We start from the raw sequence: 110,641 nt of genomic DNA, 5'->3' as shown, positions 1-110,641 counted from the left end.
GAAGAAGAAACAGTCGCACAGGAACAATATATGACTCATCTCTTTGGATTAATGACATTTTGGGTGTATTGTGAAATGCTGAGCGCACAATATCTTTTTTAATGTGAATGTTTCCCTCTCGGACAACTGCTGAACGCTTTATCTTTGAGGTGGATGTCACTGCATGAATTCATGAATAACGTGCGTGTGAATAGAGAGTGTGTCTTTAAAGGTCTCTGCAAAGACTCGTCTTAAATAAAGTGTGTGTGTGTGTGTGTAGTCGCAGTGAGTCTCTTGGGGTTTTTTAAATGAGTTCACTTTCATCTCAGTCACATCAGCTGCTTGAAATACCTTGATGAAAAAAACCTGGAGATATTTTGCGCAGACATGCAGTCCAGTTCATCTAATGAACAAAAATGAGGGCTCTATTATTAAAGCGACTGTAGATTTCATTCATATCTTAAATGAAGGGAAATTAACCGGACACCACGAGCAAGACTAAGACCAAAATCAATGACAATGATCTGAGGTCCCTTAAGACTCGGTTAACATGCTCTATTTGCCTCAGCTTATTGAGTGAAGACTGCATGGGCTCAGCTTCATCATCTCCTCTTCAGCGGGGCGGAACGGACTCCTAACGATGTTCGATACCATAATGAGGTCTGAAGCATCCCATTCATTACCACGTTTAACACTCAAAATTGAAAGCGGTTGCACCCGGGCCGTCGATAGAGAACTTCGAAGCTTTCGATTTTGACACCTCTAAGAAAAATCTCTTGACCGGCGAGGGGTGTTAGATTTGTAAACAACCTTGTTAGAGGTTTTATTGGACCTTGAACTGGAACTGGGAAGTGCTGGGGGGGGCAGGCTGATAGTGTTTACTATTAGATCAATACCACTTGCTCCAGTAGTTGTGTGGCTGAACATCGGATCAGCAGCCATTAAGATCTAAAACAATCAATGTCGAACATTGATAACATCATCTCACTCTCAAGCGATCTGAAAACACCCAGTGGAGGTTTGTTTTTTAGCCGTGTTAGCGGCGTGGCTACGAGGATGGAAGTGTCCGTCTTTGTCATGGTCCCAGGAGGAGAAACCCACGTTCCCATGGCCTCATTTGTACTCTGTGTTTAGTGTAGTTTGATCCCAAAATGATACAAGAACAAACTAAAATACAGTAGAAAACAGTCTGAAAAAGGAATATGAAATAAATCAGGAAGCATGTGTTCAAAGACGAAGTAAAAAAAAGGACAACCAATCTGACCAGACATCCGCTGCTCCGGGAACATTTCTGTCAGTATCTTAAAAGAACCGACGTTCAGAGCGCAGGCTGACGTGTGTCGAGACGCACGTTATTAATTGATCAAAATGTTGTATCAAACTATGTGAGACATACAAGAGAAGGATGAAAAATGAAAAGGAACCAGTGGGTAAACTAAATTACATTTGAATGAGGAACAGATGCCCTTGGGCTGATTTACTTTAAAATTATTTAAAGTTAATATAATATTTTGATTTAGTCCTGATTTGCTCAAGGTCAGTTTGGGATCCTTCTCCATCATGCTGACTTATTATGGAGCTCCAAGCAGTATTTGTCCCTAACGGGGCACAAAATGGGTGAGCGGAGGACAAAAACCATTGAACCTGGCTATCGGGACACCTGGAGGAAAACCTTATCAAAGCTACGCAGTCAGGTGTCCGCAGAAAAAATGATGAAAAACATTACATCCTTTCACCCAAGTTGCTCCGAGTCATAAAAAATAGGGAGGAAAGCAAAAGAGCGACGGCTGACGACTCTTGTATTCTGTTGAGAGTGGGAGGATTAAAGTCAGCGAGACGATGAGAAGAGAATGAGAGAGACTATCTGAACGAGCCCCTCGCAGTGGAGCAGATTACTAACGTCTATGGTGTTCACACAGATTTCATGAAGCTAATATCAAAGCAACAGCTGGAGGAAAAGGCCAGGCAGAGACACATGAGGACAGACGCAGAAAAAGGGGAATGAGAAATGCAATCTACGTAATAGAGGAGGAGCACGCCAACCACTGTGTGCGCACATATGCGTGTGTGTGTTTCCATGTATATATTCATGCACAGCTCGGCAGCCTCCCGCCCTCTGCCACTTTGACTTTAAAGGAAGTGTTCCCCGTGAAACTCAGTCGGCCAACTCTTCTGGGCTAATATTTTATACAGCAGCAAACTAAAAACCTTCAGATGAATTCAGAAGCTCCTCTGATTGAGGACATCTTAAAAAATGCAAACCCCATCAAAGAGCTGCACTCTGAATCCATATGAAGATGCAGCCGGAGCTCACTGAAGCTTTTTTTTATGACTGCCAACAGCTACTTTCTTCTCTGGCCTTGATGTAAACCCTCTGGCTTTTCGATTATTAAAAGCTCTTCCCATTCTTCGAAAAAGTGTTTTGCTTTGACCATTTCCTCAAACATATTTTTCTCTGACAGCTGTGTATGTTTTATTCTTATTATTGTGCTGTACTGTAACTACAGCTGCAACGATGAATCGACAAATGGATCAGCTGTCAAAATTAAATTAATCCCCAACTATTTTGATCATTTATTAATCGGTTTGAGCAATTTTACTCTTTGACAGTAAACCTAATGATTTTGGGCTCTGGACAAACACTGATAGATATTTATTTGTCATTTTATGATTTTTCCTAGAGTAAAAAACAAATAAATTAATCGAGAAAATAATCAACAGATTAACCGTCAATTATAAAAATCTTTATTTGCAGCCCTTTACCTAATAACTAACATTATGCCACATGTTATCTATGAGTAATTTATCACAATACTGAAGCAGAGCTCATTTCCTGTGGAAGATTATCTGCCCTGAACCAATTAGTTCATTATAAACACGCACGTTGAGTTGCAATGCTTAGTCAGTTAATAAATGAGTCAATAAAACAACTATTTTAAGAAGCAATTAATTGTTTTAGTGCATTTTTCAAACAAAAATGTCAAAGTGTGCTGGTTCCAGCTGCTCAAATGTGAGGATTTGCTGATTTTCTTTTTATCATTTAAGACTTATAAATTAATTTACAGTAAAACTGGGTTTTAAACTGATAGTTGGACAAAAGAAGCAGTTTCAAGACGCCACTTTGGGTTTGCATTCAGGTTCACTTTTTGGTGCTCTGTCATAAAGATACAATATGTGTTATAGAGACAATACTTCAGTGACGTGGAGTTTTGACAATAGCATCATGCAACACAGAAATTCACAGTGTGTTGTAACTGCGGCTGAGGTCAATCTGTACAGTATCTGTGAACAGTCATAAGCTGGACCTGCTTCAGTTGCAACAAATGGAGCAGTGAGTTTGAGTGTTTGAGTGGAAATCTGACATCCAAATGAGCTTCATAAAGTCTCATTAGCAGTTATCAATACTATGAAGCTTTTAATCAATAATCTCATCAATTAAAACAGATACAAGCTGTAAACAAGCTGGCCTCGTCAAAAATAAGACACCGCCTGTGACAACTAAACTATTAATCATTTGGTCGATAAAATGACAAAAAATTGTGATGTCCACCACAATTACCCAAAGACGCAATGTGACGTCTTCACATTGCTTTTTTTGTTAAATCAACAGTTCGAAACCCAAAGACTCTTCATCTACTTACCTAAATGACAAAAAAAGAAGCAAATTATGATGTTTAAGAAGCATTTTTGCTTGAAAAAACTTTTATTGATATGAAAATAGTTATAACTTATTTTTACGGACCACATCGAGATCCAAACTTACTAAAATAACATTTGCAGGTGAGTCTTGTAGCCGTTTGCTGTGCTGCAGCTGACAAAATATTAAGCTATCCATCCTGCAAACTGAGGTGGATGTTTGTCGTATCGCTCATTCAGAGAGCACGAAACAAAAGTATTTTGTTTTTAAGTTAGGTAAAAAAATTTGGAAACATTAGCAGGAAAGCTCACGTGGGTTATCGTTCAAAGTCTGTGGCTCTTGTGTTACATGATGTACTCCATGTAAATACAATTAGAACTGAAACAATTTCAATTTACCTCTTTTTGGGTGATGATTCTGTCTCAAAGACGAGCACAGGACGTGTGATTGCAGAGCAGATATGTACGCTGTAGGAAAAAAGAAAAAGAAAAACATAATGTTAAATTTCATTCGGACTTGGATGTTTTTGAACAAACTGAACATTCATGATTATACAGTCAGACTCTCTGCAGCACCACTGTCAGAAAAATTGCATCAAGGTCCAACTGGGAGACATCTAGCTGGGTTTAAATCTACACTCCTGAAAACCTCCACTATTCTTTCACTGAACTTATTCTAAAAAACACAATGTGTGCTGTAGAAATAAGGGGAAATGAGTTGATGAGCAATGAAACCAGACTAATTGGCTGCCGAGCTGGTGGGCTGTACCAGCCTGGCTTGGATCTCACTTCAGTCGGGAACACTCCCGCTGTGAAGTCAAAGCCATTATTCTCTGAACAGTTACAGTTGAATTTGGTGGCACAGGTGCTGCTCAGCACGCTGTGGTGCTTTGAGCTGGATAATCAGTACCCTGAAAAATTCAGCAGGGAACACAACAAAGCTGCCAGAAAAACACATAAAAAAAAAAAAAATACAGAATTTCAAGAAGGAGCTGAGAGGAATCATCACAGGTACTGTATCTTAATTAACAGGGAGGATGTTGGCAGTGGGGGAAGCAAACAGCTCCTATAAACAGCTGCGTGACAGACACATGTAGAAACAACAAGCGTGAATGTGACCGACAGATTAAGTGGAACAATAATGATGGATGAGAACATGATTGATTATGTGGAACGTCCTTATTCTAAAGTGATTCTGATGCAACTTACTGTAATATTTCTGTTCTGTATGCAGAGCAGCTAATGTCATGTGGCGTGTCTCTGCAACTTCACCAAGTGTTCAGTAAAGTGTTCAGAGTTACTGGATCTTTGTCTGCACTGTTTTCATACTTATAAACTCTTGAAGAGAGAATAAACACATCAGAGGTGACCACTTCTGCTCGCAACACACACACAGTCAAGGTCATGCACATGGATATTTCATGAACAATGGTGACATGTTTTTTTCATGCTGTACAGGACACAGACATTAATTATTTATTTAGCCTGATGTAAGTGCAGTATATCCGTATCCTGTATCATACTGTATGTTAACGTTTCAATGCATTCACTGATAGCTCGCACACACACACACACACACACACACACACACACACACACACACACACACAAAAACCCAGTACTGTACGTCTGACCTCACATTCACACTAAATCTCACTTTCACTGACACAAGGTCAGACACTCAGAACACACGTGCACTTACATCCACAGACAGAGCTCGGAGCATGGTTAAAAGGTGTGTGGGCTCGGAACAAACCGAGCTGCCAGGCTCCGTCTCTGTTAGTGTCAGCGCGCCGCGTTAAAAGCCTTTAATATGAAAGATGGCGAATACAGCGGCACATGAAAAAATAACACAACAGGTCTGAGAGGACAGGATGACAGAGGAGATGTTGGAGGAAAAGCTGGGAGGGAGAAAAGGGGATGGGGAGAAAGTCCTCCAGTGCTAACTATCTGTCTAGCAGAGCTGCAACTAATGATTATTTTCATTATCAATTAATCTCCTGATTATTATCTTTTGATTAAAGGGGGGACGCCTTAAAGTTGTGGGGCTTGTGAGGGACTAAACAATGAATCAAAACGAAGCAGCAGAGGCGGAGATGTACTCGCTTTAAGAACCAGCCCAGTCACCAGGATATAATGCTCGCAGTCAAACACAGATGCATCCAAGATTGTAAGTGTCATAGACTGTTGTTTGTTACAAGCAAAACTAGATCATTTTCAGCAGACAGTTGGGACATCTCCAGCCGTGTTTGCAGCAACCAAAACAGGTTTCTTTAAGCCAATCCATGATGTTTTCCGAACCCTAACCAAGTGGTCTTTGCGCCTCAACCTAACCAGATCATTAGCACAGATTGTGACGAGAGAAATAGAAAACTAAACCTTCACAAACATAAAATTGTGACATAAAAAAACTTATGTGTTTCTTAGAAACGTACTAAGCTACCATTTATTCAGATGATTGGGTTGTAAGGACCCAGTATGGGTCAAGCTCATACATATCTGTGTCATCAGGTTTCTGAAGAGTCAGTGTAGCTCAGTGCAGTGGCTCTGGTCAAGCTATCTTTAAGTACTAATAGGATCCAGTAAGTACTTTATTGGTACCTTATTCATACAAAGAAACATAAATCGGCAAAGTGGGAGCCCAAGGTGACTTCTTCAGTCTTTTTTTAGTCTTGTTAGTCCAAAACTGATAGATATTCTATTAACAATTATATAAAAACACTAATTTGCAGCAAATCTGCACATATAGGAGCTGGAACCAGAGAGTACGTGTTTGCGTTTGATAAAAGAGTGTGGCTGAAATTGTTTTTGATTAATTTTCTGTCGACTGACGGAGAGGAGAGGGCGACTTGTGTCCTCGGCCGGTGTTTACAGTCACGCTTCACGTACCACTGCTGACTTTGTCTAGATGGTACACACAACAGGTCACATGCAATCAGGATTTCTTTTCTTTCTTTTTTTCCTCCCTTCCTCTCTCTCTCTCTTTCTCCAGACTTGTCTGTCTCTTGACCTTATTTCTTCCTCTTGTGCTGCTTCTTGCTGTTGATACTGATATTTTATTCAGCCAGAATCCTAGTTCAGAACTTGTATTGATGCTTAATTAAACTGACATGGATCTCAGAAAGTAGTCCGAGGGATTACTCTGCGTACAGCATCATTACATCTCTGTGTATGTATCGGCCTCAACTGGAAATAAAACGTAACAGAAAAAGATCCAGCAAGAGGAGGATTTCATACTTACAAGGAACACACTGCCTCGACCTATCGGGCCAGTAAAACATTTAATACTGTGGTAACGATACTAACACTTGGCAAGGCAGCTTAAACTGTAATGCATTGGTCCATTCAGTTCTTATCACCCCATTTCTCCTCAAACGCACATTAAAACTGGCTCTGAATCAAACCTAAGAGTGTTAAAGCTGTACAGTGTAGGCAGACATTTTGGCATTAAACATACAGTTTTCCATTAATACTGTAACCCCCGTGTTAGCTCTGGTACATGTAATCTGCTGCATTAATGTGGGAAAACTTGCTCGTATCCTGCCGACAGGGATCTGAGTGTCGCTAAGCTGCAGGACACATGCTCTGTCAAAGCACAATCACCTGTCAGCCACACGGTGTAGCTCTGGATGTTGAATGTGCCCCTCTGGGAAATCACACATTAAAGCAAAGTCTACAGAAATGACTGAAGGCAAAAAGATCAGCAGGCAGCGAAGCGTCAAAAAGAGGGCACGTGTTGAGACCATGTACCCTGGTGCAGATGAATGAACATTACCCACTGCCTGCCAGCCTTACCATGACCTAAACTATGGCCTCTTTGGGAGTCAAATGCAGAATGGAGATAAAGGAATCTTTTCAGTATTAGAGAGAACGTTAGAAAGCACGTAAGCCCGACAAGACCTAGCTGACACATGATCAGAGCTGGGTAGTCCTTTACAGAGAGATGGCACCTAAGTCAGATCAGATTCTCAGTGTTTTTCATGTTTTTTTCTTGTGAGATATTTCCTGATTTAAAGGTGCAGTGTTAAGGATTTAGTGCCATCTAGAAGTGAGATTGTAGATTGCAACCAACTGAACATCCCTCCTTTCACCCTCCCCTATGGTGGTGGCTATAATGCAGAAAATGCAAATGGCCCTCTCTAGAGCAATCAGAGTCAGAGAGAGTAGTAACTGAGCCTGACCCGAACCCAACAGGCGTTCTGTTTTTATGTCCAAACCCAACTCAAGACTGACGAAAGTTGATGTACGCTGAATCACAGAGTTTTTGTTGCGCATGCTGGTTTAAGCTTCTTATGGATTTGTTGCTTTTCTTTGTCATTTACGATAGTAAAGAAGAGTCTTTGGGTTTTGGACTGTTGCTTAAACATTTGACATTTTATAGACTAAACAATTAACTGATTAACCCTGAAAATAATCAGAAGATTTAGCAATAATAAAAAATAATCATTATTTGCAGCCCTATTATGAATACTGTATTCCATTTCTGCCAACAGATCCCCCTCAATTCCCCCCAAATCCTACGCACTAGACCCTAAAAAAAATTTCAAAGTGAAATATCGGTGCAAAAACTCCAGTTTCGTCTCAGCTCTACTTCTGAATCCTTTCAAGTCTCGAGTTAGCCTTTCCTCTCATTTCCATTGGTGTTGTTTGGTTTATGAGGACAGCTTTTCAATTTTGTCCCCTCAAAGTCTCCTCCAGAGATTTGCTTTTTCAAACAAATGCCTAATCTCTGAGGATATGTGCAAATGGCACAAAGTGAGACTGAGCAGATTGTGATAGTGGTGCAGTGTGTGGCTGTTCATGTGGAATTTTAATAGGCAGCACGCTATTCTGTATGCACACACATATTTCGAGGAACAAAATCTCTCAGTGCCCTGAAATGATTTCACTTTCCCACACTAGCCAGAGGAAAATGTTATCTGCAGCAAACCCAAACCAATTTGCAATAGAATAAATGATGTGCCTGCCCAATTGACAGATGATAAAACCTCTGATCCCTTATTGTATGCTTCATTTCTTTCTTTTGACACCACGATAACCGATTGTACAGCAGGAACACTCCGTTTGTCTCAAAGATAATCGTTTTCATGTAAATAAGCAGAGCAGACAGGCAGACAGCACACTTAACGAGCACTGAGATACAACCCCCCCGCAGCCAATCAATAAACAACTTGTGGAAGTGACTCATCACCAGCGCGCTCACCCCTCTCACCCCAAAGCAAAGTGCTGAGGCAACGCTCTCGCAGCGAACCGCTCCACAGCAGACGAGAAGAGATGTGATGGCCCCACTCAGACACAAGTGGCCTGCTGGCAAGCGAGTCCATCTCGTCTCATTGATCTGTTCGGCCCGGATCTAAGAAATATGACTGAAGGCTGATTCCCTAATGGGACCGCAAATGCAAGCAGTAGGGCTGTCTGTCCACATGATGTATCACCAGGCAGATGGACAGGCCACTCATCTTCTCATTGTCAGCTAATCGCCTCTCCGCCGTGCCTTGTGTCTAGGTCGGTCTTTGGCTAATAGCTGGCAGGCCGTGTCTTCCACTCTCATCCCCTAACCCCCCCACCCTGCTTCAGATCAATGTCATACATACATACATAAATACATACATTTCCCCCTCACCCCTGTCTACTCTCAACTGCTCCATCCACCTTCCCATAGGGGACAGGGTGAGTGCTGTGCGGTTATAGCTATGTGTTGCACTTGTGGTGATGCACATACATTTATAATCAATGTGTATGGCCCCTTCACAGCATCTTTGGTCTACAGCGCCACGATTCGTATTCAGGCACTCACTGCCAACAACAATACTGTAGATTATCTGCATCTGGACAGGCTTGTAAAATGTATTGACTTTAATAGTCGAGGCAATATTCGACTCAGTTGAAGTAATTATATAAAAGGTAACCACAGAGAAAAGGGCGGCTCAGTCAGTCTCCTGATGATATCTCCACACAATATTGAAAAGTTTGCTGATACGATCGGCCCAATCAATCATTTCGAAGGGTAATATTTTTTTCCCCCAGTCTACAAACTCAAGTCAGTTAATCTTGGGATTAAATCAGAGAAACTATATTAAAGTCAAGTTATTAAAGTGAACCTACATAATAAAGTGGGCTTCAACTCATTGGACTACGAGAATCAGCTCCAGTTTCTTTGCCTTGCAGTTCACTGTAATTTATAATCATCATTAGGCCTCGGTTTTTTAAATCGCAGTACTTTTTAAGAGCAACTGAAATGTCTCTGCAGCGAAACAGACTGTCAAGTAATTAAGATTTTAAATACAATTTCAACCATAATTTTGGGCAAAATTATCTAAGTTTATATTCTTCTGAATACATTATCAAAAACAAAAACGTAGCGTTTCAGAATACTTTTCTAAAAGGCCTCAAGAGATCAAATTATCCAGTAACTCACATAAAAATAAACAAAGGTTACAGGGATGTCTGAACAAATAAATACAAATCTGTGTACCATATCAAGTTCATCGTCACTTCAAGAACAACTTCCTCCGATCTGAGACTAAAACCCTCCTGTCAGTTCAGGTTATGGATGCTGGAACTGTTTGCAAACTGTCCAATCCATCAGAATTGTTTCCCTCAGAGCTTATCAGTTCCCTTCTATCGATGCTGTCATGTTTTTCTGACAGGTGTGCGTTGTATAACAGTGTCATCAACTCATGTTTCTGCACTGCTGGAAACTCGCAACAAGATGGAGTCACAGCAGGGAGAAGAATCGTTCAAAGCTGTGGCTTCATATCACGAAGGAAGATGACAACAGTTGTAATATGTGCTGAAACACCTTTCTACACAACACGGCCTTAAATACCTGCCATGACAATCTACAAACGAGCGCCACTGCTTTCCAACCAGGCAGCAGGAAAGTATCTTGTTATAATCACATTAGCGCCACGCAGGCAGGCTTAGAAATAAGAACACCTAAATGAAAGACATGCTTGATGTCGCTTTGTTGTAGCTAGAAACAGGATGTGCTTGTAGTTGGGATACAATCTGAGACGAGAGAGCAACATCCAATGAGAGCCCACAGGAAGCTGGAGGTGGGGAAGGGAGAGAGGCAGCAGACACACACACACAATTACATTATTAATGTAACAGGAGTCATGAATCAAGCTTTTATGGGGAATAAAAAGTAGAAGGAGAGACATAAAACAACGCACAAAATATACAACCACCGTCGCAACTGATGGCGAGAGAGCGTTAGAGCAGCAGCTCTGAGGTCAGCAGGCGGAGGTGAGACGGTGTTGATATATCTGATGTCGCAGTAGAACAATGAGGTAAATGCAGTAAAGCAATAAGAGCTTTTGAATTTTTTATTGATTCTGCAATTGGCTGATCAGAATTCTTCCTGACTGACTTGGACAGTGTTGCACAAACAACTCGCACAACTCAGCAACTTTTGCAAAAATTGTGTTTTTGTTTTGCACATTTTCTGGAGGAATTTATGCTACATTTCTTTGGAAATTTGATTAATGCCTGTGTCTGTGAACTTGTCTAACTAACCCTTTATATCGACACAGAGGAGAGGGAGCTGGCCAACTCAGAAAATGACCAAACATAAATACTGAAATGTGTTTAACAGCCACGCACATTTCAAAGTTTGATGCCTGTGCTGCAGCGTGCTCTCTCCGGGCCGTGGAGGCAGGCAATTTTCCAACATGGATGTATGTAGGAGGTAATGGGAGAGATGCACTCGCAGCAGCAGCCACTGAGGCTGACCTTGGTGCTCCTCACGAATCAGCCGAGCACTCAGCTCAAACCCAAGCAGGGGAGGAATCAGTGTGAATAATTTCTTAATGCTTTCACAGAGGAACAAAAGAGGGAGGGTGATAGAAAAGGATCAGGGAGAGAGAAAAAAGCTGGAATAGGAGGAGGACAGAGACGTAGTGAAAAGTTAAAATGGATGATGGTGAGACGGAGAACAAATAAAAACTGGAGACAAAGAGAAAGTGGAGAGGGAGAGGAGCGTGATGATACATAAAGTCGCAGTAAAAAGGAGGAATGGATGAAAGAGGGGCTGCACATGAAAGGTGGGGGGGGGGAGGGGATGGAGGGAGTGCTGTGGCCAGTGTCCTGGGATCCTGCTGCAGTCTACATTATTCATCGCAGCACTAGATTCATCCAGGGTGACTTACATCGCTCATCATTTACATGCTATCACCTATGAATTATTAAAATAATGAGTTGTGGCTCTGATGATCCATAAAGTACTGGGGCAAACTCCCTGAAGGAAACATTGACTTAGAGGTCGGTGACAAGAAGCCAGAAGCCAGAATAAACATAGGGTGGAGGTACCAGGTCACATTTATAGACCAGGTGAAAATGCGTAGCATATCATTCTTTTATTACATTTTCTCCCAGAGAAAAATAAATAACAGTTACTGGGAAAGAAGTGCAGCGTGTGACACAACTAGAAGGAAAAAATCCAAACCCTGTGTGCATATTAATAAATTAGAAATGCAACTATTTGTTAATAAATAGATAAAACGATTAAAGAAAATTAATTCCCAACTATTTTGATCATGGTTTCATCGTTTGAATCATAATTCACACAAAAATGTCAAACATTTTCTGTTTTTCAGGATAGATCGATTCCTGGCCTGGCCAATTATCGTTGCCGATATTTAGCATTTTTTTGATTATCTGAACCGGTTCTTTTTTGGTCTTGTTGACAATAAAATAATTAAAAAATGCATGATTATGGGGCCAAATTAGGATGATTCTGATTTTTTCAGGAAGGTACTCGGACTGATACCAGACATTTCTGATACTAACTTGATTATTGGAGGCGATTCTAATTGTGTGCTGGATCAATATCTTGATAGGTCATCGGCACAAAACATAACCCCCTCCAATAGAAGTAAGCTTCTCAATACATACATCAGGAATATGAAAATGCAGTACTTCTCTTCTTGTTGTCACCCCTTTGTTGTCTCACACAATGTCCCGCCTACAACACAATCTGATTGGTGACACGTCATAAGTAATAGCCTATCAACACTCAATAATCTGAGTCTGAAAGTAACTAGTAACTAAAGTCATCAGATGTATTGGAGAGGAAGTATAAAGTAGCAGAAAGTGGAAATACTGAAGTACCTCAAAAATGTACTCTCAGCAAAACAAAGTGATGTCATAATCTGACTAAAGCTTGATGTTAGATCTTAGCTTAGCTCCACCAGCCAATCACCTTGTAAGTTCAGAAAAAAACACACGCAGGACACTGATGGCTGAATGCACAATAATAAAAAGTATTTGCATTTGTGGTTCTGGCCCATGTATTTCTTGGTATCCGGCTCATCCATGGCTCATTACACCAAAACTGTAGAGCTGAGCAATATGGCTAAAAATATCCGAATGCGATCTTTGATCTGTCTGGGATCTGGAAAGATCAAGGCACGATGAGGAGGGAAAGAATGATGAGATCGTGAGCACACGGTTATAAGAGCTTTTTAATAAGGTGCAGCAATCAGGCTGTCATCGTAACGGTGTGCTCCAGATCACAATCCACAATCTAAATATTCATTTTTTTCTAAATTTTTGAAGACAAGGCACAATTGAATTTATGCATATGCACCATTAAAACACAATGCTGCATTTAAGATTAAAGTGATTTTTTGGCAATAGTTCCTCATCCACCATGCCTCTAGCTATAACTCATCTAACAAAGCCAGCCATCTAGTTGGCTACATCACTGTTTCGGTTTGTTCAAGCGGTGCAGATCTGCTGAGGTTATGTGAAGATTGTAAACAAACCATGATCTCTACAATCTCCTTTGTTTTCATGATTGAATATATATATATATATATATATATATATATATATATATATATATATATATATATATATCCTTAATAGTGTAAATATTAATATTGGGAGTTTGAATTTCTTCTGCAAAACTACATAGTGCCACATTAATAGTAAATATGAAAGTTTATATGTTATTGTTTACCACAGAAGTGTATTTTTCTGATACAACAAATCTGCAGATGCGACATGCTCTTAATGAACTCTGGAAGCTGCAACGTGGAAGTCGTTAATATGTCCCTGAAACCAGCATAATGGTAAGAACTTACACTGTTACACCAATCATCTGTCCATAACAGTAAATACATTATTAGATTAACAACAATACCTAGTGGCCTAAATATAGTTTCTCTATGATCATAATAACAAACCCAGAACTCTCAAATATCCAGCACTGGGTTTGGTGAAAAAATCTGTGCATTGTTTTATTTGATACAGGAGGTTTTATATTGCACACGCTCATGATTTTAGAGGTGTTTGAGTTTTCTGTGTCCGATTGAATCAAAATAACAGAGGCAAACTGGCACTGAGTCAGTTTCCACCTGGATCCTCCCGCCAGCCAGAAATCTCTCCACCGCTGGATTACAAACAGTCCACATAAGGTATTGTTGGCATTTCTGGCACTGCAGTCGTGGCATGATAACTTATACTGCAGACCATATATAGTACATTTCATTACAATATGGTCGGGAGGTCGTATAAACTCGATCCAGGTGTGAAATATGAGATGCTGCTAAAACCTGGAGGTTTGGCAGAGTACAGCAATTTTAATCTCATTTGATGAGCTGTAATATTCTGCCCACGTGTCCAATCTCTCCAAGACTCTTATTCAATTCTCCCTCTGAAGTACAGACTACTTGCTGAGCACAATTATTGCAGCTGCTTTGAAATATACGTCAAGTTGTGTGAAACATTAATTCAGATTCAGATTCAAACCACAACCAACTCTGGCTGCATTTCAGTAACTGAACAGAAGATTTGTGGGGAAGTTTTAGTGATTGCGTTGTGATGATTGGTATTGGATGAAGATTGCAAAACTCACAAATGTTAGTTTGTTTGAGTTTTTCAGCATTGAGGCCTGTACATCACATGGGGTTTCTTTACAGGATCATTAGGCAAAACAACATAGTGATATTTGATACATTCTTTGTTAAGTACCTTTTTCTAATTCACCCTCAAACAGAAGGCCAAACTATTGCACACACAAATTCACTTGAGAACTGGACAACTAATTGTTTTAAAAAAATTATGCTTCTGAGATGCTTCTTTGAGATGCTTCTTTAGCTGTGTCTTAAAAGATTAAGACTTTAACTACGTCGTACTGTTACTGTTCAGCCTTAAGAACAATGAAGCACAAGTACTTTTTTACTGTACTTAAGTAGATTTTTCATCTGTACTTTACTTGAGTATTTATTTTTCTGACAACTTTTTACTTCCTACATTTATCTTATTCTCATAAGTATGAGTTAACAAGTAGAATAAGATACATGATAGTTATTCTACTTGTTATCTCATAATTGGTTTATAAATTATATTCATTTCTTATTGAATCTGTTTATCTTTTATTTCTGTTAATTTGAGGTTTAACTTTAAAGTACTTTGTTTCTGACAAACCTGTTGTCACAGCAGTGGATCAGCTTTATGGACTATAGTTGTTTTTAATTGTATCAGTCACACCTGGGCTTTTCCTCCGAAAACATTTTCAAATGTCTGTCTTGAAATAAGGTCTATAATGAAGCAAACTGCTTCTTTTATTGATTGGACAGACTTGTTTAGTGAAAGTCATGTTTATTACACAGTGAAAGACTCACCCCCAGTCCTTAAAAAAGAGAAGAAACTCACTTTCACTTCATGAATCCTCTCATTATTCCTTCCCTTGCTGAACAACTTCTTCAAGGTTCCTTCAAGAAAGGACTGTCCTTGTAGACACAAGCCTTCACTTGACCCGAGAGTCTTGACTGAAACATGGTTGTGATGTTTTCCCACAAGTCCGCAGTAAAAAAAGAAAAATTATAACTCCTAGTACTGTATGTTAGCTTTCACAGGGGAAGAGAGATCACTTGTTTCCATGATCTCGCTAATGAAAGAACAAGAAATATTTATTTTAAAAGCACAGAAATCCCTCTGGAACCTCCTTTAAAAAGTTTTTTGACTGCAACAACTGTCCTAAGTTCAAAGTAGAATCATCCCGTCCAATTATTTTTCAGACATAACATGCCCTCAGGCAGCAGCTGTCAATGAGACTTGGTAATAACACAGGGGAAAGAGGCATTAAATTTGATGATATATGGATATAAAGCATGAGCAGTTTAATTTAAAAAGTATCATATAGCGGAAACTATTACTATTTCATACAATTAATGACTACAGAGGCTTTATTTATCAGTGAAGCTTTGCACTTCTGTCACCGAATTCAACTTTCCCTTCCAATTGTAATTAATCTAAATTATAGCACGTTATTAAGAATAATTCAAGTGATTTACATGCGATACCACAGTCTCGTCTATTCTTTAGAGAATATATGCACATTTGATCACACACTGAAATTCGGAGCTGGCAGTGATAAGATAGAAGTGAAACTCTGCGGGCAGAGCTGCACTAAAGCCTCAATCCAGTGCATGGTGATCAAAGGCAGTCATGCAGTTATATATATGATAGAAATGCTAATCATTAATTACTGTTAATCATCATATTGGACTGACATTAACACAACTCTTTAATCTTTGCACTCCCCTTTGAACCGAGCAGAAATCCACATTTATGCAGGTGCAGATGCGTGTTGACGCGGTGGAATAACTTTAACTTGAGGAAAGTTTTGTGACCAAATCTGATAAGAGAAATAAGTCAATATGATCAATAATATTTCAGCTCAATTGCTTGTGGGTTGAATCCAACCATGTATGGCTGGTCAGATGTAGCTAGCTCAACCCGGACGCTTTGATTAGATTAGAAATACACTAAAGTCAGGAGGATACAAGCGTGTCAGACAGAGAGAGACATATGTAAAATCTGCGTGTTATATATGTCTGAAAATGTCTTTGTGGCTGACGAGAGGCTTTCGGTGTGAGTGTTTCATCCTTGAGCAGGCTCAAAATGGTTGGAGAGTAATGTAATTGTGGTACATTTGATGGAATTACCGTATCCTTCAGAAGGTACTCGTGATGAGAGTGAATGGTGATGGTGAGCGGAGCAGTTTTGAATGAGGCACACACTCCAGAGCAGTAGTGTGAAACACTGTTGTCATGAATCCAAATCCCCCCAGTGTCACCCTTTTAATCAAAGAATTGTTTAACAAAATGCCAGAAAAGAAATTACATTTAACTTTTTAATTTTCTTTCAATTTGATCCTCTTCAGTGTTGTTTCAATGCCTTCCCCTATCTTCTTCTCAGCATCTTCTCCTCCCTTCTCTTCTTCTTCTTCCTCCCCCCTCTGCACTCACATGAAGTGATATAATGAAACACAACAGAAGCTCACACCACCCACACACACACACGCAGACGAGTTCTGTTGGAAAACAATAGTGCCGACTGTCCTTGAAGAAAGGAAAAATAAAACAAAAAATAACACAAAGCCAGCACAAAATAGTCAGTAAGCCCTAGGTAATTAATTAAGAATGTTCAGATTTAGTCATGGCTTAATACCCAGCAGTGCAGTGCTAAATTGCAGCGAAGTGAAAGCTAATTAGGCCTGTCTCTTAAGTCGTGATGTGTTTTATTTATGACTGCATTTCTGGAACGTTTTCTCAATTTATGAAGCACTGCCATGGTGACCGGCAAATTTTACACCGCTGATTTTAAACTCTGGATGTCACAGAGCATTCATAAATCTTATTATTGGGTTGGAATGAGTCTGTTAATAATGTAAAACAAGAACAGTATATGAATATTCATAGGTCCTATGATAGATCTGGGGTAGGTCGTTACGAGTTGGCTTTTAGCTCCGCCCTGGGCAGACAGCTCATTCTCAAAAGCTATTCATCATCTGAAGGTGTCACCGCGGACAGTCTCATCTATAAAGGCACTAAAGTGGCGCTCAGTCAAACAGCTTGGGCTTTTTAAGACTCTTCCAGAGCTCTACACTGGACTGTTATCACAATTTCACACATTTTAATGATTATTTATTCTGTTTTATTAAAGGGATACTCCAGTAATTTAGTACTGCTGCCTAGCAAGAAGGCATCAATCAACCACAGACTCACAGTCAGGGAGAAATTAACATCATACAACAATCAGAAACAGAGATTTCTCTATTTTTTTGTATTGTCTGTGCTCTTCGATGGTTTGAAGCGGACGGCGTACAACCCATCCAGACCATACATATATACATACATACCATAGACAAACATATAATCAACATACTGTTCTGTTTCATACAGCATCTATTTCCACTTGAGTTTAACACTCTATACAGCACATACTGTATAATTTTACTGTGTGTGGCAGAGCTGCCACTAAACAGCAGACTGACCTTTGGAGAGTCCAGCACTCCTCTCTAAGAGCCCCACAGTGCATTTCAGTGACAGCACAGCAGCTTCAAGGGGACTCTGTCTCCTGTCGTCAGCCCTGCCCTTGGCTTCCTCAGTTAGTTCAAAGACCCCGTGGGGTATCCAGAGCTCATAATTAATTGATCCAATCCTTGTTTGGTTCTATTTATAGTTATCCGCTTCCGTACAGTAATGCTTCCTCCTTCCCTCCTACGTGAAACACACAACTCGTGATGAGGCACATTATTATCGGGTCGAACTGTGTCAATGCCACAGCAGGACAAGTGAGAAATGAATCTATGGCTTGTCGTTTTTTCTATCTTATTCCTGTTGCTGTCACATCCACCGAAAAAAGCAGAGCAGTCGCTGTGGGAGCCTCACAGCGTGGGGCATGCATATTTCAAATGCTCAATCCGAGTAGATGGCATCGCCACGTGTTCTCTCGGTCGCTAAGGGCTTGATGGGGGGGGGGCGCTGCCTCTCTGGCGGTGCTGTCATCCATATTGAATGATGTTTTTGGTTGTGTGGCGGACGGCCATGTGACTTTGTTTTCCTCCTAGAAGAAAGCAGACGTGCTGCCCGCCCAGTGTCAACACAAACTTTTCATCAAGTTACAGCATGAGTCACGAGGAGAGAGAATAAAATGCGGAATCAGAATCAGGCTTCATTGATATTTATGATTTTTTCTTATTCATCTCATATTGAAGGGAAAAGAGGGGGGTATGATGAGATATGATCATTAGATTAGAACAGCAGCACACACACACAGATGTAATGTAATAACAGCTGTATGACCAGTGGCCACTTATGGAATGTAACTAAATACATTTATTCAAGTACTGTACTTCAGTACATTTTTGAGGTACTTGTACTTTACTTGAGTATTTCCATTTTATGCTACTTCATACTTCCACTCCACTGCATTTATGTGAGAACCACATAATTAAATTCATTTATTTTATTGACGATCAAATAAAGAAAACACTGATTCTGATACTCCGAAAATCAGCTGAAAATCTAATCACATTATTGAGCGATAGTAGACAGTATATACATACCTGTAAATATATGTATAATTTACTTTTACCTTTGATTAAGTACATTTAAAATCAGATATTTAAACTTACTTTTTAATTTTTTACTTTAACTCACGTGTGACTTTTGGGTACTTTTTACAACACTGGCATTGGTGGCAGAAGTAATAAGATCATATACTTAAGCAAAAGTATTGATACAACCCTGTAAAATAACTCTACAAGTAAAATTCATTCAAAACCCTATCGAGGTACAAGTACTGAAGTGTCAAAGTAAAAGTACTTGCTCTGCAGAAAACATGGCTCCTGTTAGTCAGCAGTGAAAGAAAAGTACTTACTCTCTTTTCTTACATAAAAGCACTAATATCGCAGTGTAAAAATCACAAGTAAAAGTCCATCTGAAGTATGTTAATATTATTAGGAACATGTAATGAAAGTATTAAAAGAAAAGTATCCATGCAGAGAATGGCTACATTAAATTATTTGATTATCATTACTCGTCCCTTAATGTTAAAGCCATATTTTCACTATTTTACAAACTGTTGGTAGTTTAGTCCATAAGATGGGTCACATTTACAGTATAAGATCATATTTGTACTTGTCTATATAAATATAGTGATATATTTTCGTATTCTACATTTATTCATTCGATTTTAAATACTGATGCGTGAATGTGTTGATTAATTTACATACTGTACAACAGTTTCATCCAGTGGTTCCCAAACTAGGGAAGGGTCAGCAAATAAATCTGAGGGGTCTTGCGATGATTCATGTGGTGTGAAAGAAGAAATAACAAAGTGCTGCTCCACACATTTGTACTCTCTCTTTTCCTGTGAAAAGGGTCATCAGATTATTAATGGCTGAATTAACACATAAACCTCCCTGCTCATGTTTAATGCTGATTTAATTATGGACTGGAACTACAGTACATGATTTTAACACTAAAGGCAGGGAACAAAGAAGTGTGAATGGTGAGGCTGTGCAGTATACGGTGTTATCGACAGTCTGTGCAGTAAATAAATTGGATCTGGAAATCGTGTGGGAGTGAGAAACAGTGTTAGGAGTAGCAATAGAAGAGGTGTTATTATTCTTTGTTACTCACTACACTGCTGCACTTATAATCAATATATTCAAAAACATTTCTCTGCACATATACTCTAAACTCCAACACTTATCCTACACTACTACTGTAACTATGTATGGACACATATTACGAATAAGTCTGCTTCTTCTCCTGGGTACTGAGTCAATGATACCTGCGCTAAAACATATTTTCATTTTCACACATACAGTAGAAGCACATTTTTGCATGATTGTTTGGCTTTTATGGGTCATGCTTTTACTGTCAGGCAAATTTAGGACAGTTTCAGTCAGAGCAAAGGACAAAAAAAGAAGAGAAATCATCATATTTTCATGAGACTGTAAATCTGGATGGAGTGAATGAGCAGAGGAGACAAAAAGACAAGAGAAAAAGACCAATAATCTCTCCCTCGAGGCGTTCCTATTTATAGGGCCAGAATGTCGCTTCAGATTAAGGTCAACGGAAGCAATTTGCTGCCCTCTGCTGGAGAGAGACAGACCTTAGTTGTAGTAATGTTATTTTTAAAAAACTAGAGTAATATGTGTACCTGCTCCAAATCCTTTATATTTAAGAAAAATATGAGCGCTTAACGTTTCATCTTTGGAATTCAACTGTTGTCTCAGTGTGTACGTTACGCTCTATATGCCTCAAATCTTCACCACATGGCACAGGATATAATTCAATTAATTGGACCACAAATTCACAAATTACATCCCACATGCGCCCCAGGCACGAGCCTCTTAAAGCTCATATGACATAAAAAGAATATGAAAATGCGTCCAAATCGTTGAGGCTCTAAGGATAGAGTGTGACGTATCCTGCACAAACTGTAAAGCCCCTCGAGGGGGATTCGTGATATATTTATCATATTGGGATGTAAAAATTAAAATTGGCCTCGACTTTTGCACAAGCATCTTGAGCTAAAGAGTAATCAGACTTAAAATCTATTAAATTTAATTAAATAAAGTTACATTTAACCCTCGTTGGGTTAGCAAAATTAACATTTCATATTATCAGAAAAAGAGGTTTAAATGATTTTAAAATATGGCGAATAGGGTAAAAAATTTAAACAACAGATGTCAACATACTTCCACCGGTGATCACTAACATTAAGACGTTTATTTTTCATATTAAACGTTTTTGGAAACGTTATGTAGTATGTGCGTATTTGCATACATTTCCAGATCAGAAATCTGAACATTGGATAAAGCCACACAGTTTCATTTCATTGACATATTAGAAACAAAATGTTTTAACAGTGGGAATTTTTTAATATCTATTTTAATCACTCCATAAAACAGCCATAAAAATCCCTATTCACCATGTTTTAGGAATAATGGTCTGTAAATCAGGCATGTATAAACAAACCCCTCGGTAGAAACCTTTAGTATATAGATAGGAATAACACTGGAAAGTTTGGTGTATGTAAGTGCTATGCAAGTGGAGATTTCTGACTCTGAGTATGAGGAATCATTTTGAAAGCACGGCCTTTAAAGATATGTATTTTAAAGTTGATTGCATACTTTACAAGAACAGTAATCTGAAATAAAATAAACAAAATGTGTATTCTGAATGTTTACTTTCCACTTCTCTGAAAGAAGAAAACAAGATTTTCACCTGTGGAGTCTAAATTTAGCATCCACTGCATTATAGACACTGTGATCTGGTTTAGCAAATGCGGCTCTGACTCTGAAGGACTATAACCTAATTTCAATCTTAATTTATATGTAAATGCTTCAATGTTAGGTACCCTTCTTTTTTTCTTTTTTCTTGAAAAGTTGACCTTTTGAAGTAATTGCTGCTTGTCTAACAGCAGCGATATCTAGTGCTTACATCATTATGGAGTCTGAAAGAGGTACTTAGAGCGTTCTGAGCCAAACCCTGAGGAGATATTTTGACATTAAGTGGCAATACTGAAATGTAATGGCTGAGTACATGCATGTAGGCGAAATACTGTTAAATTAGTGTCTGTCGTTTCTGCATAAATGAGGCTGACATTTTGTGTCTAACATGAGCTGAAAATAAAAAACAGTTATAAACTCAGCTTGCATTTTAGTATGTGATGGTGTAGGACTGTCAGCAACTACAGCATGGGATTGCTACCATGCCAGAAAAGGAAAAATGAATCAGTATCATGTTATAACATGAGAGGTTTGTTATTTTTAGGATGTTTTTTCACATTATAACAAGATATTTTCACATTATTACATCTAACAAACTTTTAAATTGTGCTTTTATAAAACAATATACTATATATCTTCTTGTAACGTGAAATTTTACATTTTACATTATAACATGATAATATAATGTGAAAATCCACAGAGAATGCCATATCCACTGCCCTCCACTCAGTCTTCACACACCTTGAAATTAAGAAAAGCTAAGCCAAGATGTTGATAATTGACCAGCTCAGCAATCAATACAATCTCACCCATGAAGCAGACTAAAAAAAATAACATTCTGGGCTCGACTTCCACACTCTTCAATTGGATATTGGACTTCTTCACAAACAGACCCCAGACAGTACAGATTGGCAGTCACACTTCATCTTTCCCCACGGGCTGTGTGCTCAGCCCCCTCCTGTTCACACTGTACACACATGACTGCACTCCCAGACATCCAGAGAAGGCTATTGTGAAGTATGTCGAGGACACCGCCATCACTGGATGTATTGTTAACATCGATGAGAGTTCGTAACGGGAGGAAATCAACAATCTTGAACAATCTACTGCTCAACATCAGCAAAACCAAGGAGCTGATTGTTGATTTGAGAAAGAAGGAGGCAAAGACACACACCCCTGTCTACATCAGTGGAGCTGAGGTGGAGCAGGTGAACAGTTTCAGGCTCCTGGTAATCGACATCATTTACCATCCTGGTAAATAATGTGCAGAAAAGGCTCTACTTCTTAAGGAATGTTAAGAAGGCTATGTTCTGGCGACAAGTTGAGGAGCAATAGAAAGCATCCTGACTGGAAACATGACTAACTGGCATGGTTCGTGCACGGCCCAGGACAGGAAGGCTCTAAATGGGGTGATAAGAGAAAGATACTGTAAAGAAGTATCCACTATCGTAGCAACCAGACAACAGAGCAGCTTCATTCCTCAGGCTATGACACTTGCATTCATTCTACAATTCTTTTAACATTATAACAAGATAATGATCAATTTTCTTTTCCTGGCGTGACAACAAAAGGCTTCCATAAGCAACAGACATAATGATATTCTAACTATTTCATCGTGACTTATATCAATTTCCTGCCTGCATATTGATTAACCTGTCTGGTCTCATACACGCAATTATGATTTCAGCCTTTTTGACACCATGTTCACATTGATTCAAGCCACCGGCAATATTAAAAATGGCAAAGGACATCAATTAAAGAGCCATTCCAAAAGCTCCTGACTTGTATATGAAACAAAATGTTAAAAATAAAAGGACTCCTACTCTCCATCAATGTTGGGGCTTTGCCAAATCTTTGTTTTCCACAGCAATTAATCCAACATGATACCCTGATATATTCACTCTAATACCTCACCGTTACTTTCACTTAATCAATGTTTAACAAGCCTCCGGTGTTGTGTAACAGAGCGAGCGCCGTACAGTACCAGTATCAGCTTGCATTGTTGAAATAAAGACCATGGATTAAATTTTCGATTTGAAGCACCAGGACTGTCTGTCAAGTCCACCGGGTTGGAATTGACAGATAGTACAGCGCCGCAAGGTTTACGCTGTGGAGGACAATCATGTATTTTTTATTAGCCTAATGTGTACTGCAGCAAAACAGCTATGGCTCTTAGAGGGCAATCAGCATGCTTTGTGGACTCATTGTTCGAATGTAAAAACCCTGGCGCTAGCAAACAAGTGAAGGAATGAATGCCAATTTCAATGGTCAACACTTAGAGGGGATCTGTCACACACCATTACAGTGCATCTTACTTTTATAAGTAAACTGTACAGTGCAAGTACTTTAACCTTGCTTAAATGTACTACAATACATTTTTAACAGGTTATGAAACAGTCTCAGTTTAATACTAATGCCTCTTTATGAAATACAAAAGAAAACAAGACCATCAGCGAGAAGATTGGCTATTTCTGTATAATTTTTGCAGTTATTCTGAAGCCTGTCACCGGGTCAGAATCTAACTTATCCGGGTTAGATACTCTGTTTTATGGCAGAGTGCTGAGGATGAACTGAGGGGTCTCAACAGCCTGAGGAAAGAAGCTGCTCTGTAGTCTGGACGTACGCCAATAAAACAAAGTTTAATTTTATTCACCATTGAAAAAATGCTTTTCACACATCCCAGAGCACAAAGTGAAATCTTCAGGTTGCTTCTTTTGTCCGACCACCAGTCCAAAACCCAAAGACTCTTCATTCACTGTCATTAATGAGAAAGAAAAGCAGCAAATCTTTACATTTAAGAAGCTGGAGCAAGCAAATGTTTGACAGTCTTGCTTGAGAATGACTAATACGATGAATCCATTATATAATTGGCGATTCATTTCATTTCTATCGACTATTTGATTAATCGTTGCAGCTCTAAAATCTACATTTAAATTAAATGTTCAACCTTCCTGACTTATCAATAATTAAAAAGCCACAGAAGGGCAGGAGGATCCTACAGGTTTCAAAGTCTTGACAGGCTCACTGTAGCTGTTAAATGACAAACTAAAAAACATTTATGTGCAGGCAATTCTCCACATTACCACGGACTTTACAAATCCAACGAATCTTGTCCTAAATATCATAAGAAAACAACAAGGAATTGTCTTTAAAACTATTTACTGTAACAGCATGGCCTTAAAAACTCACACGTTTTGGCATCCAGCCTTAGTCAGGGAGTTAAACAGGGAGTCGAAGGCTTGATGTCGAAATGCATTTGTTTTAAGGTCTATCACGACCATGCCGTGACAGGAAAGGCATTTTAATAGTTTAAAGGAACACTCCTTTGAGTTCTCGTTATATTTATGTCTACATGCATCTCTATACATGCATGGACAATATATACTGACAACTCCGCTACAATACAAAAGCAAGAATGACAAATTTTGAGATGATACTTGAAAAATACTGTATTTTGGGGTCAAGCACTCTTACAGAAGTTCACATTGACATTTCCTTCAAAGTACACTGATCGACAAACAGAAGCCATGAGCACACTGTTTCACATTTACATCAACATTCAATTCAACCTTCTTTCACAAACTGTTTGGTTAAAAAAAAGAGAAAACATGACAAATGCATTATCACATTGTGCTATGAATTATCACAGCATGTCGTTGAAGAAGAAAGCCCTTTATGGTGACAATAGATCATGATGAAACATCGTGATGAAGAAATGAAAGCTGCAGCAGATCAGCTAGTATTTACAATTCCCACAATTCTTTGGTTGTTTGGTCCATTGTTGTCATTGGTTCAATGAGTAAATTATGCCAATCAATACATAAATCTGCTAAAAGAAACACATTAATAGAATTGTTTTGGGTTCAGCTATAATCCACATGTAACAACATGAATCACAATAAATAATTTTATGAGATTTGTCTCTCATCTACCATATCTAAAAAACTGGTATCTTCACTACTTTTACTACCGCTGTCACTGTCAGTAATATTCATATTTATGCTACTATGGCTACTGTAATTAATAGTAAAATGTTCGGGCAAGCATCCGTAAACATTATTGTTTCATTAAAGAGGGACACATTGCCTTTTGACCTTTTATTGCAGCATAACGCTAACATAATTCTGCTTTTCTGCAAATATCTGAAGGAGAATTAAATAATATACACACAGTTTTGGCTCATCATTACTGAATCAAAGGTGAATAAAAATCCCCACATTGAGGATTCAGACTGAATCGCTGCTCAAGTAGCGATTCACACCCTGTGCAATTTAATATTATTACTTCTTACTTCACATTAACAAACTAAATCAGGATGAGAACTGCCATGGAGAAATGGTTCATGGACACTTCAGCCTCCTACATGCATCAGACTAGCAATATGTAAAACTTTAAAACCCTTAATATTTTTAAATTAACAGTGACATATTACCTTTTAGACATTTTTACTCTAATACGAAGCAGCTCTATGACGTAACTCAGAATCCATTTAGCAGAAAAACTGCAATTCCTTGGATGCTATAGAAGGTTTTCTTGAAAGTTCTGCATTTGAAAGATCATTTTGTGGATGCCACTCCAGGAAACATCCCATGTGTTGTTTCGTATACAAATATCTCTTTCAAAAGAACCCGGTCTTAAAGTTGATTTGGAGTCAATATTTCTTTAAACTAACCATGGACCAAGTGACTGCAATGTGAGAAGGGTTTCCCAGAGTCAAAAAACCCACAAACTACAGAGCTTCTTTAGCATTGTTTTGCTCATTGTGTTGGTTTTCTAATTCACAATCTCCAATCTTATCAACTTTGTTTTCAGAAAAAAAGCGCACTAGCAGGTGAAAAAAGGTGGAGCCTTTAGCAAGATAAGAGCCACATGTTTTTCTCAGGACAGCACTAAAAGGAGAGTGAATATTGGACTTTGGATTTATCAGGTGGCAAAAAACACAACTTCAAATTAATGTTAAAGTTGCTCAGTACCTTTTGGAAATATAACCAAGAAACATATCCCCATAAAAACTTATGTTAGTGTTGCATTTCAGGACTGTTTGTTGCCAACAAATCAACTGATGCAGCTTTGAATAGTTTGTCTCTTCATATTTCTGATTTCTCTCCAATGATTTCATTGTAGAGAGGTGTCTTTAATATTCTGCCCTTTTCATATATTTAAAAGGGGGTGGACAAAACATTAGAAACATCTCTGAGTATTTCAGGATGTACTGCAAGGCTACTGTATTGTATACTAGACAGGCGTACCTATATCTGGTAACTCGGTGTCTAAATTTGCCCCCCAGATATCAAACTGAGTAACATGCTCAGTTAATGTAATGGGTCCTGAGTACTTTCATAGAAAAGTAACAAGCTTGTGTCTCCATATGTAGTGTAAGTATGACATAATAATGAGAGAAATACTTATCTCTTCACTCCTATTGCAAAACCTGTGGTTACGTTGGATCAGTGCTCTTGCACATTCTTTCTGCACATAGACCAGACGGTTCTCCTGACAGGAGGCTTTCTGTGACACAAACCAGGACAGGAGGAGTCCAAATATGGAAATGGTCAGATAAAAATAAGGATTGTTTAACTCCCCAATCTTGGCCCTGAGTGGAGCAGCGAGGGCTAAATATAAAACCGTGTGGTTTTTCATGTCTCGCCTCTGCTGCAGTTCACAGGTTCCTCAACATTTCATTAAACTCCTGTTCCTCTCCTCTGAGTCCAGAAACCTCAAGAAAGAGGAAGCTTCTCGTGGGACTGAAGCTGAATAAATACAGCAGTGTATCATTACACACAAAATAACTTTAGACTACTGCCTCAGTGTGCCAACGGGTGAGAAATGGCACATGATACTTGTGCAACTACATTGTCCTCTCCTCCTGAAACCTGTCACATCAGAAAATTGTCATTTCTACAGAAATGGACATAATACACCCTTTTTACAAATGCTTTTTAAGTCGCTCTATAAAACCTGTGACTCAAAGGAGAGCCACAAACCACCACTACAGTACACTTTCCCTTTGTCCTCTATGTAGAGTGTATTTTGTCTCTTTCCTAGGGTTTGGTACCACGGCAGAATCCCCAGCAGGCTTCATTTAGAGTGCTGCTCAGCAGAGTCGAGAGCCAGAGAGCCACAGATCCTCATGGATCTGCAGCCAAATCAGAGGCCTGATACTCTTTGTGCTCTCAGCAGTCCGTGGGGACTGAGGGAAGGAGGTGTCCTCTTCCGCCTTGTCAGTACTTATTAATCCCAAAGATCCTCACACCATGCAGCTGGGGCAGCTTGGGGATGAGTACAGTGAGCAAGGAAACTGTGTTGACCACAAAATGGACACGATCGTATTTGGTGTAGAAGCTGGTTAATATATACCTGCATCAGAGAGAGATAAGAGGAGAAGAGATAATGTTAATAAGCCTGAGGAACATAACAAGCTCTGTATGGAAGAAAAACTCGGATTCAAATTCAGAATGGTAAAACATCAACTTAAAGGATAAGTTCACCCAAAAATGATTGTTTTTTTTTTTAATATTCTCACCCCCTGCTGATGGAAAAACGGGTGAAGTTTCATCGTCCAGAAAACATTTCTGGAACAAAAACACAGCAAAACAGCGTTGCAGCATTCTCCTAAACAACTGAAGTAGGTGGGGAGTTGTTTTAGAATGTAAACAATTGAAAAGAAAAACAAATGATTACTTGTCCAGAATAATCCAAGTCTAAGGAAGCCCCGGGATCCTGAATTGATTTGAAAAGACGTTATTTACACCCTTTTCAAAGTCAATTTCTTCACCGTAGCTGCTAAGGCTAATGCCCCGTCTGAACTGGGTGCACAAGCTGGGTGTAGTTACACATCCGAGGGTGTAAATACACATAACAGCTTTTCAAATAAATTTGGGATTTCTGGGCTTCCAGACACTTGGATTACAATAAGCGTACTGTATGGAGCCATTTTATATTTTTACCTCCGCCGAGTAGGTTATGTTTTCGCCCATGTCCATTTGTTGGCTGGTTGGTTTGTCAGCAGGATTACACAAAAACTACAGAACGGATTTCCATGAAACTTGGATGGAAGGATGGGACTGGAATTTTATGTCATTGTCTTCAACATTATGAGATTTTCAACATTTCTCTTAAATAATGCATGGATCTTGATGGGAAGAAAACAAATCAGGCGAATGTAGGTGGCTGGTGTCTGAGTGAGTGCAACTGATGTGGATCCAAATAAAAATCCAGAACTAGTGGATTTAAATATGTTTCATTTAATGTTGGATAAGGCTTGGCGAAGGTATGCACTCTACTTTTTTTTTTAGAAAAAAAAGTCCCCAGCTACTTCAGTAGTTTAGGAGAATGCTGCAACAATGTTTTGCTGTGAAGCTCCAGAAATGTTTTGTGGACTACGAAACCTCAACCAACTTTCCATCCGCATGGGCTTGAGTAGATAATGAGTGTATTTTCATTCTTGGGTGAACTTATCCTTTAAGTATGTAATAACCTTTCACTTATTTTTCTCTTGATAAGCACTGCAAGATGTTTCCTAACTCTTGAACACAGTGCCAACACTTGAATCTGTGAGACGGTTTCGACATGCTGAACAACACGATTGCAACATCAGGGATTATCACTGAACTAAAGCATGCACATGTGATGCTACGATACATCTACATATTTATTAAGCTCAAGAACATTTCAATTAACAGACAAACAAGTCCTCAGCACTTCCTTTATTAACCCTGACTGTGCCCTGATACCCTGATCTGATATAAACCAAATTATTAGATATAACTGCACTCACTAAGGAATTTTTTGAGCTAAGAATAAGGAATTGCACATCCTGTTCTCTACTGAACAAGTGAGGACATGTAATAAAAGGCTCTCCAGAGACTTTCGCAGATGTGTAGGTTTCCCATCCGGAGCTGAGAGACTGACCACTTGTCTCGTCCTGCTGGCACCAGCCTTGAAAACAAAATGACTAAGAGGCCTGTGAAACGAGTGTGTAAAAGCGTACCCCTGCAAAAACTGCTATCACTACAATGTTCAGGGCTGAGCTGGCAAGACGACCCCAGGGAGCCAGAACACTTCCTCCTAGCTGAACTCATGAAGGGCATGAAAGCAGCTGCAAATACAAGGTCTCTTAACAATGTGTGTGCTCGGCTAATAAGGCAGCAGCAGGGGCGCATCAATCAACTCCAAAAGAGAGGTACAAAAGGAGTGTTATTTTTAATGAGGTACATTTTTCGCAGCAAGGAAATTTAACAAACCAGTTCAATCTAAGATAAAGGTGAAGAAAAGTCACTTGAGGTAGCAGACTGATTAATAGTGCATTCATGTGGTGTCAGAATAATCAGAAAATTAGTTCTCTTAATGGAAAAATTCACGCGAACGCCTCCTCAAGCTCAAGTCGGAACAACAACTTGGTTCTTGGTTTGTCCACTTTGACATCATATATGCAGAAACATGGCAGACGAACGTGAATGCTAAGTCTGGGACAAAATCACTTTGTGACACGAATCTTCAAACTTCTAACTGCTATCAAGATGTTGTTATGGCGTTGTGAGCAACTCCTCGCAGTGTCCATGTTGTTTCCACATTACTGCTTAAAAGCTCATGAACACACTGAGGTCAGAAGAATTATTTCCCAACACGGGGAATGGGACCCAAGGAGCAAGTTAAAGTAGAGTAAGGCGCCTGGCTGGCACAGGAGGAAAAAGCACTCATGCATCTCCACAGAGACCCACAAACACAACTGGTGCTGGTAGGTGAGAAGCCAGTGAGGGATCATGTCCATGTCAGAACAGTTTATCAGAATGTACAATGTACAGATTTTAAAACCCTTTGAGGCAAATTGCGAATTGTGATTCTGGACTATGTAAATAAAGTTTTCTTGACACGACATTGGGAAGTTATTCTGTTGGGTCTGTCAACACCTCACCAATGTCAAGCGTTGGCACCCAAGAGTCTCATCTTGTTTCTGTACTTAAGTTTAGATTCATCCTTAATGATCAGCTGTTCCTTCCACTTGTTACACCACTGAAGGCCAAGCAATAGGATTTAAGGGACACTTACAGGACAATGGGTGTGATGGTGAGGAACTTGCGTGAAGCAGTGAACTGCACGCCATAGTCCATCTGCTCCCAGTGTGTGAGGAGGCGAGCCTTGCCCTGATCAGGGGTCTCGAATGGCGTCCCTTTGACGGTGTGAAGCAAGAGGTACATGCACTGCAGACAAAAGACAAAAAGAAGAGGACTGACATATAAATATAAAATAAGAAATTAGTTATTAACAGGTTAAGGGCTTTGTCTCTGGCATGTACTTAATTTGCTGTATAGACCCCAAAACCTAGCAGGAAGCCCCCAAGCAACAAGTGGATGTGTTCTGGGGATTCCCAGTGTTAGGAGAGCTTTAAAAGTTCCCATGAAGCAGCTAATTAAATTGTATTTGCTTTGGCATATTTATATGTCTTCTGTAAACATGTTTTTGGTGTGGCTCCTGACACCCTGAGGCTGAGTGAGCAAATAGGACCACTGGCTGCATGGCTTAACTGAGCTTACTAGCTAACAGCAGCTATAGTACATTTAGCAGCAGTTAATGGGTTACTTTAGCAACAAAGCTATCGATATCTGTCCATCAGAAAAGTCTATAAATCGCCCCAGTACTGTAACTGGCTTTCGTCATTCTCAAAGCCTTCGTACGGCCCCAGTCCAGAGGCTGCTGGTAGCAGTAGTTAGCAGTTAGCAACACATAAAGCCATCTGCCCAGAGTTGAGGCGGAGCAGACGGAGGGCAGCAACAAGATAAAACCAGAGAATATTTTCCATAAAGTATGATCCAGTTTTACCCAAATCAGTAAAAAGAAGGTGTTTGTTTGTGTTTTTGTACAGGGATATGTGAGGCGAGCCACCAGAGACACTGGCCCCGTCCTTCTCCTCCTACTGCAGCAGTATCGTAAGTATTTAGAAAGCACTAATTGGACACAAAAATAGCATATGCCCCCAGAATATATGCGGAAGGAGTCACCAACATTTTTAAAATAGTTTTTCAGGAGAATACAAACTGTTACGACCCCAGAGGACATATAAACACTTCTATTAATGAATGTGCTTTAATTTTCTCTGTGATCTCTCTGTGTTACCCAAGTGTGTGATTGGTTGCAGGTGTGTTTGGTTGAGTGATGACTGTGTGAGTGTAGGTTGTCCAGGGAGCTGATTGGTCCAGCCTCCAAACCAGAAGTTAAAAGGCCGGCTCCTCCCAGTTCCCGTGGGCTCTCCTCCCTCTGCATCCGGCCAGACTGCCAGCATTACTGTTTGTGTGTTCGATTTGTGTTTTGAAATAAACCTTTTAATCTTTTGTTGCTGGTAGTTCTTGGGAGATGGGAAGAGGGAAGTTTCATATTCATTGTTGTGCCAGGGTTTCCCCTAGGCCCTGGTTGTAACACAAACTCTACAATACCATTAAGAATACCTACAGAACAACTTTTTTTCCCCATTGTTAGGCCTGATACTGGCGTACAGGTGAGAGCAAGACAAACAGTATGTGATAAAAAAAATCTCCTGTAACAAGCTCACACTGCTGTTAATATTATGCTTTTCTCAGAAACTGTGAGCCAGCCAGACAGTTAGGTAATCAAAGCTTATGATACAAGAGTCAGGAATAAGTCAGCTCTGAAAACTAAACGCTGGTTGAATCATTACTGGCACCAATCTTTTAACAATGAACATGACTAAGGACAGTTAAGCCTTCCTGCAGAGATTTGTCACCCTCTGACTCCTTTGTTAAGTCACCTTCATTCACCACATCCAAAAGCCATTTACAAGGCTGCACTGTATGTGTCCTTCACTGATTTGACAAATGTTAAAGGAAGCTGGTTGTGCTGGATGCCCCCACTCACCAGATTGTGAATGAGGTTGGTGAGGGTCCATACCACGGGTACGCTGGCGAAGGGAATGCTGAGCAAGATGACGTGCAGGAGACCGATGCCCAGGATGTAAGACAGCCACATTCCTCTGCTGTTCATCACTCGGGTGTTGGGGTTCACCTCGCTGTGTGCCGTGCCCACATTCATGATGGGACTCTGCTGACTGTACGATGTACAGACACTAAGTGATCTTAGTCTGAACCCAGCTGGTGTGACTGTCTGTCTGCTGTAAAGTAAACAGAAAGGAGTGCGCTGGATTATTTACAGACTGAAACAGGTTATCAAGCAAGTTAATAATCTAGGGAGTTATTAAAGGATAAGTACACCCAGAAATGAAAATTCAGTCACCTCCATGCCGATGGAAGCCAGGTGAAGTTTCAAAGTCCACACAACATTTCTGAAGCTTCTCAGCATAACAGCCTTGCAGCATTCTCCAAAGAAACTGAAGTGACATAAATATCAAAACAAACAGAAAAAGAGCTCCATACAGCTCGCCCGGTGTGACCCAGGTCTCCGGAAGCCTTGAGATCCCAAATTGATTTGAAAATACATTATTTACACCATTTTTAAGGCGTCACTGTAGCCACTAAAGCGCACCCCATCTTAAGTTAGAGCACAAGCTTTTTTGAGGGTGTAAAAAATGTCTTTTCAAATCAATTTGGGATCTTGGGGCTTCCAGAGACTTGGATTTCACCGGGCGAACTATAAGGAGTTATTTCATTATTTTTTAAGGTTTTATAAGAAATCTACTTCAGTCGTTAGGGAGAATGCTGCAATGCTGTTTTTTTGCAAAACCTCCAGAAAGGTTTTGTGAAACTTCATCCATCAGCATGAGGGTGAGTAGATATTGACTGAATTTTCATTTTTGTGTGAACTGTTCTTTTAAGACTTATGACAATTAAATGAACTTTGCTAAACTGTCTATACCATCAACTTTTCACTGAATGACTTGCTTGCTCCTAACTGAAGTTTAAAAATTATAATGTTGCTAACTTTCTAACTAATTTTCAGTGGAACCAATTTATTTGTTGTTTATTTAGCTATTGTTACTATAGCTACTCCTAGTGAGGTCCACATGAATGTATTACCAGAAAATGACAAAAAGAGCATGATCGTGATGGCTGTGTGATCATATCATGTTTTGTTTGATTGTTGTTGTTTTTTTACAAAAATCTTATGTCTAAGTAAAGACATTCTGGCAAATTGTGATTAAAAATTAAGAAAATGGTTGTTGAAGTTTTAGATTTACACATATGGGGTGTTTTGTGCCGTAACTGATAGCAGTGGTGCCAGATATGTAGCCATCACCTTAATTAAGGATTTTGCAAAAACATGATGTGTCACTGTGAAAATCCTTATCAATATTCCTCATTATCATTACATTAGTGATATTGATTTTACCCATCAGCTTCAGAGACTGCACAATAAAAGCACACCTGCAAGCCAATCAGAAACCAGCGTCTTTGCGGCCATGATATAAATAGAAGTAACATGTAACTGAGGCTAAATGAAGATACAAGTTGGCTAATTGTAGAAAAGTGATGTGAAGCCATTATCTGCCCGGATAACAGTAATTGACTGACAAAGAGTAAACAGTGTCATTCCAGCATGCTGTTCTCTGAGTTCAAAACGTAACCGGCTACATAATTATCCGTAACGTGGCTACAAGTGGACTAGCTAGCAGCGCTGCAGGTAAAAGTACACTAGCTAATATGTGTCAGTTTTAAAGCAGTAAATAAATCATTACACTCACTGCAGAGAAAAATGGCTTCAACTCCGACCTGTATTGGCACTGGTCCGTTATCACAGTTAGTGTCTTGTCGATGCCTCCAGTTATGTAAGTGATAGCATCACTGCGAGACCGGCGAGGCTCCGGAGCGTCGATCAGTCATCCGGCACCATCTTTGAGCTGCAAAACGTGCGGCTGCGTGCTCGCGGGGGGCTGCTCGTGGGGCTCACGATCACTCGAGACACTTTTCCTTCGTCTTCCAGACAACAGCTGGTGACAACACAGCACAGTTCATGACGGAGCGTCACCGATGGTCGTTTTCACGGCCGCCGTGTCTTTGCTCTTCGCATTCCGCTCCGATTGGTCGATATGGGTCACGCGGGCAACACTGACCAATCGCGGCGCAGTGCGTTGAAAGAACGTGGACTACGCCCCCCCTCCGACGTCACAGCGAAGGAGGGATCCGAGGAAATGGGCACGATTGACTGGATAACGGGAAAATTTTAACATTTTTTAAATTAATTTCTAAATAAATTGCACTTAATTTGTGACATTTATTATCATTTAAAAAATAATTAAATTTTTTATGTGTTTATTTTTGTTTATTTTTGTTTATTTTCTAAATATTTTTGTATTTTTGCAACATATGCATCTGGAAATTTGACACCCTTGAAATAAAAGTTTTAAAAAAAAGAAAAAGTGGCTCTTAGAGATTTTTTTAACACCATAAAGCATTAACTTTTTCAATATTTTTGCTTTAGTTTTAGTTCATGAAGAGCGTCACCAATAAATTTGTGACACATACTATCATTTAAAAAAAAAATGTTTTTTTTAAATGTTTGTTTTTTTTCATTTTTTGTTTATTTATCTAAACATTTTGTATGGGAGGTTTTTATCTTCTCTACATTTTTTGCAACATAAGCAACTGGAAATTTGACACCCTTGAAATAAAGTTTTTAAAAAAGAAAAAGTGGATCCATTTTTTAAACACTATAGAGCATGAACAATATTTTATTTTTAGTATAAGTCCCTGACGGAGCAGCACCAATGGTCGTTTTCACAGCAGCTGCATATTTACTCTTCGAATTCTGCTCCGGTTGATCGAGATGTGTCACGCGGTCAACACTGACCAATCAGGGTGTAGTGCGTCGTAGGAAGGATCCGAGGAAACGGGCATGATTGACTGGATAATGGAAAAATTAAACATTTTTAAAAATACTTTCTAAATAAATTATACTAAATTTGTGACATTTTTTTTTATCATTTTAAAAAATAATGGAAAATATTTTAATTTTTTTGTTTATTTTCTAAACATTTTTTATGGTAGGTTTTTATCTTCTCTACATGTTTTGCAACATAAGCAACTGGAAATCTGACACCCTTAAAATAAAGTTTTTAACCTTACGACTTGTGCAACGACTCTGTAAGGTCACACCCACACTGAGTTTAAAAGCCTGCCAACTCCCCTCCAGTTAGTTAGAACTGAGGACGCCTCTTGGATGAGAAGTGAAAGGTCTTCAAGAAACTGAAACAAGTCCAGTTGCCTACGATACAGCGCTGAGATTATGTTCACATGATCATACTGACAATGCTAATATGTTGATGTGATAGTAGGTATAATGTTCATCAGGTTCACCATCTTAGTTAGGCTAATTAGCATGCAAGCATTTGCTAATTTACACTAGAAACAAACTAGTTAAACTAGAGTGCATACCTCCGCCAAGGCCCAACAGTCCCCTTTAATTCAGTCAGGCCTGATCCAAAGTCACTCTATTCACTCTAAATCTTTAACTACCCATAACTGCTTAACTATAATCTAAGATCACCAGATCAAATTGTACTCACTCACAGATACCAGCCACCTAACTATACCTGATTTACTTTAAAGAAAGTAAAAAAAAGAAAGAAAAAGAAAGCCTGGATCCAGCCCTTTATCTGGATCTGCACCAAAAGTTAATGGGCTCTATTCTAGATCCAGACCCATTCTCCATCCAGGTTTCAGGGAAATTCAGTTGTTTTTGTGCCAAACCAACCAACAAACAGACACGGGTGAAAACATAACCTCCTTGATGAAGGTAAAAAATACAGCTGAGGTTGATAGCTGAGTGAATCTCCCTGGAGTGGGATTAATAAAGTTTGATCTTATCTTATTTTATTAGTCTTGCTGGTATTGGGTAATAAACCAAAGTATTTGATAAATAGATATTCTGAACTGATTGTAGTGCCACAGAAAAAAGTCAAGGGGTCACCAAAAGAAATCATGGATATCCATCCAATAGTTGCCAAAAGATTTCAGACCACAAATATCAACCTTATGGTAGCGCCAGAGATAAAGTCAGGGGACCATCATGCTCTGGAGACCATGAATATTTATGCAAATTTCATGGAAATCAATCCAGTAATTGTTGAAATATTTAAGTCTGGGCCAAAGTTGTGGCACCGACAGACAGAATGACAGGCCGACATAACCATCTCTAGAGCTATCCACATGCCTAAAAATAAAAAAGCTATTAAACTGATATAAAACAGAGGAGAAAGCCACTTGAGATTAGGTTTGGCATGTGTCATGGCTCTTCAGATATAATTTAAATTCTGGTCATTAGGAGTTCACTGCCTCTGACATCTCTCTGGGTAGCACTTGATACTTAAGTACAAAAGGAGGCCCTTGACTTCTTATGTACCCATGGCGAGAGGAGTCCTTTCTAGAGGGAACAAAAAATGACTGACGGAGCCGATACTCTGGTCCCAAAATCAAAGATCAACAGTGTCATGTTCTAGGTCCCAAGATAAGCCCGAATACTAATTTAGGCCCACAGTAGCCTGAAGCCAAAGGGGTCAACTGTGTTCTCCTGGCATGCAATGTTACGTGACACCCACTGTTTGTAAGGGTAGCCCTGTGATGAGTGGCAAGAAACAGGTTTGGCCGACTGACAGTGAACTCTCTCGTATGCTCGTAGCCTTGGGTGCTATAGCCGTGTTAGATATGTAAACCTAGAGCTCTGTTCAAACTGTGGATGACAGTACTGTGAGATCATCGCTGGCACTGGAACAATGGCCAAATACATGACACTGATAAAAAAAAAAAGACCTCAGGAGGGGGCGAACGATGACGACTACAGATGCAATGTCAAGATCAACAAGTCGTCATCGGGATAGATTTGACATTGAGATATATAATCTAGATTTTAAACAGACAGTACACCTTTTCGATAGTCGTACACATCAAATGAAAGTTGTGCAAATTAAGGTATTCATATTTATACCTAGGATCTAAGTAATGAAATTAAAAGTGGGATGCTTTGCCGTCTGTATCACTTTTGAAAACAAGTAATTTTTTCAGGGGGCTTATTGGAAGTTGTCTTGATCTGTAAATATTGTAAGTTTAAGCAGCATAAACATGTAAATGAACAAAAAAATCCCTCTTTTTCTCTTTTTTTAAATAATTGTTATATCAGTCCCTTTTACAATATGTACACTCAGCCAAGCAGGAGTGGGCATCTGATCTTTGCGGTAGGAAAACTTACTGACGATAACAAAAACAACCCTTCAGTCCCACAGTCATATCCATTTCTTCACAACCACATATTTATTATATATATATTTAGATACGTTCCTCTGCAGATTACATTTCTCTACACTTGCGATGCCCACTGGTCGTCTGGCTGAGCCTCCCCAGACGTAATGTGATGCCATTTAATAGGACTCATGCATTTTGTTCTGGCATCAGTGGCTGTCTTCAGCTGTGAACTTAGATTAAATTCTTTGTGTCACTTTAGAAAGAATTTATAAAACTATATCTAATAATCAACTACAATTTTACAACCATAATACTGTAAACATTCAGAAAATTCATCACAGAATGGACCAGGACCAAAATTTGAACCCAGGACCGTTTTACCTTTGTGTACCAAACACTGAACTGTTCTAAAAATATTTCATATCTGTGGATTATTAAAACATATTTATTTCTTGTTACAGCATTACTTTTATATTATCTTGTGCTTGCACCATTATCGGTCTTCCCTTCATTTACAGCTAATGGCTTACTAGTTGCTGAAGCTTGTATAGTTTTATATCACTTCAGCATTTAAAGCAACAAAATGTAACTTCATGGAGAGAGACAGCTGATTGCTGAGTCTCATCCCCCGGTTGTCTTTGGATTGATAGCTCGGGTCGGACGCCAACCCAAAGCTGAGATTGTTAAGAGAGAAATCATTCACTTTACTCTTGGCCCTTCTAAAATTCTAAGCTGTTTGCTCTTTGTTGTAGCAGAGAATGCAATATTGCAATGTTCTCGTCTGAGGAATATGGTCTTAAATCACTCACCAAGGAAAAAATCTGCTTGCTTGTTCCACAACTTTGCCTTAATTAATCAAATCACAACTGTAATGTATAGTGCATAACACTCATTGTTTTATAGAGGGAGAAGCTTCACATTCTGCTCCTGTTGTTAAAGCAATATAAGATGTGAGATACAAAGATTTAGTTGTTTTTGCCTTTTTTGTATCATTTCAAATTGAACAAATTGACTGTTAGTCACAAAAAATAAGAATATCCGAAGATATCAGTTTATGATGCTTATTCGTCACAATCTTTGACATTTTTAACGACTGATCATTTAAGAAAATAATTGTTAGTTGCAGCTCTAGTCCTATGTCATGTGTCTATGTCACATTAAAGGTCCATGATGCTTACAAGGCATTTCATTTACTGATTCTACTTGACAATAAAGACCTTCTGATGGTGAGTGACCAGCAGATGTCACCATCAACACACTCTGAACTGCTTCTCCAATCCTGGAGTCTTTGTTGTGATGCACCCTCAGTCATGTAACTTTGACACAAGCACAGTGGTGCAGTCAAGATGAAATGTATATAATAATTAATACCAGCTCATTCTCTCTGTGTTTCTACTTGTTACCACTAATCTACCTTGTTTCCAGCAAAGACATCTTCTCAAAAAGTGCATGTATCCACACAACTGAGAAATGTACAGTTAATGTTTATGATGTGATAGTGTCTTTTCGTATACGCATTTACATGATAATTCCCGTATTACTCACTATCTAAAATTAAATGGTATGCTTGTAGTCTGCATAACTGATGCTTAATTCTTAATCCTTGTTTACATACAGCACATAAACAGGTATCAGCAGGTACACCTGGCTGAAGTTAATGCAGTCTAAACCAACACTTCTTCAGTAACTTAAACCTTCATGACATGAAAATATGCAGTTCCAGTTCAAAGTGGTTACAAGATGTTTTGATTCAACTTCATAATCATTTTGGAGGCTGTAGTTTGCGGTGTGTTGCTTCATACTGAGAGGTATTTCTAATATTTTGTCAACCCCATTCATGTCAACGAGGGTTAAATCCTCTACATTTAAAGGATTAAATAAAGCTATATCTGACTAAAGTCTACTTAACACTCAAAATATGCACTATCATCTGTGTTCATCTTTTTGTGCTTCTTGTCATTTCATGTGTAAAATTGTCTGACAATTTATCTTAACCAGTATTTTGTATTTCTTTTCACACTTCCCGCCGACATGAAAATGCTTATTGACCTCCGTGAGTTCGAAAAACTGAGGTTGCATCGAGCCAAAGTGGGAATTTGTTCAAATTCATCAAAGCTGATAAAAAAGGAAAACAAAAAAAATATTCCTGTAGCTCTTCTGCAGAGCTAACAGGTAAGGAATATGCTGTTGAGCTAAGCAGGGGAGTAGAGATCATTACACATACTTGAAAATATATAAATATACATGGCTATTAACATGAATGTGCTCTTCAGGTCGATGGTACTGCAGCTTGTACGGCCTGTAGATGAGCTGGATGTGACAGGAATGACACTGCTGGGGCACTTTTCTCCAATAGGAGAGGTGGACTTGTGACCCAGGCAGGCTTGGATGATAGCCTCGCTGGAAAAGGCTGACGCAGGGAGTCCATTATTGCCCCTGGAGGAAGCTGAGGATTAGAACACCAAAGAATTTCAATAAAAGAAGTGTCTGTTTGGGGGTCGGGGAGGGGCAGAAGGATGGTGGTGGTGGTGGTGTGGGGGGGTTCCCCTCATTGTCCCAACAGTGATTGAGAGCAAGAGGAGGGGAGTGGGACGGCATTGTGTTTGCAGCTCCTCTGAAGAAGGTGGTTATTAGGGGGGATGGCTAAGGAGGGGTGAGGGATGGGGAGGCTGTTGACTCTTCATCTTGTGTGAACAAAGTCTCTGGCACATAGCCCTCTTCTGTCCCTCTGTCCTGGACTCCCTTGTTTACGAGTGCCATGAATTCTGTCCCTCTCGGCAGGGACCCCCCCCAACTCCAACCTGCACCGCCGCACATTGTGGGGCTTAAGTGCCCTTTAATTAGGCCGCCTCAGTGTCCGGCTGAAGACCGCTGAGGGTTTAGGCTCTTCCCTGTGAGACCGTGCTGAGCGGCTCTCACACACACACCCATAGAGCTTCTCTCACACAGCCGATGGATGAAGTGTTTGCTGCTCTAATGAAAAAGGTTTATTTGGGGGGAAGAGGTCTTGTCGTCTTTGTCCCCTGTTTTAAGGAGTCCTCACAAAGGCGTTGATATTATCTCTAACACTCTCCCATTTCCAGGACACATTAGTGAGGACTCTGAGGTGAGGTCTCCAAGCACCAAGAGGACTTCCAAAATTCCCCAGACGAATCATGACACTAAACATGATGCACTTCCTGTACAGACAGAACTCACTGCGCACCAGAACTTTATTACCACTATCTGGTGTCAATTAATAAGGCAATTACTTCGCAGAAGGAGGGGAAAGGAAATCTGGTTCGTGGTCATGAAATTTCCATTTCGAACATTATGTAGCGGAGCTTGAATTCATGCAAAAATATGTAAAGGAGCGTTTATTCACATAAATTCAACCATCATCCACAAACACATGCACAGCTTTGTCATTGTGATGGACCACATTTCATTATCATAACAGCAAAAAAAAAAAAAGCACAGGATCCGGAGTCTAAAGGGGGAGGTGGGCAAGAGGCATTGGGAATTTGCTGAACTGCTCTGGCAAAATGAGTAATTTCTGGATGCCCCCTTTGTGCGAAGAGCTTACAGGGTGAGGGCCCTGAAAGGAAGAGGCAAAGGACGGATATAAACATGGGAGCAAGTGGAATAAAGTGAAGGATGGAAGGAGTGAGAGACGGAGAAGAATGATGAAAAGAAGTTTGTGAAGGGAGCAGGGCGGGATTGGGCGTGTTCAGAAACTTTTTCGCTACAGCCCAGTGTGTGTAGATACCCTCCTAATCCTGGTTTTATTGGCTGCCTGTGTCCAGCCATGCCGGTCGGATTGAGTAGGGAGGGTAAAGAGGTGGGGGGGCCGAACACATGTCCTTCTTTGTGGTAATAGGCTGATTAGGCCTGAGAAAGAGCCGGACCTGGTTACGGCCTTTCTCAGGTCACCGTAGAAACCGGCCCGGTAGGGGACCTCTGTGTGCGCCTCCCCCTCCTGTGCACCTACTGATGCAGACACGCAAGCAGAGGCCTTCCTCTGCAGAGAAAACACCACCACGATGAGTGTTGTTGAGTCACAGTTCATCTCAAGATCAGGCTCCAATGTTCTTGACCTTAATCGCTGCTGCCTTTCCAGACAGTTCGCATTGCACTTGTGGCCTCAACCTGGGAAACGTGGTTTCAATGTTGTTCAGATGCAGACCGCAGACTGATTCCTTCGCCTGGGCTCATAAATTAGACCACTGTCACATTCCCCCCATCCATCCCTGGCCCTACACACCGTCTAAAGCTCCTACAGAGCAACTGTCATCCAAATCCTGGAGCTGAGCTCGGCACATTTCTAACGATCACAACAATGTTCGTGATCGAAAGCAGACCTGCCTCATTGTCAGCACCGCGATGACATACCGCATCTTGACTGGAGGCATTGAAAAGTCATCTCTATTGGTAGAATGTAGAAGACTCCCCACCACGACTGGCTGGAGAGCAGGCTCACAAAGATATCTATCAATTAATGTCACATTTAGAGACTCGGAGAACCCCCCCCACCCGTCCACTCCTCTCAAACAGGGCGGTAGGTCGAGTGCTGCTCAGTCACTGCCTGTTTCCCTACCTTCTTTGTCATGGAGGAATAAAACAGAAGGGGTGGATGAAGGGGGGGCACTCCACATCTGACCTCCAGACTGTGGTCACTGTGCTCCCTCTCTGCGGTGGGCACTCGGCCTCCTCTCTGCAGAGTGCACGCTCCCAGCCCCTGCTGAGCGACCTTCCAGCCCCCTCAGTCCACCGAGCTCACTCATGCCCTGCAGGTCCTCAGCAAAGAGACCACAGGGCCCCCGGGCAACTCACATCAGAGGGAAGTCAGACATGTTGCTGACGTATAAATACTGTTTAAAACCACTTCATAGCAACAACAGTAAAAGTCTTATATTTCAGTCACCTGTCACTTTAGAAGCATCATAAACCCTAATCTATGACTAAAATACTAAACTCTGTGCTCTAAAATTAATTCCATTCATTTTTTTGGTTGCTACAATATTAAATCAGGATGAAATCAATAAAACATCTCTTACTATGTCACTGAACCTATTATGACCTTTCTTACTTGGAAACAGATCTCCCAAAGGCTGGTTTCCATATGGCTCCGCACACTCAATCTGTTGTGAAATCTATCATGTAATCCATCTGGTCTAATGACTTGTAAATGTATTTTTAATAAGCATTTACTCACATTTTTAAATTATGCGTTCAAAACAGCCTTCGAATCTAGTTCATTAGTTCACCTGGGACCAGTGTCCAAAAAAATCCTTTTAGTGGTTATTTGGCTTAATTTTGAGGACTATCATTCATGTCAGAAAATAGTGAAATTTAACCAAACAAAGATGTTACCACTGACAACGAGGGCTGCTTTTATTATTGACAAATCTGTAGATTATTTTCACAATAAATCAATTTGTTCCTTGGTTTATAAAATATCAGAAAATGTTAAAAATGTTGAAAAATGCCCAACATGATGCTCTCAAATGTTTTGTTTTGTACACAACCCAAACATATTTGGTTTACTGCCATAGAGGAGGAAATAAACCAGAAAATATTCACATTTAAGAAGCTGGAATCAGAGAATTTTTGACTTTTTTTTCATGAAATAATACTCAAACTGATTAATCGATTATGAAAACAGTTGATGATTAATTTAATAGTTTACAACGGATCTATTAATCGTCTGGCAACATCAGTCTCTAAAGGGAATGGAGCAAAAAAAATCTAGCTGCAAACTGGTCGGTAGGTCAAAATAATCCAGATGTTTAAGGAACTTTCAATAAAAAGTAATGTTCTGTGAAGTCAAACATGACATTTACACTGATGAACCCTTTCATTACTGCTTTCAAAACATCTTCTACCATCTCTAGCAGTCACTCTTTCCATGATGCCTGACTGATAATCCTTTGAGACAAAACTCTTCACCAGATAGTCATCACTACAACCGCGTTTGTTTGATCTCTGCCAGGTATCTTGTTTGCATTCGTCCTGATCAGTTTCCTTGTGTGTGAATCAAATGCGTGCTTACTTGAGGCTAAGTCCATCACAAGTGTCCCACCCTCCTCCTTCACTCTCTATCTATCTGTCTCTCTCTCCTCTCCCTCCTCCTCCTCCTCCTCCTCCTCCCCCCGTCCCACGGCTGCTCGCCCCGCAGCCCATCAGAATGACAATAGTATTGATGTAAAATGTGTCGCCTTTGGGCCGCTGAAGCATATAACCCCTGCATGCCTGGCCCAGCCACGACCACACTTTATGGCTTTATTGTGTCCCCTTTTATGTCCTCCCCTGTTGGGGTGGGCGGTCAACAATTTAGAAAATTCACTGTATATGTCTCCGTGAGCGGGGCAGAGATTATACGTGTGTTGACGTGTGTGTGCACGCACTGTATGCACGTATATCCGGATCAATTAGTCAGGGCACAACCCCTAAAAAATCAATGTGTCAACACGTACGTCAGCGTGTCGCAGAGTCTTCTGGCCTACATCCCGTCTCCCACCTGCAGCCACTTTGGAGGAATAATTTTCTTCAATGATCACGGATGAAACAAGTTGAGTAACAACTCCTCTCTACCTTTTTTCATGTGTCCCTCCCTCTCTCATTTCCCTCCCTCCCTCTTTTCACTCTTTCCTTTCTTTTCCACATTACCAGGGGGTGGCGTGTGATTGACAGATGGGAACGAATAATAATTTTTTTTTCGTAACCTAAGGCCATCTTCTGTGATTGGCTTGCCAGCTGACATCTCCAAACCTCATTCCCCCCGCCCGCCCGCCTCTCTCCCCCCCCCCCCTTTAATATTGGGCCTGTGGATGAGGCATCCTGAGGGAGAAAAAAGTAGAGAGAGAGAGAAAAAGATATCTACCTTAGGGAAGAACCTCAGAGAGAGGGAGGGAAGGAGAGGACGGGTAGGAGCGTGTGTGCATGTGTGTAAGAGACACTTATTCTCTTAACTACTAGGAGACAGACACACTTTCCTGGCCCGACTCAAAGAAGGGGGGAAAACAGGAGGAAGATTTTTTTTTTTCTCAATATCATTTTAATCTTCCCCCTCATTCAACAATCAAGCTGCCCTAAAGCTTCTCTTCCTGGAAACTTCTTCTTCATTGCCTGCTGGAAGTTCTATGTATTGATCCATTTACCCTCTCACACACTTACAAGGCTTACCTCATGGATTTGTATCTGATTGGATATTTGATGTGTGTGTGGTTGTCCAGCTCACGGGTGCTTGGAGGCTATCCCATCTGGTGGTGAGTACAAATCCACAGTTTCAGCATCAGACCCTATAGCCGCATAAAGAGAGGGAGTCTTTTTGGTCAAATGATCATTTCTGAGAGGGCAGAATATGCACTTTCAGTAGACTGCGTGGAAAAATGTTCTCCGGCCCAGTCCAAAGAATCTTAACCTCAAATACTAGTGTAACGGAAAAGGCTCGCCGTTCTTTTCCCCTCCACACTCAGGTCCATTTATCATATTGGAGTATGTTTTGATGCAAAGAGGGTGAATTTTTAGTTTGGGAACGAGTAAAAATGTGGAGATCTTTTTTGAAATCAAGAAAATATATATTAGCGAGCGGTTGCCATGTTGATATGAATTGTCAACAGCACTGTAAGGACTTGTGAGGCATTTCCACACAGCAGTGTAAGTCAGTGAGATCATTCATTATTACATAAATTTTGGATATCGCTCAAGGAAAATGATAACACTGATGTTGCTCTTTAAATCTTACAAAGCATCAAAAAAGGCTCCTGTTTCTCGACCATAATCGATTTCTTCTCTTGAAATACAAGCACATAATTTTAGGACTGACTAACAATCATGACTTATAAGATCAGCGTCATTTCGTTTTGTTTGCTATTGTGTGTGTCACTGTTGTACATTCAGGCCGCCGGCCCCCAAACATGCCGTGAACTGAATCTGAATTGTTTTTTGTGGACGTGTGACATCCATTAAACACAAAATCTTTGCCACTGAGTTGCTCACAATTTTTAAAATATAACGAATTTTGCGCTCTGCCATGGGGTATCAGCTGTAATTAAATGAATCTTTTTTTTTTAAGCATATCATTTTGCTTTTCAATTGCACCACAATTCACCCCCTCCACTACGGATTTGTCAGGAGACAATATGTTTAGGTGCCGCAGGGTTTTTACTCTTTGTTAAATTATCCCAGATCGCTTTTGGCACCAGCTACTGAAATTTAAAGGTTTATCTCATTACAAATTCAGCTACATGCAGCTGACCTCATGGCTCCATGGTCTTCTTTTGTAATATAAAGCTTCTATTTTGGAGATATTTGCGTAGGCGTATGACAAAGCTCTCTTGGCTCACGACACAATACTTGTCAGAGCTACTGCACTTTTAGTAGCCCAACTAGCATGTGGTCCCATCGTGGTGCTGTCCAAACCGCGAGCATCTTCTGGTTTCATTTACAGAGCAGGCAGCTGCCAAGCACACAGGCCACAGGGCTGAAGTGTTAATGGCAAAGAGGACTTTACACCCACTCCTGGCTTCAGCGAGAACCATCAGACAACAGTGACAAAGAGCCTGGGATTCTCTCTCTGTGAATTACCTGCAGCTGTTCTGTTCAAGGAGCTTACATGACACTGGTATAATGTTCGAACCCTAACAATGCGCACTACCTTTGATTTGGGTAACAAATTTTGAAGTGTAGGCTAGGTGAGGGGTTACTGGGGAGGGTGGGAAGATGAAAAGCCGAAGCCGTAGCTCCAGGTGACTGGGCAGGTGCTGAGGAATGGGTGTCAAACAGTGCTGTCAGTGGCATCACCCCGCGGTGTCGAACACGTCCAAAAGGAGACAAAATGAGGTGGTGCGTCAAACAAGAGGGTGCCGAGTTTCAGCGAGGGCCCAGGCAGGCTCCTCTCAGCTTCTGTCTCAGGGGCGAGGACTTGGCCATAAATTCTCCAGCCAAGGTGGGACGGGTTGGAGGGAAGAGCAGTTTTGACTGCTTTATGCCTGGCAGCCTTGCTTTTACAAGATGGGGTGTTGAAAACAAAACAGAGCATAAATAACTCCAGTGATATGCACATATGCATGGAGGAAGATGAGGTGTAGTAGAGAGCAAAGGCATAGCAAACTAATGAGGTGGGTTTGGAAAGGCGAGACTGAGCAGTAAATTGCCCTTCTTGAAATGCAAGAATGTTGGGGAAACAGAGGATGAAATGGCCAAAAAACTTTAAGGTTTGAGAGAATTCACGACAGCATAAAACTATGTGGTGACCACACGTAATCCACAGGTCCTGCAGTGTCTCTGTCCAATTATCTGACAACGCCATCCTCTCTGTGTGGCTTGAAAATGAAAAAATGTCTGTTCTTGGATGTATCACTGTGTTGTGGTTTAACCTTTCAACTTATATTTAATAATCGAGGAATATCAAAATATAGGGAACTTGAAGGACTATTTGAGAATATTCTGTTCTCATTGTTCTAATATTGTATTAAAACTGTGTGGCTTAACTCGTCAGCTATTTTCCGGGCAACTTAAGCTACTCTGTCAGCCAGAAAGTGTCTGTCTTCCTTTCATAAACAGCGCTGGTTGTAAGTGAATGATGACAGTCACTTTCAGCGAAGAATTACCTCAGCTGAATTTATGCCAATACCAGCCAAGGAGCATCTGCGGTGATTATCGGTTTCAACCACAAGATGTTTAAATCCAATAACAGTTATTCTCTTGATCCTCTTTTATCATCACTGCTGTTAAATCTACAAGAGACAATGTACGCCTGATGGGGTTCTTTGCAGGTGATCGTAGCATCATCTCATACGGATTCCGCTTTTGCCGAAACATTAATTAATGGCTGAGATTGCTTAACATTTGCATTGTTGTGGTTAGGAAATGAAGAAATGGTAGGGAAAGAAGAAATTGAGACAGAAAGACAGATAAAGAGATTGTGAAAGTGTTAAATCCTGCAGCGCAAGTTCTTCTAAATAAATAGTCTGTTTTTGAAAATGTGTAAAATAGATTTACAGCATGCTTTTTGCTGATGCTAAAATCATCTTGTGCTTTTAAGCAAGCAACGCAGTCCTGATCAACCAATGTTTTACTTGAATTAGTAAACCTGGCAGGGTTTTTGTTAACCTCCACTCAGGAGAAACATTATTGGCAGTCTGGCTATCTGACTGTGGAAAAAAAAGCAGTACAAAAGCAGCCATGACTTGGTAATATTCAGTCACTGCCAACATAGATAATAAGAGTTAAACTACTCCGTATAAGCAGAGCAAAAAACAGGAAACAGCTTCCCATTTGTTATTACACATATAAATAGCTCTGTGCATTTTTTAAAGCTTTCATTAATCCAATTTTAACATATTTTAATTAAAATATGGAGCACTTATAAGCCTAAAGACGACTTCCTGACTAAAATTGTGTTTGCTGTTTGAAGCACTACTTGTGGAAGTTTCTGGACCCTCAATAATGTCAGTGCCATACCTCTCGACAGATCTCTCGTAAAGCTATCTAGGTTTACCAAACTGCCCGGTCTATACACAGACCTTTCCAGTTCAACCTGAGCGGCTTAAATGGGGCTCTAGAGTCCATCTCTGGGTCTCAGGAATGTCATTATCTGACTGCGACACCCCCCACCTCCAATCTTCAATCCAATCTCCAACCCCAAAAACCCCTACCACTGGCAGAGGGATCACTTAAATGATTCTTACTGCGGGAAAATCCTCCGTCTGCCGCCTTGTGTGAAAAGATCAAGGATGTTTGGGTATTATTCTCAACAGCGCGGTGGAAGGTGGAGAAAAGAGCAGGAAAGTCCAGAAGAATGTCATTCATAAGAAACTTCAGGGTTCCATTATGAATGGATGAGGGCTGCCGTAGGGCCAGGGTCAAAGGCAATTTTGGGCTAAAGCTCAAGAGAAATGTCCCCACAGAGGGTGACATCCACAGGGAAACAGGGACTAACCCTGCATTCACAGGCTTCTCGGATGGTCCCATTTTGTTGGGAAATTTTTCTTACGACTTTGGTGTGTTCATGAGTGTGTAAAGGAAGAGTTCAGCCAAAAATTAAAATTCAGTTATTATCTACTCAACCCTATGCCGATGGAAAGTCAAGTGAAGTTTCATAGTTTTGTATTTCTGGAGTTTTTCCTAAACAAGAAGTAGCTGGGGACAACCAAAAAAAAAAAAAACAGGCTCCATATAGCTCGTCAGATGTAATCCAAGTCTCCTTGAGAAGACGCTATTATACTCTTTTGCTAAGCCACATCTGCACTGTAGCTGCTAAGCTAACCTTGTCTAAAGTGTGTGCACAAGCTTGACCGCGCGTCAAGGGTGTAAATCAATTTGGGATCTTTGGGTTTCAGGAGTTTTGCATTATGATAAAGGAACTGTATGGAGCCATTTAATGGTTCTTTTGTGTTGTTTTTTTTTTTTTACATTTTAAGTACAAAGCTACTTCAATTGTTTTGGAAAATGCTGTAACGCTGTTTTGCTGTGAAGCTTTAGAAACATTTTTTGGACTACAAAACTTCACCTGACTTTCCATTGGCATGGGGGTAAGTAGATAATAACTGAGTTTTCATTTTTGTATGAACTCTTTCTTTAAGTCACAATGTGGAAACAACATAGGGGCTACAAAGTAGATTTGTTGTTTTATGAAGTGATTTTGTCCCAGACTTGTTGCTGCATCAATACATTCCCTAAAACCACTCAAATATTACTTTACCTGACTTGGTATCTGGGTTATTGCTAGTAAACAACTTAACTAACTAATCTAGTTCTAGACCTAATTGCTAGATTGAATTTTCCCAGTTGGGAACTCACTTGGATCATTTGGATCATTCTGATATCCTGCATTCTGAATAAATGCACTATAAATTCCTCAAAAAATATACAGATATGCAATAAGTTCTAGTACTTAGCCCTAAGCAGGTGTGTTGCTAAGGTATGAAATCCATAATGAGACATTATTGCTCAAGGAGCTGAGCAGAACACTCAGATGCATTTTAGGGCATTTTTATATACAATACTTGTATCACTTTTACACCAAATATGCAGGTTTTGTTAAACACAGTGAAACCCACTAAAAGTAAGCGATTGACTCCTTTCTCGTTGCAACTAGAAGAGTTTGCCTTTCTGTTTTTCCTTCTTCTGGTGTGTCATGTTCAACTTCACAAACGCGCCAGAAAAGGGGAACCGCATGAAAGGCCGTGGCAAAATCCTGGTGGTTACTTTTCCATATCTTTTACTTCAGTCTCTCTTTCAAACTTAACTGAACGACGTTTGAATGCTGCTTGAACAGACGGATGGTAAACTATTGATAGCAATAGTACATCATAGCACTATGCTGGAAAAGGCGCAAAAAATTAGCCTGTCCACCATCACTGCTGACTGAACCTGGAGCAGATAAATACCCATGACTACTGAGTCATTGACCTGAGAATGAAATCGGATCCAACCCTTTCCCCCTGAAGACACCCAAAAGTGGGAAAGACGTTAAAATAGGTGTTCATGGGTTTTTTTTCCAGTGTGGAAGGGTTTTAATGTATAACTTAAGGAGTGTTGACTATCACACCAACCGAAAATGCACCAGTCTTCAACTGAACTTGTACTGACACTGTGAAATTAACCTTGATGTGCTGATCCAAGACGTTACTTCACAAAACATTCACAGACTGATTTCAGTGAACAAGCATGTGGGATGACACTATCCAGTCAAGCCCAAGCTACGTAGGTGAGCGGTTCAAAGGAGAGTGGTATTTCAAAGCAGCGAAGGCGAGTCCTAATCTTCAGCCACCATCAAAGCACAAGCAGTGTGCGCTTGTAGGAAATGACAAAGTCCCCCAGTGCACAGCTATTAGCTGCACTAAAACACAGGCCAGGACAGTTCCTCAAAGGGAAAACGGCAGCGGCCAGGGGCAAAGAGATCATTAGGGCACACGTGTGGAGGCACAAACACACAAAATTTAAAGTCTTCATTACCTGGCTGATCTCACCTGTGTGGCTTGTTACAGATGTTAATTATAAGCAACAAGCAGTTTCTCTGACACACAGGGTCAGTGACAGAGATGAGCTGATCACACCTGTACAGCCTATATTCAGTCAAAGCCCTCAGGTCAGTGACCAGGTCAACCAAACTACTGATAAGTGTGGAAAGGAAGAGATGAATATCAATCAACAGCTCTGAATTACAACAGGGGAAGGAATCTCTGAGCACCTCATGATTCAGATCTGATTCAGCGGGTTATGTGAAATAATAAAACAATTATCATACATAGCATATTTGTAATGACCCATGATTAAAATAATCTTTGATAATGCTTCTGAATTGTGTGGATTTGCTGCTTGTTTATGATAATAAATGAAGAGTCTTTGGCTTTTGGACTGTTGGTTTAACAAAAGGAAACAATTTAAAGACGTCACTTTGGGCTCTCAAAAATTGTGATGAGCATTTGTTACAATTCTCTGACATTTTATAGACTGAACTTAATCAATTCAATCGTGAAAATAATCAGCAGATTCATCGATAATGAAAATATTCCTAATTGCAACTGAATGGAATCTGCCGAGACGTTTAATTTCAGCTTTATGAGTGTTCAACTTGCACCAAAAAAGTACTGATGTATGTCACCCAGCTCTACTGAGGGATACAAAGGTAAAAGGTAGAGGTAAAAACATGCCTGATAGTTGGTTATGAAAAGACGGGGACCTGCTCATCAATAACAAAAATAGAGACAATTAGGGCTCTTAGGTGGTTCTGCCTGTGAGGGAATTACTGTGGACTGGCAAGCTTTATCAGCCAGTTTCATCTCTCACTATGTAGTTAAACATTCCAGTTTTTTCAGACTGTTATTCAAATCAACCAAGCATGAAAAAGTCAACAGCAATTACATTTTTAATTACTTTTAGAGGCGCTATGTGGTGTTTGAAATTTCCACAAAGAAATTCCAGACATACGAAAGAAGATTCCAGACGATCCTGACGAGTTATGATTTGCATATGATGCATAACCGCTGACAATTCAAGTCGCGGTGCCAACAAGCTGGCCCTAATGAGCAGAGGCAGGGAACAATGCTGTGTTTGAGTTGTGGTTCATTCACTCAGTCCCTCAAGACTCTCATTCAAACACGCTCCGTCCTTTCAAGACAACAGCTCAGACTCTGTTGTGTCCACCTACAGACAGACACAAGACACCAAGCCATGCATTTGTCAGTGGCTTGTGCTCTCTGGTGCACTTCTGTGCAGAGCTACTGCCGCTCTCATTCACTTCCTGACAGGCAGGTTCACAAGTTTACACCCTGTTCAGCTTCCCTCTTCACGTCTCCATACATGTGACTGCAGGGGCTCCTTGTCCCAACTCCACGCTCCCTGCAATAGTCTGCAGAGAGGGGAAAGGAGGGGAGGTAGAAAGAAAGAACAGGTTGGAACATTTTTCAGGGGTCCCGTCATTTTTTATCTGATCAGCCAGGAGCTGTTGGACTACAAATCAAAAGTGTGCCAAAGAAAAAGGGAAGACAACAAAACACAGACAGAAGCTGTGCATTCCAGCCTCCACCAGGAAAAGTCCCATCCTCGGGCAAAGCCGGCAACTTTCCTTGGCCCACTTACTCTCTTTCGCGTGTCTTTATCTCTCTGCGGACTCTGTTGTGGGATTTATAAATGAAACTCTGATGGCAGTGTTTTCAATGCACGTCTCTGACTGCTCTGCTAGGGCCTCTTTTAGCAACACGATGTCCTCCGGGCAAATCTGACAAGTTGAGCTGCGGCGTCAACATATAGAGGTAAATTAGAGGTAGATTCGAGTTTAATGCAAACAATATTCCTGCGGTCTGTTATTGCAGAGGCCTTTTACAGAAGGCCTAGTGCTCACAGAAGACACTTGGGACTCAGCGCTTCAGGCACAAACCCAGCATAAGCTAACATTAATTTCTCTTTAATGAAATAAGTTAACTTGTTCAGACACGGCTAAGAACGACTGGCACCCATCGTCAATAATGGCAAATACATTGGAATAAGATCACATTCAATCAAATCTGTTTATAAAAGCTTAATCCTTTCAAATTACATATTGGCTGTATTAAGCGGCTGCTTTAAACCATTAACAGAAAATATAATAAAGATGTAACCTAATTGAAGAGAGGAGACAAGAGATTCGATGAGAGATTCATCAAAGGGATCAAGTCCTGACATTTTGCTAACTCAGAAACTGCAACCCTGAAAGTGTCTCTGCACAAATGAGGTGTGCTTGAATTAAACATCAGACCTGAAAGCAATAGTCTGGAGAGTGCCCCAGCTTGTGATGGAACTGAATGGAAAATTATATCATCATGTGTCAGCAGTTTTCAGCATGTCCTGCAACAAGGGTGCAACCAAATTAAGGCTGTTACAGTGTTTGCACAGAACGGGCATTACGATTAAGGCATCCCACCTCTTTGCCATCATCTCGGTGATAACCCTGCTGGAAGTAGGAACTTACAAGTAGCAACACAACCGCGTAGTTCAGTCTGCCTTCACACATGCACGCAGGTTTTTCATGAGTCTTTGAACAGTGCCTAAGGAATAATGCATGGAGGGATGGATTGTGACAGGCTCTCTAATCCCTCTCTTTTCCTCTCTGCTTCACTCTCAGACTTTGGTTGCCACTTAAACATTCCAATTTGTTCACAACCACAAAAAACGTATACTTATAAAATATCCCAATTTGTGCCTTTCAGTCCACCAGATATAGATTTGTATTAGGATCCACATCACATTGGCCTCACTCATAGATACCAGCTACCTAAATACACCTGCTTTTTTCATCAAGATCCGTAAATTAACAAAAAACGCCCTATCTCACAGTGTTTTCCTGGATCCATACCTTTATTCGAAGCTGCAACAAAAGTTAATGGGGTCTATTCAGGACAGATCCATCCAAGTTTTGCGGAAATCAGCTCTGCAGTTTCTGTGTAATCCTGTCGATAAACAAAAGACATGTGTTAAACTGTAAACTTAACCTTGGCGGAAACAGCCAGGGGTGGAAACACAACAGATACATGCTGTATAATTTGAGCACAAAATTAGCAACAGCCACAAGTCAAATTAGGGTAAAACATGCAGGTAGCTGGTAGATTTGCTTCACATTCAAGTACTGTACACTGCTGACATTAGTCCAGTTTTGAGGTATTTGTACTAAAAGCAAGTACTTCTTAGTCATGTTACTTCAGACTCTTACTTCAGAAGGACTTATTGTACTACATAAAGTCAGTGACAGGATGTAACTAAGTCCATTTACTCACAGTATTGGACTTTAAGTTCAATTATGAGGTACTTATACTTTCACTCCAGACATTTTGGAGGCAAATAGTGTACTTTTTTACAACATTAAAATGCTTCATACATGTTAATTTATAAATAACTACCAGTGTATGATGTAGCGTAGCAGTGACAGGGGCATTCTGCTTGTAAAATAAGTAGCTACATATTGCTAATACATACATTTCGGCTACTTCAATCTTTTTTCATCCAGGACTTGTATGGAGCATTTCTACGTTGTGGTCATGAGCTGAATAATGTGTCTAGCTCCGGCCAAACCTTAGAAACTAAATACAATTTAGCACAACTTACGTTTCGAAGCCATCTCTTCAGAAAATGAAGCTTTAGCATACGTTAGCTAGCTAATGTCCGCTAGCTAGCTAGCTCGCGCCAGAACAGAGGAGATGACGTCATCGAACGTTAATGACCTGGGTGCGCGAGCGAATTCAGAAGTGCAACGATATAAGACGCCATTTTTTTTTTATCAGGAGAAGTTCATTAAAGCAGCAAAAAGCAAGACTAAAACAACTCTTCTCCGACTACACGATAAAAGCAGAATTGTTTAAGGTATAGTAGACACTCCTTACCTTCACCACCACTTATCTTTTACACTTGAAATCACTAAACAGGTGCTAAACGTTGGGTTACATTTGAAGCACAGAGCTAATGTTAAGCTAGCTCTGCCGCTGCTGCTGAATCTACAAGTGACATTTTGAAGTTCAGCCGGTTGTTTGGGAACACTTACCACTGATTTGGAGACATTTCCATATTCCTCAAAGATACTTCTGACATTATTCAACTAGAACAACAAGTACACAGTTTGCTGCTGGAAAGAGAAGATGATTAAGCAAACCTGTTTTCCACTTTCTGATGAAAGATGGCTGCTGGAAGTGATCTAGTATGTCTGTATAACAATTAAGACGAATATGAACATTTACACTACATTAATGTAGTTTAGTTTATTCAAGGAGGGACAGTGCAAAGTCTGAGGCCAAGCTACATCTAATCTTTTAAGATTAGGAAAATAAAACGCGTGAAATTCACAAGTCACAAGAAGAGCTGCATCGTTTAATCAATTAGTTGTCAACCATGAAATGAATTGCCAACCAAAGTTTGAGTAATTTTTCAAGGAAAAAAATGTTTCCAGCTTCTAAATTGTGAATATTTGCTGGTTTCTGTCCTCCTCTATGACTGTAAACTGAATATATGTGGGTTGTGGACAAAACAAGATATTTGAGGATGTCATCTTGGCTCTGGAAAACACTGGTTGACATTTTTTCATAATTTTCTGACATTTTATAAACCAAACAACTAATTGATTAATCAATAAAATAATTTACAAATTAATCGACTATTAAATTACCTATGCAATGTAACCTGGAGGGATTTTTGGTGCAGGGTCATCTGTGTTTGAGCGCGCTCATCTGTGGAGGTCTCAAGTCTGTGTCATGTGAATCTTGTGCACTTGAAGCTTCTCCAAGGTCAGGACCAGGACCCAAAACACTGTAAAGGGCTTACATTGGGTTTGCCCAGAATTAATTGACTTAATTCACTCTAAGCAGCAAGATATATTGAAGTTGTGTTTAATCACATGTACCCATCACTGTAGAAGAGTCCGAGCAGGTACCGGATCTTAGAAACTTGTATATTGGCCCTGGTCGTGAACTTCAAACTGTTTCCGTAGGCCATCAGGCTGAAGGCATTGAGGTCAGATGTCATGTTTTTCTCAACAGGTTCAGAGGGTCACCTGGTACTTTTTGTGCCTCTGGAAATAGGAGGCTGTCACACAAAGAAGGCTCATCTGTGCACAGACATGTGCTACACACTGACCCCTGTAATGCAGACCTCCCACAATAGCAGCTGCAGCATATTCCTGATAGTATAGGAGTCCTTGACTCACCTCCTAACTCAAGCTGAGCTTTCTCAGAGACAAAATTAAAACTTGGGAGATGGAGAAGGGTAACCCCTGCCTCTCTATGTTTCTATCCAAGCAGCAGAGATTGTACAATAGCAGTGATTTTATTGGATTGGGAGTGGTTGAGTCAGAAGTTTTTTTGTTGACAGTGTTATAGTCTTGATTGCGTGAATTTCCACTCTGTAGCGAGGTGTGTGGTGGAATCCCTTTGTTTCCTCTGCTTCATTTCTGTGGTTTCTAACACCCGTCATACTTTCACATCAGCCCAGTTTAGATACTGAGAAAACCCCCAACCAAGCCGTAAACCCCCCAGGCCAGTAGAGGCCCCATACGGACCTGCCTGGGCATGCACCTGCCAAGCCCTGCCGCTCGCTGCTGCTCTGCTGCTCGTCTCGTCCCCTGCAGCAGATTCCCCCGGCATTCTGCCTCTGCGTCTGCTGCTCCCTCACTCGGTTGAGACACGTCGCTCGTGGCTTCCGAGAAGTGAGGCAAAGCAGGCAGGATCAGCATGGCACACATGTGGTCTGCATGCATGAGTCTGCGTGTGTGTCTGTTTGCACGATACGCCTCATAACCCCTTAGGGTTAAGACTCTCATTAGCACCTAGCCAAAAAGATATCCCTTTCATCTCATCTGTCCATACAGATCAAGTGAGGCACATCCTTTGCAAACAAAGACAAATAGGCTGGCAGATCCACAGCCTGTAGTCTAAACATGCTATGTCCACCACAAAGTCCCATGCGGTTAGCTAATTGATTCCATCAGAAATCCCAAATTCAGTGGCTAAGCCTGTATGTCAGAGTGGTGGGCAGGCAGTTTAGCTGTCCTGAATAGAACCCAAGATGTATCAGAGGTTGGCATGGTGGCATAAACACAGAGATATCTCCGTTGGGCAGAGGAGATTTTCCTTGGAGTTAATGTGACAGTGTTGAGCTCAAATCCAAGTTCTGTGCAGGGCATCACCCACCCTGGTCCATCCCAAGACTGAGAGATTAATGGGCAGTAACCAAGCTAGCAGACAGTGTAATTAAGGTCCTTAGTCACTCAGTCACCAGACAGAGTGATGTCAGCAACACTTGAACTCAGTGATGTCGGTGGGATCGGGACTGGCAGATGAGCTAATGTGGCTGCCTCTGCTTGGGTACACCCAAGACAAGAACATGAATGGAGATTGATGAGCTCTATCAAATTACTGACTCTGCATCGGAACATCAAATTGGCCAAAACAGCATTTAAGTTGGATATGAAAGAGAGTCGACTTATTTTTCCTCATGCATGGTGGTGTTTGAAAGTTTTGAATAGTTTATGTAACTGTTCTGTCCTCGAGGAGCTGTGGGTTTTTAATGCTGAAACATAAGAATTGTTTGTTGTGTGTCAGTGTCAGTCAGGACGCTGCTGCCAGCAACACAAGTGGCTGATTATGTGATCATCATATTTTCCATCAGCTGTAAACGCAAAACGACTCTCATGTCTCAATGTGGGACTACCTTACCTGGGAGCCTGCTGTAACAATGCTCACCTGAGATCAAAAACAGTGTATGGGAGGTGGAGGAGGGTGCTGGGAGGTGGGGGCAGGGTTTAGCCACATGTAGAAAGCAAAAGCGCACATGAGCTGTGAACCTATCTAAGGGGGGATTTTTTCCCTGTGACTTCAATGGCTTGACTTTTGTGTTGGGGTGGGGCGCTGCACTGCACTCATCTGTCAGAGTCAGTGGCTGCTGTGATTGGGTTGCGCCCTGCGGGGGTCCTGAGGTCATCTTGAGTGGCGCTCTGATCTGATCAGAGTCAATTGTTCCCCCATGATCCTCTCATGGCCTCCAGCGCCACGTTGCCCGCCCAGACTCAGCCGAGTGCTGGAGAGTCTGATCCACATTGGTAAAACTCTTCTCACATCTTCACCCTGTAAACACTATAATCACGCATTTCTGCTGCTATTGACGATAATCATGATATTTTTAAACTAGAATGGCACTCAGTAGAATGCATACCTCTGCCAAGGTCCAACAGTCCCCTTTAATTCATTCAAGCGTAACCAGTATCAAATGAACCATATTCAAACCCGGGTTTCTATTTGGATCCACATCAAATCCAAGATCCATCCATTGTTCACTGAGAAATTTTATTTAATTTAATAGTTTTTGTGTATTCCTGGTGACAAACCAACCAACCAACAAACGGACATGGCCAGAAACATAACCTCCTTGGCAGAGGTAAAAATGAAACATTGATATCATATTAATAATACAGATTAGGGGTGGGAATCATAGAGGTACTCACGATATGATACGATTCACGATATGTTGCTCATGATGACGATAATATCACAATACTGAGATTATAATAATAATCGATTAACTGCAAGACAATCATCTAACGTTAAGATATGTCTCACATAGAAGTCAGTGGCAGGATTAAGAATATTTATTCACTGTATCAGTTTCACAGAAGTTGGCATCAGGTGAGATGAAACCAGGTATAAAAGGTGAATAGAGTCCTAGCTTCGTGCCTTTTGTCGCACTGACTGCAACTTATCCATGTCCATGTGTGCCATGTTTAAAGTACAGATACAACTGTGGCTCAATAAATTCTTTGCAATGTGTAAATTGCAGAAGTTTTTCCACTACAAGGAATCATAAAGTAGTGACTCAGGGAATCTATTTAGTCCATAAAAATATCAATATTTGATACCAGTATATTGATAATCATAGAGGACATAAAGACATAAAGTATTATTTCCCCTAATACACATATGATAATGTCGTGTAAATAATCTAGCGTCTTGTGGATCTTTTGTTCCACAGTAGTGTGGTTACAGACATAATAAACAAAGTAAAAAAATGAGTACTTCAAAAACCAATAAAGGCAATACCAATAAAAGAAAATGTAACAAATGCAAAAGGAAATATTAAAAAAAAACCTTTAATATAGTTGCTAAATCATATTTTGACCACTTGGTCTTTATAAGGGCTCCAGACAACTAAAGTTAGATATTAATTTGCATTGGGGTTTTCTTTTCCCAAACTTTCTAAATATCATGAAAATATCATTATTGTGAATTATTTTGGCCGCAATTATAATGGTGACAGTGCTATGTTAAGCACCCATCTCAAAGGAAATGCAGACCTGTACAGAGACATGTATGTTCCTTCAGGTGATATCCTTCATGCCTAGGAATAAATAAACAAGAAATTTGAGTCTGACGTCTATAAATGCCTGACCTTCTGGGTGAAACCGTACAGTTTTGTTTGAGCTTGTCATACAAAAAGCGTGTTAAAACAGGGGCATGGAAAACATGTTTTCTCTCCCTCGCTCTTTTATTTCAAGAGAAATAGAAACCAATTAAAATTAATTACCTGAATGAAACTATAATGGTTTCTGGCATCACAAGCTGATCTGAGCTGTCTCGTTGTGGTGATTAATCCCTGCTTTGGCACATCTGCACGAGCCTTCTGGTGAGACACACAGCTTCAGATATGCTGTTTTCATCCATCACCGGCAAGCTCAGCTGTATATGCTGTCATTCTTAAAAAACTACAGAGAAAAACCGCAAATGAATGATTGAACTGCAGAGGCAGGTGTCTACATATATTTGAAATTCGCGAGGGGGCTTTTCCCCAAACAAAGCAGACAGGTTCTCGTGTGTTATCTGTAAGATCAGCAGATCTGTGTTTGCTAACAAGTGGGAACACTTTGAAAAGTCACGACTAATAGCTTGTATCCCTGCCCTGAAGTGGGCCTATTAGCTTTCCCCGCCTGGTGCAAAAAAGAGACAAAATAAACAGGAGCTCTCTGTATAAACTATATTAAGTAGATAAGTCAATAAAACACTCCAGCATGAATCACATATACTGTCACAGAGCTACGCCTACAGTTAAACCTGAGATTAATTAATACAGAGGCGGTCTCCCCCCGCTCGTAGAGCAGAGGCCTCCCTGGCAGGGCACCATCGTTGCTATTGTGAGGGTTGAGTTCAAGGAGGGCACAGACTTGTACTGTGAGGAGAGCCGCTTTGCTTCTTAAACAATTGTTAAAGCACTGGGGCTGGTTATCATTCCAAGTGTTTCTGTAGTTCAAGAGCAGATTTGATACCAATATGATGCTTTTTTGATACCTTACTGAGAGAAATATGTTTGTTTTTCTGATAAAAAGTGTTTTTGCTCATTTAACACTCGCATTTGAATTACTATCTAAACGCAAGCAGCAGTACAAGACTTTGACATAAAATATTCAGAAATTGGCATTTATGTGCTCTGTAATGTGGAAACAACATGGACACTACAAAGAACACGCGTTGTATTACAAAGTGATTTTTTCCCAGACTTTTTGCTGCTCTGGTACATTCCTTAAAACCTCTAAAATATCAGGGTTAATGCAAGTAAATAACTTTCCTCACTAAGCACTTTACATGTCAACTAAACCCTGATTTAGGGCGCTCTAAATTTTTGATGACCGCCAATGATCTATTTACGACAGAAAAAGGTGTTGCTCGACACTTTCTTTTCACGATGCGCTCCTGGAGAATCTGACGTTGCAGTGGCCATCATATTCTTTGTTGCAATGTAATTGCGTAGAATATAAGTGAACAAGCTTGCTGGAGGATAGCATCTGGTCACCATGAGGAACATTTCGCTGTAGCGTAGTATGAAAACATCACATGGCTCTGATTTCTGTCGAGCGACTCTTAATAAATCAGAGTGAGGAAAAATTTGTTATTCATTACGTGAATTAATCAAAAGCTTCAAACACGTACTGTCGTCCACCGTGTTTCTGCGTGTGTCGGTAAGTCGTGTGCCAACAATTTTCACGACTTTCCGAGTCATTCCAATTAGAGGTAGTGTTCACTGAGGGGGTTTTCCTGGTTGGGAACTCATTTTTTTGATCACTCCAATATCACATGAATGCTCTATAAATCAGGAACCATAGGGCTATTCCGATTTTATGGTGCATTCATGAGGCGCTGGAATAATTGGAAAAATGACTTTCTGCGTAGGAAATTCACGTGAATGCAAAACAACTCAGAAAAGAAATAAAGATTTTGGCATAAGACTTGCTGACTTTTCGTTATATATTCAGAAACATGGCACACGAAAGTAAATGTTTCGTTGATAGAAAGTTTTTATTAATTCATGTATTGCATATCAATTTTAGTTTGTAACAGTTACTGTAGTTGATGTCCACTTAAAGTGACCTAGATTAGTAGGAAGGTAAATTATTGGTATTTACTCTGATAAAAAGTCAGGTGAAGCAATTTTTCTAGTGGTTTTAGAGAATGTACTGGTGCAGCAACAAGTCTGTAAGTCTTTGTAATATAAGCCTTCCAATTTTAAACAGCTATCGACATGTTGTCTAAATGCTCTGAGCAATAAAATACAGGACACCTCCTTTTGTAGGAGCACGAGAATGCACAATTAGCTTTCAGTACTCGACAGCTTTCTGTGGTATGGACATTTTGGCAAGTACCAAAAAGTATTTAAAGTAATGAAAGAAATTATACCTGTCGTATTTATAGTGATGGCCTAATGTGTTGCTTTTTGGTTGTGGTGATGAACCTCTTTTGATCACGTTGCACTCATTTTCATTCCCCTAGCTACCTTAAATCAACACGGATGCAGAGATTCAGATTCAGATTTATCTTTGTTGTCATTATACCCAGGTACAACAAAACGTTATCTGTCTTCTCCTTAATTAAGGAAGAAGAGCGAGACAAATTGCTTAATGTTTTATGGCCATCAGATTGTGCTTTAATGATGCTTTCCTCTCTGTCTGTCACAGGTCCCTGGCCCTTGGGCAGCAGTACTCGTCTCTGGGCTCACAACCCATCCTGTGTGGCTCTATCCCCGGCCTGGTGCCCAAGCAGCTGCGCTTCTGTCGCAACTACATCGAGATCATGCCCAGCGTTGCCGAAGGTGTCAAGCTGGGGATCCAGGAGTGCCAGCACCAATTCCGGGGCCGACGATGGAACTGCACCACCATCAAGGACAACCTGGCCATCTTCGGGCCTGTTCTCGACAAAGGTAAACTATTAAGAAAAGAGTCCGACATAAATCTTTATTGGTGCATTTTCAAATGATGGACATGAGCCCCACAGTATAAAATAAATGATTTAAATGATCTCTGCCAACAACACCCAACTGTAAAAAGTAAGTTATATAGCTGAGGCTACTGCAAGCTGTTACAAAACACAGCGTTTAACAGTTTCCACCCTAAGGCTTAGCACTGCCTGTTCTCTGGGCTTCTGCTGACAAACGACTAACTAGTGCAATTACAATAATATACACCTTTCCTGGCTGCTGTGAGAAATGAGCGCAGGTACAAGCACTGACACATTATTCAGTTTCCATCCATCTTTACCTTCAATATCGCATTTGTCTTCAGAGTCAGTGGCTTCTCCTCGGCGTTCCCAACCGTGTTTACACTCTCGTACATGAAAGAGGGTCAGCGCAGTAAATCTATCAACAAAACCTGACAAGTACAGCAGATATACTGGAGGCATCCATCACACGCTTCACACGCAGAATACTAATTGTAGCGCTCCTGAAAACAATCTCATGAAACCTGACAATGGGAAACAACAGGCGCAGGTGTCTCGCTGAAGGCCTTGCAGTGCCTGATTACAAAGGTAGAGGTTTGTGTGTTGCTGCTGATTGGAAATGAATTAGCCCGTATGTCAGAGGGGAAGGAATCTGGGCAGAAATGGGCAGTGTGAGCAGTCCAAGCTCCTCAGTCAAATAAAAGGGAGAGGGGAGGCCAAATGAGATTACAGGCAATAGAAAAGGGCCGGGGGGCTCCGCTCAACCCCTACTGTGCATGAAGACCAGTGCGCGCCTCACACAGTCCAGCTCCCACGGACGCCCCATTCACACGCCCTTTTGACTCTGTCATGAAAACAGGCTGAAAGGGGATCTCTCCCAACCTAGTCCGGGTGTGCACTTTGGGATAGGGAAGCAAAGGAGGGAAGGAAGGAAGGAAGGAAGGAAGGAAAGAAAGTAGGAAGCGTCTCACTTTGGTTTTGATGAATGGAAAGTTAGCCACCAACCACCAGCTCCAGCCACCTTAAAGCGCCATGGTGGTGCTGTTGGTGGATGCCTGGAGGAAGTGGGGGGTTGAGGTCCTGTGGTGGGTGGTGGTGTATGGGATTTCAGCTCAGGGTGTTGGCAGAGGGGTGGCTGGAGAGAGAGGGAGAGGGAGAGGTGGAGGGGGGAGTTAGGGAGTTTAGGGAATGCCAGCTCCGGGCAGAGCGGGGCTGTGGGGGCGCGAGTCGCTGGGCCCTTTGTGTGGATAATACAGTGTGACACAAGGGAAACAAAGGCGGATTGATGGGCCCAGCAGGTAGCAGGAGCAGCGCTAGCCTTGGCTAACAGCCAGAGCTCCAGGGGCCCAGGGCTCACAGGCCCCTGTTGTGGAGGGCCCGGCCAGGCTTGCCAGGGTGAGCAGGGATGCCGAACCTGAGGACTGTGTGTCATCGATCCAATCATGCGAGGATTCACTGAGGATTTAGACCAAAACTGTGTCCATGTTACCAGGACTGAACAGTGACAGGATGTCGTGACACACAAGAGTCTAGTTGGTATTTTATTCTTTAGATTAAATAAGAAAAAATTATACGTTTTGGTTATGCATTTTCAAATAATAGTGAACACAGAACCAATCACAATGTTTGTTTACAGTAACTTCCAGGCAGAAAACCCCTGCGTCATGTGGCTTAAATTCATTTAAATGTATTTTTACAAAGTGTGTACTAGACCTGCAATGATTAATCGAGATATCGATTAGTTGTTGACTATTGAATTAATTGGTAACTATTTTGATTATTGATTTGTGTAATTTTTAAGAAAAGAGTCAAAATTCTCTGATTCCAGCTTCTTCAATGTAAAAATTCTCGTGTTTCTTTAGTCCTCAATGGCAGTAAACTAGATATCTTTGGCCTGTGGACAAAACAAGACGTCATCTTAGGCTTGGGAAACACTGAGCGACCAAACAAGTAATCGATTAATCTAGGAAATGATACACATTTCAAGTCAAGTCAATTTTATATATATATAGCCCAAAATCACAGTCACATTGCCTCAGTGGGCTTTACAATCATTACAGTGAACGACCCTCGATTCGACTGAGGAAAAACTCAAAACTCAAGAAAAAAAACGGAAGAAACCTCAGGAAGAGCCACAGGATAGGAATCCCTCTCCCAGGACAGACAGACATGCAATAGATGTTGCGTGCACAGAACAGAACAACAAAATTACAGAGTACACAGATTTCATTGACAGAATATCATGTATCAAAATGATTTTTTAAAATACAAGTGATGAGATCCAGGAAGACAACTGAGCAGAACAGGGCATCAGGCGCCAAGTGGTGCCTGAGCCAGACAACATGGTGACCTGGAAGAAGACAGGCTACACAAGATAATGAGCAGAAAAATATCAATGCATACATTGGAAATAATCTTAAATTGCAGCCCTAGTGTAACAACTCATTCATCTAAAATGCAAGTATGATAACAAAACTTAAACTCACGTTCGGTTAAAGACCTAATTTACCTGTTGGGCCACAGACTAAAGAAAATGAAAGCTTGAGACGCTAGCAAAGCAATACAGTAAATAAAATTAGCGCAGCAGAAACATCTTTAAATGTTTCAGTTATGGCTGAAAATGACAACAGAAATGAACAGGTTTGCAGATTTCAATATCATGTTGTTGGTAGTGCTACAACACAGTGCTTCCGGGTATTCAAGTATCTGAAGACAGCATTAGATGATCCATCTGACCTTCCACCCTGCACATTATTAGCGTTAGTGTTGTCACGATACTGAAATTTCTAACTTTGATGCAAAACCTTGAAAAATATCTCTAGTTTGTTACCACAGGGAAAATTTTACATAGAGGGCATAAAATTTTAGATTTTCCTTAAAAGATAAATACAACGAGGCTTGTGTACTGTGTTGTGTACAACAGCACCCAAGTTAATTTGCTTCAGACTATAGTTATGTGAGCTTTAAAGCAGTATGTGTGTCAACTGTGTTCAACTATTGAGAAACGATATGTATCCACATTTTTGACAACACTAGCATGCATACACTCAGAAATGTCATAAAGATAGCTGTATAAAAGCACAGATATCGACCCTTGTGGCATCAGATCAACACCTAAAATAAAAAGACGCTTTCAGGATGGGAACATTCGACGAAGCCCCAGCCAAACGTCAGCAAACTTTGTCTGTGTCTTGGGTCCTGAAAGCCTCACTGGCAGCTGAATTGCTGAGGAATTTCCAGCTTGAGTAGCCACTGTGGTCTTCAAAATAAGGGCCTTATTTTCTGGTCGTGATTATACAAATTTCGAAACGCTAATCAGGCAATTGTGCACATCCCAAACTGAAAAAAAATCAAGGCACTGCGGGAGGAGCCCCATACCTGTGTGTGTGTTTTTCTGTCTGTTACAGAGCTGGTGGAGTGTAATGGGTGAGCCACGGTAAGTGTGCTGTGATTGTGAAACAATGGTGTCTGGTTACATAATAAGCTGTTGCCTTCAAAGGAGGCGTAACTCCATCCCTTGGTGTAAAAAAGAAACAGGCCGACACACTGCCAGGTTTCACCAGAAGGCCTTCAGGCTCTGAACAGCGACGGGTGGGAGAGGAGGGGGTGACAACATTCCTGAAACACTATCCAGATGCAAAGCAGCACACCTCAGGGATGACAGGAGGTCACTGAGATCCCGCTGAGCGTTAGGGCCTCCTGACACAGCCACAATGGGCTGATGTCACTGCAGGGACTCTGCTTTTAGGCTCCTTCATGTGTCCTGTATGTGCTTCCTCATGATGATGGTGATGATGGTTAACACTGTGAACCATGTTTACAGATTGTAATAAGAGAAGTTAGAAGCTTTTTTCTTTAGGCAGTGGCAAATACCGGTACATAAATGCGCCTCTCAAAGATGAAACGTTGCGTTAAAAGGTTTTTGCCTCGAGGTATCCCTTTCAATACCTCTGTCTGGATGTTGGCAGTAGTAACTTGTCCATGTTCAACACAAGATTGACACACTCTCCATCTCCCTGTCTTCCTGTCTGTCTTCATCCGTCTCTCTCAGCAACCAGAGAGTCAGCGTTCGTCCATGCCATAGCTTCAGCAGGTGTGGCGTTTGCAGTGACGCGATCTTGCGCCGAGGGCACGTCCACCATGTGCGGCTGTGATTCCCACCACAAGGGGCCTCCAGGGGAGGGCTGGAAGTGGGGCGGGTGCAGCGAGGACGCAGAGTTCGGGGTGTTGGTGTCCAGGGAGTTCGCCGACGCCAGAGAGAATCGCCCGGATGCTCGCTCGGCGATGAACCGACACAACAACGAGGCAGGACGCACGGTAAACACCTAGACATGTATCAGGAAAATGTGCAGGGATGTGCTGTTTTTAAAAACTACCTGGTCAAATATATGTAGACACCTGATCATTATACCCACCTGAACTTCTCAGTCAACATTAATCTGCACAACACTCTTCTGGGAAGGTTGTACACAAGATTTCAGTTTTCCAACATTTGCAGTTGGTGTTCTAGTTCTTCCAAAAGGTGTTGGATGGCGTTGATATCAGAACTCTGTGCAGGTCTGTCAAGTCCTTCAACATCAAACTGGGGAAACCATTTCTTTATTACTAAAAAAAGAAATGGTCAACGGTCAAATCTTTACTGTAGCTGCTAAGCTAAAAGCATTAGCGCACCATACGTCTGAGGTGGGTGCACAAGCTAGTAAATAACATCTTTTCAAATAAATTTGGGATCATGGAGCTTCCAAAGAGTTGGATTCCAGAAATGTTTTCTTGGACCACGAAACCTCCCGTGACTTTTCATCACCATCGTGGTGAGTAGATAATGACTGAATTTCTATTTTTTTGGTGAACTATTCCTTTAAGATTTATGATCACTGGAGCTAAGCTGTGTAGCACAGGAAATGGACAGTGGTGTCCACTTACTTTTGGCCTGATAGTGTACAAATTGATTGCAAAAGCAGTGGTTTAATAGCTACAAGATGTGCTGCATATCTTTAGGACTGACTCTGGAAGACAAAGAGATCTCACTGTTGAGCACATTTTGTTCTGTAGGATGAAAACACCGTAATACATCACATTAATTAGTTATCCTCAGCACATTTTGTGCGATAAATCATAGAAAAAGAAGAAAACTGAAACCCAGATGTGGTAAACAATGGACAATGATCTGAGTGTGTTGCAGAGGAAAAGGATTTATCCGGGAACACTAATTGTTCATTTGACGGTTGGGGATTTAGTATTCGACTTGTCCGCACATTTCTGAGTTTCCACTTGAAAACGAGCACTTGACTTTGAATGACTGGTTAATTACTGATCTTAGCAGCACCGTCCCTCCCGCCTTGCCCCCACACCTCGTCTTTCATGCCTTGCGTCCCAATGAAAAATTCCCTGCCAGTCAAATAACCCGAGTGAGTTGAGGGGGAAAAGAAGGAAATCAGCTCCGACTTAAAACATCACTGGCTGCTGTCACCGCTCGGAGAAAACAGGCTCCCCGGCTGCTCGCTGAGGGGCAAATGGAGGGACCACACGGCAACAAGACAGCCCTTTGATCTGAGCACACAGGAGCAGCCAGGGAGACCACAGGAGCTAACAGAACAGCAGTACAGCTCCTCTCCTCTCCTCTCGTCTCCACCTGGCCCTCTCACGCTCCATTATTTAGCCCAGAGGGCCTCTGGGACTTGATGTTGGCATGACAAGCTCCGCAGTGTGATGTCACTACTCCATCCACCCCCCACTCTCCCCTTCCTCACCCAGAGGTGCCCCAGCCACCTGCCTTCCGCCCCAGCTGGGGGAATTCTGCAGCTAAATATAGCCGTTGAGTTGAAGCACAACAAAATCAAAACACAAAGGTAAAATATGCCCCGAGGCAGCACAGTCATGATGTGAGCCAATGACTTCAGAGAGAATTAGCAGCAGCACAGAGCCTCTGTACTTCACAGCTGCATGACACTTAAATAAATTGCAGCCAGTGGCGTATTGTTTTTCTTGGCCTGCTCTGAGAGTCTTTAGTGGTTTTGTTCATCTGAATTACTGAACTTCCTGTAAACTTCTGACCATAAAGCTTCAACAGATCTTTCTTGGTGGTGACTTCACTGCCCCATAATCCCTGAGTCATCAAATTAAGACCTGGGCATGTCAGTTAATTACACTTTAAACGCACAGTATTAATCTCTGCCTCCAGGGGTCTCTCAATCAAAACCAGGGGTTCCCAAACTTTTTCCCATAGACGACCAAAACTAAAACTTAATGGGTTTTGTTTATCTGCATGGCAAGACATGCAGAAACTTTCACAGTACAATACAAGCAGTGGTAGAATGTAACTAAGTACATCTACTCAAGCACTGTACTTGAGGTACTTGTACTTGAGTATTTCAATTTTCTGCCACTTCATACTACTACATACATAGTTACTAGTTGCTTTGCAGATTGTATTCTGCATCAGAGCCAAAGACCTTTTTTGGACCTTTACTCAAATATTATTTGTATGGATGACTTGAAAAGTAATATTTTAACACCATATCTTTACTTTCACTCACGTATGACTTTTGGTACTTTTAAAAGCACTGGTGTAGCACAAAAAGATTCCAGTATTAGGCTACTAGTTTTCAGAGAAGAGACAGGAAAGAAGATAAAGTCATCAAAGAAGAAGAAGGAAATTTGATTCAATTCAGTTAAATTTTTATGAGAGAGATACATTCTGAGTTAACCCACTTAATCCCTGTGAAATTAACGAAAATGTCAAAAGGCCCCATCTCATAATGTTAAAGGAAGTGAGATTTCTGGATCTGTCCTTTTATCTGGATCTGCACCAAAAGTTAATGGGGTCTATTCTGGGTCGAGACACATCCTTCATCCAAGTTTCGGGGAAATCTGTTCAGTCGTTTTAGTGCAATCCCGTTGACAAACCAACAAACCAATAATGAACTCAGACTGGTTGCCATATTTTTCAGGAAAAGTAGAACATATGAAGTTTTACATGTTGAGGAACTGTATTAAAGCAAGTCAAGTTTAGAACCGATGTTGTCTTCTGTGTTCCTCAGACCATCCTCGACCACATGCACCTGCGCTGCAAGTGTCACGGCCTGTCAGGAAGCTGCGAGGTGAAGACGTGCTGGTGGGCGCAGCCCGACTTCCGCATGCTGGGCGACTACCTGAAGGACAAGTACGACAGCGCCTCGGAGATGGTGGTGGAGAAGCACCGCGAGTCCCGGGGCTGGGTGGAGACGCTGCGGGTCAAGTACAACTTCTTCAAACACCCCACCGAGCGCGACCTGGTCTACTACGAGGGCTCACCCAACTTCTGTGAGCCCAACCCGGAGACCGGCTCCTTCGGGACGCGCGACCGGGCCTGCAACGTGTCGTCGCACGGCATCGAGGGCTGCGACCTGCTGTGCTGCGGCCGTGGCCACAACACCCGGACTGAGAAACGCAAAGAGAAGTGCCACTGCATCTTCCACTGGTGCTGCTACGTCAGCTGCCAGGAGTGTGTGCGCGTCTACGACGTCCACACGTGCAAGTGAGAGTCAGACGAACTGACTGCTGGACTACAAGTGCTGCCCCTCCCCCTCCTGCACGACCTCCACCTTCCTCTGCACCACACACACAAACATATTCATCAGCACACACACTCAGGCCCTAATGGGTGATGGCACATCAGTAATGGATTCTTCTACACCCTTTTTTTTTTCTTCCAAACCACTACACCCATTTCCATAATAACCGACCAGAACGTGTCCTGTGTTGACCTGACTGTTCTTATAGGAAGAAGCTCGAGTTGTGCCACTTTCCCCCCTGGTTCCTCCCCCTGCAGCATCCCCTCCCCTCCCCCTTGTCTTTATTTATTTCCCGCCTCCATGCCAACATGTCCGTGGCATGTACAGTAACACTTTTTACCTGTGAGATTAATGCAGTAAAAAAAAAAAAGAAACTTTCAGACTCTCTTTGCTTTTGATTAAAAAGCATCTTCTAACTAACACCTCACTTCTCTGGCCCGTCCAGCCAGTTTTTTGTTTTTGTTTTCTTTTTGTTTAAACTAAACCAACCTCTACATCGTGATACTGAACACGTCGGCAGCCCCAGGAAACCATCACTTTGTAACTACTGAACTGAACTGAAAACAGCAGGCAGGTGTCCTGTCTCTTGTTAACTACTGAGCTGATGAAATCCTCAGTGTTGCTGACTGACTCCGCTGCACCAGTCAACCGGGGAGCCTGGAAGATATATGCTACAGCCTGATTTTTATAGCCCTGCATTTCTGAAATATTACTATTGGGCTGGGACTGGGAGGTATGCAGCATGTGTGTGAACAAGCATGCTCATTCCCCTAACTAACAACCCTACACATGTATATGTATGCACTATTCAGCCTAACTCCAGGTGGTAAACGTTTGACCGTTGTTGATGCGAGCGAATGGCGACTTTCGTCCGCGATCGACCTGCTCATGATTTCCACAAACAGAGTCATACATTATTCAGAAAAAGATTCAAGATAATTTATGGCTGTTTCATTTATAAATGTACGCGTCAAACTTCCAGTCAAGCTTTAGCATGCTTATTATTAATTCTGGTCTTAGGAACAAAGCAGTTATTTTTATCAAACACTTCATGCGTTCATCAGGTCCATCTTAGAGATGTTTGTCTGAAGCAAATCTCTCATTTATCACTGTAAACAAAAAAAAGATAAAGTGGGACATGTGACGACATGTGGAGACCAGAGTGAAGAGTAGATTTGATTGGCTCTCACGCCCTCCCTTCCTTCTGTCCATGTTTTCCCTCAGTTTGAGGTTTTTAGGAAGCTGATTTATGTATTTACTTCTGTCAGTAAACCCTCAAACTGCCTCATTGTTTTGGTTTTGCGAAACTGGAAGAACAATGTGCTGTAATTTACTCAAAATATGTTTTTCAGAGTCAGGGTTCTTTGGCCCAGAACTAGAATTCAGATTCTGAGAACATTAAAGAGACAGAGTCGTATTTTTGCTCTTACCTGTAGTGCTATTTATCCAACTAGATTGTTATGAGCTGCCAAGTTTTTGGAGATACCGATGGGAGAGATGTCTGCCTTCTGTCTGATATAATGGAACAAGATGGCACCTGGCTTGTTGTGCTCAAAGCCCCCAAAAAATAAATGTAGGAAACTCAACTGCAATGTCTCTTTCCCAAAATCAAGACATTCCACAGATCTTATTGTGAGCAGTTTTATAAAGGAACTGTTTTCTTTCGACTGAACTGCATCACTGCACAGAAGGAAGCATACTCGTGGCAGCCTCTTATCTTGAGTAACCGGGTCATGATTTCTGGAAGGTGACATGCTGTTGAGTTTTTTCAAATTCATTTTTTTGGCGCTTTGAGCACCACAAGCTGAGTGCCATCTTGTTTCATTATATTGGAGAGAGGGCAGACTTTGCGAGGAGGCTGGATTTGCAAGATCACGTGATCATCTTTCCTGTGGCTGAACACAGGTGTCGAACCAGTCAGCTTCCTTTGAGGACAACCAGCAAGAGGTGCGACTGTTCGTTTGAAAACAACAATGGCGGCTCCTCAAGAGGTTAGCGTAGCTGCTGTAGCATCTCTTGTTTTCAAACTGGAGAAATTAAAGCAAAGAAAACTGAAGACTTTTCTCGATGGAGAAACCAACTGGCTCCACTCTCCTACTGCTGATCAGAAGTCAGCTCGTGATAGACAGAAGGTGCGTCCAATCATCTTCCAAGTATTTTTTGAAAGTGCCCGCACTTTTCCAAACTCTAGCGGCTCTTTTCCAGATCAATTTGTAAAACAAACCATCTGGCGTGTCACGTTAGCCATCTTGTCCTATTATATTCTAGAGAAGAACAAGACATCTCCATAGCTGATACACACCAAAACAATCTAGATCAATAAAAAGCACCACAAGTAAGATTTTGGGGTGAAACTGTCCCTTCAGGAACTCGATCATTTATGTGAGAAACGTGAATGTGCACGTGACGGCTGCCGGTGACAAACAGACGCGAATGGAAAAATGGACGGCAGGATGAAAGGCTGTGAGAGATTTCCACACAACATGTTCTGACAGTCCCACCAGCTTCCTATTAATTATATCCAGCGACACAAGTACCCAGTAGTGTATAGGCTGTCCTCTTCTTTGTGACATAGCTTAGCATTTGTGTCATCTTCCACACAGCCCCTCCCTACCTGGGCCCACCATTCTGTGTTCAGTTCCCTCCATCCCCCCCACGACCACCACCTCCCCCCCGCTATATCCAAAGTTTTGTACAAATGTTTTAAAGTGAATAATTCCCTTTTTATTTTATAATCGTAAATGTTATGTTTTTATAAATATTATTTATTATACAATGTATATATCTGTATGACTGAACTAAGATTATATATTTGAAGAACAAAACTGTCTCATGCTTTTTGATTTATGAACACAAGTACACACAAACACACACACACACACACGTTAAACAGATGTTGTTCCAGAGTGTAACAGGAAGTGCTCTTTGCATATTAGACACCTCATGCATAGATATATTGATTACTTCTATAGTTGTCTCACATGTTGGACATAAAATATCACAACTTTCATTTTAAAATGACATTTTTCTTGCTGTCAACAAATCCCACAAAAAGATTTAAAAAAAAAAAAAAACTTATTTAATTATTAAAAACACATCAGTGGGCCACATGTTGCACTTGTTGACATGTCCCTTTATTACCATGAACACACTGTAATCTATCTTGATTCAACCCCACACGCACCGCCCTGCTGCCAGAAACACATCCTCGAGCACAAAATGTGTATTAATCCGCTGCTGAAAATAGTCCCCCACAAATGCACTATATGCTCCAGTTAGTGACGTTTGCTTAAAACTACAGTACAGTACACACAAAAATGGCAAAACAAATAAGTGCAGGGATGAATACTATTAAATAATTGTTAATTTGCAATATTCAATTGTTGAATTTTAAAGGAGGTTAATATGTAACAATTAGATCAATCGTCAAAAGTATGAAAGAAATGTTGAAGTATGGCATATAGGATACATTTTTCACTTGACCACATTTATTGCAGTGTATTAAAAACAGAGGTGAACATCCATTTAAATGATCACACACAGACAGGAAATCAATGTTTACAGCTAAAAAAAAAAAACCTGGTTCCTTCTTATTTTATTTCACTTGTATATAAAAAAGAGAAGACCACATGTTGAAGCAACAGGATTCCCACGTGTAACCTGATTCAGTAGTTTTTATTTGTGTCTAATTTAGATTCGTTCCGACTGCATCCCACCCTCAAGCTGCAGTAGCTGCTTAGTAAACGGCTGACTGTGTTTTCTCGATTGTGCAACACAGTATGTGGAGGTTAACCGCAAATGTCTCGGTAGGTTCGTCTCATTACAAGATGCCACATTTCTCATCATTACGAGATAATTACGCTGGATTATAATTATAAGACAGTTCCTCATCATTTCAACATGCTGTAATTAAGACAGGAACATTCGATAATTAAATCAACTGGTAGCACATTGTTGTTGTTTTCCTTAGCGACTGTTGTAAATTGAGGTTTTTGGACACATTGGACCACCATCATTAACTCCAGGGTTTCTTGTAAGTGATATAAGTAATTTATTCATAAAATAACGAGGTCAGACACAGTACAACATGTTAAGAACAGAGCGAGATCTTTAAGTCACGGAGGCATAAACGTCCTGGAATGATCACAATATGAATCTGTGCTTACAGATCAGGCCTAGATAAACACACAGCGTTATGATTAGTGTTTGTGCATCCACAGAACCGCATCTTTCGTCTCGACTCTTTTCATATATAAAATCCCGGTGGAGTGCTCGAGGCATCACGTACAGATTACAGCACAAGTCTTCAGGAAATGCAATATACACAGATACATCAAACTCTTTATTTTACACGTCCACAAAGTGCTGAAGAGGAGGAGGCTGCCTGGCTGGCTGCTGCTGCAGAAAGCTGCAGTGCAGAGAGAAGCGTGCAGAGCTTCAGGGATGGGAAGGGAAGGATGCAGAGGGAGACGTGGAAACTATCTCTCGCTTGCTTCCTCCTGCCAGCCTCTTTCAGGCTTCCGTTCCTCAGCAACTGAGTGAAGAGAGACAAATAAAAGTGAGAAGAGACAGGCAGGCGAAGGAGACGTGCTGCCACAAGAGAGCACCTGTCTAGTCGACCTATTTTTAGGCACGCCGTGCGCTAACTATACCATAAAGTCTCTGAGGCAGCGATGTGAAGGAAAAAGCTCCGGCTGCGAAACTGAAAAGTTGTTCGAGCTTTTGTTGTTCATCACCCTGGGCAGCCTCTCCTCCTCACGGGCTGGTTTTCAGAGAGCAGGATTAACAAGTTAGCCACGTAACTTTAAAAAGAGAAATGTCTTCTGAAACTTTGCAATTATCAACGTTCGGGAATGAATCATATTAACAATCTTTTTAACAGGGATGCAGGACGATAACGTCTGATCTTATTTCCTGTTTTCTCCCCTGTGTTGTTTTGCTTGATTATGGTGCCCACATGGGACTGTGAGGAAAAGTCACTACATCCATACCCTGATAACCCACAATACTACAATATATACACAAGTTCTCCATCACTCTTAGATGACAATTTAAGACAGTATTGATGTCTGATTGTTGAATCATCTATACAGAATTGCTTTGGTCATTTAAGTTATGGTTTTTATTTTTAGCAGGATGCCTTTATTTGTCTGTGGTCAGACTTCTTCTTGACACAGCGTGTAAATCATGCAGAAATGACATGTTTTAATCACAGAGGCTGTCGTGATACCAGAGTATAAAACCTTGGTCTAATACTACGATGACACCACGGCAAAGGAAAGAAGTCCTTGGCACACAAAATAAGATCAATTTCCCCAAACATGAACCCACATATTTGTAAAAATGTCAATAATAATAATAATATTGTTTTTTACAAAGCTTTGGTACTTTCAATACTCTCGAATGTGGATATCGTATCGTTATAAACACGTGGTATGGTAAAAATATCACGGTATGGAGTTTTTAAGGTTTCCTCATTAGCTCCTTCAGCTTGGATAAGAATTGATGTGTAGAAAATGTGACCATGTCGCCTGATGTAGGCGCTGCAGTCTTACCGTTGAAGGATGCCTCTCTTTCACTATGTGGCTCCACTGAGTCTAGATCGCCATAAACTTATCAGAACCCAGTCTGCAGCGGGAACAAGAAGGACCAAAAGTTTATTATTAATCACACTTGATACCACGGTGAAAATGTAAACATCTTGTATTTCTGAAGTGACGGATGTGAGCGTGGTCTAAGTGTTCAGTGTCCATTTGCTCAAATATTAGAAACAGGAAACGAATACTTACGCTCCTTCATCCTTCAGTAGACTCAGGAACTTGCTGACTCTGTAGCCTGGTTCCATCTAAAAAGACAAGACACGTCAACTCTTAGTGCACCTTACATTTTACAAACAGACCCCTATTTTCTTCTTGAACAAGCATCTGTTTCATTTAAAAATTCAGATGCGAGCTGTTGAAATAGCTGCAAACGTCCTGGAGTTCACACTTCAGTCTGCACAAACAGGGCTGAGGAGGAGGGGAGGGGGGAGAGGAAGTAAAATTAATGGCAACCTATGCAATAACTTACAGTATGTCTGGAATCGCCTGTAGCTACTAGAGTGAAGACATGAGAGCAGTCAGAAACATTGGAATGAGAGGAAAAAACATAAAGAGAAGACTGAGCTGAGAATGTGTGTGTGTGGCTGTTTTTCAGCATGTCTCGGCAAACACACGTTCATACTTCTTCAGGCTCAGGATGGGGTTGGGGTTGGGGTTGGAGGTGTGGTGGTGGTGGTGGTGGTGTTGGGGGGGGGGGGGCTGCAGGGTGCAGAACATGGCTGCATTTGTGCATACCACAGCAATTACACAGCATCCAGCCTCAACAAACAGGCAGTACACATCATCAACATACCACAGACACGTAGTCAGCGAGAGAAATTAACGGCAGCCAGCAGTCAGATTTAGGTCAATTTTCTGCTGCTACCTGTCTTAGTAAACAAACTGCAATTAGGAAATACTTATCTCAGGAACAGCGAAGAAGAAGCTGCTGTGAAACAAAGCAGTTTTGGCACAAACGCCTCCAACAGTACAGTTGGAACAGACTGTAATTGGCTCAGGTTTATGAGTCAAGATCGAACTGAAAAAATGTCTTGGAACCAAATTCATATCTGACAGGTTCAGCTTTAAAGACAGCTACACTTCCAGGGAACTGCAGGATCTGCAAAACACAGATTAAAGTTGAAATATCCCGAGTTTTAGTCCCTGATATCGATATCAAGCTCGAAAAAAATCACCAGATCCAATGATTCCATCATCAGAAGAATCAGAATTGCCGCACCAAACTGAACTCACGAAATTCAACTGAAATCTGACAAAAACACAAAAGATCCGTCCTCTGCTGAGTATAACAATTAAAGTCTTTATTCACGGAGCGTTGCCAGAGAAAGTTTTGCAGATAAGTTGCCACCTCTGGAGCGATGATATGCTGCTTTACCGACACAAAAACTAAAATCACACCAGGATTTTCTCCTTAAATAACTGTCTTGTCATTTGACAGGTGAGAACTAGCAGAAACCACAAGTCAAGTGTGTGCGTGTAGGAAAGAAAACAATTAATGGTAAAGCTAGAGATAAAAGAAATCACCACGAAACTTCCCCTGTTAATTATTTATATTCAGACAATTATATTTTTTGGATTAGAAGTTTTCTGAAAGTGTATTTTTGAATGTGCCAATGATGCATTGTCTAATTAAATATATGTGTTTTTTCCAACTAAAAAACACCTTATTGTTTGTTTTGGATGTTTTCTTTCCACTCTTCTGTAAGAAGATGCAAAATAGCACAAATACACAAAAAAAGGAAAGACTGGTGCCTCCCTTAAATATCTAATAAATGGATCAAATTAAAGCCGCCACAAGTCCTTATGACTCACATTCAGATCATGAAGCTTCCAAAGAACTTGGGGAGTGACGCATGACTAATCTTGACTTTTTGCACGATCAGTTGAATTGATTATCCTGCTGTTTTGACAGGGTCAGGGCCCCTACAAAGCTCTGCAAATAAATCATCCGGGTACGGGACAAACAAATAATGACACAGACTTCAACAGAAACTCCTCGACCAAACCACAAACCACCCCCGAAGGCATCTTTAAGAGGACGAGTAGACTTCATGCCGACTGTGCTTATCTACATAAATACAAGTGGTGTGTTGACAAGAAGCCAAGAATCTGCTGTGGGTGTTTGATCCATGTTTTCATGTCCACGGTCGGACGGGTTTAATGTACAAATATATGTTTTATCACCTGCTGTATACGTTAGCCGCGATGATGATGGATCTTAATTCAATTTGCTCTAAATTGTAGGTACACAAGAACCACCAAGTGGTGTATGATTGTTCTTATGAGTAGCTTCCCTCTGATTCAGAACACATGAATGTAAGTTGGAAAGCGCAGCAGTACATGGTTTCAAAACGATGGGTCTCAACCGTTTGGAAAATGGTTTGTGAACTAGAAATATACTGGATCCCTCTGCTCAACAAATCATCAGCGAAGCCACACAGTTTTTCACTCCAGCTGATAGATGACAGTTTTTTGTGACGGAGACAGATTGTGTTGGCTGCTGGGAATGCCGGCCAGATGTCGAGGCAGAGGAGGGACAGGGTGCTCGAGCTCAGACCGCACTATTAGAAGAACAATAACACACAGGCCGGGCCAATCTGAAGTTTGTGTTTCTGAATAAAAATGTGAAGTGATGAGGGAGTTGCTGAAAGACGAGACTGCCCTGGTCTTCCTCACTTACCTTCACTGAAGCCTACTCGACCTTTCTATCATCAAACACCATCAGTGTGCGTGGAGTTACATCAGCATTACATTTACCATTAGAGCGACTTACAGCCAGTGAAAATGTGAATATTTGACACGAGTTGACTCCTTTACCAACGCCAGCAGACAAGTTCGCCTCGTCACATTCGACGTCACAAATGGGCCGGAAAACAGCAAAAAGCAGCATGGAGGCCAGTGACAATGTTAAGGTGGTTTCTTTTTTACATCTTTCACTTCAGTTTCCCTTTCAAACTCAGCTGACTGACATGGTTTAAGCGCTGTTTAGAACGGAGAACCTAATGACGCGCCGTCGCCGGGCTCTTTCTCAAGTGTCATACCATCATGGCGGAAAATGGCACGTTTCCATCAGTGCTGATTGGAGCTGTAGCCGATAAACATCTGTGACTGCTTAAGAGTCATTAGACCTGGGAATGAATACCTATCTTACATGTTCACACTGACGGCAAAAGCCAGATGTTAGTGGGTGTTAATGGTTTTTTGACAGCGGTATAACGCCCTGATTCCACTGGGTATGTCTCTGTAACCACACCTGTGCGACGCTGTTTTGTTTCCTAAGAGCAAATGTCTCCTGAGCGTCATGACTGCCTGATGTTATTGACTTGCTCAGATTGTGTTTATCTTGTCATTTTAACTTAATTCGGTCAGTTTATTTTGAAAATTGAGCGTATGATCTATCTAATAGCTGTCGAGACATTTCAGTCTGGACTAAAGTGGTTTGGTTGCTAGCATTCTGCTCAGCATGGCTACAATATACAAATGCAAAGAGAGTGTAATCGCCTTCTCACCTGCACGGACATTTCAATCAGCATGAGCAACTTCTTAATGCCGATCCACAGATTTTGGCCCTTCACAGCTTTGGCTATGCTGGCCCGTTCAACGTCCTGAAAACTCCCCAGCAGCTGTGGGGGGAAGACGAGGAGAGGAGAGCACTTAGCATGAGATAAAACAGGTAATATTCAGAGTTCAGGTTCTGAGTAAAACATCCTAACACCTTCATTGTATTAAGTAGTTTTGGGGTTTAAAGGTGCTCCTGCATGTGTTCAACGTATACATGTGTAGCTGTGAGCTTCTGTTTGAGTGTGTGTGTGTGTTACCTCCAGGGCTTCGACCAGCTGCTCTCCCCTCGAGATGTTGGGAATGTGGATGGTGGTGCTGAAAGCATCCAACATCTCCATTTCCTGGAGGACGTCTTTACGACTCGTGGTGCCGATGATCAGCAGCTTACGGCCCTGAAAGAGAAGCAGACTTCAGACTTTAATGTGTTCATTCAATCATTCATTCTCTCATATTCTTGAGCCGCTTTCTTCTTATATCAGGTTTACTGCGGCATTAAGACATTTTGACTATCATTCGATTATTAAAAGAAAAGGAAACAGTGACAGGAGAGGACAGAGAAAGAGAAATGAAGATTGGAGCAGATGGATTGTGAATTCTTTATGTTCAGTTGAAGGCACCGCACACTGTGAGATCTCGCAGGTTCACTGTGTGAGATGGTTCTAATAAAATCTTACTAGAAGTCAGTGTCAGACTGTACAGTACGATATTAATTTGGGGGCATGTCATGTGTGATGAATGTTCGGTGAATCATAGCCCTGAAATGCAAGCGGAGGCACGGAGCGCTGTCGTGGCCCAAACCCCGGATTGATTCCATCTATGTCGTTATTATGTTTTAACAGTGCAGCCAAAGGAAAACATTTGGCCGTGGTGCTGTTTTTTGTTTTCTCTTTACTGATACGCTTGTAATGCTTGCATCATTTCAGAATACATTCTAATGACGAGAATTGGTCCTGAATTTATGACTCGTCATGCAGGCTGTCTTTAATAACCAAAGCTCTTACTGGTTGTTGGTGGTCGGATCTCAAAATGAGATGGAGGACCACCAGATTTTACCACATTTCTCTCATGACTGTGCAATTTTGAGCAGTCCCAGATGAAGGTCAGATGAGGGCTGGTGATGCTTGTGGTAACCTTCCTTAACACTGTTACGTTAGATTATAGGACATTTATAAACACTTTGATAAAAACTTTCTCTTTTGTGTGTTTATATTAGTCGATATATTGATATTGGAATGTTTTCAATTTCAATTTTTTATTGGAATTCGAGCTATAATTCTGTCATTGTTAAACCTTTACTAAGCCGTTTTTTTTATTTTTTTTTATTAACATTAATATGTACTTTATTATGCATTCATTAGCAGTTAACTTTGCACTTATTAACATTTTTTGCAGCTACCGGAGGCATATCATTAGGGCGAGTTTCAAACTGGTGCATAACACCAAACTGAGTGATTACAAGTGAAACATAACGTCATACAGAGAAATATTCATTGTGTTCCCCTTGAAGCATTAAGCCATGCTACTAGCAAGCCTGCGACTGACCCGTCCTACTCTGCCTCTGATCGTGCCTTGGCCATAGTAGGATTTGTAATTTAGCATTCTGGTCGTACATATGTAGTGATTGTCCACATCAACAGATGAAAGTGTTTAACACTGGTAAAATGTAAATAAATGCGAAACATTACATTACATTTCCTAGTGTTTGTGGTAATATAGGCTGCTAGTCTGCAGCTTATGTGAAAAGCACGATCCTCTTTCAAATGAATGAATGGACACTAAGGACTCAGTCTTGGTACACGAGGCGTGCGTTCTACCAGGTGAGCTACCTTGGCACTCTCACTTAAAACCTGACAATAAACCACTTTATGATACTATTATTAACACTTATATAGTCTTACTAACACATTAAAATGTTAATAGGCATCTTTTAAGAACTTATAAGGGCTTCTTACCTATGAACTAACGCTTATTACAAGAGCCTTGATATAAAGCGTTACATAAGGGCCTGGAGTCCCAACAAGAGTGTCGAGAAAAGAAAATGATCAGGAGACAGGAGAAGAGAGGACAACAGAACAGAACGTAACAGGACAGAAAACAACAGAAGACAACAGCAAAGAAGACAAACAAGCAGAGAAGAAAGAGGAGAAGCTAAAGAAATGTAGCTCCACTAAGCCGACAAGTTGGAGAAGCACCAGGAGAAGAAGACGAAGCAGGAGAGGCAGAGGAGTGGCGAGTAGACAGGGGGATTATGGCTGCCGGCTGCCCCCCCATGGCGTGGGGGGTTGTGATGCTGCATGCAGATGAGGTGCCACACAGGCGGCGGTGCTGCCAGGTCCTGGCTCTCTCACAGAGCCCATTCTCCTCCCTGTCCCCCTGGCCTCCCCCGGCCCCAGGCACCCCGCTGGGCCCAGCGCTTTACAACCCCAGAGGAGCACTGCAGCCAGGCATTCAACACCAGGCCCCGCGCCACTTCTCATGCACATGCAGCCATATAGTGGGGCTATACTCTCATTCACAAACCCATCAACAACAGACACACACACACAAACTACAACCAAAGAAACTATGAGAAATGGGTCTCTACCTCCACCATTCACAGTGAGCACAACAGGCCTGGACCAAAACACTCGCTAATAACCATACACTCACACACACAGTCGCTCACACATGCCAGTCTCAGCCAAAGACCTCCAACAATTCCTCACAAGACACTACGCTGGCATCCATAAGATCTGCTGCCCTCTTTCTGCCACCTCGGGACTAGCAAGCCCCACAGTGAGAGTGCTACAGAAAGTGTTTGTTACCTTTGGAGGAGGTTTCTTCAGCAGCACCAGCAGAGCTTGTAACACCAGGTTGGAGAAACGAGGACCAATTGGGACGTAGTCTGTTGAGACGGATCATATCTTATTAGAAGTTTTAATATAAACATTGATTCACAATTGAATCTTCATCCACATAAAAATTACCTTTACAAGAAAAAAAATCAGCAAAACACCAAACACTTTTTTTTAGCTGCCTTGTAGTCCAGTGACTCTGAGGGACAACTGGGGTCTTACCTAACAGACGTTCGATGTCATCCACAACCACACAGCTCAGCTGGGACTTGTAGGCATCTTCAAATATCTATCACAGGAGAAAACAAGAGCCAACAGGTCCAGATCAAAAACAAAAATAGGCAGAGATTCATGCATGACCTGAAAGCACTAAAGAGAATTATTTCTTTGTTATGCTATGAGTACATGCCTGTCAGTTTGGATTTAAACGACATCTCTAAATGTTTTCAGTTTAAAAATGTCTTCCATATTTCTTGAGTCAGTTTGAGTACTGACTCGAAGCTCACTTTTACTCATTTGTGACCATTATAACATGACCTAGCTATTTTATATTCCAATTAATTTCATCATGCTTTTAAATGGAGATTATTCTTAACAGAATCCACAAGATGAGAAACAACAGCATTAATAAAGCATAAACATTTTCCACAATGTTAAATACTTTCTGTACGAATCCCCATCCTTTCTGCAGACTTACAAAGAATTATCTTTGGTTTTCATATGTCAGGACTTTCTACTACGTGTGTTACCTTCTTGATGGCTTGGCATTTGGCGATCTCCGAGTGTCCGATCATCTTGTCGGGGGAGCAGATCTTGATAAAGGGGAACTGAGATTCTTCAGAGATCTTAGCTGCCAGTGCTGTTTTCCCACTGTTAGGTGGGCCTGAGGGAGAGGATCGATCACAAATCAGCTGTTTGTAATAACACAAAGTCCCAAAATATATCCTTCACACACGTTTCAGTTTTTATCTTAGGGTCCTTTAGAAGGATTACTGTGTGTTTAACTGTTGTATGCTGACTTTGGCCTGCGTGCTTGAGTTGCATGAGGTTAGTGTGTATAAGTCTAACCTTCCAGCAGCACAGAGACCAACGGTGTGCGGTCGCTATTTTTTGTCTGCTGCACCAGCAACTCCCCATCTTCCATGACCGCTGACACCGGGTCACCCCATCGGATGATCCCATTCATGATGTAGCTGGCGTAGTCCTCCTGGTTGGTACCAAACGCCTGGACGGGAAGAACGAAGGAGAAATAGTGAGGTTGTGTTTTGTTTGAATGTGGGAGACCGAGCGAGAAAGAAAAATGACACCATCCATATATAGATTGGTTCCCTATTAAAAAAAAGACAAATAAACAGCGACAAATATGGACTGAAGCAGAATATTTTAATTCGACACAAAGAGACAGTAAAGAGATGAGCAGAGTGAACTTACAGGTTTGATGTCGTTATTCAGCGAGGCCAGGAAGTCGAGCCTGCTGACCATCAGCTTCTCTGCCGTCTCGATGTTTACCTCCACCGTGTTACTGGCCTACAACAAACAAACATAACCGCACACACAATACGAGTTGAGCGACAGAAGATAATGAGTTACTCTCATTCCTGGATGAACTCCATGCCTCCCGCTAACAAAATCCATTACATGAAGTATGGCACGTTTAGATTGCACAGTGTGTCGGGAGACAGTGCGCTCCCTCAGAGCAGAAAGGTCAGAGCGAGAGGAGGAGGGAGGGAAGAGTAAGTGTTCAGAGGAGTGAAGAGAAACATCACAGCCATCAGACATGTGTAAGGCCCCTTGTCGGTCATTTATCATCACCCTCTAATATCTGCTGCTGCGTGTGTGTCTGTGGGGGCAGAGCACTTAACAAATGAGAGCTTCACCTTATCTGTGTAGAATTGAGTCTATGCACCTGATAAAACACTTGAGTGAGGGCGCGCACACGCACACACACACACACACACACACACACACACACGGGTGGCTAGTTAAACTGGCACTACACTGTACAGCAGTGTACTGTGCCCACCAGGTTTTAGTGTCAAAGAATAATAGAGATTAATACTCACAACCTCATCCAAAAACAAGTATGTTTAAATTAAACCAGCAAATAAAAATTATGCTTAAAGTGGTTATTGTATTTTCCATAATAATGGTGGTATAACAAAAAACTAGAGGTGCGATGAAAACAAAAAAAAATTGCAAGCCAACTGACCGAACACAACAATTTTGCTTACTTTATTGATACTCTGACAAATAACTGTTGTATTTGCATCTTTACTACTAAATATGCTTAACCATTTATATCACAATATCAACTGTATATCAGAATATAGAACAGATTAGATTTTTAATACTAAAAAATAGCTACCAGGACCTTTTTCAGCCCTGAGTATTGTCTGCAGCTCTGCATACTGCCCTTACAACCTCCAGCAATGACAAAGGGCAGACTGTATTTAGCCAAAGTCTCATCTCATCTCATCTCATCTCATCTCACCCATTTAGTTTGTTGACTACCATTCCGAATCCTCAAGTTTGGCATTATGGCCGTCGTTATCTTGGTTTTTCGGAGCCAGAAGTGACCATAGTGGAAAGAGAGGGGGAAGCTGGGAAGGATATCATGATTGGATGTGACCGAGAACTTCTCAACTGTGAAGATGTGCTGGTTTAGACTGTTGCCCAGACAAATTATGAACAATTTAAAGACCACATATTGGGGTCTGTGAGATTGGACACACGGAGTCACTAACAGTGAAAGCCCTTATTTAAAGAACTCCTCATCTTCAATCACAAAGAGCAAATGGACAAGGAGACGTATGGAGTGTAAATGTGAGCAGTAATATGGAAAATATGCCTTCAGCACTCTGACCTTGATGTGTCTGTTCATGGCAGTGGACTGTGCAGCCCTGACCAGGCCCTCCAGCTCGGCACCGCTGTAGTTCTTAGTCTCCACAGCCAGCTCCTTGACATCTACGTCGGCGGACAGCAGGTCGTGCTGACGCATCTTTGCTGTGTGGATGTTGAGGATCTGAATTCGTCCCTTTTCATCAGGCAACCCTGAGGAATACAAATCCCACGTTCACTATATTACCTTGGTATTGATCTATCAGCGCCTCTTTTCCTGTCCACTTACAGGAATGGATTTAACTTTTAAATGTTCACTGGGTTGTTTTAGTTTTAATTCCATTTCCAGTATACAGAAATAAACTGTACTGAGTTAACAGTACTGTGAAACCACATCAGAGTGTTTTTTACTTCTTACCGATCTCCATCTTCACCTCCAGTCTTCCTGGCCTCAACAAGGCCTCATCTATCAGGTCAGGCCTGTTGGTCATACCTGAGGGAGCGACAGATGGACAGACAGCGGAAAGGCGAGACAGCAGATGAGTTAGAGAGAGTGCAGGTGTTCAGGGATGAGCCTGTGGGTTGTGTTAGTTTGCGGAAATAGAAGGAGAAAGTTTGTGTCTGAGCACCTATGACCAGGATGTTGTTGAGCTGTTCCACGCCGTCGATCTTGGACAGCAGCTGGTTGACCACGGTGTCGTGGACTCCTGTGCTGCCCGCCATGCTGCCTCGCTGTTTGCAGATGGCGTCAATCTCATCAAATATGATGATGTGGAGGCCGCTGTTAGCACCGAGCTGCTCAGCAGAAAGACATGGAAGGAAAGGAATTACAAAAATAAAGAAAGTGAATATGTGCTGTTATCAAATATCTTCTTAAACTAGTAATCAGTTCCTCAGTGTTCTGAAAAATTGTCTTTCCAGTTGAGGGTTGTGCACAATTACTCAAGTGTTTTTCCAAATTATTCCCTAACCCATTATTTCTGAGACTAATATGTAACAAGATGACAGAGACACTGCAGATACTTTTCTTTCAGTACCTACCCTCAACAGAGAGACAGATGGAAAAAGTGAGGGAGCAGCAGGGTGGGGGGTTATCCCTCCATCTACAGACCTGTCAATCTCAGCCGTAGCATTTAAAGCAGGTGTGGAGCTGTCCTTATTACACACTGGATGGTGTGTGTGTGAGTGTGTGTGTATCTGTGTGTGTAGGGAGGTCTAATAGGAGGTCAAAGAGAGCCCAGCCCCTCATTAGGTGGTGAAGAGTGAGGCTCGACGCTACTGTCTGACCATCCAAAACAACCGTCACTGCTGGGTTTCAATGCTCACACACACACGCAGAAACACACCAGAACTTTACCAAAGTTATTACAGCTATGTCTGTCTAAAGGGCAGATCTCTCCACTCCTGAAGAAATTAGTTTTTTCTGTTTTCGATAGATGTAATGCTCATCTGTGTTTCAGGGGGAGAATACTGATCCCAGAGAACAGACTTACTGCGACTTTTAAATCAATGTGTAAATAATAAGTAAATCAGTCTTGTGAGCACGCGTATCTACTGTAACGTGTCGTCCCCTCACCCTCTTCTGTTCCTCCTCTGCGTCTGCAAACAGCTTCCTGATGTTGGCCTCAGACTCTCCAACATACTTGTTGAGAATCTCGGGGCCGTTGACGATCTTCGGCTCCCGGGCCTTGAGCATCTTGCCAATCTGTCGAGCCATCAGGGTTTTGCCGCAGCCTGGGGGTCCGAACAGTAGGATTCCCTTCACATGCTTACAGCCTGGAGACACGGAAAGGGAAAGAGAAGAATACAAGTCAAATTGAGCACAGGCAGCAAATGTCTCTACTTGTTATTAAGCTCATATTTTTGTTGGATGAAGCTCAGACAGAGGACTTCTAATACGATGCTTTGAACTTGTTAATCAAGTGGCAGTAATTACTCCTGTCCTGAGCCAACATCTAGGGCATGATTTGCATATTTTTCCTTTGGATGTGCAAGTGTTGGCCTGATTCAACATTCAAATGATATTTTGAAGTCAGTATTTTATTCATGCTGATGTTGGGTTGGACACTGGAATTGTATGTACAAGCCTTTCATCAACTTGTGTCAAACAGTCAGGATACACGTTTAACAATCAATTATTTGGACGATATAATTATGCTTCAAATATCACAAAAGTCCATTAGTGATGATTATCTTACAAAATAAAACATGTTAATATGCCAACCTTAGATTTGTCACAGCCTTTATTTTCTGCACTATCCATAGACTTTTTGTCAAGGAAACCAGGGTGATGCTAACTTCCAGGTTAGCCTACAAAAATATGTCATCCTTGCTGCTCTCTATGACGCCTTTGTATTTTTAGTCATAGGGCCACTTGCAGTTATCTTGTGAGAACACTATTGTCTCTCTAAGAACTGCTAATATGTCTTTCAGCATTTATCAGGTCGAACAGAATAATAATAGCACTGTTCACTGTTCACAATCACTGTTTTCAGTTATTACATTCAGCTTGTGTTTAATCCATGTCTCAATATTATGGCAATAAAACTTTGAATAATTCCTTTGTGGAATGTAACATTCCCTGAATCACTGAAAGCCACAATCAACGATTAGCAGGTGAGGCAGTGTGCTCCTGCGGTGCCTGGACCGTGACTAAAAACCCCTGACAGTGATCCCTGTGCACACTCATTAATAGATCTCTGACAGCTGTCAGATTACTATGATGATTCACTTTGCAGAGGACAGCAGCTCATTGTAATGAAAGCCATCAGGTAGTCGTCTTTGTGACTCATACACAAAACCTCCCTTCCCACACACATGTGCATAGTCCTAATCCTTGCTCCCAGGACTAGAAGTCTTGTGAAAACCTGTTGTAAAGACCTCTGAGCTCAGCAAATACACACATTATTTAAAACTGGGACACACAGACACTCTATACCAACTGTGCTAAGGGCCTGAGGCAGCGTCCGGCAGTGTGTGAGCTGACCTTTAGCCGGCTGGTTGTGTGCAGGAGTCGGCCTTTGGCTGTGGCCAGCTGGCTGCTGTAATGAGATGGCATGCCCTGATAGAGCATCCAGCTAAAGGTGAAGCTGTAATTGGCAGGCGTGGGGAGCAGGGAGAGCAGGCGCTGACAGAGGGGCGGTGTGCATGTGCACGTCACACATTTTGTGTGTGCGTCGGAGCAAAAGTCTGAAAGTTTCACCTTGTCTCCCCTTTGCTCCCCAAGAGGTGAAGCAGACAGACAGAAGCTTCAGTGCCTTCCCTCCCAAAAACAACACAACTCCCCCCCCACCTGTCATCCTGGCTGCTTTTCCTTCAGCAGGCCCAAATGGCAGCTCAGATGGTTATCTGGGGCCTCTCAATTAGTCTGGGCTAAATGTCATTAAGCAGGTGCAAAAGGCCATTAAAAGACCCGCACTGTAAACTTTCTCCAGTCTCTACACTTATGGAGAAGGAAATATAACAAAATAAATCAGGAGTGATGTGATGAGAACAGTTATAAGTCTTTTCCAACAGCTGGACAGTGGTTGCCTTTTTCATATGTAATGAAACCCTGATTCCAAAAAAGTTGGTAGCTGTGTAAAACGTAAATAAAATCAGGATGCAATCATTTACAAATGAAATGAAATTAAGTTTTACAAAGTGTTCCTGAGTCCATATAGTAATATCCTTTATACAATCATTATGTTTCCCAAAGTATTGAACCTCACCCCCATCCTTGCTTGTGAACAACTGAGCCTTTCAAAGGATGCTCCTCTCATACCCAATCATGACACTATGACCTGTTACCAATGAACCTGTTCACCTGTGGAATGATCAAAACAGGTGTTTTTGAACATTCCGCAAATTCAACACAAGCATATATTTACAAAAAATAATGAAGCTGATGAGGTAAATCATTAAATAAACTGTCTTTAGTTACCAACGATTTAATAAGCATGTGAGGATTTGCCACTTTACTTTGTTACTTATGATAGTAAAAAGGAAACTTTGGGTTTTGGGCTGTTGGTCCCCTGGTTGAAAATGTTCTCACAACACAGACAGTCTTGTGAAATCGTCATCTGACTTGCAGCGAGACAGTATAAAAAGGCACAAACAAATGAATAAGTGATGGCGAGATAAGGAGAAAGAGGGAAACTCACCCATCTGTTCTACTATGTCTGTAGGGAAGACTCGGGAGGCGAAGGCTCGACGGAAGATGTCAGAAAACTCCTTGTCAAGGCCGCCAATTCCCATCCGCTCAAAGTTCCAGTCTGGGCTGATGATGGACTGGCGAGACCCTCGGGTCTTGGATTTCCCTGGAGAGGGTAGATGTTTTGCTCAAAAGGAGGGTCTAATGTTTTTGATTATATACTGAAAAATAATAATAATAGGCTGTATTTCTAGTGTGCCTTTCAAAACCAGAGCCACAAAGAGCTTCACCAAATACAATACCATATAATAAAGTTGCAACGATACTCAATCATAGAGAAATAAAACAAAATAAAACACAAGAAAAACAGGGATAAAACAAGAAAGAAACACAACCCAAAATCTAGCGACATTTAAATATTTCAGTAGATATTATAAAAACAGTATTCAAATGCTTGAAAAAGGATTTTTCTCTACTCGTATGCGCTTTTTTGCTCTGGTTTTTATTGACTGATATCAGAGGCTGCTGCAGGAGATGTTTTGAGTTCTTTGCAGTGAAATTAATATGGTGCATTGAATAAGCTTTGTCTGAACAATTGCCTTGTCTTTTACAACATTTTGTTTCTGATTGATGTGTTTAATTAATCATCACAACATTCATACAACCAGATTGTATTGCAACCTTGTTATGAAGGTAAACTGACCGTCAGGTGGCCATGGCACAGTTGGACCTAAATATTGAACCACTGCCAACAAAATGTGAAAGGGAGAGCAAGATGTGCAAAATGTGTGAACTGTGCCCCCTTGTGGCTTTATAAAGAATCATCCATCCTGCAGCCAGTGAATGTAGAAAACATTTGTCTTTATTTATAAGTAAATATGAGGTTTGCAGCAGTTTGAGCAGCACACTATTTGTTGTGATCATCATGTTAGCTTTAGTGACTGTAAAGTGGGGCTTAAACCATAAGAGACACAATTAAAAATAATTCCAAGTAATCAACTATCCATACTGTAGCTACTTGAGTGAAGCCCCTTGTTTTTCAATAGGTGATTAATAGCTAACTTTTATAAGAGTCGTGTATAAGGCGTGACACTCACCAACCAGAGTCATGGACGAACTCTCCGACTTATCAAAAAGCACCTGACTGTTTCCCAGCAACAAACCGATCTGAATCTGAGGAAAGATTAATAACAAACACTTTACGTCTATAAAGGCCTTCAAAACCAGAGTTACAAGGTGCTTCACAAAATACAGTACAATATAGGTGCAATGATAGAGAATCAGAGAAATAAAACAAAATAAAAGGCAATAAAAACAGTGAATTCAAGAACAAAAAACAAGACATTTAAAGCACAGAGGGACAAAACAAAATATAAGACAAACTTCAAAACATATGAATAAATGCTTGTCTGTTAAGGTGTGTTTCATGAAGCTTTGAACCAGCTTTGAAACTGAACCACTGATCTGATATTCTGGGCAAGTTTGTTCCATAGCCTTGGGGCTAAAACAGTAAAAGCTAGATCCCCCTTTGTTTTAACTTTTAACAACGTTTGATTCTCTGATCTGAGAGGTCTCAGAGAGAATAAAGGGATTAGGAGCTCTGAAATGGAAAGAGGAGCCAGACCATGAAGGGATTAGAAAGTAATAAACGACAACAAAAATCTTGATAACCGTTCAGGACTATAATCAGCAGTTATGTTTACTCTGCCACAAGACTAACATATGTACATAAATGGAAGAAATGTGCAAAACTTAGCACTTCAACTACGTGTGGTTTAAATAATTTGTGTTCATTAAAATGAATAACTTCCATGTTATGCATAAAAGCCTCTACAGAAGAACATTGTGGTACCTTGGGTTTCTTGCCAGAGCCCTGTTCTCCCTTTAGGATGCTGGGGTCCATGGCCTCAATATCCTTTATCATTAAGCCAAACAGCTTATCACAGAAACTGAACCCGAGCTGGGGAAAAACACACACACACACATAAAGACACCCAGTGAGTAAGGCAGAGATAAGGACAGAAAAACTAGTAAATTAAAATAATTCAGTTGTTTCATTCAGTTGTATTTATAATGCGTGTTGTGCTTTTATTGTGAACCTACACCGCGTTCTTTCATGATTTACGTATGAATAAGTCTCTCTCACATCTACAAACCTGAACAGTTATACCACTAAACTCTACAACAAACTCAGAGCAAAAACTTAGACTGACACATTATAATCCCCTTAAAGCCCCAAGCACCTGCTGGCCGATGCTGAAGGCCTGGTTGTTGAAGTGCTGGATGAACTCGCTCGCCAGGTTATCTGAGTCGTAAGGGTTGCTGTCCACATTCTTCTTCTGCAGGAAGTCGATTTCCACCGTCATGGTGCTTATACACTGTTTGGACTTATCAAACTTGTATTCTGTTACTGTAAGGGGAGAAAAAAACGATGATTAGGTGATTGGGTTTATAGTTTGGATGATTTCTGATAGGATGGTTGGTTCTACTCAGATTAGAGAGAGACATAAATTGTGTTTCCCGCAGGTCTTCAGGAGACTTTTCCTTATCCTGGTGTCGTGCTGTCTAATTAAAATTAAAGCTGAATTAATTCATTTTCATGGCCACTTCGGGGATGCAGAAAAAGAAGAAAGTATCAGGTTCTTTAGCTACTAGAAGCTATTATTTCTTTACCAGCTTGTTGCTAACTTTGTCTGTCTGCTTTTTGTTTTATTTCTTCTGCTGGAAAGGGATTGATGAGGGCCAGAAAACCAAAACAATAAGCTAAAAGGGGCTAAAACACTACATAGAGCTTGAGCAAACTGCAGTTGGGTGCTTATTATTTGAGGGTTTATCACAACAATTGACCGCTTTCTCATTTCATATACTTATTTGATCAATTGTGATTGTGAAAATACCGATTAGTAAAGACAGTGCTGACGTTCACTGTTCTCAAAACCTACCACACATTTAAGTAACTTCACCTTAAATATCTGCAATATACATAAAATACATAAAATATCAACACTTTACACAATAATACGTGGCAAATTATTGTGTTAAACAATTTAAATGCGACAAAAAAAACTGAATACTAGTGTTATGTTATGCTCTAGGCAGACTACCAGACATAAAATTGCGCACTGGTTGTGAATACTCAATGTTCTTGTCAATCTGCCTCTTTATTTTTAGAAACAGAGCAGTCAACTGTTTAAAGGTGATCTTTTCCAATACAATCCTAATTGTAACAAAATAACTACAACAAAAGCCAAAAAAACTACTTGTTTTCTGTTTCATCATGGTTGTCCAACCATTTATATGCAATACACAGAATTACACCAGCAGATGTCGCCATTTTTGTCTGTATCAAATGCTTCCAACTTAAACCATTTTCAGCACAACTGCCTCAGAAAGCTTTGTCTCCCCCACCACTACTGAATACCCCGTGCAGCTCTGTGGTATATCTTCTAGTGTCTCTGATATTTATGTTCGGATAACGTTCAATTAGACACAAGCTTAAAGGCAGGGCCTTAGCTCATTAGTCTATTTGGAGTGGTTACCAAATCAATTAATGCCTCGTTAGCAAGGCAGTTATAATCAGCATTTCCTGAGTTTGATATGACTTGTAGGAACCTTTTCCGATTCAAATTGTCTGCATGTCTTCAAACTGCTGCTAATGCCTCATTATGGAAATTATAGATGCTGTAAGGAGCTCTCTTCTAGACGCGGCTGATATTTCCACTGCTGCCAGGTAATTAGGAAAATTACACCCGGTAATAATGCTACATTATTCATAACACAGTTACCAGGAGACAAAGATGAAATATTGTATCCATTATGGAAAGTAATTAAATGCTCAAATGCTGTGATAGTTAATCCAAACAGGAAGAGAACAGAACCTTTTGATCAAATAATAAAAAAGAGCTATGGTTTTGCCATTTTTCTCAGGACAATGTCTGTGAGGCTCATTCATTCTTTCACTCGCTGGATTATATTTTCATTCCTCCTTTTCACTCCTGATATGCAGACAGTATCATAATAGCGCCCATCAGTTTGGGCATCACTTGGCCTGAGGGAGCTGAGAGAAATATCTCATCAAAGAACAGGCCTCGTCTTTCTCTGGATGCTGGCCAGCCTCTGAGACCGATGTGCAGTGACACCACCTACGCATATTGCTATACCATCTCTCCCCGTGCTGCTGTACATGTTCCCTCCACCCTTTAAGACATGCTAAACCCTCTAACCCCTCGTATAAATCGTAATCTGCAGGATATGACCATCAGATGTCAGCACAGTGACAAAGAGCGACAAAGACTGCAGTCATTCAAGTAAGTCACATGTAAGCTGCATTAATCCTTCAAAGTCTGAAGGTTAGATTTGATGTCAATGGCTATCATGTTTCTCCTGATGCAGGTGTCTGTGATTCAAAAGGCATTCAGAGATAAGAGAGAGACTGTCAAGTGCTGCTAATCAATAGATGGCTGATTAATGGCAGTCTTCACAAAAGGCTCAAAGGATGTCCTAGAGCAATCAGAAGTCTGTGCAGCTGGTAGATACATGTGGTGCTCCTCTAACCTGTCACGATTATCCTCAGTTAGCACTTGATGACATTTTGGGCGCCAAATCCTAAATGAACACTTACAAATCTTAATATTGTTAAATTCTGTTGACTGTTACAGCCAAACAAAGGCTGGAGGACCGTCCACACCAAGAACAATCACTATAACAATAATGATGTGAGCATCCAGACTGATGATACACGGTACGTACTCAAGCTGTGTCGCAGCTCGGGAAGGTGGATAGAGGTTTTCTTCAAAGATGGTCATCTTTTGAAGACAAATCTTATTTATAACAATCATATGAATCAACATCAATTATCCTGGGGATTGTCAAAAAGGACAACAGTGAGGACAAAAGGAGTTCAGAGACTTCAGCAGTGCCAAACGTAAATTACTGTACGAGATCCCATGAAACTTTGGATGGAGGATGGGTATTTGGCTGGTATCTATAATTGCGTCAAATTTGATGTGGATCCATATAAAAATCCAGATCTTGCTGACTTAAATATGTTTTATTTGATATTGGACTAGCCTCGATTGAATTATAGGGGACTGTCGGGCCTTGGCAGAGGTATACAGTCTACTAAGTGCCATTCTAGTTGTTAATGTGTCAGTCCATCACTCAATATTTTCTTAACTACTCAATCATTAGCAGACACAGCCTCAAGCCATTCGTGCCAAATGAGGACACACACTAGAAATATACAGTGTCATTTTTCATAAAGTCTCAGTATTTCTCATAACATGGTTGGTTGGTTGGGCACTGTAGTGTAGATAGTAGCAGCAGCAGGAGTAAATAGTGCCTTTATTCGGGATTATTTTCAGCTGCAGATTAATATGAATTTGGTGCAGTAGTGAGCATTTACAGCTGCATGACAGTATATGGAGTACTGCGTAAAAATAAACTACAGTGTGCGTGCGTGTGTGTGTTCATGGTAATGAACTAACATGTGACCAAGTGCAACAGTTTGGCTTATTGATGTGTTTTTGGACAAAAGTGGAGCTCTACAGCACACAGGAAGAAGATTATTCAGAATCACCAGTCTTCTGCAATGACACTGAAGCTTACCTTCCACCTCTTGTCCAATCGAGAGGCCAGCCCATTTTCTCTATTAAGACAAAAAGCAAGTGATTGATTTAATTATTTCCATGTCTCATCATGTCTTTCTGTATTAGGATACATTACTGGAATGGAACCATTTAGCCAAATATTTGTTAATTACATTTTCCAGAAGAACAAAGTTATCAGGTAGAAGACAGCTATACTTCAAATGAAGAGCACTACACATTTCACAGAGACATCAGTGCAACTTTCCTCTGCAGCATGGTCTTATTTCACAACATTTATACACACTAAATGCATAACTCTGACATATAATTTAGTCCACCTTAAATGGCTGTACATGAGCTGTGGCCAATGACGGCTACCGTGTCAAATATAAGTCAGTCAATCAATAATTCATATTTAATGAGGTAAAATGGTAAAATAAGACCGTTCTGAGGAAGTTGCAGTAGTACCTGTGTGCCGTTGTGGCTGCCATGTTTATAGACGGAGGAAGAGCAGGCAGAGACAGGCAAGCAAAAAAGGAAAAAGCAGTAACAGACAGATTGAGACAAACAAAGAGGACCATGCAAAGAGCCCAAAGACAACCACAGGAGCTAACGTAAGACTTTTATGAGAGGACATGTTGACTCAAGGTCATATACTGCGATCAAGGTTTAAACAACAATATGTCTACAGAAGAAAAACTGCTGTTCATTGGCGCTTTGTAAAGGAAAACTGTGGATATCACCTGTTAAATAAATGTATTACTTAGAGAGAAAATATAGGCATATTTCATTTAACATTAAGACTTGGAGATTAATCATTAGCTACATAAGCAAAAAAAAACAAAAAACAATCACTCAGCAGGAAACAGTTTATCAGCAATGCACAGCTTCCATCGGACCACACAGTAATCATTGAGATGATGTGGCAGAGAACATTTTGCTCTTGAAAACTGAAACCTACCTGTGGCAGGCTGAAGGCAATGCTCCCAGAGCTAACACTGGGATGTCTCTTCAAGGTGAACACATACTTGTGGGTTAAATTGCGCACAGTCACGTGTCTGCATTGAGACAAACAGTGAGGAGACAGAGGAAATTATTAAATAAAGAGAACAAATATCAACCTAGATGTTACCGTTCTTCCTCTTTCTGTACAACTTTCGCTTCAATAAATGTTAAATGTTAAATATTCAAGAGAGTATATATAAAGTTCATCCACCCATTCAACAGACAACCCACACACATATACACAGATTACACACACACTATTATTTTTATAGTATGACGCACAGTTACATGTACCAGAGGAAATCCCACTCACTGTTCAAAATGCGGCTCCTTCTCATTGATGACGGCACAGTTGGTCAACGACAGTTCGTCTGTCGGGCATTTAGCCGCTTGCATAACCTGAAACAAAGAGAGTAGAGAACAATGTAAACAGAGACCCCACTGAGGAATTAATCTTTACAGACTAGGGATATATCAGCCAAACATCAGTATCAGCTGTCATTGACATGTTGGCAAATAAGATGACTTTCACTGTTAGCAGTGGCTGATGCTTATCTGATGTGTCGCATCAATTTTGCGCTGGCACATTCATGAGCTGCTGGCTCGTGGCATCCCTGCCATCAGTGTGTGAGGCTCTGTTAGCACCGAAAAATACTTATCACTGAGAAAGTCGTTGTGTAGCAGGATAAATAGGGTTTTAAAGCAGTTACTTTCCAAAACCATTTCAGTTATTTTTTATTCTTTTTAAAATCAAGATTTTTTTGTGGATGGGGGTGGACAAAATAAAGAAAGAAATGTCACAGCCTAAAGACATTTGGAAGATGTAGTTTTTTTAAGGCTTCTGCATTACGGTTGGGTGGAAGTCTTTTTTAGATCACTTTGAACTCATAGGCAGTTGTGTATTTTTCAGTTTATAGTACAAAAAAGGGCAAAACAAATTAGATAAACTGAAGAATTTCATATACAGCACATGACCTGCTAGTGTACCACTGTTGAAATGCATTTAAAGCGAGTATTGTGGACTGTTATATGAAATAATCTGAAGTGTTTACAGTTGTTATGCATGGTCTCCATAAAGTAGAACAGCTACAGAGAAAGGCAGATTGTATTGGTCAGCTCTCTTAAGGCTTTGCTTCCACTTGCGCAAAACCACCATGACATGCATGTTGCTATGGTGATCTCTTTACACTGATAAACCTTCAGTAATAAGTTCCCACCACAAAACTTCCTGCTAGGTCTGAATACTGAATGTCACATGCCTGTATGCCAAGTGACTGTAAAAGTCATTAAAGGGCATACTATACAGGATGTTTCAGTTTCTGTTTGGAGACACTATATAAAATGTGCAGTAAGAGATTCTGGGAAAACATAGCTGATTGGTGAGTCTCACTGCCAGGTCGTCAAATATCAACGCTACCGACCTGGCAATAAAACTCACCAATCAACTGGCTTTCTCCAGAATTGGGGGCACCCAGAAACGTTGTGAACACAGGGAAGTTAAAAATAAACCAATACAAGCAGAGGGTATGGTCTCTGCAGATCAAACAGCCATACACTTCTGGTGGGTGTTTGTGTTAGGTGATACCATAGCTTGAACAGAGGGTGAAATAAATGTGAATCAAGTATTGTAAAACACAAAGGCCGTGCTGCAAAAGTTCCTGATGTCTTTCCTATACAATGTGATAGATTACAGTAACTGTCCGTATTGTACAACAGTGGGATCTGTGACATTCAACACAGCTCGGTTGGAGAAACCATTACGTGCTGCACACGGACTTATTGGATTCTTATTGACTTTTTCAAAGATAGCTCTGCTTAGCCTTACTGACTTATGAAAATGATTTTTTAATGTTTATGGCCAGTAATGTCTAAGATTTTTAAATTCTTAATAAGGTTCAGCAAGATCCTCCTATTTCATATCTGTCGGGCAGTCTTTAAAAAGTCAGCCAAATATTGCTCAAACACACAGAACTTTATTTTAATTCTAGTTCAGTTTCTAAAATCCATTTGTTGGCATGCTGCAGCCATTAAAAAAAGAGTCACACTCACCCACATAATACATGCTACAGTCCGACAGTGTGGGAAAAGACGAGTTTAACAACCTCAAAGATACTTAAGGGGACATGAAAGTGGGAAACTGGATGTCAAGGGCTTAAACATCATTATGAGGAAAGCCGCAGCTCTTCAGCCTCTGCTCTTGACTGAAATGCATCTTCCCAGAAACTCGATGGAGTGAAGTACTATACTGCTTCACACTGAGCTAGTCAAGTCTGACCTACAGTATTAGCTGCTGGCTAGGGGATTCAGTATCCCTCAAAGCTATGGTGAGGCGTGCACCGTGATGAAATATCAACTCAAAGGTTCAGTTCACCATAGCCTCTTTTTACTTGACCTCAGAAGAGTACCAACTTTAGGTAGATAAAGCATTTGTGGTCTATTACAAATCAGACTATTATGAACTGTATAATCAAGAAAGTAATCGACAAATTACTCGGCAAGAACTCATACTCTCTGGACCCGTTTTCAAATCAACGAATAGATACATATACAGAATACTAAAGACAACAATTCAATAGGAGTATATGGAGTATAGGAGTAATAATGTCATCACAGTCTTTTAAAGTTATAAGAAAATCCCACTCTGATTTAGCCTTTCTTAGAAAAACACTGCTCTCATTCCAATAACCTAATTAAGTTACCTACTGACCTACATCTCAAAGACATCAAACTTAACCTAATTTAAGCATTTCAGTATCTAGGCTATCAAAATATAGAAATCTAGAGAGAATGTACTGCAGATAAACCACAGTGAAATTACTGTCCTATTACTGTTCTCTTATGTTAATGCTTTTATTTAAAATTGACCTCTTCCTTTTATTGCATTATGTATGATTGTATTTTGATGTTTCACCCGAAGTTTTGTGAGGTTATGCTCTCATTCTTATAGATATATTTAATTTCAGCTGTATTTTTAAAAATAATTTAACCTGAAAATGTGACTTGTGAATTGTGCCTTTGAGTTAAAGTCTAATTGCGTAGAAAATCTAAAATCTTTGTTCTGCACCAGAGACCGTGTTAAAGCGGGGCATTCTTTACATTGTTTCCATATAATCAGCTCAAATGTGAAGTGTTAATGAGGTTCAGTAAGTCCAGTATCTGTAAAACCATATAATCTGAGCAACTCTCCTATAGAGGAAAGCAGTTCCAACAAAAACTGAACTTATTAGTTCATTGATTTTTCAGTTGCTGCTGTTGCATAGTGAAAATGTATTGTGTACTGTTCTTTACTACTTTAATAGGGATGTTATCTCAGTCTCCTGCCTTGTCAGGACTACATGTACAAGGTACAAGATACATCTAATGTAATTTTTTAAACAAGGGTTCAAAATACAAGTACAATACGAGTCCTTGAGTCCTGCTACATCTATTTTAGGTAATGGAGTGTTGAAGAAGACTTCAGGAGTATCACAGCCTGGGGAATTAAGCTGCTCTGTAGTCTGGTGGTATAGCAGCGGATACTTCTGTATCTTTTGTCGGATGGCAGCAGGGTGAACAGACTGTGGCTGGGGTGGCTGTCATCTTATATTATTCTGTGGGCTCTATGCAGACATCTTACTTCACTGATGCCGCTGATGCTCTGTAGATAGCTACCTGTGATGTTCTGAGCAGTTTTAATCACCCGCTGTAGAGCCTTCCTGTAATGGGCCGTGATGAACCATGCCAGTTTGTGATGTTTCCAGTCAGGATGCTTTCTAGTGCCAGATTCTTTTAACGAGGGTGGTAAATTAAGTTATAGCTAACTCTGGTACAGCTAAGAAGCTGTGCACTGTCACTATCAAACAAACAAACAAACAAATTGTAGCCATTATGTTAATTGCAGCCATAACAACCTCCATGAATGTAGGATTTAATGCAGGGTTGTTGTGTTTGACTGCAATACTTTCACTTTTAACTAGGTGATCTTTGAACACAACTGTGGGTTTATGTAAACTAGGGGTCGACACATACCGAAACTGATTATCAGAAATCAAGGGGACTGATAACCGGTATTTGGGACCAATGTTCATTTGCAGTAAAAATGAAACTCAAAATTCGAACCTAAGTACATTTTACGCAAGTACTGCTCTGAAGTACAATTTTGAGGTAGTTTAATCTTCTGCTACTTAATACTTCCTCTCCACTACATTCATTTGATACAGTTAGTTACTAGTTACTTTGCAGATTCCCATTATTTTAGCGTTTATAGGCTATTAATTGTGACGTGTTACCAATCAGATATTATAGTGGACAGGACATTGTGTGAGAGGATGCTGCGTCGGAAACCAAAGGAGAATGCAGATATCAAGGCCAAGGCTGATAATCAGTCTAACCCTGATGTCAACAGCTGCATAGTGAAAGTTTTTACCCATTTAGAAAGCTGCTACATTTCCCTCCTTTCACATCAGTCCTGGTCATCTGCCTGTTCCTCTTGTTCATTTAAACCCCTTTCATGTTCCTTAATTTCACTTCAGAGACATCATTGAATTAGCCTTTAAAAGTTGGAGCTGTGTTTTTATAATCTCAGTAAATAACAGTGTCAATACCCAGTGAGCCTTTTCAAGGAAATTGCTCAATAGGTTGCCATTTAGCATTTTCACGTAAAAAAGGCGTTTAAAAAACAGACAGTGGTCACCAGCTGCTGCTCACGGGGAATACAACACTGACTGTGTGGCTAAAATACGCACACTGTTACACATTTTAACTCATATATAGTACAACAATAGTAAATGTACAACATGTTAGCGACAGTGTGAGTGGTCATGAGATACTCCACTCGTCTTCCGGGCTGCCGACGAAGTTTTGAATGACATCTGATTCTGCCACACAGGCTAATGCCGTGTTGGCTCACTTTACGTGTCAAAAAAAAGCTTCTAACACTTTAGCTAAACGCTAGCTTTAGCGCTGACTGCTTTACGTAAGTGCTCTACTTGTGTTCAAATGATAATATTCGCTTTAAATGAACTCACCCGGCCGCTCATCTTTGTGTTTTATACTCCAGTTCAAGTGCAATTCAGCCGGAACGAGTCTGCTGACAGAACAACTGCAGACGTCGGTTGTAGCGTGAGGGAGGCGGGCTCTCCCGACGTGCTATGATGTCATCACGCACACGACGCAGAACAAGGAAGTAAGAGGAGATGTAAACCTGTGACGTCCTCCTAGGCTGTAAACGACTTCTGTAAAAAATGAACACAGAAAAGGTTTATTGTATGATTGTTTATGCATAATAGCATTCTGAATGATTGTGTTGCTCATCAGATGAATCATCTATTCAAGTTGGAAGCCAAGATTCATTTTAATTGTTATTTTATACTACGAAAATTGACCAGAAAATGTTACTTTCACATTAATTGTCTGGATCTATTTGGGAAATTTCATATCCATAAGACAAAGTATTTTGAATTGTTCATCTTTGAATTTGGAAATAACATTGAGTTTTAAACTTGTGTAAAATGTGTACATATAACAAATCTCCCTAAGATATTATTTATAGCTATTTAAGGGAGATTGCTATGGTTTTTTTTGTTTGTTTGTTTTTTGGATTGTTGTGTTGTGTCTTAATCTAATACCTAATACTAAGTAGTTTTTCAAATTAAAATACTAAAATTACAGCTATAAGTGAGGGGTGATGTGGAAAGGAGGACAAATAAGAAACTGAACTGGGGTCAATATTTACATTTCATAGAAAAAATATTCACATTAATAATCCTCAGTTATAATTGTATTTTTCCCTCGTCTGTATTTTGTATGACAAACAAGCAAAGTGCTTAATTTTGTTTGTTTTTTAAGAAGCACTTGGATACCATTTCCAAGATTTAACGTGTTAATGTAATAGAAAAAAAAAGTAGTTTGATTTTTCATGGTGAGGTCAACTCTTTATTTCGGATGCTCAAAGGGTCACAGTGAAAAGCTGTACCTCTGATAACAAATACTGAAGGACATGGGAGTCTTAAAAACCTCTCTTTGTGATAGAATATTAGAGGCTCTAACAGCTACAAATAAAAAGAAGAGAATGATTGTGCTTTTCATTACAATTCTGGAGAGGAAAAGTTTGTGGCACTTGTTTGAACAGTTGTGTGAAGAAAACTTAAATGTCCTTAAAAATGGCAAAAAGGTTCCAGAACGAAGACCCTGTTTGCCCATAGGGTTGCAAGCCGAGGTTAAAAAAACATGTCCATACCCAAGTTTGACAACATGGGTTCAGTAAACATCAGTTTGTGTGAAAAAAATAAAAGACAATCCAAAGTTGTCCATTTAACTGATTTAATGCCCTTTGATGTGAGGTGTGACAAATATAGCAGCAGGAGGAAGAGACTCTTGGGTGAAATTTCTATTTTACAGTGTCAACATCCTGTGGAGTCATTTTAAGAATTGCTTCCGACTGCTTATAAACCTTCCCTTTGATTAACAAACATACTTGCACTGAACTACTGTATACATTTTCTGGGTCACACTCCCGAGACACTTTGCAACATGTGGATCCCGTCTTCTCAGCCTGATACTATAAAACATATAGCTGAGTGTCCAATGAAATTTACCACATCAAATTACCATCTGCAGTTTTTTGCAAGAGACAAGACAAAATCCTTAAAATACAAAATATTTATTTTGAAAATGTCTTTATAAGAGAAAAACAAAACAAAAAGAAAAAAAAAAATCAAAACCAAATCAAAACCATACAAATTGTTTGGTTACTAGCATACCACACTAGTGCTAGGAACTAACAATGGAGAATTGCTCACTCAGGGATAACTCATGACGCTCAGAGGCGATGAATACATCTCCACCTCTGCCCTTCGATTTCATATTGCACCCAAACATTGAGGCAAACAGAAGCGCCGAAAAAGTGGCACTAGTGGTGAAATGGCATCCCGTCTGTTCTTTAAACTTACATAAGCAGGGCGGGCAGACATGTGGCAACCTTCTGATTTTCTTTTCTTTTTTTTTTTAAACAAAAACACAAAACCAAAAACAAATAAAGTGAGTTTAATACATATCTGAAATACAGTGGGTACTTAACTGTTGGCATTGATATGGTGAGGGAAAGAAAAAAAAAAAACTAGAGGGAGCTCTTTGACCAAAACTCAGAATCCCAAGGAGTATCCCAACCTTCCAAAAACTGAACAGTGTGCTTCTGAAATTATGGATAAGAAGAAGAAGAAAGCCTCCTCCCAGAGTCGGAGGCCGCAGAGGTCAATGTTGCACCTTTGAGGTTGCAGTGGAGACAGCTCGAGGCTCTGTAAGCCCAACCTTATAGCAGATATAAACATATATGTATTCTTAAACCTTTTTAATCTTTTTATTGTGGTTGTACAATATTCCCTGATGGCCTGATTTGGCCGCTGAGTGTTATACAGAATCCTGAAGAGATATCAAAATTAAAGAGGAAAAAAAAAAATTAAACAAACAAGAGAAGTGATGAAATTGTCCGTTGAGGGAGAGGAGGGGGAGTTTGATGGGGGAATCCTGTTTGTTGCAGTTTGTGGGACTTTTCGTTGCTCTCCCTTGTCCCCTTCTTAAAATGTTACACACGCTGGTCAAACACACACAGTTCCTCCATCGCACTGCCGTGGCAATCTGCTCTGAGGGAGAAAGAAAACACATTTAGCACAACCTAAATAAAGAACACAGAAGCAATCCTTCCTCCTTCTCTTACTGAAACATCTCGTTTTACCTATGTTAGCTTCTTGGCTTTGTTGTAAAGTGAGTCCACGACTTTGCTCATGTTCTGAATTGTTTCCAAGGCTGCTTCGTATGTTTTGTCCACTGGGGGCTCCTCAAATATGATCAAGACGCCTTCACCTTGGTCAAGAATTCCTGTAACATTATCATAAAAAAATATTACAGCACACCGAAGACTCTCGCTGTGCCTGTGAAGAGTGAAATATCTGATTTGTTCATGAAAATTACCGTGAAACTTTTTGTCCAGAATCATCTGTGATAATTTCCTCTCTACATCTCCCTGTAAAGACAGAAGAAAATAATAATTTAATAACATTTAATTGATGATTTTAACACTCAGGAAAAATGTGCTAACTGCCAATATACAAACCTTTGACAGTTTGATTAGACCCGATATGTGTTCTATCTGAAAACAGAAAGAAAGGCAAATTAAATACAGGATTTAATCATCATTTTCTTTAACAGGATAAGGAACAAATACAGTAGAAGATACTCATGGCAGCTTGGAATGGGAAAAGAAAGCCCCAGTAGTAACTCCTGAGAAGACTCAGAAAATGCAGGTAAGAGACGACTCTTAGGAAAGTGGGACTGCATCGTGCAAAAATTACTGAGATGGCCCAAAATCATGGACATACTCCGGTAATACTGACATTAAAACCTATCCTGTCTGAATATTAGGTTAGAGAGGACAAAGACAATGCTGAGGTACAAAATATCAGAAAGATTTAGGCCACGAGGCTAAATGGTGACACATTTTGTCCTTACCTGTACTCTGGAAAATGGTTCAATGACTCGGATGAGGTTTTGTTCCAGCAGGTTGTCATACAGCTTGGCCAGGTGAGTGTTGATGATGGGATCGTCCCTCAGCTCTGCTCTGTACTCTGTTAGGGCCTGAAAGATGCAAAAATTTGACCTAAAACGCCTGAAGCAATCTGCATGCTACAAAAACTTTTTTTGGCAAAGGCAGTATACACTGAGCAACACTTGGAACAAGATATTGGGCATCATGTTCTCACCAAATATAATCTTCCAGACTAAAATTCAAGGAGCAAATAGTTCATTTCTGTGATTGCTGCACATCAGCCAGCAGGCAGAAGGAGCAGTAGCTAAACAAAGAACAATCAAAAAGGCTAAATGGAAGTTTGCCTCTTCTACATGAATATTCATTCAAATGAACGTGACGAGACAAAAGGGCTTCTTACCTTTTCAAAGTCTGCTAATGATCTGTTCTTGCTGGCCTGGGCGACACATTTCAGTGCGTCTGTCTAGATGGATCAAAACAAAGAAAAAAAGACAATCTAAATGTCATTCTACAGAAACAAACTTACTTAGACTGTTTACCAGAACCAAACAGAGATGCCTAATAAGTACAGTGAAGGTCATTTTCTCTTAGAATGATCAAAACAGAAACTGAGCTGAACACCAAGAACTTTATTGGCTGCTGTGAGTATAAAGTTGTTGGTACTTGCCTGTCGGCCAGCATATCGCAGGGCCAGTTTACCGCTAATCAGGGCCTGGACCTCCTCTGGTCTGAAAAAGATAAGTAATAGAGAAGTTGATAATTAGATATTTAATTCAGTAAGGTTCATGACTGAAAATTACTTTATGGATGCTAGGACATAGTAACATAATCAATGTAAAGGTAGGTCAAACATTTCTACTCACAAGTTGAGAACAATTTTGCACAGTAGCATGTATTTGAGTGCTGTGATGGCTCTGGGGCTGTCAATGGAGTCGTAGCCCTCGAAGGCCTCAAAGAAGTAGGAGTAGGCGGTCTTCCAGTCCTTCTCCTCGGCTGCATGGATGATCCCTGCAACAGAGATGACACGGCATGATAGTTAGCATATATGGCCAGACAGTTACAAGGAAATGTAAAATGTCAACTAAACTGGACAAACTTGCTGGGCTGAAGATAACCACTGTAGCTGCTAATGACAGTATGATTCAAAGAAACGTTAAAACAATGTGTTGAGTCTCACTGGGTGTTGGACCACATAAACATAATGTTGGACGTTACCGAAGCATTAACCATAAGCTTTGTCCCTTTTTCTTGTTCACACTAAGCTGTAAACTCATAAATAACCATGATACTGTCAAGCCTCACAGCTCTTCTGCCTTCACACTGCTGATCACAAACTGTGTGACTTTGAGATGATTATCAGCAGAGAGGTGAACCGAGTCACAGAGGAACACACCACAAATAAACTCCCAGTCAGTCAACTGTTGAGAAGAAGAGTTTCTCAAAATAAATATTAACTCAACTTTACTTGTCTGTGTTGGGGTGATGCCTCCTGATGGTGCAGTATATCACATGATGACCACACATATTTTATTGGTCTGAACTATCATGAAATTGATCATCAGAAAAAAAAAGTTTAAAACACTGCAAGGCTTTTCTGAATACAAAGAAGAGTAGGCTAAAAGCATAATATTCAAGTGGGTGTAATACCATCAAAAAACAGAGACTTTTCTGCACACTTACAGTATTTAAGACTTATCTGGCACCCCCTAGTGGTAGACTCATGGAGTGACAACATGGTAGAAAACAGGGATCATCAAATCTTTCTCCAAAAATGTTTGCTAGCGGAATAATTTATGAGGGGTTATCAGGCTTCTTTCACCTTTTCCATTGTAAATGTGAGCACTTTTGAAGCATTTCCAAAGGCCATTTTTAAGCTTTTTGAACAACTTACATCAGATGTAAATTAAATTTTTATACACATACACTCATGACTTTTAAATCAGATGATAATGAGCATGTTATGGAAGAATGACAAATTAAAGGAAAACACTCAAAGTTTCATGTTTTAAAATGTGTCACCTGTCTGTAAGTTGACTTGGTATCCTGTATAACCTGTCTGAGCTAATATAAACAATTTATTATGAAAGTACCCCAGTTACAATTACAAACGGTTTAAAGGACTGTATTCAACAGACTTAAAAAACACCACTTAAAACTTAAGTGTTAAGGATTTCAAGCATCTGTAAGAACCCTGTCTACACCTCATCAGATCAGCAGATTCCACACCTGAATAATTGTTTTTTTTATAGCACATATACTTTGACATGACCTGGCAAGAAAAGCACAGGTGTGATTAATATTATAAATAATGACTGGAATGGCTTAATGGTTGTTATATCTGTGCTTTTCCTGTACCAGGTGGTTAAGCCAGGTGGTTAAGCTGTCAAATAACATAAAATAATAATTACTGTCAAGTATCTGGAGGTTATTGTTCCTTATTTAAAATATTTTCTATGATACTGATAATACAAATCATTAAGTTCTCATTTTCCCCGGCATGATAAATGCTGCCTATCAGTCATCCCTCACACACACAGCATCTGGACCACTTCAGCCAAAGTAAAGTTTAAAGGTGAGAGTCATGAAAACATCTGACCTGACTGCATGTCCAGAGCTGCCTGGAGCTTTGGAGGACAGTAAATGGCATTGGCGGTGGTCCTGGCTGAGGTGAGGGCTGCGCGGGCCTTGGGCAGGTTGCTGAGAGCATGGTACGTCTTGCTTTCGAGCAGCTGAACCTCCACAAGAAGAGCTTTGTCATCCATCTTTTTCAGCTCCTGGAGCAACTGGGAGCCTGAGGAATAGAGAACAAATTAGAGTTAATAACATGCAAATTAACTGTTGCAATAACTTTGTAAAATGCTGAGTAAATAGCTAGGGGGTTCCTGTGCAATTATTGACCTGATAAATGCTAATCTTTCTCTTCTTTACAAGAACAACTTTGCAAACCTTTTGTTTGTAAGCTACTTTAGTCAATGTGGTTCATATGAAACATTTTAATGAAAGGCAACTATATACCTTGTTACACTAAGTTTAAATAAGATTGCAACAATAAAAAAAGATATCTTTTGAAAGTTTTGGTGTTTCTTCATGGACTACAAATCATCTGTGTATGTTTGATAAACATGTCTGGGCAAATCGCAATTTCAGCCTTTTTGTGAAATCTTTGAAGGCAAACTCTGCCATTTACCCACAGACAAAAAATGTTCCGTCTCTAAACACTCACCAAGCGCCAAGGCCTCCTGGTATCGTTTGGTGTCAAAATAGAGCGAGATCAGTCGTGCCTGAAAGAAGAGAGAGTTATTAGACAAGCAGAGAGCAACTGTGCCAATCTATCGCCTGGAAAAGCTGCAATATGTATCCTGAAAGATAATGAAATGGCATTAGTTACAGCAAAAATCAAAAGACCGGAACCCCAGCAAAGATCATAGAGTCTGCACATTTGCCCAACTATTTTCTTAATACATGACTGAACAAATTGTGACATTTATCACAACTGATCTTTGCAGAATATTTTTCAGGGACAGTACAGCCTTATGAGCCACACATTTTGCTTGTTTGCTTTCAAATTATCATTTTAAAAACATTTAAAGAAATCAATGTAGGAACGTAAACTCACGTAAACTAAGTTTATCACATTTAATGCAATGTGCAAAAACAATCTCATACAAAAGGTGCCAGATTTAGCTATTAGCTCATTTCCATCTGCAAGTAGACACAAACAGAAACCCTGGCACCTGGACCTGCTACTTTATTGTAATCATGCTCTACACACAAAAAAGATTTCACTGACATTTTGATCCACATGGATCTTTACCTGAAAGTTTACTGTTAGTTTCCTCCCACTCTGTCTCCAGGCCCTTCAAAATGTCAATCAGTATGATGCATTTCATGGCAAACACTGAGAGATATTGAGATGCCAGTCACACACTTCTTGGAAGAGCATACAGACAGTTCCTACATTTCTTTTGAATTATTTCTTTCAGAAAGTGCCAGAGAGAGGAGGTGAACAAACTGTTCTCAAAGGTGGATCTTATCCAAGTACATGAGGATTTCTCTCTTTCAGCCTGAGCTCATGGCACAAATAGTGCTATTAACAAAGTGTCTTGTCATTTTTTAAAAATTCTATCAAATTATTCATTATATGTGGCCTGAGGCAAACCGCAGCCTGTCTGAGGAGCGTCCCTTCTCTCAGTTTTCACTAATTCATACTTTCATTACATAGTTTTCTTCTACACAGTACGAATACAAAATCTTGCTGATCCGGTTTTTTTGTAATTCAGCCAAAAGCTCCAGCTATCCCTGAGTGTGAGTGTGAACCAGCTGGCAGTCATTTGGCCAAGGAGACCATTTTGGCTGCTTATAGCAAGGTGATGTCATCATAGATAGCAGTGTGTAGTAGATGTATCACATCTCTCATTGTCACTCTCTTCAGGCAGTTACAGATTAGCCTCAACACATTTATCAGGTTTCCTGTTCTCTTTTAGTTTCATCTCAAAGTGATGCCACAGTGGTAGTGTTACATGTAACAACCAATCCTCCACCATACCCTGTCTCAAATCACGGCGTCTCCAACTCCATGAGCCTGAAGATGTTAAATTTGATTCCTTCCACAGCAGCTGTTTATGTTTGAGGATATCACTTTTGTTATCACTGCATTAAACATGAACAGTGTGGTATGACACTGCTAACTAGAGTTGGGAGTGAGGATGGATACATCAGCTGTTTGTGATAGGTTGTTTTTATGGCAAATTGACAATTTTTGGGCTAATCACAAAAATCTAAATCAGCACCTTTAAATTTCTACCTCATCAGCAGTCAAGGCATCAAAAGTAATGCAGACAATTGTCCTTGACAACATAACTGCTGTGCTGTGAGTTTGTGCAAAAGCTTTTGATGCCCAAATCTTTTCCTACAGAGTGTCAGCAAACTCAGCAAAAAAAAAAAAAAAAATCATGCAGAGGATTAAGTTACGTTTATGCCATTTGATAGCACCCACAAGCTTATTCTACACCTCCTTACCTCCAGAGCCTGTCGTAGGAAGGTTCTCTTCTCTGCCTTGGCCCACTCAATGCATTCAAGACACAGCTCAACTTCCTGCCCCCGTTGCTGCCTCCATGTCAAGAAAGAGATCCAGCAGAGAGCGGACCAGCCGGGCCGCCTTGGCCTTGCTGATGGAAATCAGGAAGGCCTCACAAATTTCAGAAGACCCCCCAGCTCTGGATGACATAAAAAAAAACATTACATAGAATTAGTCTCACTAGGTTATTTATAGGCTGTGTTGGCACAGAATGAACATCAAAGTTTGACTTGATTACCTGCAGCCTGTCCGGTCTTAGCCAGGAGTGTCCCCAGCTCCAGGATGCTCTGTTCTTTAACCCTGACAGCTTCCTCATCGTTCTCTTGAACATCTCTCCTCACTGTTTAAGAAAGGCAACAACTTCACATCAGAAACCAGTTCATTTATTTAACCACCACAAAGAGTCCCACGTGAGACATTCATTCCATTGGTGTGAGTCCAGCACTTTGAAGCTTTGGAAATCATGACTGACTTCCTGTTTCACAATTTTTGATATCACATGATCTGGTTTATTTACATGATCTCAATATTACTCACGACTACCAATCAGGTTTCTGTACATATTGTTTAGCCTATTTAAAAAAAATAAAACATGCAGAAAAACTGCAAAAACACAAATACATTCAGTTTACAACTAAGTAAAGAAGAGGAGAGCAACACATTCATAATTAAGATGGCATCAGTGAAAGTTTGTCTTTTAAATGACACACACAATTGTAAAAAATTCAGTTGACTACTTTTCTGTCATATGCTAATAAACTAATTTACTCCACTAGTGAGAACACAATCAATATTCAGTGTCATTACTTATAGTTGAGAAGAATAAACAGTTTAGCGAGGACTGCTAACAGGCTGTAGTGACAAGGCAATTCGAGGTCAGTGATGTCTATGTGAAATGTAAGACCTGTTTACAGTAATGCAATTATCATTTGCTCCCGTTTACGCAACCATAAACACACAACCAAACTCTGACCGATCACTCATAAATGTCCCAGTAGTAAAAAGATAGTTGGTCATTGTTTCCACTGTTAGACAGCTGCCTTTCACTTTGTTGATGAAATGGGTTGAAGGCTTTTGACAACAAGCTAATGACGTTAGCTACAATACTCATCATGCTAACGTGACAGTCTTTAAGTACAGCTAACAGGAGTTAGCCTTGAAACTGTGTTCACCGGCACAACAACACAAGGCTAACACACAGTAAGAAACTAAACATTACTGATAACTGTTACATATTTCACGGCCAGGCCTAAAGTTAGCAAAGTTGCTAACGAGCTAACTCGCTAATATCCACTAGCAGTTGCCGTTACCCACCGTTCAACAGTGAGTCAGCACGGCACACCGCCGGCTCTTGCTATTGAACTCCGCTAGCTAGCTTTGCTTTGCTAACCTCACCGACTGAGAAATAGCACATTACAGCGGTCCGGGGGACAGCGTCCGTCTCAAACCCCGCGCCGAACACCTACCTATCGAATGGAGGATGTCGATAGAGGCGTTGCGGTCCGTGCTAATGAGAGACTGAGCTCTCTGAAATTCAACCACTGCTGCAGCCGCCATCTTCCTTATTCAAAATGCTGCCTGAATGAAAATTACGTGCGGGGACTACGTTACCTAGCGTATGTGACGTCAGCGTGCTACTTGCATGTCGGGATTTTAGGGCATCTGGGAAATGTAGTCTTTTTTTTTCTCCAGAAAGGGATAGTAAACAATTATCAGAAGCTGCTTTTGTTACGCATTTTATTTTATCATATTAATCGATTATTTAATTACATTTTTTTTAATCTTTTTTATTTTTATATTAATTATATTAATTAACTGTGTTTTTTTGGCATAAAATATTGGGTTGTGATGACTACATTTGCATCTATAAACAATACAGATTGCGAATTTAAATTTTATCGATGCTATTATTATTATTATTATTATTGTATA

The 110,641-nt window shown here is 40.7% G+C and overlaps 4 protein-coding genes across 6 annotated transcripts; 1 reads left to right on the top strand and 3 right to left on the bottom strand.

Annotated features, from left to right (window-relative positions):
* Positions 1–25,081: 25,081 nt before the first annotated feature.
* ormdl3 (ORMDL sphingolipid biosynthesis regulator 3) lies at positions 25,082–34,527 on the bottom strand. 3 transcript variants are annotated; one of them, XM_073490251.1, is made up of 4 exons: positions 34,308–34,527; positions 32,528–32,780; positions 30,707–30,858; positions 25,082–28,015 (listed from the first exon to the last, which is right to left on the bottom strand). In XM_073490251.1, the coding sequence occupies exons 2-4, from the start codon at positions 32,699–32,701 to the stop codon at positions 27,880–27,882; spliced, it is 462 nt and encodes a 153-aa protein (XP_073346352.1). In that variant the 5' UTR covers positions 32,702–32,780; positions 34,308–34,527; the 3' UTR covers positions 25,082–27,879. The 3 variants fall into 3 exon arrangements, with proteins under 3 accessions (XP_073346352.1, XP_073346353.1, XP_073346355.1); XM_073490252.1 differs by having other exon boundaries at positions 32,528–32,777; XM_073490254.1 differs by having other exon boundaries at positions 34,336–34,527.
* Positions 34,528–44,967: 10,440 nt separating this feature from the next.
* Positions 44,968–69,520, top strand: wnt3 (wingless-type MMTV integration site family, member 3). The gene is made up of 4 exons (XM_073489674.1): positions 44,968–45,047; positions 61,742–61,983; positions 66,052–66,317; positions 69,041–69,520. Exons 1-4 carry the CDS (start codon positions 44,968–44,970, stop codon positions 69,518–69,520), a joined length of 1,068 nt encoding a protein of 355 aa, XP_073345775.1.
* Positions 69,521–73,019: 3,499 nt separating this feature from the next.
* On the bottom strand, positions 73,020–100,213 carry LOC141015682 (vesicle-fusing ATPase-like). Its single transcript, XM_073489830.1, has 22 exons — positions 100,118–100,213; positions 95,425–95,510; positions 95,068–95,164; positions 94,126–94,165; positions 90,762–90,928; positions 90,371–90,478; positions 89,616–89,691; positions 88,529–88,684; positions 85,963–86,162; positions 85,016–85,181; positions 84,805–84,879; positions 84,412–84,599; positions 82,980–83,075; positions 82,617–82,773; positions 82,298–82,431; positions 81,771–81,837; positions 81,519–81,598; positions 78,972–79,106; positions 78,663–78,776; positions 75,343–75,398; positions 75,109–75,181; positions 73,020–74,087 (listed from the first exon to the last, which is right to left on the bottom strand). Exons 1-21 carry the CDS (start codon positions 100,127–100,129, stop codon positions 75,151–75,153), a joined length of 2,241 nt encoding a protein of 746 aa, XP_073345931.1. The 5' UTR covers positions 100,130–100,213; the 3' UTR covers positions 73,020–74,087; positions 75,109–75,150.
* A 1,181-nt stretch (positions 100,214–101,394) lies between these two features.
* On the bottom strand, positions 101,395–110,266 carry psmd11b (proteasome 26S subunit, non-ATPase 11b). The gene is given in 15 exon segments (XM_073490264.1): positions 101,395–102,730; positions 102,823–102,965; positions 103,059–103,110; positions 103,201–103,236; positions 103,596–103,721; positions 104,033–104,095; positions 104,300–104,360; positions 104,496–104,640; positions 106,229–106,423; positions 106,856–106,913; positions 108,652–108,732; positions 108,734–108,816; positions 108,819–108,848; positions 108,948–109,049; positions 110,176–110,266. Coding segments are annotated over 14 exon segments (1,266 nt in total). The 3' UTR covers positions 101,395–102,730.
* Positions 110,267–110,641: the final 375 nt, after the last annotated feature.

The sequence above is a fragment of the Pagrus major genome, chromosome 20 (genome assembly GCF_040436345.1).
Source record: "Pagrus major chromosome 20, Pma_NU_1.0".
Lineage (NCBI taxonomy): Eukaryota > Metazoa > Chordata > Actinopteri > Spariformes > Sparidae > Pagrus > Pagrus major.
This window is presented reverse-complemented; position numbering and strand designations above follow the sequence as displayed.

Bases quoted from the DNA above. Each gene is read 5' to 3' on its own strand.
- ormdl3 (XM_073490251.1), bottom strand. From the start codon at position 32,701: ATGAATGTGGGCACGGCACACAGCGAGGTGAACCCCAACACCCGAGTG. The intron at 30,859-32,527 runs GTGAGTGGGGGC...TTTTGTCTGCAG, and splicing joins CCAACCTCATTCACAATCTG to TGCATGTACCTCTTGCTTCA. The intron at 28,016-30,706 runs GTAAGTGTCCCT...TCTCTGATGCAG, and splicing joins ACCATCACACCCATTGTCCT to GTATATATTAACCAGCTTCT.
- wnt3 (XM_073489674.1), top strand. From the start codon at position 44,968: ATGGATTTGTATCTGATTGGATATTTGATGTGTGTGTGGTTGTCCAGC. The intron at 45,048-61,741 runs GTGAGTACAAAT...TGTCTGTCACAG, and splicing joins GGAGGCTATCCCATCTGGTG to GTCCCTGGCCCTTGGGCAGC. The intron at 61,984-66,051 runs GTAAACTATTAA...CGTCTCTCTCAG, and splicing joins CGGGCCTGTTCTCGACAAAG to CAACCAGAGAGTCAGCGTTC.
- LOC141015682 (XM_073489830.1), bottom strand. The intron at 85,182-85,962 runs GTGAGGGGACGA...TCTGCTGAGCAG, and splicing joins CAGAGGAGGAACAGAAGAGG to CTCGGTGCTAACAGCGGCCT. The intron at 75,399-78,662 runs GTGAGAAGGCGA...TTGTCTTTTTAG, and splicing joins TGATTGAAATGTCCGTGCAG to ATGGAACCAGGCTACAGAGT.